Source organism: Cyanistes caeruleus, chromosome 9 (assembly GCF_971803275.1).
Source record: "Cyanistes caeruleus chromosome 9, bCyaCae1.hap1.1, whole genome shotgun sequence".
Lineage (NCBI taxonomy): Eukaryota > Metazoa > Chordata > Aves > Passeriformes > Paridae > Cyanistes > Cyanistes caeruleus.
This window is the reverse complement of record NC_141709.1, coordinates 17,286,963-17,395,565: the sequence shown is the minus strand read 5'-3', so window position 1 is coordinate 17,395,565 and position 108,603 is coordinate 17,286,963. Positions and strand designations below refer to the sequence as shown.

Below are 108,603 nucleotides of genomic sequence, written 5' to 3'. Positions count from 1 at the left end.
TTTTTCTTTCCCCAAGACCTAGTAATCTGAACCCACAACTCATGCTATTTCCTTTCCAACACCTTAGAACAGGATGGACTCAGCAATACAAGTGCATTAATTTGTAAACTGAAATAGATGGTTCCCTCTGACTCCTGTGTGCTAGCTACAACCTGCTGCCTTCTTTTAGATCATGTTCTGTTAAGTAATTGCTGATTATTTAGGCCTAATTAGATATAGCTTCAATTTATTGTTGGTAATTAAAAGATACAAATAAATAGATGAGCTAGCTGCAGAAATTGATCTATGGGGTGCCCTAAGATTAATGCTTATATTTCTTGTGACTCACTGTACACTGATGAAAAAAACAAGTAGCAGGTCAGGGATCCATTCCCCATCCTATAGAAGCTGTAGTTCTGAAAAAATTTCATGCAAATCTGAATTGCTCTGCTTCATACCTTTACAGACTCTTTTGCCAAAACACTGTCTTCTGTCTCTTGATTAAACTCTTCTTCCTCTGGACAGGTTCTGTATCTTTACCCTGGTAATTACTGTGTTGTATTACCTTCAGTACTTAGCTAATAGTGATGTAGTTCTGTAACTGAAGTCTTTGAATATATGTGTCATCCCTTTCTAATTAAGAGAATATCTGAGTATGAAGATTTTTTTTTTCCTTTTGTGCTATTTTTGACACTTCTGTCTTTTCATTTACAAACTACACAACAGAGAAAAATCTTAGTGATGAAAATGAATAACCAGCAGCCAGAGTAGCTCATATGACACAAATGTTCTGGATGGATTTCTTCAGGACAATGTCAGAACTGTTTTGGAGTTTTGGTTTTTATTTATTTTTTTAATGCTTCTGTTAGAGTTTCTGTAATATTCATAGAATTTTGTTGAGAACAACAACAGCAGCACAACAAAAAGGCAGCCTAAATATAGGCTTAACCCTTTGTACAGAAGAAAGCAGATATATATTCTTTGGCTTTGGTTCAGAATAGTACTTAAGCACATTGCCTGGCTAGGAATATGAAACCGAATGGAAAACGCTGAAGCCTTGACCTCTGTTCTTCCCTCTCTGTTTTGCCAAATTCTAAAGCACTTCTTAAGCCAATTTTCCTTCATGAAACAGAGGCTCTCCTTTCTCCACTTCCAAACTTTGTGGTAGTTTCTCTTTAACTCTGGTCTTAATTCTGTGTAATTAGCCATGCCCTAGAGCTGTGGGTGAAAAGAGGATTTCCCACAGGGACAAAGGAGTCTTCCAAGCAGGACAGGCTCTGTACCCTTCTATGGAAAAACTGTGGGCAGCACATCCAAACTCCTCCTCATTGTATGATCAAGAGAAGTTTGCTAACACAGACAAGAATTTGGAGTTTCCCAACACATGAAGGCATTTGACTTGTCTGTGTTACAGTCAGGTTACAAACATCCCGGGGGTGGAAGGGAGGCTTTGTGGCCCTCAGGACAATATGCAGCAGTGGGTGGAGAGCCGGGGGAGGGATTTCATACAGCCAGAATCCTCATTCCTGCAGTAGGAGATGTAACAGAGGTTCTTGATTCATCCTTCTCAGCTGCATTCATCACTTTTGCTGCCTCTGCAGTCCCTCCCAGTATCACTCAATGTCATCCAGCCAGGAATCAGCTACAGTTTCTTAGCCCTGGGCTAATTATCTTCCTCTACCAGGTAATTTTATTAGCATAATGGTTTCCTTTCTCAAACAATCTCACCCTGGTTTTTGCTTGTAGACCTTTGTGAGTCAGAGTAACAAGTTAACAGAAGGGCGAGAACACAGAAACACAAGACCATTCCAGGATAATGAAGATGGGACAGAGCTCCAGCCTATGGTGAGACAGGAGCATGGGATATGTATTTACCTGCCAGCTAATGTGTTTGCCTTTATGTTCCAAGAAGAAGGGATGGAGGTTATCACGTATCTCCTGGCATCTCACAGCAACCTACATACTGTATCCAGTTCCCTGTTTTCCTCTTCTATTGCTTTCCCTCCTCAGGAAACCCTCTGCTACTGCAAAATGGATGGACCAAATAATTCCTCTCTTTTTTCTTCACTTTTCCCATTGTGTCCAGCAGAAGCAGAGGATGTTTGTTCAGTGCCAAGGGGGTGGGGGATAAATAATATTCAGATAGTATTTCATGTACCTGCTGTATCAAAGTCAGAAGAATGGTAGGCTGCTTAGTTTCATGCCAGAACTGCTGAAGTTCCAGACCTCTAAGACAGAGCTAAGAGAAGTTTCCTCTCCCCCTTACCCCCCTTTATTTCCTTATTTTTCTTTTTCCTTTTCTTTTTCTTTTCCTTTTCTTTTTCTTTTCTAGTTTTTTTTCCCTCTCCTTTCTTTCCCTTTCATTCCCTTTCTTTCCCTTTCCTTTCTTTTCCTTTCTTATCAATACATATATTTATTTACTCTGTTTAATGATGGAGTAACAAAGCTGAGGTGCCAGAAGGGAGTGTTTCCCCACACCCAGGCTTGGGAAAGTCCTCAGAGTCAACTGACATCTGAAAAAATACTGCAAATTGCCCAACCTGAGAAGCTGCCCCAGCAAGTTCAGAATCAGGGCTGATTTTCCCCAAGCATTGTGGTGGCCAGGCTAGGGCTGCTAGAGAAAGATTCTGCAGGAACCACTCCTCTGGCACCCATGCTTGCTGGGCACTGCTGCAAGTCCTCTGTTGTCACAGCTACTTGCACAAGTGTAACAGATGTTGGTGATTTTTCGTGATCTGCTTTTGAAAGGTACCAGGCTCTAGCAAGCTCTCACACAATCCTGTGGGCATTCTGCTACAGGCAGAGCACTCCTCCAGTTTATTACTACAGTGAGGGATAGTTGTACTAAATTATTTTATTGTTTGCATCTGTTGTTGCATTCTTTGGTATTTTTTTGTCAAGCACAGATACCAGAGGCTGGGTGGGCGTTATTCCCTGCAAGAAGATTGTGGATTTGAGATATCAAAGAACCTTAATTATTTTCCCAGTTTACCCTTATGACATTTAAATGCAGAAACAGAAACAGTGCTACACATTTGACTCCTTTTTTCTCTCTTTGTAGACATGAATGTGAAGAACACCAGGAAGTGTGGAAGCAGAGCAGCAATAGCAAAAATGGTCATATCAATAAAGATTACCAATACCCCAGGACAAAGTATCAGTTCTCTAAATCTGTTGTATCTTCTGCACTGGTAAAATAACACAGTCTGTTTGTATGAATAAAATATTTTGTGTGTCATCACATCTGATTTCTATTCCTACACTTGTTATGATGGTCAGAAAGTTGATAATAAACTCACTCTTTGTAAATTTCTTTGTTGTCAGACTAAATCAGTAAATCAAAAAGGTCATGGACCTAACATGATTTTCCCATGCTTCTCTGGGAATGCTGTGCCAGTCATCCCTAGAAGAGTAAATGCAAAAACATTTGTAGAGGAGGCGCTCTGAGATGACTGTTCTGATTTATTCTGCATATCTGAACAGCGAATTAAGGAACAGACTGAGCTCACTGACGGAAATTACCCTTGATAGAAACTCTCTGTAGTCAAGATAATTAGCAGTTATGAAGTAGGTGTCTTTATTTTAATGATACTCTTTTGGGAATGTATTTTACAAGTTCATATCATTAACTGTCCATCTCCTCTCCAAAGGGCACATGAGAAATAGCTTCCTCTCCTCTCCTCTCCTCTCCTCTCCTCTCCTCTCCTCTCCTCTCCTCTCCTCTCCTCTCCTCTCCTCTCCTCTCCTCTCCTCTCCTCTCCTCTCCTCTCCTCTCCTCTCCTCTCCTCTCCTCTCCTCTCCTCTCCTCTCCTCTCCTCTCCTCTCCTCTCCTCTCCTCTCCTCTCCTCTCCTCTCCTCTCCTCTCTCCTCTCTCCTCTCTCCTCTCTCCTCTCTCCTCTCTCCTCTCTCCTCTCTCCTCTCTCCTCTCTCCTCTCTCCTCTCTCCTCTCTCCTCTCTCCTCTCTCCTCTCGACGGAGACTAAATAACAGGATAGACATGAGTTCAAAATGTTATAAATAATACCTTAGAGAAATGTTAGCTGTAACATGGGTATGAAATATATAATGGAGTAAATGGAGCAACTGTCAGGGCTCTAGTCAGAAGAAAAATGTATATGAAGACACTTTTCAAAAAAACTTTACTTGGCAACAGTCTGTCAGCACTTTCTAGTGAGCAATTTTAAAGCTTGTTTAAACTTTGTACCTGGATCCTTACTGTAGTACACTTCATGGACTCCAGCTTGTTCTGAGTATGGAGTAGTTTTTTATTTTACTCAGTGGTGCATTTTATTCTTTGTTCAAAAGCTCTTTTCAATTTTATTTGAGGAGAGGTTTGTCGTGGGAAAATGATGCCAACCGGGGATTTCAGTAACGTATCAATATAGGAAGTGAGACATCACTGCAGGTAAGTGACTCAGAACTGTCTTAATGGATTGATAAACTCTTGATTAGTCACAGCTTGGAAATTATGTACAGAAGAGCTCATTGATGCCTGAACAAGAAATCTGTTTCATTTAAATACTGTCTGGTCTCCTGCTGTTCAAAGGAGATTAGTTATGTTGAAATACTAAGAAATACTTGCTTTTTATCTATCATTTAATAAATTTCAGTCTACTTTAATATGAACCACTTCAGGAAGTTGTGGAATATAGGATAAATTGTGAAAAATAAAGAAATAGATTAAATACTTTCTGCCTGGTAGGTGAAGCTGATAATGTAGTGGCTGTGACTCACCACCTCTCCTTATTTAAATCTGTACCCTTGGATATTTCTTGTGCTCAGCTTGTGGATGCTGTGGGAACTTCTGAAAAGTCCTGAGTAAGCAATAGCTCTCTAACCCTGAGCAAGTGTGCAGATATGGTACTTACAAAGGCAAAAAACTTTTAGTCTGCCATGGGTTTGCCAAGATTGCTTTCAAGAAGCAGTGTTTTCACAATGTAAACACAGTATTTACCAATTCACAGACCGTAAGAGGTTTGCTTTGAAGCTAAGAAATCCCCCAGTTCTTTTTACACATTTGGGTTATTTTTTTTTTCCTGTTTGTATTTGATACTCACACTGCAAATTTTGGCCTTTGACTCAGGAACTCTGGTGGAAAAAAGGGAGGGAAATTTTTTATCTAAGTATGTCCTTGTATTCAGATAACCTCTAGATGACCTTCAGACATCCCTTCCAATCTCAGCAAGTCTGTGGTTCTGCTCATTGCAATTATGATAGTGTCATTGCCTTCACAGCAGCTCCAGAGTGGAGAAAGGACTCATACACTTCCTACAAATTCTGGGTTAATTTTTAAAGAAGGAAGGTACTGAAAAATGCCAGTTAAGCTGTATTTGAGTGTATTCTGTTTAAGGAATACTGTACTGTCATTAATCCAGAAATTACATTATAAAATAAGTTTTGAGAACTGTGTGTATTTTTAGATAAGACTTCCAAATATATAGCTTTTAATTAAATTTGTACAGAAAGCATAACTTTATAGCTCTCAGTTACAACTCAAGACCTCCCAATCTCACGTACATTGCGCTAGCAATTGTGTCAACAACCTCCAGCTGTAGCATTCCTGTGTGGCAGGAGCCTTCACCTGAGTTAGAGGGATAAGGCACTGCTACAGAAGCTGATGCTATTTAGTGCTTGTTTCTCAGGGCTGTAGTCAGGCAGCTGTGAAGGAGGCTGTATGTAGGCACAGCTCTTGGGAATAGAGCTTCTGATTCTGAGGCTGGGCTAAGCCACTTCCAGTAATTTGAGGTCTGCCCTGCAATGCAGCCCAGAAAGTGTGCACTCATCTTTCCTGCAGCTATGGAAGATTAGACTCAGTAGAATGAAGGGTACTTTTAAAATTATATTCCTTAAAAATAGGAGACAGGGACTACTGGTGTCTGCTAGAACTTTTTCAACCAGAAAATGGCTAAATATTGCAGCCTATTGTTTAAGCTTGATTTTGGTCTTGCTTGGTGTCTACTTCAAACTCAATTCAGTGGTGATTCTGCTGGATCCCTCTGTGGATGAAAGAAAACATGCATACTGACAAGAGCTTGTGTGTTGTTTGTTTCTTCTGTTCAAGTACATAATAAGGGTGTGCAAGAAGTTTAAAGACTAAGTTGTAGATTCAAAAGGAAGGAGGGCATGGCCAGGCTTTCAAAAAGAGATTGCTTTTACCCAAACTATAAAATCAACAAAGCCTTTGCTGTTGATTGTAGAACTGCTTTTTAGCATTCAATACAACACTTCTGAATAATTAAATACTGTTATTTTGAAGGAGGAGAAATAGTATCATTCAGGAAGAGCAGGTCTTAACAGATCTGTTGCTAATAATTCTCTTGCCTCAGATGTAGGGCTTGGACCAGTGACCTCTAGAGAGCCTTTCTAATTTAAATTCTGTAAAATAAATAAGCTTAAGGCTTACACAACAAATAGGTCAGCTGAAAGTCAGATGACCACATCATGTTCAAAGATGATAGAAACTAAGCGAACACACACAATTTCCAGTCTCAAGGGAAAAAATCCTTCATAAACCCAGAACTTGCAAATGTAAAACATTTCATATGTGAATGTAGTAAGTTTAAACTGCAATGAATGTTTTTAAGACAACCTTGAATTATTTTACAGAAGTTAGAAACTGCAACATTGGCCCCAACATCGACAAGCTCTCTTTTCTCCTTTTAAAAACAGTGTAGGTAAGTTAGTGTAGCTTCTCTGCACTCCACAGTGAGGAAGAAAGCATCCTCCATTTAGGAATAAAGTTCTGCTATTAGTAACTGAGTACCTGGGATTACAGACCAGTGGAAAAAAAGACTGTGTATTTCATTACACAATCTAAAGCAAGGGTGTTTTGAGTTCTCCAAGTGATGGTATAAAGACAACAGGCTGAAACAGAGGCAGCAATAAATATGTGCAATCCTTGTTTGCCTTGAGAAAATGGCAGGGATTTAGTGAACAGCTAAGGATCTCTGGTCATAACCTCAGAGTCATGAAGAGGGGAAGTGAATGCGGCTGTGAAGGACCTACATTCCTCTCCCATTAAGTCAGTGTCACTCATTCCTGAGAGATTTTTACAAGATTGTTAGATTAAATCCCATGGAAAAGAATGAACCCAAACTGCAACAGACAGGAGTTCTACACTACCCTTAACACAGGCAAAGGTGATGCTTATCTGGGAATAATTCTTATGGCATCTAATCTTTAAGACTGGTAGCATAACAAATGAGACCAGATCATCTACGTACCTTTAAGAAAAAAATATTTATTTATAAAAATACAATGGGATCAGTTTGAGAAGTGTGGCAATAAATACAGTTCAAGGAAGAAAAAAGCATTTCTACATGGATATATTATGGCACAATAAAAGGTAAATGCACCATCAATCATGGAACTTCTGTTGGCTCAAGACTTTTTACAAGCTCCCTTTTTAGTAAGACAACTATTTCTAAGTTTGGTCAGTGTTGATAATGGAATGAATACACAATCACAAATGCACAATTATGTCTAATGCAAGACTTACCATTAGCAAACAATACCTTAAAAAATAGCAATGATATTAAATCACTAATGAGATATCTTAAATTTAATTGCCAAAGACCACATGTAACTTTAAGCATGAGATTCTTTTATCTCCTCTGGAGAAAAGCTGTAAATATGTAAAATGAAGGCTTAACTCGGTATGTAAAACCTACTTAAGTAGAGATCGTGAGAATGCATAGCTCCTTACGAAACAACCTGGCTGTATGAGAGCACTCCCCCTTTCACAGTATTCCTTTTACTTCATATGCAGTTATTGTTTATGCTGTAGACTACAACTGTTACAGCACTAAAGGCAACTAGACAGGGAAAGGGCAGAGAAAGGAGAAAGGAATGTATGTAAGGCAGTATTTCTTTAGGTACATTAAGTGTAGTGTGTAGGAAAGACAGGTAACAATTCCACAAGGCTAGTTTCGTTCTTACTGAATAAAATAATGGACTAATACTGAACTTTCGATGCAAAGCTAGTAATCAATGCCCTGGTCACTGTACTGACCATGGTAATCTCTTTGATAGTCATCTTGGTACTCTCCGTGATAGTCATCCGGGTATTCTGCCTGATAATCGCTATCGCTGATTTCTGAGCCGTTAGTTCCTGTTCCTTGGCTGCCGTTGTGAATGACAGGTTCTGTGGGTGCAGCGCAGTACTTGGGGTCATACACTTGCCGTCCAAGCCCGTACACACTCATTCCCTTCTGTGAAGCTACTTTGTTGGTACCCATTTGTAACGAAATAGTTGAGTTATCCACAGGTTGCAATATGTGCTTCTGATCGTAGATGTCTCTTCTGGTACCTGGTGCCAGCATACCAGCCTAATAAAACAGGATTGCAGAGGTTCAGTAAGAAGGTCAAGAGTTGTGATTCCTAGATTTATGATATCATACTAGAATGCCTCACTGAAAGTGCTCATAAGTAGGAATTCAAGTATAACGAAACACAGCACAGTAACAAGCGTCCACCTGTAGGTAAGTCACAGAAGAAAGTCCTTGCAGAAAGGTACAGTTTATGCTCCTCTTTGGAAAGAGTATGCTAAGTATTCTGACTAAGGCAGTGCCAGTAAGCAATTTCTTTTTTGCCTCTGTCTAGTTAATACTTAAAATGAAGTTACTGTTTTCTCCTGCTATAACACTGCCAGCAGGAAATTGTAGAAGCACCGGGACATTTTTATGCCTTAAGACACCCAGTACAGAGCACAGTGGTAACACTAAGAGATTCAAGTTCCTCAATTACTGCTTAAGAGCTCAGCTGAACCGTACCCACTCACTGCTGCCTGTTAGACTCTGCTCCTGGGCACCACTCCAGCCTCTCCTGTCCCACCAGGCTGAGAGCTGTGTCCATCCTGCACATAACACACAGTCCTGCTTACCTGACTGGCTCCTTTGTTAGTGCCCATCTGTAGGCTAATTGTCGTCTGGTCAAATGGCTTGTCAGTTTGCATTTTTGGATCATAGAGGTGTCTTCTGGTTCCATAAGCAGTCATGCCTGCCTGACTGGCACACTTGTTGGTGCCCATCTTTATTGGGGGAAGAGGTAGACAGAAAAAACTATTTTTATTTGTACATTAAGTGTATTCTAAAAAAAAAATGTGGTTGGTAACTGTGATGGCTGACACAAAAAAAAAAGTAATTTCAGTGCTTGTTTTCCTCATATAGATTGACCACTGTAATAAATTACCCCTTCTCCTTACTGAGTTTCAAAAGTAAGAATAAAGGCAACTGTCACCCTAAGGCATTTCGGTGACTGTCATTTGCACAACCTCATTGCAATTGGAATGGATGTATGTCTCAAAATGTCAAAAGTAACTTTTACCTTGGACAGTAATGATTAATTTATACTGCCACAATTTCTCTACCACAGGAATTTTAAGATTTTACTTTGGCTTTTATGATTACTAAGGAAAGAGGAGAGGAAAAAAAGTTTCTACCATACAAAGAACTTTAGCTATCCAAAGACTCCTACTTTAAAACCACTTTAAAAGACAGAGATGATGCTGCTAATATTAGCTGCTCCTTTTCTCCTTATCACTCTTACAGCAGATTTAAAACAAACAAACCAACCCTCCAGGCAGTGACTTGAGCTTGTAAAGCCAATCAACTGCTTACAAGAATTAAAAGCTCATTCCTCCTTGCAGGATAAGAATATATTGTTATTCTGCACCTGGTTTTGCATAAACATGAATCAGTTAATCAAAGCAAGAAAGTTGTTCTCAACAGTAACAAATTAACTTGAAAACTTGAATTTCATACTTACCTGCAGGCCAATTACACTTTGACCAGCTTTTAGTTTTCCTGCATCAAAACTCCGTGCTTGTTTCTCTGCATATTTGACACCAATATCAATTGTAGTATGAAAACCTTTAGTTTTTGCCTATTTAGGGAGAGGGAAAATAGAGTATTCAGTGTTTGAAGTGTATTTTCAGTCTCCACACCCTAAGCCTGGGCTCTCAAATGAAGCAGGTCTATCTCCATGAGACCTTGTGTCAGGGCTGAGAAGGTACCAGTTCCCCTCACCATTTGAAGGTGGCATTCCAAAGCCACCCAAGTCACAAGGATATTCTGCAGGGATTAGAGTTCTCCTGTGAGCCTCCCCTGTTCTGTGTATGCACATGGAAGCAGTCAGGAGCCGTCACTCTGAGCTCTAAGTCTTCCCTGGGGCAGGAGGGAGCACACAGCCCTCTGAAGTGCAACCTCAGCAGTATCTCAGAGCCTCCATACTCTGTCCTCTCCTGACAGGCTGGATGCTGTCTTCTGTATTTACATGGGTTGTAAGGGTGCATCTGAACTGGCATGTGGATTTGGGCCAACTCCAGGGGTACAAATACTTACCAGACCTGCCAGTGCCACTAGAGTAGTCTGTACTTGAGTCATATTTCCATTTTCAAAAAGATCATTTGCTTCAAAAATATCATGTGGCTTCATGCCGTAGACTTGGATGGCTTTGATAAAATTCCCAATGTTCTCCAGCTAAACAGGAACAAAAAAGCCAGTTTTCTACACAGTGCTTGAAATCAGAAATAAAGTAATTTTAAAGCCTTCTGGTGTTGCTTGGTTTGTTTGCTTGTTTTACTCAAGTCCTTTGCTTTGTGCAAACTGGACAAAAGAGTTGGCATGGTTAAGAGTGACTGGTGGAAGGTCTGGGATCATTTTTTTTTTAGTTTTAATGCTGACTTCAGAAATCAGACTAAGAAGTTATCCAGCCTGGCATCCCTCCATCAGTGAGTACCATATACTTTGTTAGAGTGGGCTTTGATAAGAAAACTTGTCTCAACTGTCTGTCCCTTACAAGCGAAATTCTAATCTAAAACCTGCTTCAAAATTAGAAAATGTGACATAGTATCCATGCTATTGGACTTCAGGAACTGATAATTTTGAATAAAACAAAACCATAACTATGTGGATGGGAACCTTGTATGGACTGAAGGCATTATTTTGCTCACTTACTGGGACAAATAAGCTTTGGGTTTTATTAGCACTTTTTAGCACTGTGTGCTGTAGAAATTGGAAAGCAATACAGAATACAAAGAATACGGACTGAATCTCTTCTTCCCTTCTGAAGTTTTAAGAGGTATTAAAACTTTAAAAAACCAAAAAATCCTTGCCCATATTTAGAAGCATTCAATGCCAAGAAAACAAGGAGGTTGACATAACAGTATTAAGCTAGACCCAGCAACAGCAAAGGCAGTAACTCTAGGCAGCAACCCTTCCAATGCTTGTTCCAAATGCTTGTTGCATCCTTTCCAGACACCTTCTCAGGAGGATACTTCATACAGAGATGACTAGGTACAGGCAAGCTGTCAACCTAATACTTTGCAGCACTGCCTGGATGGAAAACTCAGTTGTGATTTAATAAAAAGATTTCTTTTTATTTTTTTTTTTAACTGGAAAAAGGCTTTGCTATAGGGCTCTAGGTTGTTTTTTCATCTGATACTTTCCTAAACAGCTAAAGCACAGCTATTAAATACAGGTACTCAACTGCCACTGATGAACCACCTCAGCTGTAGCTGCATTCTGTTGAACACTGTTCATGTCTGCAGCATCCTCAACTCCTGGATATGTAGCATATGTAAACTTGGTGCTACTGAGATTTAAGATGTACCATTTTCACAGCAAATTTGTTAATACAGAACAAAAGTATTGTTTGAGGGTTCAAGGGGTTAGAGGTGTAGTTCTGATGTTGGTTATTTTTTGTTTTACCTGGTGCCAATTTAGTTTTGATTGATTAATTTTCTTCACTGATCCTGGCTGCAGCTTATTTATAAGCCTGGGAAGGTGAAAAAGAGGGAAATGCTTAAACAATAAATCTCATCCTTATACCATCTGTGCAGGCATTATATAATACTTTCACTCATGCTTTATTAGTTGCATTAGTTTCATCAAAATGGTTAATTTCTTGACTCAAACAGTGGACTAGCTCAGTTCTCAGGTCCCACAAGTCTAAATGACTGTAAGAATTTTTGTGTGCCACTTGATTACTATAGAAATGAGCTACACCATTAAATTCAGAAACACTTTGAAATCTCAGCTGAAATATAAAGGAGATGTAAGTGTTCATTTTTCCAACAGTTTCCAAGAAGTTGTCTCCCACCCTACAGTCAGCCATCTCTGACTGTAACTGTTGATGTCTTTTGAAGGGGAATATTCAGAAAGTCCCTTCTTAGTTCCTTGAAAGAAGAAAACTCCTAAAAATAAGGTTACTTAATAAATGCTTACTCGCATAAGATTATGCCATCTTTTAATCCCAGTTGAAAGTTTGCACCAATACTCAGCCCTGTAACCTCTTCTATCCAGTTACGCAGATCTTCTTCTATCTGGGGGTCATATTTCAGGGCAATCTGTAACACAAGCAGTCATAAAGTTACTTCAGGAGAGAAATCTCCAACTCTTCCCCACCCCAATCCCATTTCAGAGTATGCTATAGCTATCATCCCATAATTTTATTGTTGGATTTTTAAACTGTATTTTATACATCGGGGTACAGATGTAAGTACTTTATCCCTTTCACTGTAATTTTCATGGTTTTACTAAATGTCTGTTTGGAAAAAGCACTTTTAAGCATGTAACAGTTTTCCCTTGAGTAAGAATTCCTGGAGCTCCTGAAAAGTCTTTTGACAGCTGCAGAGGAATGATTTTTTCAAAAAATACTTGACCCAAGTTGTACTTTGGCAGGAAGTAAGGAAGGGAAATTGAGTATTTTGAACACAAGAATTCTGAATTGCCATGCCATCAGTAGTACTGCTCACATGCAGATTTCTACATGAGAAATCTTATATAATAGATTTGAAGTTATTCAGCTGAAAATTATAGTGGGCTTGCTTTTATAGGTAGTTTATGATTAATGGAGATGTCCTAGTAAGTTTTTTCCTTGTTGCTACAACATTAAGTGTTATCTCCCTGGGGATTCTGGGGGCTGTGTGTGTGTCTTGGTTTACTGCTAACCTTTAGTATCCCTGCTCTTTCTTTTCTCTTTGACCTTCCTGGAAGACTCTTTTGGAATAAAATGTGATCTCATATTTTAATTGCAAAGGAACAAAACCTGCAATAATCTCTGAAGTTTAAGGCTTCAAGCAGAGGCCCAGAGTTGTTAGCAAGATGACTAAAAAATTAATTTTCCAGATGTTCAAACTTCACTATTCTGTGTATAAGTTTATGCTTCAGTCACTAGAAATCAATCCATGTGGAAGGAATGCTTAAAAGCAGTGAACTTCAACACCGTCAACAGCATCCATGTTCTTTCACTCTGCCCTTTGTTCTCCTCCTCCTGAATGCACCAAAAAGCAGCTCCAACTTCCTTCAGGCTAAACCTGTCACCTTTGCAATCCTTTTCAGTATTGGCAAGTTGGACAAAATGGATTCTATGGCTGAAACCATCACTACTTTTTCTGCAAACAAAAGGAACTATCTGAGCAGAAGATTGTGTTGGATAAATAACCTCCACTAGGGCAGAGGTTGGCAGCACTTCCACCTTCATTAGTTGTCCTGCATGGGTCAGTGAGCAAGGTGGGAAGTGAGGGAGCTACCGTGAGAAACCAAGCACACAGTGTTCCTGCAGTATTTCCAGCACGTGGAAAGTCAGCTCAGCCACACCAGCTGCTTACAAACACCTAACAAGGAACTCACCTACAGCCACTGACATTAGATCAAAATGTATATTGGAGACCTTTTACATACAGTTGTAAGACCTCAGCCAAGAAAGGCCAGCTATCAGCAGCTATATTTTTACTGAAGGAGATTATAATTCCAACATATCTGAATTACTTGGATAGAGGAAATTGCTACATTTTGGCTAGCATTAGGAATCCATGTCTCCAAATTGACCAAACTACAAATTACAGTACTCTGTTCCCTACTTTTCTTCTAAGGGGAATGGAAAATTCCTGTATCTCTGGCTTTATTTCAAAAGCTTGTCTGAGTAATACTTATTTTCCTTAGACTATTTGTAATTGTAGTGCTATGGTGCCCTAGTTACAGGTCAGGATAATGGACTAATCCATTCCTACATTCAGATCTTGACTAAGGTGTAAAATTCTGTGCAGTGTTCTGTACAAGTTGACAAGGAAAATGCCATGACTTTATCTTTTAATCACACCTTTTGGATATTAGCTAAGATTAGAAGCAGACTAGAAAAGCTAACTGAAGGTCACAGCTTCAAAGGACATGGCTGTGGTCTCATCTCTTGGGTGGCACCTTGCACTTCCCTTAAGTTTGGCACAGCAGCAGCACAACCACATTCATTTCCAGTGATGGTAATAATAGCAAGGGGTGGGTAACATATTGAAAATGCTGTACAATGAAGTCAGCTGTCTTCTTTCTCCTTCCTAACCTGGTGATTAGCTTACAAATGACTTTTCATGGATATTTTTACTTCCTATGGAAGCAAAGCTTACGTGATCATAGCCTTAATTTTTCTCCCCAGTAACATCTGGCAGAACCCAACTAGCTTATTCAAAATTACAGAAAAGAAGCAGTCTTAGACAGAATTGAGTCAGTTAGATTTTGTGTGAAAATAAATACATGTGCAAGGGAGAAAAATACCAAAACATCTTCCCCAAAAGACTGAATTGTAGCATTGTACTCTTCTTACACATTAGAGAACCTATTAAAATCTTGCAAAAGTGACCTCGCCCACAAAACCTCAAGTTACATATCCAGGCAAGACACAGAGTGTATAATTTATTTCTGTACCCCACTTCAAACAAAGGAACAGGATTTATAGAAAGTCCAGAACTTTCTATTCTAATGCTCCAGTTAGAAGACAGCAGGTAATTTGGGCTGGTCATTCGTATGCTGACAGCTCATACTGTGATAAAATCATCATTCTAGCATGCATGTGGGTACAAAGCAGGGCTTGAGCTAATCTCCTCCACAATTCTTTAGTTATGTACATAATGAACATTGTGCCTTCTGAAAGTTTAGGCAGTTTCAGTGTAGCTTAAAGGTAGTGTTAGCCATCCTGCAGTTGAAATCATCTGGAATAGAACTGGACTTATGTTTCTACCACTTATTTTTAAATGCTGGTTTAAAAAAAAAAAAAAATTAAGTTTGTGATCATAGTTTAAAGATTAATATTTTCCTTCCCAATATTTTAAAAAAAGTAAAAATGGAAGCCAGTAAGAGAGACAACCCTAAGGACTTCTGCAAGTGTGGCTATTTTAATCTTTATTGGCAAGCATATAAGAGGAAAAAAAGGCAGAAATATTCCTCATTTAATAATAAATACATTCCATATTCCATATGTGAGATTACAACTGAACTGAATATTAAATTGCTGACCCCATTGCTTGGGGACCTTAGAAGTAATCGGGTGGAATTTTATCACTTCTGAAAAATATTTACTTTATGTTGGAGTACTTTACCATGTGTTCAAATCTTGAGCTTTTCAAGAGGTTTTAAATTGCCCTGGGGTATCACAAGAGTGGTTATCTAGAGATAGGAAGTAAAAAATGCTTATACACATGAGGAGAGTTCTCACTGCCACTAAAAGGATTATTTTTGTTCTGATTTTTGAGCTGGTGGGAAACTAAGTTACAAAAAATAAAAATTTGTGCTAGTTTCTCTGCAAATTATATTCAATCTATCTGAAAAGCTATAGATGTGGAATCTTTAGAATCAGGCTTTAAACATATGGGAAGAAGGGATTAAACAGGGAGTGACAGATTAGATACTATCAGAAATAAGGCATTATGCTTTTTTGAATTCTTAGCTCTTCTATTCCCAATGGCACAACCAGAAGTTATGTAATGCTCTTACTGAATATTTCATATTTTCCACATGTGGATATCAGAGATGTTCCAGTTTTCCTTTGATTGCTATCTATGAGGTGAAGCCAGAATCTTTGATATAAATGTTAAAAAAATTAAGTGTTTTTCCATTACTGTTAATCAAAAATATGCCAACATTTGATCCTTTATGAATACTGAACCTTCTTGGAAGATACTTAAATCTTAGAAGTCTACAGCAAAAGAAAATATTGTACTACTGAAGATGAAAGCAGTAGCTAAGCAGCTTCATTCAAAGTATCATCAGTGCCATGAAAAAAACCTCGACAGTTTCAGAATACTGTAGAAATAATTCAATTGTAGCAAAGGATGTAAGATTTTACAGAAATTTAATATCAGATAACAGGAGCCAACTGTTTCTTTCTTCTGACAAATGCTGAAAGATACATAAGTTGCCAATGTTGCTCTTTCTGTTGATGCTTCAGAGGTAGAGGTTTAATAGAAATGTCATTGAAAGGAAACTAATGTTTATACAAGTGATCAAAGGTTATACAAGGTGATCCAAGGTTGTAGAAGGAAAAGGCTGGGTGTTACTCGCCTATGACAAACTGTTATACATGTATTAATGCCAATGTATGCCTCAGGCTGGAATCCTTGGGTTAAACTTGATTCCTCTGGCAACTTCACACCTGATCCTCACACCTAGCTCCGTTCAGGTGGGACTTTCCTGTTTGGGAGACCTTAGAGTGTAAAACTCCCTTCATGCAGTACAGGGACAGAAACAATCACCACTGCTTTTATCAAGCCCATGAATTTCTGGAAGCTAGCGAAGTTCTGCTGGCCAACTTTAATGATCTGTCTGTGTGTCCCTTGAAGTTACTCTGTGTGCCTGTAGCATGTTCAGTTTGAGTGATGATGTTAACCAGTACTTCACACCATAACTGATATCATATGGACTTTGAACTGTCCTTTTATACTAATCTTTTCCAAATTACACAGTACACTCTGTACGCTAAGGGCTACGTGTGTGCCAAATCTGGGGTTTGAGAGTTCAGCTGGCTGCATCGCTGCTGCTCTGGAAAAATACTGTAACAGGATCTCAAGGAAGAGCTTAAGCACACTGCACTTCTTCTTACACTGGGACTAGCAAACACAGATCTTACTAAGTTAAAAAGAAGGTATAAAAGATAAAACTTTTGAAGTTAAACATCATGTCGTAACAGCTTGCACTTCTTAGTTCTGATGAAATTTCTGATTAAAGCTGCAGGCTTCCCGCCCTTCCCAGCAGGAGTCAAGGCTTTAATGTGCAGCATGCTAAATTTAAAGTATAGTAGGCATTTGAAAAAACCTGCTCTTTAGTCTTAAGTTCCAACCAGAAAAGCATGTGCTTGTCAAAGTACATCAACGACTCTATTAAAGGAACTGTGTTTGTTGACAAAACTTAGGATGTACATACATATAAAACTTCAGCAAGTAGACTGTACATTTTGGTTTTTCAATGTAAATGAAGTACAGGGCCATGTATGGCAAGAGAAATAACCAGGACTTCACTCCAACATAGGATAGGAAGAGGTTACATATATGCTTTTTCACCAAAGTGGACAGAAAAAGAGATAGAGGCCTAAGTTTTGGATTTTAATGTTCTTTGTTGGGAGAAATTTGGCATGGCCCATATTGTTCTTTAAAGTGACACAAAATTACTAACTTTTCAATTAAAAAACAAGATTGAGTAGAGGAAGCTTACTGAATTTTTAATAAGTATAGGAGCATATTCATCTTGTACAGAATTTAATCCACGTCTAGCCAGAGGGTTCAATATTAATTTTACTTTTACACATTTAGATCATGATCTACTGAAATCAAATAAAAACAACAAATGAAAAATTCCCGGTTTTAAGACCCAAGGTTGTACAGTTTCAATTTTAAGCAGTTTAACAATTTTAATTTGTTCCTGTATCAACTTTTCAATCTTCATTAATTCAGAATTAATGAAACTGAATTGCTGTGGTTTCAGTGCTGCCTTTGCAAACACCCTTTGCATTGAAACAAGCACTACCTTCAGCAGTGATTTGTCCTGCTGAGGCCAAAAATACTTCTTTTTTATTTGCTTGGCACTAGTTTGTGATGAAATCTTTTTACTCCCCCTTTTAAGGATTTATGATGGTATGGAGAAAGATGAAAGCAAAATTCTCTCCTGGTATCAAGGCAGAAGAGGCTCCTGACAGCCCTTACTGCTCGGAAGTGGGAGTCAGGCAGACCACAGCCAATCCCAAGCTGTTATCCAGAATTCCTGTTCATCACCTGCTGTTACAGAACATACTTTTGAATCACCTAAAACTTACACAGAAAAATACCTGGGAGACAAAAAGTGTTAAGATCTTAGTGGATGTGTGAATAACCAAGAAAAAGACACAGAAGAGTAAATCCTCATTAGAGAAGAGGGAGAAGGATTTTATTTATTTATTTTTTAATTATGCAGGCAAGCTAAAACTTTCTGGTTAAAATTCTATGGTGCAAACTGATTATTGTACATGTCTAACCTTCAGTTTCAGAGGTGTTAGAGTGGCAAGGACATAAACACTGATTATTTGGTCATAGAGTAAACAAATTGCACACTGTAAATTGAGAATGAGGACTCAAGAGTGGAAAAATATAAAGTTTTGTTTTTTACTGGAAGTGGGTAAGAAGAGGAAGTGAGAGGGTACCGAGGTGATTGTCAAGGGGAGCTTCTTGCCATTTGAACTACAACCCAATGAGCTCTCATCATAAGGACAAATTAAAATCCCCTGGTAATTTCATGTATGTTGACCCGGATTGCATGCAAAAGCAAATGTCAGAGGAGGCATATTTGTGCACAAGAACCCCAAATGTAATGGGAATGTGACAATCCAGATGAAAACCAAAGAGGAAAGTACTTCAAAAACTCAAAGCCACCATTCAGTATGCCCTGGTATTTGAAGATGCATTTTTTTTTCTGCCATTATGGACTGTTGTACAGAAAGGCAGAGAACACTGCATTAACATTACCACTGAAAGATCTCACTATATCCCAAAGTGCTACTTAGCACAAAAAATTTACAGCTGTATCCATTTTGCTTAATATTCAACTGTATTTTTTTGGATTTTATGTGTAACTGATATCCTGCCAACATCTCACTGTTTTCACTGTAAATCAAAATTCAGGCTATGATCTTTAAAGAAGAGATGGATGAGCATTAGTCCAAAATTCCTGGCACTCTTCCCATAGGCACCAGTTTAAACTCTGTGAAGTGAGAACAAACCATGCCTCAAAGTTTCCAAGTCATCTTACAAGTACAGATACCTGCAGCCATGCAGAGTGCTTGCTGCCAGATCAGCTGGCTGGAAGAACTGAGTGTTTTACTCCCTGGCTGTCCAGCAGGACTTTATGACATTTTGCAAGCTATTCAAGAAGCCAGTGCTACCATCTCTTCCCCCAGAGTGCACCAACAACCCAGACACACGCCTGCCCTTGGACTGAGTGCTGCCTCCCTCTCGCTCTCAGCAGCTGCCACAAGCCCTCACTTACCCAAATGTTCTCCGTTTTTATCCTGCTTTTTGCTCTTACCATAGTCACAACTTCCTGGCTTGTAACTCCAATTCTCCTTAGCCATCAGCTTCCACTGTCAATTGTAGCATGTAGGTCATGCCACCATACTTTATATTTCTTGTATCCAGTTCTTTTGCTATGTTTATTTAGTCTGTATACTGCTGAACTGTTTGTATTTCTTCACAGAACATGCTTCCAGTAGTATCCACTGTCTATTATGCTAAACCACTGCTGGTTTTTGTTTCAAAAAACCACTGGGATATGAAATTTTTTCTCAGCTAAGACACAGCTGATCCAAGCCAATGGACAAAAAAAGCCTGTTAGTCCCTGATGGGAATGGAATTCTCCTTGCTTTGAAACCCACCCCCAGTATGACTGATATGACACAGCAAATCTGGACAGGCTCTGACATCACGAGCAGTAAGGTCTCCTGAGACAACACACAGAGTGCTGCATGGAAAATCCTGGTAATCTGAGAAACCTCAGTGATGCCTAGTTAATCTTCTTTTGTGGGGGAAAGGGAAAAAAATTATACAGAACATTCTGGTGCACAAACAGAAAAAAAAAAAATCCAAAGCATCTGAAAACAATTTCGTTTTTACAGCAGTAACCCAGGAAGCATCTCCTGAGACAACTGTTACTGTAACTGGTGGAACAGTAGTTCTCAAAGCCCAGAAGGAGTCTGCGAAGAGAAACAGTAACATCAATGATCATTCAATCTTTCTCAAAATACTTTTCTCATCTATTGCAACTACAGAAACCCAGGAAATTATATATTGTTTCAAGTTCATTCACTTTTCTCCTCAGTAGAATGGTTTTCAAATACATAATTTATAAACAAACTGTATTGTGACTTGGTAGCCTTTCCTCAAGGCCCAACTGTGTTGACAAGTCTTTCAAATTTACCTTCCAAATAGGACTGCAGAGTCTGATTATTTCATTCTCTTGCCACACCTTTTTTCTTCTCCTCAAACCCTCTTCACTTACCTAAACCAGAGTAATTATGTTCTAGAGCAGGAAGCAGGTAACTGGTATCTCAAACAAACCTCTCAGAAAAGCTGGCTAAAGAAAGCTGAAGTCTGTCACTGCAAGTGTTGCTATAAAAGCTAAATGCACATTCCTCCTGCCCCTCCAGCAAAGGCACAGTCCATGCTGCATTTTCTCAGTGCTTTTTCCAAAGGTAAACCTCAAGACTCGACTCTAATCGCTCTAATCTGCCCCCACCCAGTTAGCTCAGGTACCTGATTCCTTGCTGCCAGCTGTGATGCCAGCCCCAGGCTTGACTGGGAAATGAAGAGGTGTCACACAGGTCCTGAGGCACCTGGCATCTCCCAGCTCCCGGTGCTTCCCAGCGGCCGCAGGGATGGCACTGGCAGCCTGCCCCGCTCCAACTCCATGAACTCACATTAGCTGAACAGGCTCACCCAGGTGCCTGTGATAGGTACCCATAAAGAAAACACAGATTCCTCTCATTCTTACCATCCTTGCACATAATGATTCAATCTGGCTTTTTTTGATTTGGTTTCTTGAGAACATGATTTCTTGAGAACTTCCTTAGCTGCTTCTAGCTACTAGGAGCTGCCTAAATTTATCTTTCATAAAGGAAGATCAAAATCTTTCAATTCATGCATAGCATGTTTTTCTGGTTGAGGTAATTTTCCCCATTGCTGTTTTTCTTAGAAGCACAAGTAGTGCAAATTTCACACCCTGAGCTTTAGAAGACCTTGTCTATCAACAGCTTCATGCTCTTGTTTTGCTTTACCGCCAGCAAAAATATTGCAAGAATGAATTTGGCACAAAGAATGAAAGACAACAATAACCTGCTGCTCCTGGCCCTCCCCTCCTCCTGGGTATATCTCTGACCAATTTAAGTTCAGTGGTGATGCACAACACTGATTATAATCCAGGAAACATTCAAAAATATTTTGGATTTGGCCACCCAGACAAGTTGTGCTTTAACCACATAAAAAGTGTTATAATTATATATATATATTTTTAAGGGTGCTAAACACATTAGAAAATTTAAATTTAATTTTCTAATAATATACCTCTTAAGAAGAAAGTCTAAGAAAAGTAAGACAAAGTGAAAAAAAATATGATTACATGAACTTCTAGCTCAGCCTTTTATTTAACGAAAATGTAATTTTAGGAATGTACAAATCAAGCCATAAGCCTGCTACACTTGAATTCACGAGTTAAGAAGAAAGTACAAGTGTGAAAGTAGAAAAAACAAACTCCAAAGTAACAGGTTCTGATTCAATATCCTGTAGAAGCTCTCAAAGCACTATTTTTCAGCAATTCAACACAAGCAGAAGGAACAGCTGGCACTGGGTAGGAGATGCACATACACACAGCATCCAAAACTCAGGACGCCACAAGGCAAGTTGTGTCATTATGCTGCACTCCTGAATTGAGAGTGGGTTTGAAATACCCACCCAGCAGAATGTGTGGGCAAGGCTGTGCTGTAAATGACTGTGAGAGGTCTCAATCCTCAATTATTTAAGGTTCCATTATTGTTCAGCACAACAAAATGCTCAGGTGCACTGACTGAACTTCATCAGTTGTATTTTGTTCCAATTCTGTTCCATCCATTCAAATACCAGTGCTTTATCACTGATATTTAATCTCACAATCTTTGTTTACTTTTTTTATTAAAACTAGCTAGATTCTTTCAAATAGAAGTAGCTTTTCATATCACAGAGATTTTCAAGCCATCAGTTACTAATGACAAAGACTGCCATCAAGACAGACCATAGTAAAAAGGGCATGATTAATAGAACAATGTCAGCAAGGTAAGGGAACAGCTTCTTGCAGAATTAAGCAAAGAGCATTTAGCCTTAGCACACCAGATACGTGCCTGAACTACACATGCTTCATTGACTTAACACAGCACTGACTTCCAATTATGATCTATAATGGAACTTGTAATTGATCCCCCGCAGTGTTATGAAGAGAACCGAAGCAGTGGCAGCTCGGGCTGGTCACACAGGGGGAATCTCAACAGCAGCTGCAGTGCAGGTCCTGCTCCAACACATCCTCCTGCTGCTGTGTACTGGCCTGAGCTCTGACTTGTGCTCTGCCCTTGCTCAACAAAGGAGGGAAATATTCTGCTGGGGTCCATGTCAACAGCAAGGCAGGAGCTGCTTTTCACCATGAACATTTAACTATAACCAAACCCCTTCCCAAATGCATGTGTGTTTGATACTTTACCTTCTTCTGTGAAGGCTTCTAGTATATGGCCAACTGATTAGGGACAACAGAAAAATACTTTGTAATTAAATTATTCTTATTCAAGCAAAACCAAGGATACTAAGATAATGCTGTCTATAAATAAGAGGCTGTAGCAGTGGAAATATCCTCAGGAAAACAATATAACAGGAGAGCTTTCTTAACAGAAAAGTAAGGTTTTTGCAATAGTAACATCTAGTTTTTCCTGGGAAGAGCCATGGTACAAACATGCAAAGCAGGACCAGAAGATTTGTTTAGAATCCATATATAATTCAGCCAGCTAGGATTTTCAATAGATCAGATTCCATCTTCATGCATTTCAGAACAGCAAGTGCAGAAATATTTAGGCAAATACTTGGTGTTCAGGTCCTGTGTGCATGCACAAGGCACACAGTTTCACAGTGTGAAATCCACAGTACCTCCTGAGGATTACACAGTAACCAAAGGGTTGTCTAAATAAAGGTCTGCCTAAAGAAAAACCCGGTGTTGACCCCAGAATGCAGAGCAGAGTCTTGGAAGGGAAGCAGCAAAGGCAGTGAATGGTTAAAGCCTGGTGATGAGTGAGTATCAGTGAGCAGGGCAAGCTCAGGCTCCCAGAGCCTGCCTGGCCCTGCTGGGACCGGGTGAGGCGCTGGGCACTGTCCAAGCAGGGCACTAGAGCGTGGCTGTGACAGCAGCACTTCCTCCTCACTGCACTGCCCTTCCCCTCCTGCCAGCTCCTCCAGGGGCACTGATGCCTGCCAGCCCTCGCCAGTGATAATCCAGAACCGCGTCCGCTTGGGATAAGAGAGAGTTTTGTACAAGCAACGAGAAGTTTCATTATGTTTCCCTCTAAATAACTACTAAAATCTGCACTGGTTTGATGAGGAGGAGGGGTGAAAAAAAGGGGGTGAGGAGGGTGAGTGTGGGTGGGAGGAGGGAAGGGGTTTTTGTGGCTTTAAAAAGTGTCACAAACACAGAACCACCCACCTGAAGAAAGCCAAAACAGTTTTTGAGAAAATCACCGTCATTCAACCCCACTAAATAGAAACAATGACAGAAGTTACTATGAGGCATTACTGCAGAACCAAATGTATTTACTCAAAAGAAAGTATTTGCTGCTGAACATAGCTAGACAAGTTAACAGTTGTTTAGAATCAGATACTTACAAAAAGCATTTTTAAGTAAAAGAGTCCCTCTTAAAGAAAAAAAAGAAGGATTTTCACATGATCTCACTTAGAAAAAATCTGTTTCGAATTGCCCTACGTGTCCTGGCCTCGAGCCCATTTTTACTGAAGGCCTTTCCTGTGCAGTTCCATAGGGGATGGGAATCTCTACAAAGTTTGCCTTAAAAGGACGTGTCAGATGCCCAGTGTGTACCGTGTTGTGCAGCTACAGAAGCTAACAATTCTGAGTACAAAGAAGTTTCAATCCTTTATTCTCCAAGGCAAATTATAAACTATTTGCAGGCAAGAAAAAGCATCCAAATAAATGTTCTGTCAAAAAAAGACAAGGTGAGACAAAAATCAGTGATGTGCTGCTGTGTCCCACAAGAACGTGTGCATCCATCCATCTATCTTTTATGGGTATTGACTCAGCAACAGGACTATAATTATTTCTCTCTAAATTTTAAACTAAGTCTAACTCTGAAACCACACAAAGAGCACATTCATTTGTAAATTTTAAACAAGCAAGCATTACTGTAATGCAAATCATAGTTTTTATTTTCTGAGGCTGCTAATCCCATTTAATTGTCATGACTGTCAAGCTCTATTTGCTTTCTTCAGAAGTGTTCTAGTCATAGGAGGTACACTGTGAGCTTGCATTCAAAGGATGCAAAATACTGGTCTCATATCCTTAAAAATTAACCTTAGCAAGTTTTATGATTTTCTACAACCAGTATAAGATTTACTAAAAGTTTATTAATCCACCATAAACAAGGTCACAGTAAATAATTTTATACGTGGGCAGAAAACGCTTTCAATTTGGAAGTGCAGACACAGGGTGCTTACTAAGGTTAAAGATAACAAAAGTTTCAGCAAACAACCTCCCTGTTCATTCTCCTGTGCCCCGTGCTGGTCAGCACTGGCAGTTCTGTCTGTGCTGTGCCCACACACAGGAGCAGAGCCTCGTGGGGCTCCACCTCTGCCTCCACATCCATGAGGCAGCAGGAGCTAATCCCGGCTACGCCATGCCAGTCATCACCTTCCTCCTAGAAAAAGCAGTGTAAGACGAGAGGCAGAACTGGAAATGACACCCCTCACTCAGGGTTTACACGGGCAGCGACACCCAGCCCGCGCTGCTCCGCGCCTCAGGTCCCAGCACTGCCAAAGACAACCGCCAGCTTGGCAATGAAGAGCCGAGATTTACTGGGGAACACAACCTGTGGGCAAAGGAAGCCAACTCCTGTGTCAGTGGTTTCCTGCCAGATGTCCTGGGGCAGCCACTTGGACACATCTGCCCAGGGCTCCTGAGCTGTGCGCCTGGGACAGGCCGTGTCTGCCAGGCGGGGCTGTGCCAGGGCTCCCGAGGGCGAGCCCCCTTGTCTGTGGGCTCAGGTGAGGCTCCAGAACGGGCACGGCTGCCAACATCCCAGCTGCTGGCAAGGGAAGTGTTCCCAAGGCAAGCCACGTGCTTCTGCTCAGGGTGAGAGATGGAGCCTCGCTATGAACCGTCAGCCAGTGCTGCGTGGGTTCCATCACCGTCACTCTGCACTCATCTGCAGGACAGCTGATTACTGCTCGAGTGCTAATGCTTCCCTTGCGGTAGCCACAGAACTGAAACCTCTGCTTGACCAAGCCTAGGAGAACAGACCTGTCCTGAGATCGTAACAGAGAAAATGGCAAGTGGATTAGACACATCAAGGTAGAATAGGCACACTGAGATAGACACTAAGGGGGGAAGATGAGTGGAAACACTGTAGTTATGACCCTCCACTGCTGGATCACCCTCCTTGTTTAACAACAACAAAAAAATCAAATTCATCCACGTTAATACTGATTCTCAGTCAGTACGAGAACTCCTCACACACAGGACCTAACACTAGGAGAATACAAATTAATTGGTTACTACAGCTTAATAAAGCCAGTGATTCACTGGGCTTCTTTTAAAAAAATCCTTTGCAAAATTTCCAGCAAGAGGCTAATCTGATGTTTCAGGAATTGAGGTGGCAAACACATTCTCAAAAGCGCAGGAGGCGTCTGCCCAGAAAAGGAACACGGCATGATCTGGAAGTGGAGGGCAGTGTTGTAACTGATAATTAATACTGTTAATTAACTGAGTTTTAATACTGTCAGTCAAAATGAAACTAAGCATCAGAACCAAGTAACGAACAGAGAAATTGTAAACAAATTGGAGAATTCTAATAAATTGGTTGCTGATACATTAAAAGCATTAAAAAAATGCTTAAGACTAACTGACAAAATAGATGGTCACATTTTTTATATCACTAATGTGTTTTTAGTGATGCATGTAGTTATTGTGCCAAACATTGATTGATTGTAAGTTTAGCTATGGAATTATTCCACGGTCATATTCATGTTTCATGGACAGTTTTGCTATGGACTCCATTATCAAAACTGTATCATTAAGTACAAAGTTATGAAGCTCACTTAAACTGCAGATCTGTTGTTACCAATGCCTGGATCCAGCTGAAAGAAATTCACAGTTCTTAGAAAAAACACAAAATTTGGACACAAAGAGAAAAGATTTAGTGCTTTCCACAGTGAAATTGATATTTAACTAGGAAATGTTAACTTCAAGAGTCATGATCAACTATCAGAAACCATGAATTAACCAGAGCAAACTGAAGTTTAATGCTTGCTCCTAAAAATTCTTCTGCCATTTCCTCTGAAATTCCTTTTATTATATAGCATCAAAATATTAGATTTTTATTTATTCCCCATGCAACAAAATGAAGATTTGTGTCATGCAAATGGTCATGCAGGCTGATTTTATTTTAAAATAAACATCTGAATTCAATTCAAAACTTGTAAATGGAAGATATTACTTCTTTAAAATTTATGTAGATGTCTACATACAAGAGAATAGAATGCAGAGATCTTACAGTGTCACCTATGATGACAGAAGATATTCTCCTCTACTCTCAAAGCCTAAGTTTTCACTGCCTTTATCCAGTACAGTCTCAATATTTATTACATCATTTCAGACAACACTAATAGAAATGCACTTTTATCAGCAGCAAACATTCTTACCTAGGGTTCACAACATTTGGTGAGCAAACCTAAAGGTTTGTTAAAGGAAAATAGTCTAGAGGAAGCACAGAATGGTAGAGTAAATATATGGTAGGAAGAGTTGCATTTTAAGAATGAAAAAGGGTATTATTTCTGTTTTGAAAGAAGGGGTGAGAAAGAGGAAGGAGAGGGCCTAACAGTTCAACCACAAACAGACAAAACTTTTCTCATTATTAAATCACTAAGCAAAAAATCTGAAAGTTAATAATTTATATCTGGTTCCCAGATAAAAATATTTATTAAAAAAAAAAGTAATTTTTGGACTAAGCAATTAAATCTGTTTATTTGGTCTGTAGCAGGTAGAATAGATGACAGGAATTTTCTCCTCAGCACTTCCAAGAGGAACACAATAATCATACCTAGGACTGGTTTGCATTATTCACCACAAACTTCAATTCTTTTTCATTAACATGTATTCACCCTCAAGAAGGAAAGCAGGAAACACTACTGCCGTCCTGCACGCCTGCAAAATAAGGAGATACTTTGTTTACAGGCTTCATTTGTCTAACAGCCTTCACTTTAAAAAGTTTGTTTCCCTTCCTCTTCCATTTGGCTAGGGCTTGACCTTTCAGGGCGGCAGCTGCAGGGCCGGGGTAACTCACCTCAGTCACTCTGCTGTCTTTCAAAAGTTTGGGAAATGGAACTGCCCACTGACAGCTTCCTGACACAGGGGTGGCTCAGAGGGAAAGCCAGGGATGAGCAGCAGCCAAATGCTATGCAAAATTTAATTTAACTCCCCACACAAACCATCCTCCTGGCCACCCTCACTTTCTTATGAAGATGAAACTGGCACTGTATCAAACATAAGAGGAGAGAGAAGATAAATGCCTGCCCAATACAAATAACATTTCCATGGGAAGGGTGGAGCCACTAGGAAGCAGCTGAATGGACTGGAATCTCTCCTGCTGCTGCCCAATGTTCCTGTTTGCTCCACACCTTCTGCAGCGAGACAATGGGGCATAAATCAGAGAAAATGTAAAATCGAGTTTGCAGCTTTATCTAATTGCATCACCATCTCATGCTATGCCAACCTCACGTACTGCAGAAACTCCCCCATTGCTCAAGAAGAAAATTACTTCTTGCCTGCAGAAGAAACCATCCATTTCAATCAGTTTAAAGGGCTCCCCACTGAATATTTGTTTTGGATCAATTATCTTCTGTGATCTCAAGTAAACAGGGAAACAGCTTCAAACGGATTACACTAGTTTGACTACCTACACATTTCTCATGCAGACAAGTTTCCTTACAGCTGGGAACTAGTACACAAACTTCATGCCTTCTCTGTAGGAATGAGGAAAAGAGATCCCTAACAGAGACCAGATTAGTGTGAACTAAGGTAAGGAGCAAAACAAGAGAAGGGTGGAGCCTCAAAAGGAGAGGAAAATAAAAAAAAGAAGCAGCCCTAAATAGCAAATTAGACATTGATTTTAAGCTTAAAGACTGACTCCTGAACCTCAACTAAATAAAATTCTTAAAAAGCATCAGGACATTTTATCTTCATCTATTCAAATACCATAGCAAACAAAAGGTCTCTCTGAACACTAATACAATGTCAAATGAGAAAATAAAGAATAAAAACCAAAACCAAGCGATTTTTCTATCCAGCACAGCTGGACCCTCAGGCAGCATAACTATGAAGCTGTTTACTGCAGAAAAACCCTGCTTGGGGATCAGCACTGAAAATTTCAAACCAGGGTATTTAACAGTAACTATCATTCAAGCAGGGAGGTTCTACAGCTACTTACAAACATTACCCCAACAGCACATGAAAAAACCCTAACGCAATAGTTTGCACAAAGGCCAGTATTTCAGAAAGTGTGATCATAATTGGCAGCAAAAACTGATCCTCCAAAAGTTGGAAACTAATTCTTCAAATCTTCATGAGATAGAAAAATCTGGGAAAAGGAATTTTTGGTCTTTACAGAGACATTATCTGCTAATCTTCTAAAATTATACAGAGCAGACACACATCTCACCCACAAACCCATGCAAAATAGATTGGAGGTACACAATATACCTGTATATAACAATCCCTTTGAAATTTGATCTCTTACAGTGAGAATAATTCTTTAAAAGCTCAAAGCTACATCTCTTCTGGAGTTTTGGTTGTTCATTGGTTTTTTTCGTTTGCTTGGGTTCTTAGAAAGGAGTTCATTTGTCTTTGGTGCACTTGAATTGTTTTCTATGGCACTGCTACACTGACATTTTCAAAGAACACAGCAGAAACCTGCAAACAAGTAAACTGGAGCTGCCCCAAAACATCCACTCCTCTGCAATATTTGCATTGGGGGCAGAGAATGTGAGCAAAACAAAACTCAGCAAGATGAGGTAGAAGGCCCTTTGCATAAAGGTGTGAAATACACCAGTTTCAAACCCTCTGCTAATGCACAGGCTTGGAACAGCTCCTCAGGAGGCCCTAAGGAAGCTGATGGCAATAAGAAAATGAAAGAAAGAACAAAGAACTCCTTCCCATCTTGTCCCCATTAAGGGATCACTGTTAAACCGACATCATTTTGTCAACAACCTTTAAAGTAGAAGGGCATCTACTTTCTTCCTAATTCACATGCAGTAATACACAACACGTTTTAGTCTTGGGATGCTTTTTGGGGTTTTTTTCAGTGTGTAATGGTGTAGATAAATCACTAAGTTTAGATGCTGGAAGCAAACACTCTGGAAGACATTTGGTTACATGATGTCATCAAACTTTGCAGCACAACCCACAACCATCCTGAAAAAGCCAATAATAAAAAAAAAAACAACAAAAAACAAGGCAAAATGTTGTTTTGTAAAGCATAAATTACAATGTTTAAAGTAACTACTTTTCTCCCTGCTCTCCTTTCTACTCAGCTACAAGTAAAACAGGATCTGGGGATCTGCCGAAGCCTGAAACCAGACATGCGTGTGAAACAACCGGTTATTAAAGACCACGTTTAGATTTTAAGCCCGTGAGTAAAGACACTGAGAACCAACTTAGCCCCGCTTGTTTAGCGGTGTAATTTTCATTGCAAAGGTTTTCACTCCTATTAAGTAATTGTTCGCTGCAAGGCAGCGGCCGGTCTAACAGAGCAACGTGAGACACCTTTTGTTCCTAAGAGTATGAGAAAAACCTCAGCGGAGCCGCGCACAAGGGGCTCCGGCCGCGGGGCTGCTGTCAGCGCCGCTTTCAAGCGGGCTCTCCGGTGCCGGGCTGCCGGTGCCGCCCCTCCGGCTGCCGGTGCCGCCCCTGGGCTGCCGGTGCCGCCCCTGGGCTGCCGGTGCCGCCCCTCCGGCGGGGCTCCCCGCGGGGCGCGTCCCCTCCCGCCCCCGCCGCCTTTGTGCGCCCCGCGGGCGGGCCCGGGCGGACAATGCGCGTCTGTGCGGGCCCGGCGCCGATTGGCCGCGCGCCGCCCGTGCCCATGATGTCATGCGGCTGGAATGCGCCGCGCGGGGGCCCGCGCACCGGGCTCCGCACCGGGATCCGCACTGCCCGCACCGGGATCCGCACCGGGCTCCGCACCGGGATCCGCACCGGGATCCGCACCGGGCTCTGCACCGGGACCCGCACCGGGCTCCGCACCGGGCTCCGCACCGGGACCCGCACCGCCCGCACCGGGATCCGCACCGGGATCCGCACCGGGATCCGCACCGGGATCCGCACCGGGCTCTGCACCGGGACCCGCACCGGGCTCCGCACCGGGCTCCGCACTGCCCGCACCGGGCTCCGCCCCGGGATCCGCGCCGCCCGCCCCGCGCTCCCGCTCCGCCCGGCGGGCCGGCCCGCGCCATGCCCGGCTCTGTCCCGCCAGGGCACGCCTGCTCCGCTCCGCTCGGCTGCGGGCCCCAGCGCCGCGCCCCGCCCGGCTCCGGCGGGCGGAGAAGGCACGAGCGGGATGTCCCGTGCCAGGGCTGCCGGCACGGGCAGGTGCAGCCCGGGCGACAACGCGAATCGCGGCTCCTTAGGCGGCTCCGCTCGGCGCTGACAGCTCTCCGGTGCCCGCAAGTTTCCGAGCGGCGCCGCGAAGGGCGGCGCTGTCCCGGCCCGGCGGCGGGCGCATCCTTGCGCGCCTCCACCGCGCGGGGCGGGCGGGACCCCGCCGGCAGCCGGAGGCAGCCGAGCCCCGCGGCGTCCCGTCCCGTCCCCCCGGTGCAGACAAAGCCCGGCGAATCCCGCGCCGCCCGTACCTTGTTCTTGACCTCGGCGGAGAGCCCGTAGGAGGGCCCCTTGTTGAAGTGGGTCATGTCGGCGGTCTCCCGCGGTCCGGGGGCGCTGATCGCAGGCGCTGGCGGCTCCGGGCTGAGACGAGAGTCCGCCCGCGGCCGCGGAAAGTTCTAGTCCCTCCCCCCCGGCCCGGCCCCGCGGCCGCCGGAGCCGCCGGAGCCAATCGGGGCGCGGGGCCGGGACAGCCCCCCCGGCGGGCCGGGGAGGGGGCGCGGGGCCGCGGGGAGGGGCGCCCGCCCCGCCCGGACCGCCCCGCCCGCCGCCGGGCGCCGCCCGGGGGTCCGGCCGGGGCGGGGAGCGGAGCGGAGCGGGGGGACGTCAGCGGGAAGGAATCCGCGGGCACCGAGCGCCGCCGCCGAGGAACGCGCCCCCGCCGCGGATTGCCGCGGCCCCGGGGACGGGAGGGGGATCTCGGCGAGGGACCGGCGGTCGCGGTCCGGCGCTGCCCGGCTGCTCACGGGGCCCCCCGCCCCGTCAGGAAACAGCCGCGGGCGGTGGGGAGCCCCCGCCGGAGCGGGATGACGGCACTGAGGACGGGGAACCGGGAGGACGGCGGAGACTGCGCTCGGGGCGATGCTCGCCCTCGGGCCTTTCCCGGGCGGAGCGGGACCGGCCGCGGGCAGGGCTGGGGGCTGGGGGCCGGGGAAACCCTCGGCCGCTCACGAAAACCGCTCTCTTGCGCTGGGCCGTGGCCTGAGCTCCTTGTGAAATTCCTTTTAAAGGAGTATCACGAAACTTGGAACGACGCTGGGAGACGGAGCAAGAGGGAGGAAAGTGGTGCGCAAGTTGCCGAAGGGCGATTGAAGTGCTCCTGCTCGTCTCCATCTCGGAGCTCCACGTGCTGCTGGGCACGGATCCTGCCGGAGCGGGTCACGCCTCCCCTGCGGCGGTGAGGCACTGCAGGACAGCGCTGCGCCGTGGCAGTGGCCGCTGGGGAGCCGCGGGGGTGCCGTCCCTGTGCGGAAAACACGGGCACGCAGCAGGTGTGTGCTGGGCGTCCAGCGGGGTGACAGCGCAGGCAGCCCCGGCCCCGCTCGTTCCGGGCAGCCAGCGGCGGGCCGAGCCTGGCCCCGGCACTGCAGCCACTCTGCAAAGCCAATACACGTGAACACGCGGTCCATTGACTGAAGTCCTGGCCCGAAAACACAGCAGTGTGTTTCCTTCAGTGCTGGAGTAACCCTAGGCATGCAAAGTAACCTTTCAAATACGGTTAAATTTTAACAGATTTGAAAATAAAAAATCGCAAAATGGTCCACTGGTAGGACCAGGTGTGTGAGGCTGCTGGAGCTGTGGCCCACTTTGCCACCCACTTGGCATCCCACAGAGAGAGCAGGCCTGCGCTTTGATGTCATAGCAAAATATCAGGACTAAGTGGTCTGAACTCCGGCTGAAACCAGCGGGGCTCTTTCAGAAGACTTGCGGTGGGGCTGTAGCAGTCCTGAGGAGCTCGCAGGGCTGCCCGGAGGTTGTTTTGTGCTGTGGTGCTGTGGATCAGCTCAGCTCAAAGCGCTTCTCCACTGCACTGCCTCTAAGGAAAACAGCCAGGGCTGTTCCTAATTAAAGGAAGCAGAACTGCCTAAAGAACCCATTGGGGAAAGGAAACTGTGCAAGAGAGCAGGAAACTGAAGAACGGGGTGAGGGAAATGGCAGTTCACATCAACATAATGAAAGTTCATTAGTTCTTAGATACTCGTGTTGGGATAAACTCATCTTTCACGACCTCAGAGAACATGTGATTTAGGGCTGGATCCAACACCCTCCAAAGTCCTCGGAGATGTTCCCATTGACTTAAGTGATGCCGGAGCAGGACGCTGTTAATGCTCTTGATCATTTTTGCTGCAATACACAGTGGCTTGGGAAGTTTGAGACATTTACAGTTGGTATGATTTTCTCAGCTCCATAAATTATGTGTTTCATCAATTTTGGAATAAAATGGTCCTGATTAGTAGCAGACAAAAATATGGCCTACCGTTTTATTGCTGCACAATTAGGTTTAAATTATCCTCAAATAAATCCTGTATTTTGTGGGGGTTTTACCTCATCTGAGCAGGACCCAGATTTGTTGTTTTTATGTTGATACTGAAGATCTGATTAGAAAATTACCAATCTTTTGGGGTGATTGCTGCCTTTTATTCTGTGACCAGGAATATGCTCACACCCTGGGGGAAGAGGTTGTACAAGAAATACTTGAGTGTAGTTAAAAACACATTCTGTTTTGCATCACTCTGACAATACAAAGCAAATTTAAGCCCGTCAGTGCACTACAAAGCAGCTGGAGCATGCTGGGCAATCTGGCTCATTATGAGTAAATCTCTTATCTTTGCCCTATTTTTCCACATTTCTTATTACTAAGGCTGCTTGTATGGAAAGAAGATTTGTAGAAGAATTATTCCCTACCTGAAATCATAATCCTCTTTGTGACATTGTAATAACTTGTTCAGCCACCACACGTAATATCATAAACACGTGCTGTTGACTTCAGTTGGAAACTAGAGAAAAAGAGCTCTGGAGAGACTAAGTCTGTTTTCTTGGAACATGGGCCATAGTCTTACAAATATTCTTGCACATGAATTATTATAAGCATATGTGTAGTCCTGTTAAACTCCCTGAGTTTAAATTATCCCATGTGTAATTCCACCATAATCTATGGAATTAATGTGGCCCAATCAAACTTCTAAAACACATTTGATTTCTGTGTCTGCTCAGTTACTGAAGATGTGCAAGGGGGTGACTGGTGAGTCCTAATGGTGGAGGTGAGCCCAACCATCTCAGAGGTGGAGCCTTGTCTCCTTCCTACCCATCCGATCCTGATAAAGCACCTTGGTTTAATCAGCTGGCTCAGCTGAGGAGTGGGATGATTTCCCTAAAGGAAAAAGGGAGATAGTTTGGGAGAGCTAAACTGTGCACAGGAAGATAATTTGCTAGGATGAGCTCCAAAGGGTGATCCATAAGGGAAGGAAGAATGTGCTGCTGAGTGGTGTGGCTGGTCTGAGGGAGGGGAATGGGGTTCTGAACTGGGGAGAACCGTGGTGCCAGCCACGGGGCTGGATGGAAGCAGATGAAGAAATAAATACACCACCGTGTGTGTGACTGGGATCATGGGTGTGATTTTTGCCTGGAGCAGAGGAGTAGGTTCCTGGGTGGGAGCTACAGGGCTTGGAAGCAGAGGAGTGCAGGGAGAATTAAAGCAGGAGTTGTGCTGCCCGGGGACAGCAGGAGGTGACTGTGGCTCCTGCCCTGCCATCGATGGAGCTGGCTAAAGACACTGCTGGCCAGTAGCCTGCTGCTTGAGGAAGGGGAGGGATACTCTAGAATTTCTGAGTTACAACTATGTTTTCTCCTAAGGATTAAGGAAAAAAAAATAGCAGTGAATGAGTGAGCTGACCTGGTGAGGCCAGGAAGGCTGGGCTGCTTGTGTCCCCTTTGATGTGCCTCAGCTGAGACAAGGAGCTAACTAAGCCCTTTTGCAATTCTCTTGAATTTGGGGGAGTTTTCTCAGGCTGCCATATCAGTGCATTAACTGCTCCCAGTGTTGTGAAATGGCCTGTCCCAGGGTGGTAGTGACGCTCACACTCAGTAATGTTTTAGCTTAATTAACTTACGTGACTAAAGTTATTAAAATTGCTGTAGGATAAATATGACTTGTGACTCCAGTAAGACCTGCATCTTAATGATGGTCAAGACCAAACATTAGCAGCAGTATTGAAACTGCAAACAAAGGCCTCTAAAGAACACCCTTAGTACTAGCCAAAACTGTTCCTAATCTTCCATTCATTTGGATTCCTTTTCAAAATAATGTATATCCTAGGTATAAGGTATAAGGTTTGTTCATATGTTACCTGAAATATCTCCTTTAAAACATTGCTGTGCTCATACTGCTGCTTACTTTGAAACAATCTGGGGGTATGCAGCATTGCCTTTGGTACTCTGATGAAACATGCCGTGCTGTATGTGTGCTGTATTGCCTCTCAACTACTTTACCAGATCATTCTCATCCCATGAGAGATCCCCTTGCCTTGTAGAACAATTACAGCCACTAAGAGGTGTTCATAGCCCACTCCTCCTTCCTCTGTACCAGACTACAGAAGACAGCATTTTCTCAACAGTCATTAATTCTACCCAAAGGTAGCTTGAAAGTGTCTTAAAATCAACATCTGGAAAAACTAAGTACAGAGACTTCTTTCAAATACCACAAACTGAATCATGGGTCCAAATTCAGCCTTGATGGAATTATTATCTGATATCTGTGTTCTGTGTTTTCCCTACGTTACTTGAGTAAATTCCCTTATATGGAGAGGTTTTCTGAGATGTGCATGATGCCAGAATGCTCAGAGAATCACATAGGACCAAACCTAAAATACTGAAGTAGAAAAAAAAAAAAAGAAAGAAATTCAAACACAGACTTTTCTTGAAAGTGTGTTGTTGAAATCCCTCTTTTGAGTAGGGAACTTAAGCATCAGTTCTGGCAGCTGTAATACTGGGAGCCCAGTCTTAACTGGAAAGGGAAAGACTACTCTTTGTGACTAATTTTTAAGGACATAAATGTTCTCATGTTTCTGATAAAATAACTTGCTGAAGGGAAAGACTTATCGACATTTTTGTAGTTTTAGAGATTAAGCTGTATTTAAACAAAACAATATATTCGGCTTATTAAAATATCTAAATGTTTGCTTCTTAATCCATCACTTTTTCATTGATTCTAACACTAATGTCATCTTCTGTCCCCCATACTTTTATGGGAATGGGGACAGGGGTTGTTACCTGCTTGTGCTAGCTGTTCATAAATAAGCTTAAGGCAGACTTTTCTGCTTTTTTTTAATATTTATTTTAGGCTCATGACCTCCTCTTAAAATGTGATAGCTGCATGCTTATCAGTGGGGGTATAGCTCAAGAATAGTTGAGTTCTGAAGTACATTCTATGGTAATATAGGGAAAAAAAAATCAAATATAATTTACCCACAACCCAATTACTGTTGGGGGTCCTGTGTTGTCACATGTCCCTCCCTGTCTCCTCCCAGCCTGAAAGGTGAAAGGTTTGCTGCTGGTGCTGGTTTTTAACTTGCAAAAACCAGTTCACAAGCAGAAGGTAACCAAGGACTTGAGATTGCTTGCTGTGCAATCAGAACGCCTGACATGTTTTACAGTTCTGTTCCTCAAGCACAGGAACAGCAGTCTGTTGAGTCAGAGTGCCCTTTCTCCCTCTCTTCTGATGGCTGCACTTCTCCAGCAGTGGGACATAAACACTCACAGCCAGTCTGTGTCTCCAGCACGCAGGTGCCGACGTGTTTGACTCCGTGTTAACAGCCATCAGGTTTATTCACAGGGATATTTACCCACAACAGAAGGAAATGACTGCAGGGACAGCATATGCTACCAGAACTGCTCTTTACGAGGAAGACAAGACTTTGTGTGTTTTTATTCCTTGTTCTATTTCATGTGTGTGAAAAAACCCAAAAAAACTAAGCTCTTGTATCTCAAGGCAGACTTTGGTAGGTGAATAACCTGGTACTGTATCTTTGTGCCACTTGCCAACACTAGAGCACTTAAAGTGGCCTTTTTCTTCTTCTTCTTTTTGCTTCTGATGGCTCTTCTTAAAACTTCCCATCAGTCACACCATAGCTCCTGGAGCTCACCCAGCTTCCTTGGCAGCGCTGGACGAGCCAAGGCCGGGACCCAGCAACCGGCGCACACCAGAGTTTCTCCTCCCCACGGCAGAGGATGAGCCACAGGGATGGGCACACACACACACACACACACTCCTACTGCCACAGCTGTGTTTGAACTGCAGTTCTGTGGTGACACAGGGAAAGGCCAAGGCTCACATGAGCTGCTGCTGTTTGCAGCTTCACGAGAACTGCAGCTCCGGGAGCTGGGGGAGCACCTCTGCCCTGATGAGAAGGGGCTGCTGCCTCAGAATTATAAACACTGAATATTAAGGACGTGTTCCACTTTTAAACTCTGAATGGATGCAAAAGGTAATGATATAACAGGTTAATTCTAATGCAGAATGACTTTGAAGCCTGCAACTTTCCTTATTTTTCTATGAGGCTTCGCGACTCAGTTTTGCCCTCTCTTTTGGAGGGGATATATCAGGGAATCAGAGAAAGGGAGAAAACTGTAACTTTGTGGTATTTTGTGCTTCTGTAATTCTTGGCTTCTAGTTACCACTTTAACTTTCCATATATACACACAAAATATAGATTTTCACATATATATTTTGAATAAGCAATTTCTGTCTCTCCAGGATGCAGAAGAAGTTATTACATTTACTATTTGGCTGAATCCTGCTCAGCATGATCTGAGATTGATTTCAACACTTTATCTCCCTTCCTGAACCCCCAAACTTGATTTTTATGTCCTGTGAGCACATTCTCCCTGCTTTTATTTCAGTGCAGCTCTTAACAGGTCTGGACAAATTCATGTCTTTCAAGGCCCGGTGTTAACACCAATTTTTTCCTTCATTCTCCATTGTGTTCCCCAATAATAACCTCAAAGAGGATTGATTCAAGATAGTACATGGTAACCTTTATCATATGCAAATTCATGTTGCATTATTCAAATTTATTAATTTGGCTGCCAAACACAAAATAATTACAATTGACCTGTGAACAGATCAGTTATTTGATGGTTAAAGTCTTCATGTTCACTTATTGGAACAAGACTACTCTTGGGCAATGCTGTTTTTTTAAAAGGTTGGTTAATTATCCAGTAATAATAATCTTCATTTAGTTGTAATTATCAAAATGTTAATATGGAAAAAAAAAAGAAAAACCCCTTCTCCTTCTCCTTGCCACCTAATTCCATGACTTCTTCCAATTTTAATTATCTATGCAGTAGTTCCTAAATGAGACTAATTCTCTTGTCAGAAATACTTTCCACCTCTGACAAGGTATTCTCACAAGCTTGAGAAAATGTGCTGGTTTTTGCCTGTTAACTTTAGTTCATTATCCTGTGAAATCTCATGATAAAGTTATAATTAGAAATTAAGATAATTTCAAGAGCAAAACACTACACAGCAAGTGATGATCAGAGTGCTTTATGGGGTTATTTGGGACTGGAATGGTGCAAAGAAGCAAAGAATGCTGAGTGCTGCACATGAGTGACTGGCTGAGATACAGTGGCATTTAGCCAGAGGCTGGCTACCATGGCATGGAAACTCAGTTATTACAATGGTTTGGATCCCAAATCTGTTTGAATAAGAGAGGTTTCAAATAATCCATGTCACTGTTAATGTACTTCACTACATGTCAGAGGATGTGATTCAGACTTGGGGGAGAGAAGGGAATTAGGAATAGCTGATGCTCAGATAACTGAGACTGTCCCAGAACACAGAATGCTGAGGTTTTTAGCCACTTTATCCCAGATCATTAATCTTGTCTATTTTATGCTCGCATTGCATCCCGCAAAACTTCAGAATTTCCAGAAGATGTTGAGTGTGGGTTTTTTTTGATGGTTTGGGTGGGGGTTTTTTTGCTTGTTTATTTTGGCTTTGTGTTTCTTTGGTGCTACAGAAAAGTACTTTTCCCCCTTCTTTTTCTTTTTAGTCCCTCCCAAACTGAAACAAAGTTTAAATAACTTTTTGATATTTAAAATAATTATTTGCTCAACTTTTAGTGCAAGCAGCACCTATTTTTTGAGACTAAATGACATCAATATGATGTGCTTAGTGTGTGCTAGGTGTGCTTGCTCAGTAGTAAACGCAGTACTGGGATGGTTTAGTTCTGTATCTGCAGTTCCCACATGTGTTGACCCATCTCCAAAAGGGGCTGTGGGATGGAGTTGAAAGTACTGGTAACGTTTACTTGTAAACACAAAGGAAAATTCTGGTCATGGAGGTTAAAGCTGCAAGTAAACAGATACAAAATAAAGTTTTATCTGTGGTCTATAATGAACTTTACTCCGAGGGAAAGCTTGGCAAAGGAGCGTATAGAAATGTTCATTACATCACAGTGCTGAACTGTGCAAATTCAGTCCAGCCAGTGTAAAACCTTAATTGCTTTGTCATAGATTCTGATTCTTCAATAAACCTGAAAGAACTTGGTTGGGGTGGGAGGTGTGTTAGGGGAGCAAGGCAGCAATAATAATTGCTTTCTTCTCAGAATTACCTGTTCAGCCTTTCCAAGGTAATATTTTACATGGAAGCATCTCCCTCTGTATTTCCTCAGACTGCCTATTCTATCTCCAGTAGAATTAAATTAAAATTTCAAAGAAAATGTTAGATGAAGATTTTCATTAATTATCTCTGGTCTGGAGTTTAATGAAAAGTATATTTAGAATGGGGATGTGCTCTGAGATAATTACCTTTGCTTGTCAGTGGTCATCTTCTATCTGGAAGTGGCAGAAAGTAGAGATCCACCAATAATTTTTGGAAGTATTTATTTTGTATCTAATTCCACTGGAAAATCTAACTTAGTATACCTTGTTATGAAGTTAATTTTTAAAGGAATTACTACAAGTATTAATGCAGAGCTGCTAAGATATCACTTAAGTGCTTCTTCACAAATACAGCTACATACTTCTAATATTCTGCTTTCCAGTGTGGATATAAAAAGCACATTTAACTGTAATTCCCAGCTGTCATGCTTGCTTTTTTACAAATGGGTGCCTGCAAAAACAGGCCCTGTTTACTGCTGCTGAATAATAATTTCTGGGTGTCATCTTGGCAGTGAAAGTTGGGGAGATATCCTTTAAGCCACTGAATTGGAGGTTAGGACATTCATTTCAGTGTCAGCTGACATCCCAAGCTGGATCACAAATGAAAAGCAGCAGAGTTCAATTGCAGTGTTTAACAATAAAGCAGGAAACTCTAATTGCCAAGCTACTGGCAGCTGAAAGTAGAATTTACCGTAATGCTAAGTGAGCAGATCTGACTGTTGATATAGCATTACAAATATCCACTCTTTCTCGAACCAAGTAGAGGGCTTTTTTGACTTTAAGAACTGACTGTGCACCGATGCCTAGAAGAGGTAGGATTATGCACAGCAGTTTCACTGTAGGGTCTAAAATACTTCTAAAAGCACAATATTATAAAAAATACTGCAACTTTTTAATGGACTCTTAAAAATTATTTGCTGCATAGTACAAGGGCAATTTAATCCATCTAAGAATATCCTCTTTCTCTTCCTCTGAAGTTTATACAAAATTTCTTTGAGCAGTTGCCTAAACCCAGTACAGTCCAGGCCATCTCACTGCATAGTCATCAATACCTGACTTTTTTATTAAAAAACCCACAGCCCCAACAAACTTCCTAAAAAAAAATTAAAAAAAAAAAAAAAAGGCACTCCAAACTGCAAATGAAATATTTTGGGTGGAACTGATGTTTGTGCTACTACCCATTAATTCATCAATTTACAATAACTAGTTTAATATGCATTGCTCAAGTGTTATAAGTTTTTTTAAACATTAAACATTCCTCAGAGAGCCCCTGATTTCCCCCATTTTTGTCTGTTAAATATTATTACCCCTACCCTGTCTCTTGTTAGAGAATAACAAACACAGCTAAACATCTTGTTTAGCTTTCTTCCTCAAGTACACACAAAGATAACACAAGGTATGTGTAAAACTCACATTATCAATCAACAAATGCATCTTTTTATAGGTGCATGCATGGTTAAAACCTATCCTAGGCTCAGCTAAATGTGCTTATTTCAGTTGCATGCATATTTATGTCTGACTAGTTAATGAACTGGATTATAAAACATGTTAAGAATTTTTGGGCAAGGGGGTAAAATAGAGACAAGAAATTTTAAATGGAGATTTTACCCTCTGCAGAATGACCTGAGTTTAAATAAGTATGTCAACAAAGGTCCATCTTCAAGTATCATGTCACTTTCATTTCCTTCTCCACTGCCACTGCAGCATGAAAAAGCAATGAGAGGAAAAGTGTCCAAAGTTGTTACTATGAGAGCTACTGGATTTCCTGGATTCTTGTGCAAAATTCTGTTTCTTTCCAAGCAGCCCATGCAATGTGACCTCTGCCTCTGAGCACTTCCTATTGATTTCAGCAATAGTGGTCATGAGACTACCATCATGCTATCTTCAGAAAAAGTCAAATTCAAGTTTCAGAAAGGTCTAGGGCTCAGTTTGTGCTGTGAGCAGCCTGAGGGCTCAGTGCTTACTTTCCTAGATCCTCAGGCAGCTCCTGGCACGGGCAGGAGTTTGCTGGCACAGCACGTGGTGCCAGCTGAAGGAGAAGCCCATCAGAGAACTGACAGAGAGCCAGGCAGCTTCCCCAAAACCCTGCACATTGCTGCCAGTGCTCTGCTTTCTTTGGTTTTCTGTCCCATAATACAGACACCATCCTCCCACCACACTGGCCATAAGTTTCAGTTAAATAATCACCGTGTGTTCATAGCATGTAAGTTGTCCTTCATTCACTAATAAATTAGTGAAGACAATTTTGCTGAAATAAAGTTTAAAAACTAATGTCCTAGGGAATGTTTGTCCTAAACACCAAAGTCAACAACCAGCTCATAATTACCTATGTGAACTAGTTTCCTGAAGTCAGCCTGGAAATATAGATTAAGGTTGTATGGTCTATTCCTAATATTTCTTATATGGTCTATTCCTAATATTTCCTAATATTGTCTATTCCTATTTTCCTAATAAATTCCTAATACTGGTAAGTCTGACACATACCCCAGGATCAAAGCTCTTATGTACCATGGTTGTTGATGCTCCTTGCTTGACTGCTACTGAAGACTATCTGTGTCCAGGGAAATATGTGAAATACACTTAGGGACAATGTGAATGCAATTTCCCCTTATCTACACAAGGTTAAAAGGGGTATTGCAACTTGTTGTAGAAAATATTTATGAATAGAATTTTACCACTTAAGCCTGCAATAGACTTAAAATAGCCAGTGTTAGATAAAAATGTGTTTCTGAATTGCACAGTTAAGTTATAAATCAAATTTTTTAAATTGACTTTTTAGAGCTCCAACATTTATGACATGCATGACCTAGCAGTCATCCGTGTCAGGCTCTTACTAAGTGCACCAGGTACCAGAAACAAAGTGGGATTGCCATGGCTGCAGTCCTTGTTTGCTTACATCCATTCCCAGAGCCTCCTGCCGGGAGAGCAGGAGCTCCTTTGCAGAACTAAAGTCACTCTCAGATCAGCAGCTCGTGTCTGTGGCAGTAACTCCCCAGCCCAGAACAGTGACTTGGTTTTCAGATCAGGAGGGGAAAAGGCAACACAAAGACAATTGGAAGGGAGGCACAAGCACTGTGTATGCCATGTGTTTGAACAACCACGTATTGGAGGTGCTGGAGACTCCTGCCAAGGGCCTGTTGGAATCCTTAATTTCCATTAAGTTCTAAGAGACCCAGCTGCTAGAGCGAAATGGTGACAGTGCTCTTTTGTGCTTTTTGCCTGAAGTGTGGGGCAAAAATATCTTTAATTGGATGGTGCCCCTTGGCACTAAACAAAGTAAAGGTTTCTGTGTAAGTGCCTCTCCCTAACTCCCTCTGAGCTACTCTTCCCTGTGGCATTCTGCTCTCTCTCCTGTCCCAGGGAAACTGGCAGCTGCTGGGATGCAGTCTGTGATTGCTCATTGCTAAGGCACACTGAGCAGCTCATTCGGAGGTGAAAATGAGGATGGAAAAGGTGGTCCGTCACTTTGGGTCTGGGGGTCCTTGCATACATTTAGAGGATCTTTTTGCTTTACAAACATTACTTGCATCTTGTATGTTTAAAATGATCTATGAGGTATTTTTTACAGCACTCTTTTTTTCAAGGCATTAACTGTCCTATGTTATGACAGGGTGTTTTTGAATGGGATAACAGGCGTCTGAAGAATTGTGTGAGTACAACTTCAGAAGTTGTTTTTGAGACTTTGACTACTGTTTCCAGAAATCCTTAATGTCTTGCAAAATAGAACAGCCTAATTTATTGGAATGGTCACGACTGAGTTGTGAAAGTTTGAATCATTGGTTGAAAGTAGATCTGTCTGTTAGCTTTCTTCTGGTATAACATGAAAATAATCTCTTAAGCTGTTTTTAGTCCACCTTTTCTTATATAGTTATTTTATTAGATTCTAACTGGTGCTCCTCTTTTACCTTCCCTTACTACTTTTTTAAAATAAAATTTTCCTGGTTTTAGATGTACATTAGATACTTTCCAGTAGGAGACAACCAGGTCAAAGGAGATGAAACTCTGAATATTTAATATTTGTCAGCTAATGCATATCTAGATAAAACAATCTGATAAAGAAAACTAATGTAGAATCTGGCTTCCATGCTAGGACTCAGAGAACGAATTACTGGATGCCTTCTGTTCTCTTGGAAAATATTTGCCAATTTTGATGATGATATTTCCATGAAGTCATATTTGTTTTCATTAAGAATATATTTCTTCCTCATTTTGCTTTAAATCTATAAGGTATTATGGTTTCCTCCTTTGGAAATGGAGAAAAAGAGGTAATGTATTTAACATCAAACATTCCTTGTATGTAATGCAAATGTGTTTGCCATAATAATATTTAAGAGAAAAAAGAGACATAGCAAACCCCAAGAATCTAAACTTAATGAATCCAGCCAGTGACCTTTAAGTCTTTAGCTAGACCCTGGGAGAGCTGTTTTCTGTTCTGTGCAGGGAGAGGAAGAATGCAGTTTTCCCCTAGAACAATAGACTATTTGGTTGTACCCACCTTCTTAAAACAAAAGATAAGAAAGAGCTTCTCAATAACAAAATGCTAGTTTACTTCAGCTCCACTGCTTTTGGAGAGAACTAGCAGTTATTTGAGAGTATCTTCTCAAGGAAAGTCACTGGTTGATAACAAAACTTCAAGAGGATTTCAGGCAGAAGTGTATCTCCTGAGTGATCTCCTAGGACTGTAATGTTTCATTGAAGGCTTTGGTCAGTTAGGCTGTGATCTTCCCACTTCAATTCTACCTGCTTCAACTCTAGAGTCTTCTGGGTCCTTTCTAATACAAGTTTTCACTTGCTAGAACTAATTAGAAACTGCTGCAAAGTAAATGCCCTTAACTCAAGTAGGCACTTGAACCAGTAAGGAAAATACCAGTCCCAGGGAATGGGTACCATCCCACACCCTCACAGCCAACAATCTGCATTAAAAAACACTTTGTATGTGCTATTTTAACCTGTGCTCCCCAGAGTGCTTTACCAGAGTAAAGAACATGCATGTGAACATCTCAATACAGGCTGAGACACTCTTCGCTTTGCTCCCCCAGAAGGTTGGCAGTGAAAAAAAGTGGGAAAAGTCTTCCCAAATCCTTGACAATGAGACTCCTCCACTTCAGATGGCCTAGAGCAATTCAGTTTTTCAGGACAGCCTCTTGTGAAGAAATCTGCTGTTACCCTCAGTGTTTACACAGGAGGTCACAGGTCTGAACAGGCAAGTTCTTTCTTTTAGCAGTAGTCATTGCTGTGCAGGTGACAGGCAAAAGAAAATCCCTGGAACTCCACAGTGTTCAAAGGCAGGCTCACAAAGTTTATGAACCCGCAGTTGGGCCGCACACCAAAACCCCAAATCCTGCCCTGGGGAGGGCTCTGAGGGAGCAGCAGAGCAGCCAGAGATGCTTTCACTGCACTATAAAATCTGAGCAGGCCGAGGCCGGCCCCTCCTGCTCTGGCTTCTCTGAACCCAGGACACTGATCCTGCGCTGCTGCCCCTCACCCAGAGCAGAGGAAGAGGCTGCCTGTCCTTCTCCCCTCTACTCTAGTTCCCTTGCAGAACAGAAAGCAAGATTCAGGAGAGAAAGCACTGATCAAAAACAAACTACCATGAGCCATAATAGAGCCCAGTGTGTCTCCAACTTATCAAACTAGCTGCAACTGTGCAGAAAGTCATGATAAGATTGTCCTGACTCTGCTTCAGGGGAGAAAAGCCCTTGGACACATCAGATTTACTTCAACCAAGTAATTTTCCAGGACCTCGGTATGTGCTGCAAAAAGTCCTTCTCACATAGCCTTGACCTATTAACTGCTCTTGAATTTCAGACATAATCTTGGTTAAAACCCACAAAAACTCCCTGTTCTCACATGTGACCACATCAAGGACTCTGCTTATGCTGAGGATTATTAAGCCTGTTGGACAGGTTATAACAGCTGGCTTCCCCACAGGCCCCTGCAGGGCCTTGCAATATTGTGACAGTAAGTTTCTGCACTGTTTTCTGACATTTCCTATTGGTTTTCTGCATGAAGCAGCCAATTCCTCTGGATCCTTGTCTCCTAACAGCAGGAGCCATTGTTTCTGTTGAGCTAAATTCCACCCCCATTCCCTACCAGAATAGCTGCTGCAATGTTTTGACACCCGATGCTGAGGAAAAGCCTTCCCGGAGTCTCCTCCTGGGGCAGCGTGAGGAGCTGCTCCTGGCTTCACCAGTCAGGCTGTGCACTCTGGAGGGAGGTTCTGCTCCTCTTGGAGCTTTTTGCCGTGTTTATGTGTCTGTAGCCAGCCACATAGCACTCTGTGTGTGTACAGATGACAGATGTGTTTATATTGCTTTACAGGTGGGATAGCTGTAGAATTACATTTTGCCAGATGAATGTGAAATGCTGGAATATGCTCTCACACACAGCCAACAAAATACCTTTCAAAAATTGTTCCAATGTACACGATACCACTTTTCATGGCAAACTCTTGAGTGTATATTGTACTGTTGAAAGTAAAGTGCTTAAAATGAGAAAACAGGATATACCAAAAGTCAAATTCACTGTATCAGGAAAAGAGGGAAACTGTTCCTTCCCTTACTACTGATTTTTTTTTCTCTATTTCAGAGCTTGAACCAGTTCTATTTCCCCACCTGACAGTTTTGCTCTGTTTGATGTCGATTTGGTAAGGCTTTTTGCACATAAGCTTTGAAGAAAGTCTTCTTAAATGGGTAAGTATTGTGCCTGTAGCATGACACTTGTCACCTTTCTATTTATCTTAAGAAGAGAGCGAGAATTTTCAAAAGGTGCACAACAGATTATAAGGACAGCTTAGACAAGACCAGAGGGAAAATGATACTGGTTTAATGCTCTGGGGGTTTTGGAAGATTGTAAAGTACAAACTGTCATGAAGCCAACCTAATATAACTGTTTCCTTTATACTCGAAGGATTCACAAGGGACTTCACCACTAGCATAAAGGAAATAAAGTCTGTTGTGCTAGAAAAAGACTTTGTTGCTTACAATTTTAAAAATGACACAAAGCTTCCTTACAGGAAATGTTACATTCATACAAAGTCCCATGTTTATTTGTAGACAAAAATTACCATTCACATAGCAGGAAAACTAGAAGAAAACAGAGACAGCACAGACTTTGAGCCACTATGGGTTACTGGTGAACAGACCCACATGATAGCAATAAATACAAATACACAAAAATTTTACTTAGATGTAGAGAAATCTTTATTGTCTCATTTTAAAGTACCAGCCTAATTTCTTAACAGGAATTATTGGAAATAAATTACTACAGGAATGCAAGTGAGGAGCTTGCAGAGTCTATTTCAGGTAAAGCTTAGCTTATCTTCTGTTGTTACACTATTCGACCAAGATATACTGACTTGGGATATTTTTTCTTTAGATCAGGCCACTGAACAATGAAATAATCTGAAAAGTAGTAAAGAATCTTTCCTGACAGGGATAAAGTTTCCACACGGCAGATGCTCTCTACATACACGATGATTGTTCTCTTTATTCGAAGAAGGCCAAGAAGAAAAGCAGATAAACAGACAGGAACACATGTTCCTGGTCCATTGCACAGTATCTAAAAGAGATGAAACACATCACAAAAGTAAATAATGAGTTCCTTCATACAGTAAAGAATTATTTAACATTGCATTTACACAAAAAAATATATTTTAATTTTTTTTTTTTTTAAACCCAGAAAAGGCAAGTTAATATGAAAAAATAGGAGGGGGGCCAAACAAAACAAACTATTTCAAAGTAGCTGTCAAAAATACCATATTTCTTTACATGTCACGAAGGAGGAAAAGACCTCTGAGATGGGACAGTTATTTCTATGAAGGAAAAGTTTACAATTCCTTGACTTGTGGGTATATAACCAAAACAGCTTCCACTCTCAGCTTTGTGTTATATCAGTCATGAAATCTGTGCACATAATAAAGCCAAAGAAATTTAATTAGGATTAAACCTGGGATTCAGTTATAAACATCTTGAACGTTGGATTAAGTCAGCAGAACACTTAAGAGTTCATCAAAAATGTGCTGATGAATTAGGACCTTCACAAGAATCTGTTAGCTGATATGTGTGACTAGATTTTATTTTTTGTTTTTAATAAACACTAGCAGACAGTTAAAAGCAAATACAAAAGGAAGGCGTAGTGGTAATAACATATCATGTCCTTTGAGCAGAGGATCTCAAATTCACAGACCATTAACAATGAAAGAAAGTACTCTTTTAATTTTAGATATTGTTCAACTGAAAAACAGATTGTTTAAAAAAACTAAAAGGTTTAAACTGGGGTATATTAGGCACTCCACTTGGTATCAAAATTGATTTCAGGCAAGAAATTTCATACTAAACTTAAATACTACCATGTAATCAGCACTTTTCTGCACAGCTGGAGTTACATGGAAATAAAGAGTTCTTTTATAAAATCATGGCCCTATACCACATAAAGTCACATTTTTTTTTTGTTCCAAGTTCACCAGCTTGTGAAAGATATTATACTGGTGGGGAGAAAAATCTCAATTTCTGCTTCAGGGCTGTAACAGTTCAGAACATTTCCTTTCCTGCTTCATGGCAAGATCTCACTGATAAACTGGTTAAGAGCACCTAGCTTTAGCTAAAAGCAACAACAGATTTGGTGCTATGGAGTTCCAAATTCTCTCACCTATTCTTTGCCTTGATCACAGCCCCAGAAATCCAGCTTGGGGATGTGATTACTCTAATGCTGCGTTTTCTGACCAGAATCAATAGACTGTAATACTGTTTCTAAAAATGTCCTGATTTTATTGTTGATCTTAACTGAACTATTTATTAATACAAGACTTCACTGATATTTTCTCAGAGTCCCTGACAAGTAATATGCTGTATGCCATTTTAATCATGACATTTTTAGGGTATCAACATCCACAGATACTCAAATTTGAAACTTGCAATGATGTAGTTATTTTATATTATTTTTGTATTAGATAGCTAAGAAAGTTAACAAATCATCTTTGCAGCCTAGAATTTTGAAATCAGAGTAGAATACTGTGGTTTCAAACCTCCTGCAGAATCTGATTTCAAGCCCATCCACACTTAAATCCTACTCTACAATCTACTGAGAATGAAAATCTGTTTTTTACATTTAGTAAGGACATAAACCAACCACACATGCTGCCTTTTTGCATTTCAAAGAAATTTTTCCAGATCTGTGAACTAAATGATGCATTTTGCAGTATTTCCTGGAAAGATTGATTAATTTGTATGTTGACTGTGATACTGGAACATGGCTATTGACGTGTAACTTAAGGCATGTTTAGGTATCTCTGTTTGTAATAACATTTGTTACTGTACTCTAAATATAGGCATAGGAAATAATGTGTTCTCCTGTGTCTGCAGGCAAAACCCACCGGCATCCCTGAAGAAGCATAAGAAGCACCTGAAGCCCCCAAAAATTATTTACTACTTACTGTTTTTGTGAGTTTAATATACAGTCTTGTTGTACACAGTCTAACTATTGATTTCCTATTCAAAATTCAGCTTTAAGGGAACAGACAAAAAATGTGCACTACTGCTGAACAGAAACTCCACTTTCCTTTAGCAGAACTGCCTGGAGTACACATATTGCTTTATCTTCACTGCTCCCTGTCCCTTTCTCCGTTCTATTGCCATCCTCTCTCCTGTCCCTTCCTCAGTGCCATCATTTTCCATCAATCTGTCTGTACTCTACCCAATCCTCTGAGATGTCTCCCACCCATCCTTTCTTTCCAAGTTTTCTTTGTCATCACTGGTGTTCATCTCTCTTTGCATCCTTGTTCTCAGGCAGCCTTCCAGCTGTTTTCCCTTTTGAATGGCTCTGCACCCTTTTAGCTTCCACCTACTATGAAAGCTTAAATATTGGTCCCTTACTTTCCCCAGTCTGGCACAAAATGTATCAGTTGTGGATATTATTTTGGTCAGCCATCATAACATTCTACTGGGCCCAGAAGTTGAGAACTGTAGAACAGGTTTTAGAAAAAGCTGAATTTTTACAATCATGGTCTTTATCAAGCCATAGACTTTATCCTACTTCTTCCCTTTATTAAGCCTGGCCAGCATCTCCAGTCCTTCTGGTATTTTGGTATCCCTGTGTCTAGATGCACACACAGAGGTAAATGCCACAATGAATTCCAAATTAAGTGTACTCACAAAAGATCATGTAATGAAATACCAGTAAATGTGTCTATTTGTGAACCTCTATGTAGCTCTGAAGGCCACATTGAGCTGCTGTTATTACTTTGTTGAGGTAAAAACCAGAAATACAGCAATCAAAATTAAAATAAAATAAAAATAAATGAAAATAAAATAAATTAAAATCATAATAAAATACCTCTCCCATATTCAGGTTTTGATATGATGCACTCAGTTTATACTTTCTACTGACTGTTTATAATTTGTAAGCTGCATCTCAGATGCCCTTTGATCCATGGAAAAGTACTTGCATGCAGGAAAAAGGATCAGGGAAATTATGGGCTTGGCATCTTTAAAAAAAACATGGTCTGATCATAACTCATGTCCTCTGCTCTTTCCCCTTCCACACATATGAGTTCAAACAGGAGAAAGCAGATATGGCTCTATAGGATTTCTGTATGCAAAATGCTCATAATAATACTCTGATTATAGATGTTCATATCCCCAAATGCTTGGATTTAGGAACTGGCCCCTGAAAGAGACTGTTATAAACCTGCTGAAGCCCACAAACAGACCTCTATCTGAACTGGTAGCTGTGATCTGTAAGTCAGAACTAAAAATTAATCTTTGGTTAACCCCTTCAGTGCATGTCTACAGACAGGTCCTGCTTAGAACTGGTGCAGTTACAATTGCAGTGGCAATTCCCCTCCAAAAAATCTCATCTGACCAGTCCTATTTACTCCCTCTCACACTGCCAGCAGGAAGGGAGACCAGTGGTCCTTCTGCTTGGAGTCCAATATCATACACTCCTCAAGGAATACAGGAGAAACTTCTGAGAAAACAAATAGGTACATTATGAAGAAGAGGAGCCATTGCAGAAGGTGTAAGGTAGAAATGCTGCTGCTCAGCTCCTGCCTGTACACAAACTGGAAAGGATGATGGAAAGGGTGTGAATCACCTACAGCCTTCCTCAAAGATGAGAAGATGAACAGTCCTACTAGTGAATTTCAAAACACTATTAAAAAGTAAATCTTGGACAATGATTAATGTCTTACACCTGGAAAAGACCAAAGCTTTTGTTTTTCCCCACCAGCAAAATACCAGTATGTCCCAGTGAAGCCCATGGCAATCATCAGTATGCTCTGGGGAAGAGGCATGCATCTCTGGGACAAGAAGGGCCTCTGTAAGGTCAAGCAGCTATTGGGGGGGTGTTTCCCTCAAGTATCTACTCAAAATTATCTGTTTTCCTCAGTATCTATTTACTTTAGCCACAAGGCTGCTTGTAGAATATTTGTGATGTGCCTCTAAAAATCTCTGAGTTCAGCCTTCCTTAATAAGGCATCAGAAAGGGGGAAAAAAGGGGGCCAAAGACAATTTTTGTGTCACTTTTGTGACCTCTTGAGCTGCAATTGTCCAAGGACTTTCCTGGTCACTGGGGGTCCCTACTTCGTTGCCAAGAAACTGTAATGGATTGTTCCAGAAGCCAGTGCTGCAGGTCTCTCTACACCATTTAAAAGAACCTCTAATGCAAGGAAATGTCCTGCTCACTGTTAAATTGGTCCACTGGCTGCCTGGCCTCACAGCTAGGCCAATATACTAAGTCCAACATACTAAAATTCTCTGCCAATTCAATCTAACCAAACTCTAAAAAGTACAATAAATGAATCAAGCTGTATATTAATGGAGGTTTAAAAGTAAAGGATCAGAATACGTTTACCTTCAGCAACTCTATAAATCTAGTTTCCTATTAATCACTTTTATATAAAAGTGGAATAGTTCTTTGTGTTTCAGATATTTTCCACAGCTGTTGAAAGAAAATAAGCTAAGCCAGCAGTCTGGGAACACCAGGAACACTGGCACAGGGCACCACTGCTGATAAAAGCTGCTTTAGAGTTGGTGAATGCAGTACTGTAGCAGAGTGACATTTACCAGGGAAAGCACTGAAAGCAGAGCTTGCAGCTTCACTGGGATTAAATGTCACTGGTCAAAGCAAAAATGAGTAAAGCAGTAAACTTGCATTTTTCCTCCTAAGGTTGTAAACATACAATTGCTGCCTATCTTTTAAAGAGCAAGTGTTTAAGTACTATTTATGTGCCTAAATTACAACAGTCAAAAGGAGGACAACAGAAGTCCCCTAAATTTAGTAGAAAGCGGAAAACTAATTTGCAATTTGCTTTGCATAGGAAACTGGCAACTCCTGCTGTTCTCCTGAACGACTTGTGCAGAGACTGGCCTTTTGTCACCTGGTAGAGAGCAGGAAAACTGCCCTGCTCCGTGGGGCTGGGGAGGGTGGAGGTGTGGGGATGCTGTTTGCTGCTGGGGGGATGTGCATGTGTGAGCTGAAGCTGTGCTGCTTACCAGGCATGGAGCTGCCTCCTGGAGCACCTTTAGGACACTGCTCAGGCCTCCTTCATTCCAGCAGGGCTCCCTACTCCACAGTGCTGAACACCTGGAGACAACACTAAGGGAATAGGAGGTGCTGCTGATAAACAACTACTGAAAGAGGCAAAGGCAAGTGGAGTGACACAAAATGGACCAAAGCTGGGTTAACTGAATGATCTGTATCTATACAAGTCCTACCTTTTAACTGCTATGCAATACCTACTTTATAATAGTGTAGGAAAAAACCTACTATTCCTATGTTACAGGAATAATGAATTTTTTTGTGTGGTTTTTGTTTTGATGGGGGAGGTGGTTGTTTCTGTGGCACGAGAGACTCTGCAATGTATTCATTTGTATTCTGCTATGTAAATTACAATATCTCATGAGCTCATCAGCCCTTGTTTGGTTTTAATACTTTATTACTATTTCAAAAACTTCACACTCAAATACTTAAGCACGTTGAGAGGGAGTGTTCTTATGGAAGCTTTTGCTAGTCTTGCTCTTTAGTATGTCTGAAAATTCAAATTTCAAACATTGAGAAAAATTAGCTTAGAATTGTTAGTATTTTTGTATTTTTTATGGTTTAAAAAAGGCAGGAACCTTTTTCAACAATTCCTTATTATTGTTATTGATGGGGAGAAAGAAGAATTTCAGGTTCTGTTTGCACAATAGAAAGGTCATTAAACTACTTACTGGTTTATTCTTTTTGATGAGTGAAGATCTTATCCAGTTCACTTTCCCCCACCACCTGCATATAAAACCAACTAAAACTTCACACCCTATTTTCTGTTTGAATTTACCTGCAGAATGCAAGGCAGAACAAAAAAAAACAAACAAACAAAAAAAAAGCCAAAATACTAGCTGTGTAGTGCAATGTAAATCAGGTAATTAAGGCAGAACTCAATTATACCCAGGTACACTTTTATTTTCTACTGCCTAAATCACTTGAATCATCAGGGGTGCAAGAAGGTAGTTATAGTGTCCTACAGCAACAGCTTGTGTTCAAGCTGGTCAGCAGCTGTAGGTTGTGGCACTGCCATGAAAACCTTTCCTGTTCACCTCTGCATCTCACTGGTACAGTACCTGTTATTATACAATACAGCCAGTAAGTGAGGTGCTCTTCAAAACAAGCAGAGGCATGTGTGGCCTTACAGGCAGATTACCTAACCAGGATAAATAAGATTAGTGAATGCCAGAGTGGGGAAGAGAGAAGTGGAGGAACAAGGACTTAAATTAGTACACTACACAGCTGGGGTTCTATTTGTTTCTGAGTATTACTTTCATTATAGAATGAAACAGACTGGGAAGCATCACCTTTTATGCAGCTCTCACTTTCTAAAGGTTTGGGGACAAAGAGAGAGAAAAATCCTACCCATTGTATTTTTCCAGGGAGAAAAGGAGAGCTTCTGCAAGACCACTGGGAACTAGATGTAAGGATTTAATCATAACAGCATAAGGCATTGTTAATTCCACCTTCTAGGCCTGACCCAGAGTTACCAACCCACTGTCCTCAGGGCCAAGAGACAAGGGAAGAGGCCCAGCTGATGTGATTTGCATCAGCCTCCGAAAACAAAGCAGTGAGGGAAGCTTCCAGCTCCTGGATTTCAGCAGAGCAGAGGAGCTTAGCTATGCATGTGGCTATTTGACAATGTAAGACTTGAAACAGCTCAGGTCTGCTTGTGGGTACGCCCAAGGGCTTCACTGATGAAAAGAAAAGATATGAGTGGGGTCATTAAGAGTGTCAGAAGTTAGGCAACAGCTTAGTGAGGTAGGTTTGAGAATCTTCATTTGGATGCCTAAAGAAACATGCAGGCTCTAATTTTTTCTAAGGAGTCTAACCGTAGGCACCATACCTAACAGCCCCTGTATGCCAGGTCTGTCATTGGGATTAAAAGGTCTTTGGAGTGGTAGTTTCCATCAGCATATTTCCCAGCCTAGTTGCCAAATGAAAAATGAGAAACATAGAATGATCAATTAAAAATAGTAATAAATGACAGCTGTGAGGCTGGTACTAAGGCTGTGAAAGTCTGTGAAAATGTTAATGTTGGTCATTAAAGCGTTACATGAACACCCAGGCTGTCAGTGGGACCAACAAAACAACCACTGAGTCTTTTGAGAAATTGTGGGAGATGGATAGGTTGGTTAAAAAAGAACAAGATTACCAAAGTAGATACAGGGTGGAGAATAAACTAACTCCCTACCTACATTACTATGGAGTGGCTATGTGGCTTATTGCTGCTGACAAATTAGTAGGAAGTAGAAGAAATTTGACATAGTGTAGATGAAAAAGTTGGTCATAAAAGAATTCAGTAAAAAGTCTTTGCCAAGTAAATTAAATTGTAGTTACTGAAACACATCTCCAGCTACAACACTAGGTACTAGCTGGCTTTCAGCAATGTCACCTTGGCTGAATCTGAACCTGACCACAGTCTTTTGGTCACCACAAGAAACACTATCCAACCTTTTAGAGCCTCTTTACAAATAATTTTTGATTCTCCTCATATAAAAAGTACTGCTTATCCTAGTAGTCTGCTTCTACTCCAAAGGAGAAATTCAATCCAAGACTTTCAAATATACTCATATATGTTACTACTAGCGGCCTAAAATGAGCCTTTAATTGCAAATCTCAGTGTGTCTTTCATTAATCAGGCATTTGTTTAACTTCAGCTTGAAAGCAGTATTTTAGGCTAACTAAACATGATATTTAAATGTTCATAAAATATCTCTGGGACTACTGCCCAATCACTGAAGTTGGTATAGCAAGAATGTGCATCAAGTACCTGCCTGAAATATTTTCACAGTGTAAAACCTAGAGGTGTTGGCAGTCTGCATCTGCATACCAGTGGTTAGATTTAGCAAGACTGTTATGCTTTATAACATATATGGAAGTGTGACCAGGGTGTTCATTAGGTTCATAATCAACCTGATAGCTGATGAGTTAAGACTCTTTTATGTCTAAAAATGCCTCCTTAAATCTAAGCTAAGATCTCAGTTCATCTTTACTGCTACTCCTGTCCTCCCTCTGAAAAGGAGTGTCTATAGGCAAGTCTAATTAGCAATTACAGAAAGGGCAGAGCTACAGCAGCTTTGAACCAGCTGACTGGAACAGCTTCAGATGTTTATCTGTGCTCAGCACAGGGGAATTCTGCATTGTGTCTGCAGGGTACTGTAGACAGTACACGAGGTAGGAGGGGTGAATAAGACTCGTCTTCATCAACACTGCAAAGTTAAACAAATTTTGATGCCTTCACTTTGTTTTCTTTTTAGACAAAGAAATTAGTATCACTGAAGTTCTTAATCCAGTGTTCTTACTCTTGATTATTTTGACTGTTTTGATCCTAGAACATTAGTAGATCAGACATACAGTCAATCTGGTCCAAAAGAATTATAAACACTGCAGAAAGATTCAGTGCACAAAAGAATGCAGCAGATAGTCCTAAAACTGCATTATACAAAGTTCACTTGTTATGAAATGAATGAAGAAAAAATGCCACCACACAGATTCTGTAGCTTTCCACAAAGTTCCAATTAGAACCGTGATATAAGGGACAATAACTTACTATTTGTCACAGTAATCTGTGAGAGTTGTTATGAACTTAAGACATTTTGGGCAGGCCACAAAGAATGGAAAATCTTAGCTAAATGAAATAATGATCTCCTTTCATTTAGCTTACTGTGCAAACACTTCTGTAACCAGAAGCTGCCTTAGTCAGTTTAACCAGTCAGGGGACCAGGCATGTGTGATGGGATGTGCAGTCATAAAAGAAGAGGCGATTGCTACAAGCATGATGAGCTGTGCAGGTTTCAGGCTTCTAGAAAGAAGTTTATAAAGGAGAGACTCATTCAACTGACAGCTGCTGGGGAGGGAGAGACAGCAGAGCACGTACTTGCTGTGCAAATGTAAACTTACTACAGACTTCCCTCAGGAAGGAGGCCCTAATGTGGGAGGACCGCCTTCTTAGCCTGATTTAACCCAGGTTTTTCCAAATAGCAGTCATCTGAAAATATCTACTTATTTCAGGCTCTGTAGAGCCCTGAGGCAGTAGAAACTGTTGAGAGGTGTCCCTAGAAAAGAAAAAAAGTCTAGTCCTAAGAGTCCAGGATGTGCATTCTACTAATGGATGGAGCTTTTTGCAGCATTTCTGCACAAACATAAGTGAAATTTAATTATATGAAAGGATAGCAAATCATTGATCCATCTATGGCTGAAAACAAGTAGTGGATAAAATATTTTGCAGCTTCTGCTGTGTGGTAGGTGCACATCCTTCATTTTCAGTTTGGATTTCAGGTATGCCAGAATGAGCAGGGTAACCATGATCCAGACAGAAGGCTAGATCACCTGAAAACTTAGTTGCAGGGTTGGCAAACTCGCCCAAGGACAATGGTTCTGTAAGCAGCAAGAGAACTGAAGACCAGTTTCCTTTGAACTTGTATGTACTGACTGACTTCAAGAATATTAAAGGAAAGATGTAAGTTTAGTCCTTCTTGCATATCAAATAATCTATGTAATGGGCAGTAATTATCTTTGGGAAAAAATCTCTGTGCGGCTCGTGTAATTTTCTGTAAATAAGGATTTGCATCCTTTTCTAGATAATAGATCTTAACAACTTGTTCTGGTTTTATGCTTCTTCTTAGTCTTTCTCTCAATGAAGACAACAGAAGTCTCTCTTCTCTGACCAGCTGCCTGTTTTCATGGTAGGAATTTGCAATCTCGGAGACTGCATGCTAAATCTGGCTGCAGCTGATGAATGGTTTTAAAAGCTTTTCTGGGGGAAAGTGGGTGTAGGCAGTGTGTGCTGGCACAAGCCTTTCCTTCCCTGGAATTTTAGGTCTCTTTATAGGAAGCCTATCTAAGGCAGATAGATGATGTAAAAAAAAAATCCCACCGCACATTCACCTGCAAAACACTCTGACACATTTCTATAATTCTTGGCTATAGAAACACAAACCAATTGTCACTTCTGACATCTTAATTGTTACTTGGCTTAATATCTCTAAAGGGAATTTGCAGAGTGCAGATGTTCATACTCAGAAATAGGCCTTCTGAAGATGATTTCAAGCTGAGCAACTAAGCTAACTTTTACATTTTCTAAACTCTCTGGAGGCCCACTTCAAGCATGGGTCAAGTCCTGGAAGAAGAAGAAGAAGCAAAGATCTCCTGGAAGTTGTGCAGTTCTTTCTGAACTTACTGTCTTGAAGAGGGTTAGATGGAACTGATTTCTCAGGAAAAGTAAATCAAGAAGCTTTGCCAGATCACTGTGTGATACAAAAGGAACACAGTGCCCATCAAGTTAAGCACATATCAAGTGCTCATCAAGTAACTCCTGTGCAGCTGGGTTTGCTGTTTCTCTTTTGCAGGTATTTCCACCCCACAGACAGGCTTAGGTTGGCATAAGTGGCATATCTGTTCCAGATCTTCCCTTTGTGCACCTAATGGTTTTGGGCTCTCTTTGCAGTACTTTTCTTGTCCTGCATTTCTTGACAACTGCAACATTTCTGTGTTTCTCAAGCTTTTGGCTGCTTAGAGAAGACTTCAGTCATTCCTTCATACATACACATATTTCTAACCAGCCTGAAAGCAAGTGTAAGGATTTGGGGATCACTCATGATATACACACTCTAAATTACTTAGAAGCAACTCAAAGTTGTCTTTTCCCCCTGCAGTTAAACAAAACCAATGTCTAGACTGAAAATGTACAGCTCCTGTAAGCTCTCCTGTTTAAAAATATGAAGCTCTCAGCATGATGTAATACTGAGCTTGTTTCTACACTTGGTTGTTGATTTCCATGCCAAAAGTTATTGATGAATCCTGTGAATGCCAGCATTTGTCCCAGCCTTTCTAGCTCTTTACATTACTAAGCATTACATTTTGCCAAGAGTAGAGTAGAGTTTCAATTCACTGCAAACATTTTTGTTGAAAGGCAATTAAACACTACCAGTTGCTTCACATACCATACAGTCTTTTTACTGGCAATGTGAGGCATTTTAATCCCTGAACCAGACTCCTTGGATAAATGTTTTAAAATCTTTGCAGCTCTCTGAGTTATTATATTTTGCAGAATTCTTAAACTAAGATATACATACAAGTAGTAATAGTATGTGAGCAGCTTTCAAGTGGTACATGATTTGCCACAATGCCAGGGATGCTTCTGCCAGCTGCAATTTTGGCTGATAATAGCACCTGACAAAAAGTAATTTGGGTTGTGTTCCCCTCCAGTGCTTTAACCATGGATAAAGACTCTCTGGATCTCATTTTGAGACAGGGGTTGCTTTAAACACAGCAAAGGGCTTAAAGGCCTTGCTAAAACATACCCTTAATTTTACAAGCACAAGTGTTTTTCAAAATGTTAGTCTTCTGATAGCTTATCACAATTTATCAACTCCAACACCATTTCTAATAACTCTGTGTAAATCTTACTGTCACTTTAAATTCCTTTGGTAAACAGAAAACATGGAATTAGATTAGTAGCTTCCTGCTTCCTTTATTAAGATACCCAGTGAATTTTTTTCCAGTCAATTTCTTTTGCAGTAAGTTAAAAAAAAAAAAAAAAGTAAATATATATATATTTTCTGTCTGCTCACGTAAACAAACTTGACTATTACCACTGCCCCAGTTAAAACCACTGTAGAAAGAATAGCATGCTACCTTCTCCCCTCTCCCAGTTTTTATCTCCAGTTTTCAGAATAGGCTTGAAAAACAGTAACTGCTAAAAAAAACCTACTTCTGTTGTTCTGCACACTAAACTGTTTGAAAAGTCCAGCAAGCAAGTAGCTTTTGATCTGACAGGGACTGACCAGTACTACTGAAGCAAATGAGATCACATTACTCACAGCAGCCTCTCTAGACATTCAAAATATCACAAACATTAATAAGCCTCTTTAGAATTAGCCATACAGTTCACAGAGGGATTTTAAAAAAAGTCTCCTTACCAATATCCTTACAAATATCTCTGTGTGTATAGATGTACCACTAAATTATGAAAAATACCTTGTAACTGCACTAGTTTTTACATGTTTCATTTAAGTATTTTAAACCTCATAAATTATTAACTTGAAGTTCTGCTAAACTAATACTTTTTTAAAAACCCTCAAGTTTAGATTACTGACTCCTTAAGATGACAACAACTCTAGCAAGAAGCCGGCTGTAATTTTTTTCTTACAAAACTGTAAGACTTAAAGCTAGGAGACCACTACCTTTTGTATGCACTACCTTTTGTATTAACACAAAACTTTTTTGATTGAATATTTCCACTGTATCTGACAACCTTAGATCTCACAACCTTAAATGCTTCTGACTTGTTTAACTGTGTGGAATATTTTTAAATAAATGTAATTAGCGTGTGAGTGCAATTTTCTGAACAGCTTGAAAAAGCTACTCAAGTGCTGAGGAGCTGCTACTTCAGCAGTGATGCTTTTTGTCATTAGATGGGATAATTAATGTCAGTCAGCCAAAAATTAAATAAATATGCATTGTAACTCAAAAGTCCATGTAAGCACAAGAAATGAATCTGTATATATTTGTGCTGGTCTGAACCTGTCTGTGCCAGACTGGTCATACCATTTTAGAAGCGAGTCCAGCCAACAGGATAACCAGGCTTTCAGGCATAGTTTGTGCTGCTGCAATCCTGAAGAGATAATATCAGGAAGCAGCAATCTTGTTTTTGCTGGCTCTACCAGCATAACAAGGGAGTGACTCTCTGAAGTTACTTGCAAACTTTGAGAGGGAAAACGGGTATTTGCTATTCTAATTCACCAGCAGTGCAACCTGTTCTCTCTTCCTTGATGTATTGCTGCTATATTTAATTTAACAATAAAAATAGTTTTCCTGTGAGTTGTAAACCTAAGCATACATATGAGATGCAGTCTGCATGTTCCAAATGCTTCTATGTTGTGGATTAACAAGTTCTTAATACATTAAACTTTACCTACCAAATCTGGTTTCCGTTTGTAGGTCAGAGGAAGAGAGTACAGCACGGAGTACAGTGTTGTTACCACAGAGGACATCCAAGACTGTCTAACCTCCCGGCTTCTGGGAATGCGATCAAGGCTGAACTGGAAAAGAGCACGAGGAGCAGAGCTGTTACTTTTACTTTTCTGAGAATGTTGTGGCTCCTTCTTATTCAATCTGTCTGTGCCAACCTTTTTTTCTTTTCTTTTCTTCGTCTAGTTTGGAAACGCCTGTGTACAGAAAGTGAAGTACAGAGAGGGGTCGGAGGCGTGAGCTGCTGCTCAGGCGGGTCCCGGGCTCCCCGCAGCCCCGGCAGCCGCGCCCGGAGCGCGGGGCGAGGGCGGCACCTCGCGGGCACCGGCGGCGCTCGGGGCCCGCCACGGCAAAAGCAGACATCGCCATCCTCCAAATGAGTACTCTCGGTGACCATTCAAATGATATGCACGATGTATAGTCAAAATGCAAAATATTTGCATAAAGAAACGGGAAAGAAAATCTTATCGTTAAATAAAAAATAGGTAAAGAAGTAACTTTGTTCTTTCCCTAAATGAAGATTATTCACTTTGTGTAAAAGGTATCAAATTAATAAAGTAAAGGTGCTTTCCTTTTGTTTTGAAACCCTGGGAGCAGTTGCCTGCCCTCCCTGCAGGTGCCTTTACCTCCACGGAGAGGAGCTGCACCTAAGAATTATTGCTGTGTCAGAAGGCGCTCCTGATGCCAATGACATTTTTGACTGCATGAATGAAAGACAAGTGTAGGGGCAGCAGTGCAGTATTCAGTGATGCTGACATGTGGCTAGTGGTTGTTACCTCATTTCACATGGGACACCAGATCACCACCACTCTGGAGGAACTTCTATGGGGTGTGAGAAATTCCAAATACTGAAAATTGCGCAGTTACTTCATGTGTACGTTGCTAATTGTGATAGCTTAGTCCTGATGATTTGTGCCCCTGAAAGAGGATGTTAACAAAAGCTGTATGGTAAATACAAACTACAAATCTCTCTTGAATAGCAGTAACTGGGACTATTTTTAAATAGAAGGTGGAAAGAATAAAAAAAAAAAAAAAACCCAACACTTATAAATGCAGAATGTTAATTTTCTTGACTGACATTATCCTGTTCCACTGTGATACATTTCTTGAATAGCTGTCATACTGGAAGGCATTAACAAATGTTACAAATTGATTTTTTTATGTTTTATTTGCAGGTGTTGAAACGCTGATTGCATTACTCAGACAACAGAATATGGAAAAATAAACATACCCCCTGCTCCCTATTCAACAGGTTTCTGGTTATCTCTACCTCTGTTTCTTAAAGCTTTGGAAGAGTTCAGGTGATAAAAAGTGACTCCAAGTAGAGTTTAGACCCCTGTGTAGCACTCAGCCCTGCAAGAAATATATGATAAGGTGGCTTTAGGCAGATCAGGGTCCAGTGGAACTATTCAGATGAACCTTCACTGTAAGAATAGTGTTGAAAGAGTATTTGACAAAAAAACTGAATGTGATTTCCATCATCATTAAAAAACCCCAAATAATTTCAGCAGAATTTGGCAGGAACTCCAACAGTATCAAAGTAGGAATTTACTTGGAGAATTCAAGTCAAGATCAAGCTGATTTTATCTATGCTTTTCTAAAAACATGCTGGAAACTCTGCACATCAGTGTCTATGTCATGTTAGGACTTCAGTCCACACATCAAACAACTCCTAAGTATTAAAATGAAAAAACAAAACTGGGGGGGGTTGTTGCTTGTTTGTTTAAAAGCCACTGCCAGATGCTTCTGTAATCCCAGCCTCTCATCTCATGAAGTACTGTCAACATTCCAAAGCTACATCCTGTATATTTTGCTGGAATACTGCATAGTATGTCTGATACCAGAGAAAGATTTCTCCCCTATCTACTATGTTGTCATGTTGTTGCATTTTTTTTCTTTACATCTTTAATGCACTCAGAATTTTTTTTCTAATTTGAAAACAAATGTTCCAAACTGGCAAGTCTGTAATATAATTTCAAAACCTTTACCTAGTTAATACTGCCACTTTGTAAGGATGCAAGGAAAAGCTGGTGGAAAACAGTGAATTATTATAATATGCTCAGCTGAAAATAGTGCAATGCTTGCAAAGAAACTGAGTTTACATAATTCTTCTCCATGACGAGAAACAAGATTTCTTAGCATAGTACCTCTCAAGAAAAGGACATATTGTCAGAAGAGGGTTATGTAAAGGTAAGTTAATCTGGTTGCTCATCTCAGACATGACCAGTGGGGGTCTAGGAATTCATGTTCTTCAGTCAACAAATGTAAGTTGTCTCTCTGCTGCTAGAGTATGTCGCCGGCAGCTGAAACAGGCTCTCTGTGAGCATGGAAGGTTCCCTGAGTAACAGCTCTGCAGGCATCCATGTGGAATAGATGTGGTTGCAGGTGGGGGGCAACAGAGAACAAAGAAGCCAGTGATAGCAGGACCAGAGACTTCTCATAGGAGGCATTTTTCATTTCTTTTTCAAGAGACATAGTGGGCTGAGGTGCAGCATTTTTCTTCTTGCAAGCGAGATGCTCATTCTGGCTTTCTTTCCTTCTCCCTGAATAGCTGTTAGAGCACAGCTAGAGCACAGATCCAAAAGAAAAATATTTGTGGGGGTGGGGAGGTGTGTGTGTTTAATTTTCTCTTACATCACTGGCTTTCTGATACATCATTACTGTAATTTGTCTTCCATCTGGTCCCTAGGTCTGGAAAAATCTACATCCTTAACCGGATGAGGAAGGGAATGATCATGTGTTGAAGCATTCAGACTTCTCCCTTTCATTTATGCAAAGCTGCAAGAAGCTACTAGAACATAATTTTCAAATGTTTCATGATCTCCAGTGTCCCAAATAACAAAACACATGCAGTGTGTGTGTGTGTGTGTGTGTGTGAAAGTACACTCTGAAATTCAGCAAACATATGTTATAGGTGATATTTATATTTGATATGTGATATTTACTTTCCAAAATTTATCATTCATTTTCACTCTAAATACTTTTGCTCAGTAGAAAGAGAATGGTCAAAGGAGAAGAAGCATCTGTTATCCAGACATCAAACTCACAGGCAGCCAAAAATGCTCCTCTGGCTTTCGGTGTTGAGGGAAAACATAACTACAGGATCTGTTAGTAGTTGGAGGGGTTATAAAAGAGAAGCTGCTTAGCAAAAATAAGTGAGCTATGAAAACTACATAACCTTTTAATACTGAAAATATGTATCTTTAGGAAATCAAATAATTTAGGGCTGGACATTCGTCAGGTAAATGAGTACAACTGTGTGAATGGCTATTTAGCCAACAAGATATCTCTGAACAGGAAATACCTCTGGTCACTTTATTAATAAACATTCATCCTTGGTGCACAATGAGAGGTGAAAGCTGCGGTAAACAAACTTAAAAATTTCATTCCTTGGTGAGGCTGTGGTTCATCTTAGCAGCAGTTGCCTTACATTAAAAGGATTTATTCTGAAAATCATTGGTACTGAGTCCCACAGTCTTTTGTCCCAACAGCACTGCTGGAAACAATGGAAGTGCACCATATGAAATCAACACCATGCAAATAATTACTTTACTGTGTGCTGTACTATTTGCTCAAAAGCACTTAATATTTTTTTAGCCAGAACACTCATTTCCATGGTACTTATACCACTAATACTTTCTACTAATTTCACTGGATGTCAGATCACTAGGTCAGCAGTTTTGCTGCTGCCTGTTAACCATACTGCAAACTAGCTGAAAGCAAGCAAACATCTGAGAAAAAAATTAAACAAGATATTTTAATGATTTTTTCATGATTTTTAGGAGTTCAGAATTTACTCAGGTCATTAGCCAGAAACCTGACATTCAGAGGCCTTGCACCCCTTTTAAACACACATTTAATACTTTATTTTAAAAACACAACCAAGACACAGTCTAGAAACACACAAAGCAAATACAATTTAAATTAAGGTTTTCTTAGATAAAATATTTTTCTGTATAGGTTCTTTCAAAAAAATACTATGTGTCACTGAGGGAAATGCCAAACTAAAAAAAAAAAAATCCCCTCTGCAATATTTTTGCTCCAGTATTCTTATAGCTAAAAGTAACACTTCAGTTGTTAGCTGGTATAAATGTCCTTTCAAGGAATTGTTTCCCAATTATCTTGAATTAGAATGCCAAGAGCATTTTTCTTACATGAGTGTTTAACAAGTTACCTGGGAATCGGAGAATGTTTCAGCCCTTTTTTGTTCAAAAGAACGTATTTTAGCTTCACTCATCTTATCTGAGTCTGCCAAAACATAATGTCTAGGAGAGTATGACTCTGACAAACAGCTAAGTAACCTCAGGATTTCTGTTGTGTGCCCACCTGTAAAACAAAACAAACTGCAATTAGTAACTGAAAAGTTTTGTAACTTTCCATTTCTTCAGCTGAGTCAGTCACTTTTCATTTTAAAGCATATTAGTATTACTACTAGCATGAGAAAGTATCTTCAGTGGAAAGGATTCAGTTAGAGGATGGCTGAGACTGTTTAGGTAACAAGGAGGGAACTCAGCTCCCAGGGAAGCATTACTGATGGACGCTTTCCAGTGAAATGGGATTGAACCAGGGTCACACAGGAGTCTGATGTTTGTGTTTAATGTACTGTAAATGGCATAGAACAATCGGGCAAAGAGTGACACTGTGGGCTGCACTCAAAGGCCACCCCATGGGGTGATGGCCAAAATGAAGCTGGACAGGATCTGGCTCAGAGCTGCGCCTTGGAAGCAGAACTGCTCCTGCCCTGTGCCCAGTGCTGCTACCTGCCAGAGCAGGGGCTGTGCTACCCCAGCTCATCATACCGAAACCAGCCAGGCAGCAGTGTCACCCTGCAGCCCCAGCCCTGTCAGCCCCAGCAGTGTCACCTGGCAGTGTCACCTGGCACTGATGCAGCCACTGGGTGCTGACAGAACAAACAGTCCTGCTCCAGCCACTGCTCTGAGCACTGCCCTTCAACGGGACTTCGCAACCTTCTAATTGCAGGGTCACTATGTCCTGGAGCTAAACTGGCACTAAACCAGAGAAAAGGGGAGGGTGTACATACTGTGCTTTTTGGGAGCTGGGTTAATTTTCTTTTTTTGTCATTTGACTACCCTGAAAAGCAGTTAGAGGGATATTTATGTAGGAGTGGAAGGGGGGGAGTAGGAAGATTGTGTGTGTAGGTGAAGTGAAACAGTCTCACCTTTTATCTGTTGGACTGCATCAGACCAACATGAAACCACACCCATAAATGTGTTTACTGGATGTGTTGCTTTTCACTCTGCTGGACATTGCAGACCAAACCAGCAAACTAAATGCATTCCTACTACCTCCTGCTGTTCAGGGTCACTAGGCTCCCAAGAGACCTGTGCTGCACAGGTTAAACGCTCCTAGCTGGTGAACAACTGACAAGAAGGAGAGCTGTGTTGCAGCGTTGCACTAGACTTTGCCACCTTTCCACACAATTTCATGCTGTATTTTTCAAATACGTTTGGAGATATTTTCTCCTGAGTGGTGTTTGTTGAAAGTTTCACAAATTTTAATGTAATCAGCTGAGCATTCACAGAAGAGCAGGAGATTTCTACTTAAAAGTCTTAAAGAATAGGCTTGAACATTACATGAATCTTGACATGTATTATTTCACCTGATAAGCTGATGTATGATGGAAATATTCTTTTAATACAGACAAACTAGATTCCAAAGGACTGAAGGAAAATACACACATTTCCAGCCCTAGTGGAAGTAAAGATGACCTGAAGAATTATAAACCTGCCAGTGAAACTCAGATGCAGAAAGATCTCAGAATTATCACGCAATTAGTTGGTGTGGAAAAACCAAAGGGATATTGAGGTGCTGAAATCACAGCTGGCCTGTATTTGTCAACTGCAAATTTTCAAATAATTTTTTGGAGGTAAATTAACTGCCTTCAACTCTGATAACAACATAACAAGGAGTAGCAGATGTGTACACCCCCATTAGCGAGGGGTGACATTCTTGTCTCTGATGGATCCACGACCCTGCTAGGTAAATCACAGCAACGCGGTTCGGGTAGATTGCAAAATGCCACGTATGTAAGGGGCGTGCCAGTCTGAAACGCCGAGCCCTGCCTCGCCGCCGGTAATCTTCAGTCAGAACACCGAGCAGCTGCACAGGTCAACCCTGCACCAGTTTATCGATGCCTTCGTGCGTGACAAATGACTCAAATCGAGAACCAAAACACCCAAAGGCAGGCAGCGGCCCCGAGGACACCCGGCCCAGCCCGGGGGGACCGCAGGAGTTACCGTGGCGGGGCCCCGGCCCCGGGCAACCGTGACTACAACTCCCGGCATGCATCAGGGCATAGCGGCGGCGCTGCGCTGGCCGCCCACCGCGCTGCATGCCGGGACTCGTGGTTTTAGGAACCGGGAGAGGCAGCTCTACGGCGCCATCCGCTTCAGCCGGCGGCAAACCCCACTCACCAGAGCCCGCCACCACCAGAAGACTGAACGGAGGCGTCTGCCGACCGCGGCATCTTCTGTCTAGAAGCACCAGCGGGACAAGCAGTAAGGAGAAGAGGAGGAGCAGGACGACGACGACGGGCAGCTCCTCCATGCGCGGTGGGGCCACCTCTCGCGGAAGCGGCAGTGGCACCTCCCTTGTACGGCGGCCGGCACGGTTCAAACTTCCGCGCGCTCTAAGCGCGCTGGTGGCTCCGCGGCTGGCAGAGGCCGCGAGCGGGGTGCGGCGGGCCCGGGACGCGGTGGGCCCTGGATGCGGTGATGCGGCGTGAGGGGCTCCCCGCTCCTCTGGGCACCCGCTAGAACCCGCTGCCCTCCAGCTGGCGTCCCAGAGAAACCCGGGGGTAAACGAGAGCCGGCGCTGTCAGGGCCCGCAGGCCGGGCTTGCCCGCTCAGCACGGCCCGCAGCAGGGCCGGGAGGGAGAGGCCCGCCTGCCTCAGCACGGCCCGCAGCAGGGCCGGGAGGGAGAGGCCCGCCTGCCTCAGTACGGCCCGCAGCAGGGCCGGGAGGGAGAGGCCCGCCTGCCTCAGCACGGCCCGCAGCAGGAGCCGTGCGGCTCCACGGCCCGCGCGTTCCTGCATGCAAGTGATACTGATCCAGGTATACAGCTGTAATATACACAGCCTGCAATAATGCATAAAATAAAGAATATTAACACTTCACTGCTTGCCGTGGTTCTTGTTTTCATTCATGGTAATACTTTAGCTTTTTATTTCAGTAAGAAGCACAGAGCAACAGATCAGCACTCTTTCTGTCTCTGTCAGCATCCGGCCTTCGTTAGGAGATAGCGATGATTCAGCCACTGGGCTAATCTCAGATGCAACATAATCTTTGCTAGAAAGAGTAACATACTGCATTTTGTGATTAGGAAAGAGTGTATTCGTCATTGTCCTTAAATTATCTGTCAGGGAGCAAGGCCCTCCTCTTGGCCAGCGAGTCAGGAGCAATGAACTCTGGAGCTGTATGGAGAGGATTGACGCTACTGCTTTATGGGGTGAGTTGTCAAACATGAAACGTGGCAGCTGTGTACCTCAAGTACAAGAGATCAAACACGTTGCAATTCTTCATCTGCCTGCCATGGTTTCTCTGGCTGTTTTTTTTCCTCTTCCTCCTGAACAAACTGGACTTCTGGTATCCCTACCAGCCTTGGAAGCTTAATGTTCCTTCCTCATTTTTAACAGAGACATGCCAGTTGTGGCTTCCAATGGTTACTGCATGTCATACAAGTTAAAGATACAAGCTCCAGCAATCCTTTGCCATCTTAGGGTCTGAAGTGAATCTTTCTGATTCATGCTTCAAAGTTCTAGAGATTATGTTTTTCTCTTTACATCGCTGTAACATATAATTTTGCAGTTGGTTTAAGCAGAGAGTATTAAGACCATTATTATCACGTTAAGCTTGTCTCCCACCCAAATTAGTAACCTCACAAAAAGTATCTCACTGCCTAGTCATTGTTGACATTTGGAAGCAACAAGGTTTTAATTAAAAGTTCTCTTGATGATGCATAAATTTCCAAAATTCATTTTGATTTCCACTTCATTAGCTACATAAAGCTAATAAGTAGGGACAATAGAGGTGCAAGTCAATGACAGAAGAAAGTACCACAATACCTTTTCAGGACATGAACTACTAGGTTAAAACAAGACAGTAAGTTCTATAGACAATTTAAGCAGTAATTTTGTTTATGGTCATCTTTTCTCCACTTGTAGTCTCTTCAAGGAAAATAAATGTCATTGATGTACAATTTATCCTGGTTGCCACAGCAGGTGTAGCTAGCAATTGTTTTATTCAAGGTGGCTTTTTTTTCAAGACTTCTCAAGGTCTTTCCTTTGCTCTTATTTTTTCCTACCACAAATGTTAAAGAACTGCTTTTCATTGGGCATTTTGTTCCAAGAAACAGTCCTGGAAACTCAGCAACAGAGATTGACACAAAAAGCTTCAACTTTTCTCCTTTTCACATTATTTATTCTGTATGTACACACTTCCCTTTCTAATACAGAATTCTTCTGTAAAGGAATTCTGTGAAATTAATGAGAAACTGACCTAAAAACAGGGAAGCTGTAAGGCATTTAAAAATAAGATGAAAAAATAAGAATGATGCAGACCTGTACTTTGGAGTAGACACTTTCTTGGATGCAAAGCAAAGGTTTTGACTTTCAAGGAGTCTAAAAAGCTAAGCAGTGAGTTTGCTTCAGAAACTCCTTCAGCTAGTGCTTGTAGTCTGCTAACTCATTGTTAAATTTGCAAGAGTAAGGGATATAGTTTTCAAGTAGTATCCAGGGAAGACTACAAGACTTGAGGGAGGATTCAGAATTTGGTAAAACTGGTCAAAACAACTAAAGACTGAGGCAACAATCTGATACCTAGTTGCAATAAAGTTTTGTGCATTTTTTTTTCCTTTGTGAAAACTGAGCAGCGCTCATGAAGATCCCTTTTGCAGTGTAACACTGCTTATTATACTTTTTCTCAGTAGGACATAGGATTATTTGCTTTTTTTCATCACGGCAAATCCCTGCTCCCTTGATACCATGTTCTGGACCTGGGAGACTTCAGTGCAACAACTCACACTCCTGAAGAAAGCGGGTTGCTGTCTGCCCCTCCGGGTGCGTGCTGAATGCTTGGCCATGATTCCATCTGGGAAGTGCCTTGAGAAATCTCTGTCTCAGCATCAGCTGTGCATTGAAAGTTAATATGAGAAGCAAAGTTTAGCACAACAAGTTAGCTAAGTAATGTGAAGCAGGTGAAACACAGGAATTCCATGAGGAAGGGAGTGATTAGTGCTGGATGCTGCTCTCCAGTCTGCAAGGGAGTGAGTGACCCTTGTGTCTGGGAGGAAGTGGTGCCCTTGCTCTGAAAAGTCATTTGACAGAGAGTGATGCAGGTGCAGAGGCTGCCTCTGACACCTCTGCTACTGATGCAGGAAGTTAGCTTTGAACTTCTTTACTGAAGGAGAAATGAAACACACTTGTTCTAAATAATTGGCCACTGTTCTTCAACTCTGAAACTCTTGAATAGTAAAAAATAGGTACAGTATTTTTTCCATGTACCACTTGTGAGACAATGTTCCAAAGAAAGATGTGCTGCTCTCCTTTTTATATGTGAATATTTTCTGTGGAAGCCTCCTGGTACCTGGGGTGCATGTCTCCTTTGAAAGTTACACTGCTGGGTACTAAAGGGAACTGAGCAAAGCTCGGTCTTTGTGTTTCAGGTTCTTTTGTCTCCAACAGGAAAGGCTGTAATTGGAATATAAATAAAACTATTTTTCTCCCTGAAATGAAATGTAGACTGCTTTGGCTATCTGACAGTAATTCACTTTCTGGGTTTCCACCTGTATGTGATCTAACTCTTAACTGTTAAACAAGAATTTTTCCATTCAACTGAAATACACCTTATATTCATGATTTCTTAACTGGCACTTTGAATACTTGTGATGTTTGGGGTTTTTTTCCCTTCTAATTACAGTTTCTAAAATTACTCCTATGAGCAAGAGTGAGTGTACTGTTGTTTTCTAAAATGAGGTCATTTTTTTTTTTTGTTTTGGCTTAGATTGCAGCTCCACAAACAGTTGCATCAGCACTACTGATGAGTAAACTAGCAAAACAGTAGAAGCAGTTGGGTGAGAAAAATGACAGGAATCATTTGGGCTTTGCTACTGGAAAAAATTGTAATGAAGAATGTATCTTAGTTTCTGCATATTTTAATGGAAGTGATTTGTGAGAACAGATATGTTACATAAGTAAACTTTATATATATTTTTTTTTTTTCAGGAAGCCGTTATTTCTTTTTATGTGCTTATGGTGTTTTTAGAAACACTGTGAGAAGTGGTATGCTCTTTGATTAGACAAAACCTGAAACCTTCTAACTGGGTTTCTCATAGTTCTTCTTTAATATTAGAAATGCAAACTGCATCTGGAAGACTCTAGAAGAGCAATAACATCCTAAGAGTTGTAACAAGTTCTGTGGTTGGGAAGGAAAGGTATTTTTTAAATTAATCAGTGGAGTAGACTATTTGGGATCAACTGGAGACAAACTACTGGCTGATGTCACTTGAAGGCAGAATTAGGATGTTAGAGCCAGTCTGTGGCAAAATTTGTCCCTTTAGACAAAGTAGCTGCTACTTTCAATTGCTTTGGGCCAAGTACAGTTTCACTTTCTTATGAGTCCTTAGAATTAAAGCAATGTAATCTTAGAAGATCTGATTTGTATTTGCAATCAATAACAGCTGTAATATTTATGTTAACATTACAGTTAGTGCTGTGCTTCCTGGTATAAGGGCATTTCTCATATATATTTGAGTTTCTTTTGTTCAGACATAAAAATACAGCACTTGCAAACACTTAAACAATGCTTGTGCTAAATACCAAAAAAAGTGGAACCAAATTCCCCAAATAATGAGACTTATTCCGTATTAAATACTTCTTAAAATTTTAATTTTTTTTCCATTCACATTTGCTTTTCTGTACACTTTAATTTTCAGTGACACACAGCAAAGTGGTTGTGAGTTTACAACAGCTCAATAAATAAGGTATCCTTCACTCCTACTATTTAAACATTTCCCTCTTGTTGGCAATGTCAAGTTTTCTGAAAATAGTCTTTGGAAGCGGGAGAGGAGGTTGTTTCTTGAAATTTGTTTGGGTCTAAATACCATGTACGAATTTAGAATCAAAGTAGCAATTTGTAAGGATAATGTTTTTCTCTAACAGGCATGAGCCACACTGCCAGCTGATGTTTCTTTAACCTGCTGCATCTGAGAGCATGTCTGGAGGGCTGGTATGTGTGGCTTTGATGACACACGGTGTCGTAACCTTTTGGGTGCATTCTGAGTGTGCTTTTATGAAGCAGAAACTTTTGTAGTAGACAGCATTGAAATTACATAATGCAACTTGTTGTAATTACTGGGTAGAGTGTTCAGGGAGCAGTCCCTGTAATGTAGTGTAATATAAAAGAATGCTCTTCTATCTATTCAAAAGGCCAGGAGAAAGAGACTGCTGTTTCACTTCTTAGAAGTACTGAGTGGCCTGGAGGTCACTTGGGTGCCTGTAAAAATAGGGCCTTTTTTTAAAAAACACACCTAAAAATAGATTTGAAGTCTATTCTTAATCTCCTGAAAACCTGTCTTGTGATCTGTAATGTTAAATGAAACTTGCAGGATACTTGGGGGTTAGCATGTAGGATTCTCTACATATTCACTGCTGCTTTTTGACTGGGGTTTTTCTGAGCTTTCCAGGTAAGCATATCTAAGGAGGATGAGGAGAAATGCACATTGGTTTAGCCTTTCCTGGGCTCCTGCTGTCAGAAAACATGACCACTGCTTGTGCAGGGACATAGATGAGACCAGGCTATCAGCTTGTTTTGGGTGCACAGCTTTTCCTGTCAGGCTGAAACCCAGGCAGCTGTGGGGCTGCTGCTGCTGTCACGGCTCTGGGTTTGAGTGCTCAGCCCTCAGCATTCTTAGGCTTGAGGAAAGGGCACCCCATCCTTCTGCATTCTCTCCCTCCTCTCCTTGTCAGCATTCAAAATGCAGCAGAACTGACACCCTCCTCTGGAAGGAAATGCTACTCAGTTGAAAGTGAGGACAGTTTTCTGAACTGTTTAGGTTTCTAAAAGTCTAGCACTGAATTAATGCCATGCTGGAGCAGGAAATGACTGCTCCTATTAAAAGAGAAGGGAAGATGTCCTCTGGTTTTGCTCTACACTGTCTTTCATTTTCTTCTTCTCACATTTTTCTTTCATCTTTGCTTTATGCAGCTGTGTTTAAAAATATGTCATTTATTGACTATTGTTTTGGGGATGTTGCCAGGTATGGCTGTGGATTTGGGAATTTGACCAAGTACTATTTAAGTGAATTGGATGTAAGGACTTCACTAGCTCTCGATGGAGATAAATTGAAATTTTTGCAGAGTTTGGAAGGACTGCTGAACATACCTCAGTGTTTTAAATTCTGTATGCTTGTGTATAATTATTTCAACACAAAATATTACAATTTCAAAATAGGAAAGTCTTTTTTTTTCTTCTATCTGTTCAGTTAAAATATGTAATATGTCAAGCACAGTAAGCCCTGTTAAGAAAAAGCTGGCACAGTTTAAAGTACAGCTATTGCAAATATAATTTGCCTTTTGCACTGTACTTTAACACTCTTTAATTATGTGATAAGATTTAAAAACAGATACCCCTCCAATTTTTTTCATCAGCCACAGGTAATGTGTAACACTGCTCTCTGTCCATTTGACAGTACAAGGAAAGAATGTCCTTGCCTTTATTACAGTTTTAATGAATGTTAGGAAATTATAAACCATTTGCATTAGTTACTGTGAATTTAATGCATAGTTAAGGTGTCAAGAGAGTTAGTTGCTCGACTCCAGCGCCTGTGAATTAAACAGTGATAATGAGACAATTGCTTAGAGTTAAGTTATAGTATTAATTATTTAGCTGACTTGTGATTAATATATTACTGAAAAGAAAAAATTTTACACATGTGGAAACACAAGTTTTATGTCAGCTTCCAATGTCGGCTTCCAATTTACTAATACTGACTAAAACAAATAAATAATATAAATAATTTCCAAAAAGAAACCTTACGTGTGATTTCATACTTTCTAGTTTCATTCTTTCTAGAATACTTTGAAGAAAAAAATATGTTGTCTTTTTGATTGTACATTTGTTTTTAAGGAGTGATACAATTGTAAATACAAGTAATTGCTAAGTAGCTAATAGTCAAGCCAAGAGCTTGTATAAGTCATGATGATGATGATTATTATCATTATTATTATTATTTAACTGATGAATTGTTTGTAACTGCAATCATCATTAAAGAGTACTGTACACACAAAAGAAAAAGCAGGTTTGTTCCAAGTGAAGCTGAAGAGTGGATATATTTGTGTGCCAGAGCTGACTTGGCACTGCAGAACACGGCACTGGATTGGAATGTTTTGGTCTGTGTATGTGCAGCTACAGTTGTCCAGTTTCCCTTTAATTGTAAAGTGTCCACTTTCAGTGGTGAGTTTCCACTGGAGCATAATTTCCAAACAGAAAAAGAGGACATTGCCAGAGGCACTCCAGATGTGTAATGTCCCTTATTCAGCAAATCAGATGAGCAGGTGCTGAAATGTTCGCTCTTCAAGCAGTCCCGATAGAGTTATTACAGAAAAATGAGTATGTTTCAACAAAATAAAAGTATATGGGCAACACTGAAAAAAACACAACCAAGATGTTCTAATTTGTGTGTATCACAATGCAATTTTTCTGCAATTTATTCAGTTAGACAATGTATTTGGTGCAATTCACAAAGTGACTTTTCAAATCCACTCAAAATGTTTGCATGATACATTTTCATGGTGAAACTCTTCCACCTTAGCATTTTTAAGTATCTATTTATCTATCTATCTATCTATCTGTCTATCTATCTATCTATCTATCTATCTATCTATCTATCTATCTATCTATCTCTATACATCTCACATATAGAATTAGGATTAATTTTGTATTTTCTTTATTTTTAGGTATTCTTGGGTTTTACAGTCAGTATTTTTCTAGTATTTGTCTAATCAGTAAGGTGTGGTGTTGAATATTGTCACTGGAAGTAGAAGCCTAAACAAAATTCCTCACTTGATTTGAAAGGTAAGCTTTCCTTCCGTACTTTAGCACTGCTGTATTTATTTTGTAGTTTCTTGACTTTTTGTATGTTTTTACCAGGACTGCTGTCTGAAATCTTAGATTTGAAAGAACAGTATAGAGCATTATATCCTTCTTATGACTAGAATTGTCAAAGGAACAGAAATATGTCTGTATGAATTAATATACAGAACAAGGCCTTGGGAGGGGAAGCACTAGAGCTCCTGATATCAAAGCAAACTAACAATTAAATCCTAGATAAGAATCTACAATAGTTCAAATGCAGAATTAGAAAATAATCACAATACTAACAAGTAGCAGTGCTAAAAAACAGGGGCTTTGCTAGAATTCATTATTAGTAATAAAGGAAAAATTAATAATACATTCTGGACCTAAACTGACAGAATTAAGACAAATTATATTTACTTTTGAAACAATGTATGATACCACTTTAATATCTATCCCCAAATATTAAATCAAAAAGTTTTAATATTTAAGAAATATCAATTTTAAAGTCATATTCTCTGAAAAATATGTAATTATTACAAATACTATTGACTACTGTTTTTGAGAACTATGTGGAAAACAATTTCTTGCTTTCTTATTCAGTTTTTTAAAATAGATTTCAACAGCATTTAGACATATATATAAAGTGAGTCTAGCCCAGGTTTTGTTGTTTCCTTGTGTCATCAAGCTGTTTTCCTTCCTTGTTTCCACAAGGCTTTTACAGATCAACAGAGGATCAAAAAATCACTAAATGTGATAGAAAGTTTTCTGAAAAAGCTAGAAAAAATTAACAAAGTATTCAAAGGGAATTATATTATCTGAAGAAGCTATTTGACCTGTTCAGGCTTACACATCTGCCATTAAAATATCCTTACAAACCATTGTCTCCACGCTGTGGTGTGTGCTGAAAGAGGCACAGTGACACACTGTGTCATGTGCCAAAGTTTAGACTGGGCTAAGCAAGGCTTAGAAGCTGTCTTTAGAATACAGATGAGTGATGCCATCCAAAGCACGTGCTCTATCTTTTTACCTGAATGTCTGATGCTACCACATAAAATAAAATACCATGTATCAACAAGCACTGTTTGTTCTGCACTCGAATTATGCTGATTTTAATTCCCTTCAGTCAGAACGTTAAAACCCGGATTGCTTTCTGACCCTCTAGATGTTGAATTATTGGGAAACATTTTGTTTGGTTTTAGCACTGCTTGGCACCAATTTTATTCTTTCTAATTGTATGCCATTACAAAGTACATCTTCTTCCATTTTCTGCTGTTCTGACATCATCAAATTCTAGTCACTACCCTGTTCTACTGTTCTTGTTGCTAAGAGCCTTGACTCACAAAGCAAAAGGAAATATGTGCATATGAAGAAAAGAATCTGGTATTATTTCAAGATTCCTCCTGCTGTTTGTGGTGTGCTTCATGTCAGAGATTAGGGAACCAAGAAGTTTTCTAAATCTCAGAGCTCTCTGGGTTAAGCCTTTGGGAATGAGATGCTTTCTCTAGACCTTTCTGGTTTGGAGATCCCAAAGATGCACCCAGTTACAGCTTTGTTTACTAAAGAGCCAAGGACACATCAAACAAAGCTGCAGTACTGCCTGAGAATTATCCTCCTTTGTGCAGGCACATCAGAGGGAAGAAAATGTGCAGAAGAATGTGCGGTGGGCAGTGAAGGAAGCCAGGGGAGGATAACTGTGGGGAGGAAGAAAATAAAGTGACAGAAAAAGAAAAGGTAATAGTAAAATAGAATACAAAAGTAGAAGAGGGGAAAAAAAGAGGAGACAGAATGAGAGAAGACAGAATGACTTGGAAAAGAAAAAGAGAGATGGCGTTCCTGTGAATTCTGTGGATAATAGTCAGCACATCTGTCTTAATATGGTTTGATGTCTTGTCATAATGCTGACGTGGTGCATCAGTGTAGGGGTTTCTAGTGCAGCATGGTAAGCTCACAATGTGCTGTTTTACAGGTCCTCAGTGGCTTCTGGACAGTTCTAATCAGGACAATAATACCAATGGAGAGGGTAATGCTGCAGGTGAGGTGTAAATAGATGGAAGAGACAGGGTGTGATGAGACACATAAATGGAGAAGACAGAAAAACTGGAAGAAGACTGAAGAAGGGCCAGGAAGAGGTTCATGAACAGACAGCTTTCCAGAAACAAGGCTTTGTTCTCTTATGGACAGTAAGTACTACTGGCAGAAATGCTCTCTCAAGTGGGAGGTGACAGGAGCTGGGAAAGTTAAACTCACTGACCTCAGATGAAAAATGGAGTGTGTGTTTAGAGGGAATAAAGCAGGGAAAGGAAAGGTACATTATTACCTAAAAATGTGGTCGGGTATGTTACAGTGACCTGTGCTGGAAAGGTGTGACACTCATTCTGCAGCACTCATCTGAGTAGGTGTAGCACAGTATGCATCAACTCACAAAATGTGTCTGCTGTTTGTAAAGCCAAGATAACACTTTCCCTTCAGGGAAGCATACAGCTCAGCCACTGTTAACTGGGTACCTGCAGGGTGTTAAAAAAAAAGCCCAAAGCATACAGATTTGTTCTTTAGTCTATGTAAATTTTCTTTTGAGAGGGAGGATTTTTTTAGAAATGGAGTATTTTGTTTTCTTTTCCATTCACCATTTTCCTGCTTTTTTTCAGGGGTTTTTTTTTGACCGAAACAAAATTCTGATCCTTTCTTTTCAGTCTTCTCTTTTCAGTCTTGGGCTTTCTGAATTAAATGCTGCAATATTAGCTGCCTGCAGTTCCTGTGATTGGACTCCATGGGTGGTCCGAGTAATTTTCAGACAATGGAGCTGGTTCTTTTCTCACTCACACCACTGTAACTCATTGGTTTCAGTGAAGTTACTCTTGATTCACAGTGTTCTGAAAGAAGAGTTGAGCTTGCTCTTTCATATGTTCTTTAATCTCCATGATATTTTTGCTTACATGTATAATTGATTTTCTGGGAATATATCCTGCTGCTGGCAGGTAGACCTAGGAACTTCCTAAGACAGAAATAAATGTGAGCACTTTTTAGGTCACTGAATTCAATCCACTGCTTCTACAACACCATGTTATATAATTTCTTTCATAAACTGCTCAGGCTTTAAACATTCATTAGGATCTATTCTTACTACAGTGGGTAAATTCAGACAGAAAGATTAGTTACGCCCTGTGAAAATTTAAAATCACAACTGAAGTAATCTTCAAATGCTTTAAAAGTATTTTTCTTTCTCACCTGTGTCTCACTTTTCAGTACAGCAATCATGATAAAGGTTCATTCTTGGCAGAAGGAGGCTCAGCTCTGGGAAAGCATGATTCTGAAATTAAGGGCATACTTTGGAAAGGTTACTGTGTATTTTTCTTTCATGGTCACATCCCTCTTGCAGATTTTAGTGTGAGCAGTCATCTGACAACAAATTTTTACCATACTTGAAGCGTCATTCTGAAAGTAATTCCAGAAGGAGAAGGGTACAGAACAGGTGTGTGCAACTCAGCTGGGGATAGATTACTGTAGACTTTGACTTACTTTTCTTGGGCTGCCTTCCAGGTACTACCCTGTTGTAACAAATCCCATCCATTTTATCCAAATTTGCTCTTCATTTATGGAATTAATGGGTCTAATTGACATGAAATTGAAAATCATCAATACAATCAAGAAGTTTTATTGTAATTTAAGGATAGATGAGAAGCACAGCCCTGTTTTTCTCTTACATAGTATAAATGATTCAGCAGAAGCCAACACAATTATGCTGCTACCTGAAAATGCTATGATATCTCCCTGTGCTCCCTACCTTTGCTTTGCATATATGTTAATATGGAATGTACTCTTATTTTTTGCCTTGTGTGGCTAAATCTCTGTTCTGCAGCTCACTTTAGCAAGGCCTTTGCCAGTACTTCCCTTCTGTTCTGAACCTTGAACTACAGAAGTTGCAGCTGTTACCCAGGAAAATTCTTGGCAGTTGCCATTTAGCAGGTTTGGTTTGCAGCAGCTGGAAGATGGTGGCTGCACACCACAAGGGAGGGAGGAAGAGGTGTATTAGTTGTGAAAGCCAGATTATGGTCACTGTACAGCAGCCAGCTGGCTGTGATACTGCTCTGGTGGCTCTTTATCCCACCCTCTGGCTACTCTGTTTCTGATGCAGAAAAAAGTGCACCAGTTGCATCATGCAAGTACAGTAAGCCTTGTAGTTTTAGGACTTACTGGAAATGCTCAAAGTAATTGTGTGGTCTCTTCATGCAACCCTTTTTAGGAGTGGTAGAGCACTCCCTTAGTTTTGTTGCATTACACATTATATTATACATTATACATTACACATTATACTATAGAATATAGGCCTGTGGTGTTTGCTCTGAGGTCTTTGGGGTTGCTGAACATGGGACATCCAAGGCTGAGACGTATGCAGTAACATAATGAGATTATTAGATACCAAGAATCATAGACATATGCAGTTCTCAAAATCTCCCTGGAAAACAATTCTGGTTGGAAAAGAAGACACACGAACAATCTAAGGCAACCTGGATATGGTAGCTGTATCTAACCATGTCTACGCTTCTCCTTTCTACTGCAATGCCTTCATGCTTCCCCATAGCTAATTCTTTTTTATTTGCCAATTTTCTTTGTCTGAAGTGTGAGAGGTACCCTGCTGTGTGCTCTTGTGGAGAGCAGTTGCCAGTCAGGAATCCTCAGTGCATCACCATTCTCAGCTTTACAGTCAGCAGCTCTCAACCCAGCACATGTTATGGGGCTGTTGAAAGAGGCCATTGCCTCTGGTGACAATCTGCTGCGTGCTCAACAACGTGCTGATCTCAGGCCAAGGAGAGAGCAGCGAGGCAGGACAAACTTGTTTCTTTCACCTACGCAGAACACTGGGCCAAAGGAATTCTTTGGTAGGCTGTGTGCTACACAGGCCTGATACAGAGGCTTGGGGAGAGTCTGGTTTGTCTTCTAGATGCTTCCTAACCTTTAAGTGCATAATGGTGGTGGGTTGTTTTGAGGCTTAGAGCTCTGATAAGTGGTCTTTGACAGAGTTACCTGTTCAGTTTAAGACATTATTGCTCTCAAGTGTCTGGCTTACTCTGCTGTTAGGTATTATCACACTCTTACGGTGGAGACTCCAGGTCACAGGCTGGAATGTTTAAAGAACATACTACTTTCATTGTACTTTACCTACTTTCATTGTACTTTCTACTCTCCTAGAATGATTATGACCTCAGGCAGTTGAGAGAAATCATATCTTAAAACACAGCAGATAAATCTGCCAGAGCTTGCTGTTCAGAGCCTTTGGCCTTTGCTTCTTGAGAGGAAACCATGAGAGGAAAAAGTCCTTGCCAGTGCCTTCAGGCCCAAGGACAACCATTCATGCCTTTAGTGCCACTGCAGGTCCTCTGTCACCCCAGAAGTCTGCTGCTCGTCCATATGGAGTACTGGTGTCACAGCTGTTAGCTGTTACAACTTAAAAGAGCAAGGAGTATGTGTAAAGAAACTTTGAAGTCACTGATACTGTATTAAGCAAAAAGTGAGGGCTGTTCTTTGGGTGGGGAATTAATGAAGAAAAAAAAATCACTTGGAATTTTTATGGTTTATGTCATCTTGAAAGTGGTTTATGATCCCACCATGCAGATCTTAGGATTTAGTGGCTGTTCTGATTCACTGAAAATTGCAGATGTAGTAGAAAATAGGTTGAAGTATTCATTTATATCAGTAATGATAAGGCATCAGAGTAAAGCATGACATTTTAATCTTAATTTCACTAAGAAATTAAGTGATTGTGTTGATATTGTGTTGAAATTATATTGCTGTCTTTATTTGTCCATTTTTTTTTGAAATGGTAGGAGGTTGAAAGCAGGAACTGGATCCCCTTCACTTGTCTGAGGACGTTTTGTAAAATTTTGTTTACAAAAATCAATTCAAAAGCTGGTCAGTCATAAGACACAAGTCCACAGGAAATCAAACTTCAGTATTTCTGATGTTTACACAAATACCTGGTAGTTGGTTCATGCCCAGCAATGGAATAGGCCAAGCTGGCTGGAAACAGTTAGAGAGGCTGGCGGTGTGCCTTGCCCACCTCCCACAGGTTCCCACTTCTGCAGCAGGAATGGCTCAATGCCTCATTAATCAGCACCTGGGTTTCTGCGATTTGCAGACTGGTGCATTAAGACAAGCCAATCTGTTCAGGCTTAAGCCACAGCATTCCTGCTGTGGGAGATGTCTTGCAAGAGAGATCAGTGTACACAGCGGGGCAGATGATTGTCAGCTGCAGCTTAAACTAGAGGGTGAAGTATATATTAATACCTTCATCATTATTTTGTTAGAAGAGAATTTTTAATTTATTGATCAGAAATCACTAATGGAAATGTAAAGTTGAGGTGGTTTAGGATGTGGATGATAGCAGAAGAATGCCAAGAGGAACAGTCATGAACATTACATTTTCTAGTTGGTGAAAGACTACATCTATCATATTTAATTTTGTCAGCATAACTTTGCTTATGTTTTTCAACACAACAGCTTAAAAACAAAATTAAAAAACAATTTGTCATAAATCACAGCACTGAATTTAGTAAATAGCAAGTATTGGCAATACCTTTTCTCTCTAGGATGGGTGTGTTCCCCATGACTGCTGTACAGTTCTCCCAAGGAGTGCATAGATGGATTCCTAGGGCACGAGCGGTCACATCAGCATTTTTTCCCGTGACATATTTCAGACAACCGGGCTGTGTAAGTGAAAGACGCAGTGATTAAATGCTGCTGGGAGGTGAGGCGCTGTGCCGGACTGGCCTTTAACGTGCCCCAGCACACACACCAGGTACCCTGGGCAGCGTTCAGGGCCCGTGTGCCCACGCTGGCAGCTCGCAGTGGCAGCGCCGGTGCCCGGCGGGGCGCGCTGAGGAGCCGCAGGACGGTCCCGGGCCATTTCCGTGGCTACCGAGCCCCGCTGTGCGCGGCCCTCGGCGGGGGCGGCTGCGGAGAGGGGGCGGCGGCCTCCAGCGCGGGGCGGGCGGGCGGGCGGGCGGGAGGGAGGGAGGGTCCGGGGAAGCCGCGGCCCCTCGGAGGCAGCGAGCGGTGCCCGGCGGCAGGTGGCGGCGGTGGCTCGGCCCCTTTAAGGCTACGGCTGCCGCAACCCGATCCCCGCCGGAGCATCCTGCGCCCGGGAAGGGCTGTCCCGTCCCCGGCGCCGCGGGGAAGGCATGGAGGAGGAGGAGGCGGCACCGCAGCCCCCGTAGCCCCGCTCCCAGGTGCGGCGGGCGGGGAGGGAAGGCGGTGGGGCTCTGAGAGGCCGGGGCTGGCGGGGCGGGGGCGGTGCGGCCGCTTTCCCCCGCCCCGCGGGGCTGCGCGGAGCGGCCCCTTCCCTCCCTCAGCGCGGGGCGGCCCCTGAGGGCCGCAAGCCGCAGGCGGCGGCGCGGGGCCGGCTCCTCCCGCCGCCGCGGCAGCGCCTGGCCGCGGCCGGAGCGAGCGCGGAGGGTGCGCGTTCCTGCCCGCTGCCTGCGCGCTCCTGCCGCCGCCTGCCCGCTGCTTGTGCGCTCCCGCCCGCTGCTTGTGCGCTCCTGCCCGCTCCTGCCCGCTCCTGCCCGCTGCCTGCGCGCTCCTGCCCGCCCGCCGGCGGCCGCTCGGGGCCGGTGCGAACGGCGGGCGCCGCGGGTGACCGGGACGGCGAGGTAATGCCCGGCTCGGGGGCAGCGGCCCTCGCGGTCAGCCTGGGGGCCCCCCGCGCCCCCCGAGACTGGGCGGGTTTCTTGTCGGGGGCTTAGCGGCTCCAGACCGCTTGCGGGGTTTGAGGAAATTTGGCAGATGATATCGCAGCGGCCACCTCACCCTGAGTACCCTGGCTTTACAAGAAGCGTGCTTTATCTGCCGGTTGCTTTGGTGCTGTAAGAGCAGAAAGCTGAATGGAGTTTAGGGTGTGAATAGCCTTAAATAGAAAAGGGAACGGCTTAAGTGTGAGTAGCTTGAATTTTGTTGTGTTTCTCCTTTACGGGGTTTATTGAGCTAAGTAAGATATCAAACGCATAGGAACTACCATTCAGAGCCAAGAGCACAGCAAAGCTCCAGCACTGCAGATGTTTTATTACTGGGCATAAAATGTGGAAGCAGTCGGTAGTCCAGCATTGCTCTCTGCAAATTGGTCTGACAAGTTTTACAGCTATTGGATTTGGCTTTCAGTTTTAAGCGGATCAGGAGAGCGCAGTACTTCATGCGATGTCCTGGTATCACTAGCAGCTTTACGGTGTAATCTTGTTTGGAAATTGATCCAACGCATCTTGAAATCCAGCCCCGAAGAAAGTAAGAAGGGCTGTGGGCCTTAAACCTTCCGCTGCACCTTCTTACCATGTCTGGTGGCTATGCTGTTACATTTCTTATTTTTATAATGTGAAAAATTGGTGTGAGAACAGTAAGATGAGGAGAACGTAAATGCTTAATGTTTTTGATGGTACAACACTTGATAGCTTTCTTGCTCCTTTATCCTCTTTCATTAAATGCCAACTTGTTTCTGTCAGGAGTTCATGGTGTTATCATATTGGGAGTGAATGGATATTGTTTTTTCTTCTGAATTTCAAGCAGAAACAGAACTGAAGGAAAACCGCTGCGTGTTAATAGAAAATGAAAACCAACATATTTTTAGGTCTTATGAAGTGTGATGAAAAAGCCTATGTTATTAACCTTTTCAAAGTTTTTGGGTCAATAGAGTAATTTGAAATCACACTAGCCATGTATGCACTACCTTGCTTAAAAATGTTAGTTTTAAGTGTTTGGTAATATTTATTTACCTAAAGGCTTCATTGGAAAGCTACAAGAGTAAAGTTCTGATCATATGTAGTTACTGTCTAACAAAATGGTTAAGACAGTAATTTTGGGTAAGCAAAGCAAATACTCATGGTGAAGAAGCAACGTGTATGTTATAGTGTTTTTCCTGCATTACCAAGTAGTTACACTAAACCTCCTCCCCTCCCAGCCTCCCATTAGCTCAAACCCCTATCAGCTGACAGAACAGTAATCAATGACTATGCAGTTTGGGTGATAAAGTGTCTGTGCATACATAATCCATGAAGTTCTCTATCTTGATCAGACTTTGCTGTACAGCTACAAGAAGATACTTGGAAAAAAACCCACAGTGTAGTTGAAGCTGCCTGGCTTACTGACTTTGGCCTCTTATCAAGGAAAATGATAATCAGAAACTAATTGTGCTTGTCTTAAGTCAACAATCACAATACAATGAGCTGTTTAGGTTCAGCAACATGAATAATTTTTCTTGTAAATGAAAATCTGTAAAACCCGGTTAATTTTAATGTAAAACAGGATACAGTTGAAAACAACCTAGAGATATGAGAAAATAACAACCCATAAATATGAGACAGTGTTTATAGCTGAACATGTGTGAAATACTGTATTTACACCTGGTCCTTGAGTTGAATTAAAATATGACACTGTTAATTGCTGAGCTAAAACATAAAACTATTCTGGACTTGGTAGTTACTACACTTAAACAGCATCTTGATAAGCATATATGAAATCAGGCTTGCAAAACCTGAGCATCTGTGAGACCAGCCACAGAGGCTTTGAGAATAAGTTTTTGTCTGCCTCTCTTCTTTAAAACCATTGTACCATTCTCCTTCATGGGCATTTGCTGAAGGTCAGGTCATGCACTTTCCATGCAAGTACCTTTCTAAAAATGAGGTCCCTGCACCAGCTCCCTCTAGTCTTCTAATGCAGTTCTTTCAAGGGATGTTTGTTTAATTCCATAATCTGTACTAAAATGAACACCTATCAAAAGCTGAAACATTACTTACCTAATATAATCTTCTGGTACTAAGGAAACAAAACAAAACATGGTTTTCTCTTGCCCAGGACATTATGTCAGTGTCTTTGGAACTCAGAGATACTAGTGTAGTTGCTGCCGATGAATGAAATGTAGCATCATGAGAATTGCCATATTTTAGCCAAAAGTAGGTGTTGTTAATGTTCTGTGGTTTTGCTATTTTTCTGAAGAGAATTGTACTTAACCTGGATTTTGGCTTCCTTCATTAATTAAACCAACTGATATTTTTTTTTTCCTTATGTGGTCCAAGAGAACACTTGGTTGCTACAGATGAGATAATGTAATAACAGAGTTTTATCCCTGGGGTTAGAATCTGGAACTGGACACTACACAGTGCTTCTCAGTGGGTTTAAACTCGTAGCTACTAAATCATTTTATTCCTTCAAATTGTAAGGTTTTAGAAAATTGAGCTTAAACCTGTTGTCTCTGGTACTTTACACTATTCAAAATGGATATAAAGTTTGGTTTGTATTTTGTGTCTTCTTGGTCAGTGGAGGCAAATGGAGAAGTGTGTGGAGAATCGAGAACACTGAATATTCAGGACGGTAATTGAAATTGGAAGTTTTGGTTAAAAAGTATGCAGGACTTATATGCTGCTGCACTAGAACAGGTCATGAGAAAACAACTGGAATCAGTTAGTTTGATGCAATGCACTGCAATGTGTTAATAAAAATTTTAGTTTGGATTAAAAATGCATTTATGAACTGACTCCTCCGATCACCACCTGTGATTTGTGTTGCGTAGCTGTCCCAGAGCATGCAAGCTGGATTCCTTTTGCGTTCAACTGGGCAGGAAGGTAGGCCCTGGGAGCCCATAAAATGTGTTCCAAGAATTGTGGCGTCCCTAGGACAGAATTAAAGTGGATCTGAAGTAAGCACTTGAAATTGACATGGTAGAGGCAGGTTTTATTCAGCAAATCTGCTCTTATTTGTCCTGCATTCTGTTTTTATGCATGTAGTTCTGTGGGTACTAGTTAGAGGAACTTTTATTGTCTTCAGTTCTGGGAGAATAAATAGAAAAGAAAGAGGTAGAGGGGGGAAAAGTTTGAGACCATTGAACCTTCTGCTTCTAAATCTTTGAAGCTGAAAGTGTATTTTTTCTGATCTATGTGTTTTAATATACTCACCATTTATGCCCCAAAATGAGAATATTGTACCTAATTTTTTATAAAGTTATTGTTTTGTTATTATGGTGGTCTTTTTCCTGTGTTTTTTCCTTCTAGAGTTCAAGTTTCTTACCATCTGCAATGCAGATACAATTTCAAAAATCTAAGGCATGTTCACTCATTCTGTAATGCATGGGAAATAAAGGTGGACTTAAATGTATTATATCATTGTATCACTTTTGCTGGCCATTAGGTTGCTGTAGTAACATCAAATTATGCTGTCCTAAAAGTCTTAATTTAATTTTTAGAGATTTTCTTAAGCAAAACTAAGATAAGCAATAGCAGATTTTTAATAGGTATTAAAATAATTATTTAAATATTTGGAATATTTGGCTTTTTTTCCTCTTTCCAGTTCAACTTAATATAAATTGACAGTTTTTGAGTTTGTAATTTTTGCCAGTCTTGGAGTGTAAACCACTGTCAAATTGGAGATGCATGTCACAAGTTTGTGGCTTCTGGGAAAAGACCATTCTGTACTGGAAATACTGGGGACTCAGGAAAAATGACTGAAGCATTTAGTGACCTACACTTACATTTGGAATTGTGTTGGTATTTAGACCTCATGAAGTAGCTGAACATCCGCTCAGCTCTGATGATAGGAAGCTTTCCACGGTGTGTGAAAGTGTGCGAAGGTTAGGCTTTTGTGAAAGAAGCAAGCTGGAATGTGATAGCCTACAGACTGTCACGAGCTCTCGACTGAGCACAGTGTGAATTGAGAGCTACTGTCTCTGGAAAGTGTACAGAGCTGCAGTGAGGCTGCTGCTTCTCTGGGCTGACCCAAAAACCTCTCTTCTGTGCTTATCTGATTTCATTGTTGTGTTTTAAAATTCTGTTGGCAGCAGTCAATGTGGCAATGATGAAACAAGTTTTAATTTTGGAGGCTCTTGAAATGGAGAGCTGGCAGTTGGCTTGGTCAGTGGTCTTCACTGCCTTTTCTGTGTAGATGAAATACATGCAATTTTAGGCCACAAAACTGTGTAATATGCAAATGTTAAAAAAACCCAAAATTCCGCTTGTGTAAAAGTTAGGGCATACTTTTATACTGTTAATGTTTAAGTAGAAACTTTTAGTGAATAATATTTCTGTTGATAAGTTTACTGTCAAAAATACTTTCTGTGTTTGCTTAAAATAATTAAAAGGAGAATAGAATGAAATTACCTTCTGCTTCTCTTCACAGGCTGAAGAACAATGGCTTCCTTCAGCAACCTGACTATTGGCATTGCTGTTGCCAGTTTTACTGTATTTCAGCTCCTGTTCCACGTTTTAAGTTCTTGGGTGTCAACACGAATAACACCTGGTTTTAACAATCTCAGCCAAAAAAGGAAGATCGAATGGAATTCAAGGTAGAGTGTTCAAAACAGCAGGAGTTAATGACCTACCTGAAATCATGGACACTTGAACCACCTGTGTGTATGTGTGAGACTGAAGAAGACCCTATTAGCTAAATGTTTGTAAAGATCAGAGGGCTGGCTCTAGGCACTGGAGAAATAATGCATGTGAAATATTGAGGCCCCTTCACGGAAACAAAGCACTACTAACACATGTATGTTAAACATTTTGTTGGACAGTGATGCCCAAGTGAAGGTCAATACAAAAATAAAGCGGTTACTGGTGAGAGGTAGTGAGCTGAAGGGATGGTCTGCAATGCTTCTGGTAAAGAGAAGAGATAAAAAATTCCTTTCCAAACATGTATGAAAATCAAAACTATTGCTATTTATTCTAAATCCCAGTGTATCTCTCAACATGCTTTTGGGAGCAAAGCAGTTTGCTCTCTCTTCTGCTGGTGCTGTTACACTACAAGCTGTTTTATATAGATTAAGGTTTTCCAAGGAATTTAATGAAGTTTTGGTCTAGTATTGAAGAGAGTCAGGTTCATGTGTCTGTTGTTGGGGAAGGAGACTGCAGCAGGAGGAGGGGAGAGCTATAGCAGATGCAGGGTACACATGTAGGAGGGAGTTGTGGAAACTCAGTCCAAAGACATTCCTCACTCCCTTTGTATTTCTGCACTTTCATGAGTGGGATGGATCCACCTGCATTTCACTTGTCTCCTCAGATACAGGGCTTCTAGAAACTTGTTTGACCCATGAGTCTTTTAAGCCTTAAGGGAAGTATAAGACAGTAATTGAAAATGGGATGCTTAATGAGGTTTTATTTGCAACATACTATTCTGAGAGGGTGTATATAGCACACAAGGTTCTCCAGTTGAAGTTAATTGGTACAGTATAACTTTGAGGAGCCTATTACAATTTTAAAATGTTTTTTCAGATGTTTCCTATATTTTAAGCTCAAAAATGTGTACTGTATGTTTGTCACTGCACTCAAAGTGTGTTAGTTGCATTTCTACTCCTCCTCAGTGCTGTTTAGCATCAGGTGGATACTTTTAAAGTTGTTTCCATTGTTCTAGGCAGCATTAGCAACTCAAATAGCCTTGCCCTTCAGTTTGGCAAATGTCCACTTGCAGTGTTCTTAAAGGCACCATCTTGATTTCAGTTCCCTCTTTGAATAATTACCTATCTGCCAGAACAGCAGTGTAGAATGCCAGTTCACAGTATCAGTGCGGCTTAGGTTTATTGCTCTGTTACAATTAACAATAGAGGCAGACAGGGGAAGTAAAATAAATTGTTTCCCTGTGAAGCTGAACTTATGTCTATAAGCCACATCAAATGGCCTTTGAACTGCATAATAGGCTTTATGAGAACTTACCCCATGCCTGGTAGCACTACACTGGTGTAGTGCTTTGCATAATAACATGAATTGTTTTACACATCACAAGTGTGCAGGAAATAAGCTGCTCCATAATCTCTGGGCTACTTTATAACAAGGTGTTTAACTGCTCAATTTGATACAGTACCCCAGACTATGTCCTTTTTTTTCTCTTTGCACATGTTTGTTTTTTTTTTCCTTGGGGTTGATAGCAGGATGGAGATGTTAGCACACAGATGGGTTGTGATCCTAGGCTTCATCCAGTTCAGGAGTTAGAAGGCGTGAAACACAAAGCATGGTTCATCAGCATCTTGTGGATGTTTTAACTGAGGAGGGCATGAAGAGAAAGAAAGACTAGCTGTGCTTGTGTTACTTCAGCTCTGCTAACCAAACACAGTGTTTTGTCAAACTGCCCTGTCACCCCAGTACTTTGAAGAGAGGCTTCCAGGAGTATCTTGCAAGTTCAGAGAATACAGATGAGTATGTATTTATTCTGCAGAGAGCTCTGCAGGTAGAGATGTTACTATGCCCCAGTAAAATCAGTTGGTTTCATTTAAATTATTTACAAGTAGATGGTTGTTGTTTTGTTCTATATTGAACTGGTGTAGGGAGTGCACACACAAATGATTCTGTTGGCAGTGTTAAGGAAACTGGCACAGAGGATGGTTACGCATTTTTATCAGCTCAGCTGGGTCTGGAAGAGGGCATCTGCCTGAAATGAGCTGTAGCATTGAAAATATATTGTTACAGTTTGGTGAGCTTTGTGATCAAGCCTTTGAGCTGCAGCTCTTGACTGTATTTTCCATGCTGTCATTGTTCATTCTGACCTTCCAAGAATTATGAACCAGTAAAGTCATTGCTTCTGGCATCTAAAGTATGTGGACACTCAAATTGAGTTAAAAACTATATTTTGTCACAGATGTAGTATAACTCCTTAAGTTGTTATGCATATATTCCTGTCACTTCTCCTATAATACATGCTTGTACTGCTATTAAGTAGTTGTGAAAAAAAATACATATAAATAAAATACAAAAAATACATATACTAATAAAGGAGCAAGTCTGCAACCTAGCAATGCAACTTTTTTTGTTTGCAGCTTAATGAGGAGTTTAAGGATGCAAGTTTGACAAAAATTTCAAGGAAATGTACAGAGCTTGATAGCTTGACCTAGATTCCTTATTAAAATGGACTGTTGTACTATTTCCCTTCTTCCCTGTCTTCTGTGGAGAAGCTTCAAAGTCCAGAGTTAAAGAGGAAATCTGCTGCTTTTTCTTTTTTTTTTTTTTCTTTTATTTCACCACCATCAAGTGCTTTACTTGTGTGTAGCATGTATTCTAAACACTAAGGTTCAGATAAACAGACTCTTCAAAGACAAATTACAGCTGTAAACTAATGAGCTATATTTTAGGACAAATTTTCCTTCTTGCAGCATTGTTGTCTCCTCAAGTTCAAAAATTCCAGGTATTTCTCAGACGCTAATATCACATGCTCTGCTTTGTTTCTAAAAAAAAAAAAAGTTCCTATCTTTTTAAATCCTGTGTTACAAGAGTTGACCTTTTAATTAAACTATTAATTATCATTGAAATTCTGATAATTAAATTTTTTTTCTTTGTTAAAAGAAGAGAGGGCAGAAGTGCAGCCTGTGCTGTAATGATTATTAATTGTTCTCATCCAGTTTTTGACTACTCATATTATACTAATCTCCATTCATTTTCTGGAACACTATTGAAAAAGCTGCTGAAAATAGCACAGCAGCACTCTTGAATCAAACTGTAAATACAGTCTCCTTTATGAAAAGTTAAAGAATCTTCTATTGCCAATAGATAATAATATAACTTCTGGAAATGAAGTAGGAATTATAACCTCATTCTTTACTTTAGAAAGTCTTCTGCAGGAAGTAAGATGTTTTCTTCAAATCTTGCATGGTAGAGCTTAGACTCCTGAGAGTGCCTTAAAGACATCTAAAATATTAATCACTTCCAAATACATGTGTTCTATATGTACAAAGACAAGAATAATAACTAACAGCATTGGTGCATTTGTGTGTATATTGTTGGTGCTGTGAATATAGTGTGAAATGTTTCAAATCATACAGCCCTGAACTTTGTTTTCATCTTTCAAACAGTATCTGTGATTCCCTATGGATATTTTTTCACATCATTTTTTTTTTTCTTTCTAGTGACACTTGGAAAATGGGAAAGCAGACAGTAGCTACACAGTATTAGGTGCAGTTTATAGACATGTTAAACCCATAGCTAGAGCAGAAAGGTTGCACATTTTGGACCCATGCCCATTGCATTGTACTACCTTCCAAGAATTCATGTGGCCTAAAAGGGCAGGAGTGGCCCTGGCCTGTGTGCTGGCAGAAACCCTGCTGAGGTTTCTGTAAACAGATATTTCTCTGTAGGTGCATGCTTGCTAACCTGCTGAGTTTATCTACACTGTGCATGCAGCCTGTAAACTGGAGACTCTTGTCTTTGGGCAAAAAAGTGTGTCTAGTACCCAGGTAGGGACAAGGCAACTTTGATTACTGTGACATTTATTTCATATTTCCCTTGTCCAATACAAAGCTTCTAATTGATATAAACATGTAGCTATTACACCTTGGCTACTCAGCTACAATGTATTGTTATACAAGTTTTCTCTTTGAAAACGAGACTCTACCATGATTTTCTGTTTAATGCCACCTTCCAAACCCAGACTAGACTTATTATAGGTCTTTTAATTTGGTGCCTGAAAGGAGAAACCTGCTGTTGCAGGACTCCTGGGCTAATCTGAGTATGAAATTGCATACACATTTTCCAGCAAATGGAGCAATACAGAAAACATTTGTTAGACAGCTAGATGTCATACTGTCTTTAAGAATTCATTAATATATGGGATAATTGGAGGAAAATTTAGATCTCTGTTACTTTTAAGACTCTGCTTTGTATCTAATATTGCCAATCCCACTCCAATCTAAGAGATTCCTTCTTTTTGACTATTTTTTTCCCAGCTGTCATTGTGTAAGTGGTTGGATGTAGCATAGAGAACAGATGATTGTCTTCCACACAAGTATCTGGTTGCAGCTGAGAACGCCTTTGGAAACACCCTGCATTAAGCACAGTATGGGAAGTTGTGAATGGCAGTACCTCCTTGTGACTGTGATCTCTTTTTCAGGACAGTGTCCACATTCCACGCCTTGGTGGTTGGAGGGTTTTGCCTATATATTTTATTGTACGATGATGCTGTTAATGCTGACCATCTCTGGTAAGGCATGTTACATATATGTTGTGGTTACACAATAAAATAACATATTTGAGAAGGAAAAAAATAATCCTGCAATATATTAAGTACTGAATGATTGTTTCATTTTCCATTAAAATATGCAGTTATGATGTGTTCATTTTTATGTCTGTACTACTTGAAAATTTGATAACTATTGTGTCAGTATTAGTGTCTTAGTTCAGTGTGTCTCTGTGAAGTGGAATAGATAAAATACAAGTAATTGATTTGAAATAACATATTAAATTACTGAAGAATAAACTGTAACTGTAAGTCAGTATGACTGAAACTCTGCTATTTGCAGTAATCATTTTAAAATTAAATTGAAGAGCTGTAGCAGATCTGGATAGTGTAAATATTTATGTGAAAGTTCTCCATTGAGCCCTGCAGAGGGTTTGGGTCCAATGGAGAGAGAATGTGTTATTACTGTCAGGTAATGCCTGAAAATAGATACAGTAGATCATAACAAAGACTGGAGCATTGGTAAGCTCCAGAGAAGCATCAGCATTTTGCGTGACATATTTTGATGGTCTAGGAGTTCTCATAAAACTTTTCCTTTTTTTCTATATGTACTAGAGACTAACATAGATGATGTAGAAATTGTTTCTGTGGTGGAGAGAATCACGTGGTAGAAAATGTGGAGGTGGTAGAGATCAGATAAGGAGAGGGAGAAGATGTAAATAAGTGGATTAAGTTGTAGCTTCATAGGAGAACAGGCTCTTTGCTATGACTGTTCATTTCACAGTCATTGCAGTTTTTCAAGTTTGATGTTTTATTACCATTTTATGTGACCCTGTATCTGCAAAGAAGTTTGAAGAAAGTCAGTCATAGGGACTTCTGTTTGTTCTATCTGCCAGTGCATGTTCATGTGTCATTTGCCACACATACCTCCTTAGCAATCACCAAGAGATAGTTCTTCCCATTTGCTTATTCAAGTCACTCCCTGTTTGTCACTCTGGGCTCTTGCTTGCATCAAAACTGGCCTGCAAACATCAGGGCTCATTAATTCCATCACACCTTCCATTCAAGGGGATAGGTCAGGAAATCTGGAAATTCAAAGTTCTCCATTTATTGAGAATAATTTGGGATTCTAGCATGGACTCTTCTTGAAGGGTTGTGACAGATGGACAGTGCAGCCATATATGTTGCTGAAGTGTTGGTTTAGAAAGCCTAGATAAAGTTTGATGCAAAGTGACCATTCCCTGGGGAGTAAAAAGAAGGGAAGTGAACCATTCCCTGTCCCATCCAGATAGGTCATGTCTACTGTTATCAAGGAACCCATTTCATAAATTCAATCCTTTGCGTGTTCTCTGTAGAATATGAAGGCTCTTGAGTGCAGGCTTAGTCTTGGTGGTGATATACTGAAGTGTGTTGGGAACCCTTAGAAGTTTAGTTATGCTGCTGCTGCAGCTGGGAGCTCTGACACGAGGGCTCTATGTAGAGTTTCTGCTAAATTTATGAGAACCTGTCTATCTATACTCTAAATCTAAAGAAGCACTCAGCCCACAACATAGGTAGCTCATGAAATAAAGTTTTGAAGCCATGGAAAAATGTTCCCATTTCAGGTGTATTTAAAAGAATGTCTATGGCAAATCTTAAGAGATGAAGTGAATTCCAGACTCTCCTATTAGTGATTTTTTTTCACCTAACAGCAGAATTCTGGTTATGTGAGTCCTATTTTCCTGTAAACTACCCTTTCACTGAGGGGAACAGTTTTAGACACTAAGAAAGCTTTACAATTTAGTGATCAGATTGTAATAATACAGGAAATCCCTTCCTCTGCTCCATTCCAATAGGATTAAGAAAAAGTAATTAAGTAATAGCACTCTACTGTGTTCTGGCTGAGGCAGTCTTTGTATTGGAGTTGTCTGTAAGCACAGTTAGGTTCCTTTTTTCTGGAAAGGTTTACAACAGGGATTGCTGTCTTGAGCAGTCCACATTTCATGGATCTGTTGACCTGTCACTTGAAGCTGAATTCATATTTACACAAAACATAGCTAGATTAGTTGCACAACTTAATTAAAAAATTAAGTTACAATCCTTATGCCAAGGGAAAAAGACTTGCTTTACCAAACTGCTCTAAGTAGGAATGCACAGAGGACAGAGAAGAACAAACATTGCTTGCTGTAACGTGGATGCTTCCCTTTCTTGAGCTGCATTCACAAGTTTGGGTTTGTTGAACATTCTAGAGGAACTGAAGTTTTGTGTGTACTTCTAAGAGCTTTGCCTGCTGAATATTTGGCACCAAAAGGGAAGGGATAGAAGGTGTGGAAACTACTCTGAAAAGCATTTCTGCTCAAAGGTTCTTTGGCTCCAGAGAACTGGCAAATAATTCCTTTCCTGTATCCTTCTACTCTGTTTGTCCCTGTAAAACATCCATCTGATTATGAATATGAAAAGCACCAGCTGAGCAAGATATTTTTGTCATCCTTACCAAAGTTTTAGCATTGGCAGAACACAAAAATGGAGACACAGAGTGTCGGTTAAAGGGCTAAGAGACAGTGACTGGGCTGTTTTCTTTTATCCTCAGTTTCCTGAGAAGCCAGCTTGGAGCACTTGCTGGGTTTCAGTTCAAATGTGTAGCAAGGCTCTTGTGGCAGGCTCTGTGCCAAGGCAGGGGTTGATCCTGATTAGGGGAGTTAGTAGGTGTCTTGCTTCTGGGTGGGAAAGGAATCCACTTTTATGATTAGAACCCTTCTTAACTAGATTGCATAATCTCTTACTTAAGAGCCAAGAATAATGTGTCCTGATGGGCATTGTGTTTGAGATGTGTATGTCCTTTGCAAATTAGGCTGTAACTATGTATTTTTGGTATGTTTACAGGGGTGACCCTTCAATTGTGAAGCTGAATATTGCTATTACCACAGGCTACCTCATTTCTGGTAATTATGCAACATGTATATAACATGCACAACCTGTTTATTTACATTGAGTCACTATACCTATATGTTTACCCTGAGCCACTGTGGTGAAAATGTGATATGTGCATACAATTACAGTTTCTACTGTGGCTTTTAAAGTTGCTAATGGATTTGTGGGTTGTGGTGAAATCACAGGATCTTGCTAACAGATGTGAAAGATGGAATATCTCCCCAAGCACTGAGCAAATGCCACTGTGTGGCTTTGTGTTGGTTTGATGTGCAACCACCAACCCCAGCTCAGTTTTGTCCTTTGGCCAACTGAGAAGGTGTTAGAGCAGTGCCTTTCACTCTCTTCACGGGGCCTAGGACTTGTAGCTTTTCTATCATGCATTTCTTCCTGTGACCTCAGAATGCTGGCAGAATAATTTTAGCAACCCTTAATACAAGCTGAGGCAAATGATGCCATAGGATCGTGCCTGCTCATCTTTTAGTCTCCCTTTAAGCCAAAATTCAGTCATGTATTAAACATGGAAATTTTAGAATATTTACTTTGTATGTTATTTATTCCTACATATGTTTTATGTTCTTAATTTTGCTGTCAACTAAAATTGGTGTGGGAATTTTGCTACAAAATGCTTTGGAGCTTTCTTTTCTGTTGTGTGGGGATAATACTGGTTTATCAAAGCAAAAACTTGTTGTGACTTGGACTATTTTCAGTGAAAGCTTCTCATGTTAGGATGAAATCTCTGGTCAGAGACTGGGCCACAGACTTGGTTATCTGATACTAGATTTCTCAACCCAGTGGAAGTGATAATCTGGTGATCAGCATACTCAGTTAAACTGCATTACTTTTGGTGTCTGGATTTTTTCATAGCTTCAACTGCCATATTTAAATTAATCAGTATCTATTTTTGAATAATTATACATTAAACTTTCATTATGAATTAATGAATGCCTTTGAACAGGCATCTCAACCTGACCACTCATTCTCTCTCACTTCCCTATATAGCTGATGTTTAATTATTAATAGGAAGTGAGCAGCTATGTCAGATGATGTAGAGCCCTGCCTGAGGACAACTAATATAAAAAGAGATCAAGGCACACATTGGACTTAAGAAAGGCGCAGGAGTAAAGTCTTTGATTTGGAATCTTGGTCAATAATATTCCAGTCCAAAATACTAATTTGCAGAAAGTGGGGACAGAAATTGCTTGTTCCAGTACAGAGAACAAGATCTTCTGAATTCTCAGACCATCATGGGAGAGTAAAGATTTTTTTGAGGTTTTTTTTGGTTTACTTTATGTTAAAGCTTTCTTTTTAACACTATCTTGGGTCTGCTATGTCACTTTTGCAGTAATTAGAAAATTAGGATTTCATAAAGTGGATATGCTTCTTATTCCAAATGCCTCTTGCAAAATATTTTTGGTAAATGGTTCCAAATTTTCTAATATGTTTTACTTTTTGATTCAGAGATTCTGTGTAATAGGTCCCTGACTTTGTTGCTTGTATTTGGATGTTTACCTTGGAGTCTTTTTTTTAATGTCATTTGTTCTAGATTTTTGTGGTCATAAGTGTGAAGTCACAATGAGATTCAGGATCCACCTTTTCCTTCCAAAATACTTTGGCTGAAGTTATTGCATCTGTATTTCTATTGATGTGGAAAGTAATAATTTATGGAAATTGTTGGGAGAATACTGTTGCCTAATGCTTTGACTCAGAGTCTTTAGGGTAAAGATGTTCTTTTCATAGATCATTAATTCTGAGGGTTTCTATTGATGCCATATCTTGGTTTATCTCTAAAATTTAGAGAAACTATTCTGAGGTCAATGTTTGTATAATAATTAGTTCTTTATAGTTATTTCTGTTCTCTTGTAGATCTGTTGCTTATTATTTACTACTGGAAGGCAATTGGTGACAAATTTTTTGTAATACATCACTTGGCAGCTCTGTATGCTTACTATTTTGTACTGGTAAGTGCTGTATTTCCTTGCAACATGAGCAGATGAGGTTAAAGAAACAGCTTTTATAGAGCTCACTTGCTTAATGTTGAAAAAAAATTTCACTGGTTAATGAAAGGCATGCTTATACTTTGAATAATTATTTTTGAATGTTTTTATCAGTTATTTGTGGTAAGTGCATGCCTTTTCAATGTTACACTCCAACAAAAATGTATAACTTTGTTGAATTAAAAACTTCTCTCAGTTTTTTCTGTAAAGAGACTTTGACACAAAGGCTTTTCATATGATTATAGAACATGGTTTTAAATAAAACCACAAGCTTGAATATTTAGTTGCAAAGTTAGAAGGAAATGGTTTCAAGTGGTTATATTCTGCTTCTGTCTCCTGGGTAACAAGGGACAGGATGAGGGGAAATGGCCATGAGTTGTGCCAGGGGAGGTTTAGTTTGGATAGTATGAAGAATTTCTACACTGAAAGGATGGTCAGGTAAGTGTTCAGTAAAGTGGTGGAATCACCATCCCTGGAAGTCTGAAGGTGTCTGGATGTAGCACTTGGGGATATGGTTCAATGGTGAGCACAGTTAATGATTGGACTTGATCTTGAAGGTGTTTTCCAACCTTAATGATGTTTTCCCTGCCTACTGTGTGAATCCCAGGCTGATAATATTAAAAGTGTTGAGATGCCAGATTACTGTCAGATTTCACATGTAATTGTTTAAAGGGGCTGAAGTATACTGACAAGTAAATACTCTGGTTGAAGATAATTAATTTACTAATGTTATCATGGATGAAAGTGAATTAGAGCTGAATATTAGATAAATAATAATACCACTACCAAGGCTAATCCCCCATGCAGAAAATCCATTAGTTGTTTCTGGAGGAAGCAAAAAGCATAATATTAATGTGAACTTTTTTAAAAGCATTTATTACTGCGTGGATATAGCTCAGCCTGTGGATGTCAGTGTGTTGCTCTCAGTCTGTTGTCTTCAGAGAAAGTTACCTCTGTTATTTCCAAATTGCCTTTTGAAGATAGGGAAGAATTTGGTTAAGCAGATTTTGTTTGGTGTGGTGCAAACTGACATGAAAAGCTTGAAGTAGCAGGTATTTGCTTGCTTGATGGGGGTAAAGAGGAATCATGACACACACTCCGTAGGTTGTTCAGGAAATCCAAGGAAATTAAAACCCCCTAATTTTTTTATCTCTGCACCTGCAAACTGCTGCTTACCCAGCAGTTGTCCAGCACAACCAATTGATAAGGCAGATCAGAGATTGTGCTGTGTCACCTGGAGGAAAGAGGGTGGTGTGGCTGTGCCCCACGGAGGGGCTGTGCCCAGTGTCTGACCCATGGGCACTGCAGGGACCTGCAGGAGAGAAGAAAGGGCTTCATGTGCTCTTCCCTGCTGTCAAATTAGAGCTGAGAATTTGTTTTTGCTTTGGCAAAATGTGTTCCTAAAACAATGCAGGGAGATTTTCATTCAGCATACAGTGTTTCTGTTAGGGCTTGTTTAAACGTTGAAAAGGGAAAAATATTTCTAATTCTTTCAAACAGTAATACTATCTTGATAATTAGTAATCTATGACTACTTGTGCAAGTCTTCTCTAGTTAGCTTTTCATGGCCATTTAACTGGAGGTCTTATAAAGGTTGATTTGAAGTAAGAAGCTACTGATTGGAGATACCTGAAGGACAATTGCAGCTTCTGTGATAAAACTTGCTTTGAAAGTGCAAGAAAGGTGGCCACAGCTGGCAAACTCAGTTTGATTAAAGAAGTTGAGATGATGTATCATTCCATGTATACTTAAAGACTCAAATGACAATTTCACATCTACGTTGTTGATTTTTGTATGTCTGTTTTGTTTTGCTAACCAGAGCAAAGGTCTTCTGGCTTATTTTGGAAACTTCCGTCTCCTTGCAGAGTTCTCCACTCCTTTTGTCAATCAGCGGTAAGTGGTTAGGGAGGTTTTCCATAGTTCTTCTAAAATTTAATCTGCATTACTATTTCTGTCAGGAAGTCTTTTTATATAGTTTTTGAATATATAAACTTTATATAATTGTTGAATGTCGACTGAGAGGGAATTTATATATATTGAACTAAGGATTACGATATGAAAGTCTTTTTAGCTATGGAAATGTTTCGCTGCTATAGCTGCAACAGTATAAGTAATGTATTCATCCTCAAGTTCCTTTTTAGATTAGACAAGGCTTTGTAGGAAATGCCAGCTTTTTATGAAAACATCAAACAAAAAATTCACAAATAAAATATTCTTTATTTGCTTTTGTATATTCATTTAATTTTTATAATAAAGCCATCTTCAACATGGATGTTTTTTCTTGGTATCATGGATGAGGAAAAGAAGCAAGATAGTATTGTCATCAGAATCCTAGAATAGAGTTGCATTGCCCTGCATAATTTAAAGTTTATTTTTCAATATTCCATGCATGTAGATCAATATTAATATATACATATGAACATGTAGAATAATATAAATGTATATTCTTTATTTGCTTTCAAAAACAGTCCTGCAAGTTATTTTGAGCACTTAAGTATATCTGAAATGGTTAATCTTCACACCTGTGATTAGAGAAGAAAGGGGCAGAAGCTTCTGCAGAGCTCAGAGTTAGAGCCTGCCCCATCTGCTGGTTCAAGTGTTTTTACCTGATTTGCTGCTGCATCAGAAAAGGAGGCTGATAATGCCACATACTGCAGCAAGGGGAAAGCTGTCATTGGAGTTTCATGGTGCTGTGGCGGGGGGTGGCCTCTTGCCTTACTCTGTAGGCACCAGCACACAGCTGGGAGTAGGGATTTGCCCCAGAAACACTTCACCTCAGGTAAGGGGCTTTGGTACAGAGCAGAGCTGCACTCTTCCCTTCCTCCACTTTTTGCAAGGTGGGATTAGAACTTTCAGTGTATCAGATGCCTTTCTCTTAACCGTGCTTTTTAGGGTGTATTTCTGCTTTACTACTTCTACATGTGTGGCATCTGTTTTCTTTTCCAGATGTCTGGTAGAGAAAGGAAAAGGCAAACAGAAACTATTCCTCCTGCAGACAGGCCATTACTGCATTTTGAATGTGGTCTCTGAAGTGTTTTATAACACTGTAGCATTTCTCAGAACTCTTAGGAATAAAAAAGATTGTGCTGTGGTCCCTTTTAAACATTAGTTTGGCAAACTTGAACTTAGAGGAGGACAGGGTGGGATAGTGGAGTGAGTTCTCCAGAGAGTGTTCTCCTCTGCCCCAGTGCAGATGCCAGTGGGAGATACCAGTCTGTTGTAGCTCTGTGCACAGAGAAACTAAAGACTAAATAAACACTTTGGCAAACTTAAGAAAAAAGGGTTTCTATTGATATTCATATCCTAGTGAATGGCTGTTGTCCCAGCTTCTGCCAAGATAGGATCATCCTGGGTTCCAGTGGGTTCCTACACTGATGCTTTACCTTTCAGACTGTGGTGTTAGAAAGAATTGTGGTATGTCTGGCTGTTAAAAGTAATTTATGTTATACTTTTAAAATGCCTATGGTGAGATTATGGGTCTTTGAATACTGACATTTAGCACACCCTCAGAAAAGCAAAAATTGCTGCAGGAGATAATAAAGTCCCTTGCTTTACTAAGGGATGTGATCTCATTAGTGCATGATTTTTTTTTCCATTAAATTTGAAGTGAGTCAGACCCTTAAGAGAGTAAGTAGTGGATAATGATAACGACTTACATTATGTTTCTTGTTTGCATTCTTAGTCTACCAAAAGAGCTCTTATTAAAATATAAAAAGATATTCTAATCTTAGAATTGTCTGTGTATTTCCTGTCTGTGTTGTTAGGGATCTCTAATTGGAGGTTGTCTCCTTGCCAAGCATTTAGATCTTTTAATGTTAGTATCAGCATTTATGTAATTAATTCTGAACTGTGGTGGATAAAATTGTAGTGGTAATTGTTATTCACAGACATTTACAGACTTTTTTTAATTATTATTTATTTTTTAATTTGCTAGGAATTACCTATACTGGCATGTTGCAGTATGTTTGAAAACCATTTCTAACATTCTGCATTGTACATATCATTGAAAGTAAAGGCTTTTGATTGTTAATCTGACCAAACATATCAGGTCTTTCTCTTCATCATGTCAGTAAGTGTTTCTGTGGTGAGGCAGCCTGCTTCTGGGCTGGACTGCCACCTCGAGTGCCTGGATTTTAATTGTCCTAGTTGCATGCTTAATGAATTTCTAGAATATTTCTGTTAGAGCTGGATGTCTGGAAAATCTTTTTAGTGTATTTATAATGACCTAGGTTGTAACCTGTAGGTAATTAAATTACAAATTACTTTTAAAGCCAGGTTTAGAGCTGCTTTTGTTAAATCATTTTAGCCTTGTATCTTATTGGAGAAAAACTGATTATTTCATTCTCTTCCCCATCCCCCGTTATGAATACAGTGATTTAAGTTATTTTGCTCTGGTCCTGCCTGACATTGCTGTACAAATTTTACTTGTTTATTCTGGTTTAAGTGGGAATGACAAAAGTGATCAGAGGACTTTGTTGTTCCTTTTTCAACCCTCAGGTTCTGTGTGCTAGGCAATAGATAAGTTATGCCTGTCTACTATGTCTATGAAGAAATATGCAAGCTTACTTTTAAAAAGACTACTTGTGACCCAGCATATGATGGAGGGGCAGTTTTTAGATTTATCTTTTCCATTGGATAATGTTCCAAGTTGTCACATGATTCACAGTGTCTGGTTCTGAAAATTTTCTGGTTTTCGGCTGAACGGAAGCAGTCAGAAAATCCCAATTACAAGAAATTAGAGCTCTATCTGGCTTACCAAATCCAAATGCAATTTTAGACATGCTATCAGTGAGACAAAGATTTTTAGCTGCTGTTGATATAAACTATAATAGCAAGTAATATGTCTTTATGATTCTAAAAGGTAGTTTTATTATTGTATATTATGCAATAGTCACTGAAATGCACATGGGTTGTTAGCTGGTTCACAATTCATATCAGGATTTCCATGTGTTATTCTGTAATATTCTGGATATCATACACTGCTTAAGTGGTGGGGAAAAAGTGCAGCCAAGCAGAAGGATTTGTAACTAAGACAAGACAAAGTACAATAATTTAGAAATTATAAAGGTAGAAGCAATTAATACATGATCAATTAAAAATAAACATAAAGTAAAAGAATTTTTAATGAGGTGGCTTCAAGTCTTCCTGGTATTTGTGAACACTTCTTTTGCAGGTGGTTTTTTGAAGTACTGGGATATCCCAAATCTTCAATGGCCAACATCATCAATGGTGTGCTGATGACGGTTGTGTTCTTCGTGGTGAGGATTGCTGTCATGCCTGTATATTACAGCCATGTAATTTCTTCATTTGGAACAGAAGGTTTCCAGAGATTAGGATTTGCAGCCCAGAGCGCCTGGATAATCTCAAGTGTTGTCTTGGATATTATGAATGTGATGTGGATGGTCAAGATTGCAAAAGGATGCTACAAGGTCATTTGTCTTATTGGACGGGAGGAAGCGAAAACTCATAGAAATGGAAAATCTGCCTAGAAATCATACATAAAATGAAATTTCTGCTATGAAAATAATTTGGGTTCACTGAAACAGTGCACATTTCTGCCATGGAATGCTCCTATTATGGAAACAAGGTATTACCTCTGTACTGACCTTACTCTTTCCCTAGCCACACTGCCTGCACGCCCAGGGCCACGCTTTGCGGATCCTGTCCAGTGAGGAGTAAAAGCAAAAGCTCACACAGATGAGTTCCACATGCCTGTTCTAAGCAGTTGCAAGCATCAGAAATTAGAAAGGAGCAGACTGGTTACTTGCTTATTGTCCACCAGTGTGTTCAAAGTGTTTCTCTCAGGTTTCTCTGATCAAAATGTTTTATAAATCCAGTGAATACTGACATATCTGTTTTTTTAGAAAATGAAAACTTCCCCAAACTCCTGATATGGTGCAATTTTCCAGGCACGTTTCTATGTTTTCTTCTAGAAATAACAATCAAGATTTCATTCTTGACAACTTTTTAATTTTTGCAAGAAAAGCTAAAAAATTGGCTTTGATTCTATGAAGTCTTTTACTGTTTTTTGTTCTGCCTTATATGAATGCAAACCATTTTGGGAAATTTATGAAATAATTTTATCTAAAATGCTGTATTATAAGACCACATGATATCTTAAAAGCTGTTAAAATTCTCACTTTAATGGGAAGGATTTCCATTTGCTGTGCTAGGTAACATGCAATAGTACATATTATAAATTCCCCATGGAACTTCTTTTTTTAAGTTAATATGGTAGATGATGTGTGGAAATGGCATAGTTCTTACTGAAGTGCTTTTTCCTTTGCTGCTATTCCCTTTGAGAAGTGCTGCAATTCTTCTCAGAGTATTTTTAACCATTGGCTGTTTGGATTCAAAATTTAATTGCAAAGATATAAAAATCTTCTGTATATGTGATGTGTAACTTTAAGTAATTTCTTTCTCTTTTATCACAAAAATTAATTTGTATTTGATATGAAGAGTTGACGTTTTTTGTCACATTTTCCATGTTAATCAAGTCAGAAATCTGAGGTGTGACTAAGAACACTCTTGAATTAACTGTGCCAAATTCCTCTAAAGCTGTATGGTAATTCTGTAGAAGGAATGGTTGACTTTCTTAGACACAATTTTTTTTTTTTTGTTTTAGACCACACATTTGTCAATACATACTCAGTTACTCTGTCTTTGATCTTGAAGGCTTGGAGGTCATCAGGGAGGAATCTCACCGTCGAGGAATAGTCCTAAATCTCATTTATGATACAGTTTGAGAAAATTCTGAGTTATGTTTTACTTAAAATTATTTTGAGAGCTATATTTATGTGTAAATTTATTTGTTTTGCTTCTTTTAACCAGAATTGTGACTGATTAATTTCTGGTTTTTTCCATTGGTGTAGGTGTGCTAAAAGCGTCCATTTTCACTGAGGCTTCAGTGCACATCCCAATTATTGTAGCAATCTGTTAAAGCAATTTATTTTTAAACTGAAAGATAGCATATTTACCCCGTGTTGGGTGATTAGTGCTGTTCCTCTGACAAAGCTGGGTGACATGAGCTCTCCCCTCCGTAGTCAGGTGTGAGTGCCCCGTGCTGACCTCCCTGGTGAGGGACTGGGCATTCCCCTCTTCCAGAAGTTGCATGTAGGACCCAAGAGGACTGCACAGGCTGAAATACCTTTTAAGCAAGGCAGCTGCAGTGAGTTTAGTTGCCCAGTTAAAATGCTGTCAGAGGGTATTGTTTGGACTTGGGAAAAATGCACTTTTGAAAGTCTAGTTCCATTGCTCAGCTCAGCAGGGTTTTTTTTCTAAAAGTTTCCCAATCCTGCCTTGTTAAGGGAGATAGCAAGGATTGTTAGTACTTGTGTTTTTTGGATCCCATGGTTATTAATTCATCACAGACCTATGGACAAAAGATGTGTTCATGCCTTGAGAGAGTTAGCTGTTACCTGTTGAGCTGTATGATCTGAATGAGCACAGTGCCTTATTGGGCACCAGTAAATCCAGTCTTTGAGAGTCAGTCCTGTGACCTGTTTTGCTCAAAGCAACTCTCTTTTATGCTAATTTGCAGAACCTGGCATCTTTTAAAATGTGTTTTCAGTGTACCTAATGCAAAATTGTAAAAAGGCTGTTTCTACCACTTTTATGATTTAAAGGTGTATATGAAATATTCTTTGCTTTTTAAATCACTAGATCCCTGTGATTAATAGTTTTGTAAAAGCTTGTTCCTTTATAAAATTAAGTAAATTCAAACATTTTGGAGAAGTATGCTTGAAAATAGAAGTCTGCCTTTCCTTTTAGGGAAGTAGGATGAAAAAATTGAGAAGACAATTTGGAGCAACTCATAGGTTGATAATTCATGAAAAGTTTCTGAAATTTACGATTTCTTACATCGATTTTAATATTTCAGTGTTTGAAATATTTTGTTCATTAAATTCACCATTCATTAAAATGGTCTTCTTCTTCCACTTCTAGATAGACTTCTGTTTGATAAGGGAGAAAAAAAAGTAAGTCAAGCTATAATACAGTTGATGATGAAACTAGATTTAGAAACAAAAAACAACCCCAAACTCTTGTTACTACACTTTGGCCAACAGCCCAGGATTGAAGGGCAATGGGATAATTCTTTTAGAACAGCTGGTATTTTGGATTGCTGTACAAAATTAGTGTAATTAAAAACTTATTTTGCAATGCATTAGCTTTAAATTTTATAATTTTTTTAAAAAAGTTATTACAATTGTATCCTGATGAATCAGAAGAACTTTTTCTTATGTAAAAAACTATTAACAGCTGTGGTTTCATCAAAGACTTTAGTAAACAGGTGGCAAAGTTGTGACATACTGAATACAATAGTATATAGGGCACTTTATATCTGCCATTAAAAGCTTATAATACAGCAAATTAGATACCTGTGACACCCATTTTTAATTGCACTTTATTAATTTTTAAAATGTGGTGAAATATTGATAAAATTTAATGTTGTAAGCTTGTGTCTTTGCTTTTTTATGAAAAAAAAGTAAATGCATGATAATTAGCATCATAACAAATGCTTTTGAATGTAATATCTTATTAGTGGCTTAAAACTTCTATTTTTAACAGATGCATTGTGAAAGCAGACTTTTGGCATGTCACCTGGTGTCTTTTCTGTGGGCATATCAAATGGAAGGGGTGACTCTTGTAAAAAATAACTTGTTTTTCTTTTCTATCCTTCAGTACCAGGTGACATAAAATTAACTTGCTGATCATGGGAGAGACTATTTGTACCAGTTAGGGTGTATGTAGAAATGCAAGTTTCCCTTTTTTATGGCTTTAATTTTTCATCAAAAGATGAGTAAATACCACTTTCAGAACTCTACAGGAGAATGGTAGGTCAGGTGTTCTGTAACTGATTTGTGGAATCAGTACTTGCAGAGAGGAAGTTTACTTCAAATACTCATTTTGTCAGAGAGTGTTTCAGTGGATTTCAGTGGAGAGTCTCACACAGCAGGGATGCTGCATGGGTTATCTGTGTGAATTCTTCAGTGGTAAGAATTACATCTCTGAAGCCTACTCTACCTCTATAAATACATGCTATCTTTCTTGAGTGAGCTCCATAATTTCATAACATAATTACTTAAAAATATAATCTGTTGAATAATGAAATATTTGCATAGGAAAATGAGGGGAGCTGACTTTATATATAAAACCTTAATAATTCCAAATTTTGTACTAAAGTTTATTAAAAGTCAAATTAGTTACAGTGTTTGAAAGAGAATGAGTTCCATCTTTACTTAAAAAACTATGGGAGAAGATGTGCAGAACTAACAACCTAAGAGTAAAAGCTTACACAAGTGAGCAGATGCATTCAGGCAGATTTAAAGAGGAGAGGAGGAGACTTTGAGTACACACTGAGATCCAGATGTCTTCCTACTGCTGTGGTTGGGACAACAGCAGACTGACACGTAGCAGAAAGGTTTAGGTGTTTGTGGCTGTTCACGATGGAAGATGAAATTTTATTTTTTAAAATTTTCAAGCTGTATAAAATGGAATACCAGTTGTTGATTACTGTATGAAGAGGATATTTTCTCATGGCCTTGTGTGTGTTTAAGCATATGTATGTCCAAGCTTTCTTTAAAGGACTATTTAATAGAAAAGTTTGAAAAATTGTTTTGTGATGCTTCTGCTGAGCCATTCAGAGGAAAATAAAGGGCTGCTTGACAATTACTCCAGCTTAGGGTCTGGTGTGGTGTTGGCTGCTGCTGCTAAAGGCCATCAACAAAGCAAATAGAAAGGGACTAGAATTTTCAGATGAAAAAATGCAAGTGTAGAAGACTTTGAAAAGTATTGTAAGCCCCTTTCATATTTTTAATAGCCTACTGTACAACAGCGTTATCTGGCTACAAGAAACTCCACAAGGGAAAGCTTGTTCCTGGTCAGCTTTCTCTGTCTATGGAATAAAGGCAGAAAAAGAACAGTACTTCATTGCTGATACCCTGATTGACAGCAGTCAGATAGAAATAGTGATAATATTTATGAACTTCTAGCATTCACCCAAACCTGGATAAAATCTGTGTTAGACAGGTGAAGTTCTTAGGCTTTTCTGAAAGCAACTTGAAAGTTGTTTTTATGGCAGAGAAGATGAAATATGTGCTGCCTGGGATAAAGCATCAAGTCATACTTTTAGATGGTAACACTTGGTAAGGTTTCTTACCCATTAAAAAATTCTGCTAGCTACCTCCTTTGAAAGTCTTGCTCTATTTATAATAACCAAGCACTTTATTGCTCAGTAAAGAATGGAAGGTAGCTATGAAGAATAAATAGTATTGTTTGGTATAAGAAATATTTTGGCAATTTTTTTCTGAGAAGTTTCATTGTGTGATGTCCTTCACTGAGAGGGCATCTGTTTAATACGAAGTAAATACATTTTTAACACAGTTGTAAGCAAAAGAAGTGTCTTTAAGAGAGTGAAGTATGAAGAGATCAGCATGGCTTGGTATCAACCTTATAATGATTCAGTGTGCTATTTATAACTTCCTACTTACTGAAATTGAAAATATAAAAGCAAATAAAATATTCTGTATTGTATTTTTATTTTTAATCTATGTGTGGGATGTCAAACATTGTACTTGTCTTGTGGACAGGACATGCTTTTATGAGCCTATAAATATTTAAGTATATGAGAATCTGCACCCAAATGGAACATATTGCATGTAAACGGTCTTCTAAGTTTTTAAATTTTGGTATTTTTAAAAATTTGCTAGGTTTGAAAGTAACATTTAAATATGAGTACTAAGCTGTAATACAGAATACAAAATTTTGAATGCAATGTGGTTTTGTTTATAGTAATCCTATTCCAGTTTCATGAGAAAAATCTATCAAATCATAGGGGGAAGGGAGGAAAAGGGCTAATCATGAGCTCGGCTATATAATTTGCACACTTAATATGCACACATCCAAATGTCCTGGATTTGTTTCTAGCATGCATTTATCAAAAAGTGTTTTCTTCAATATTGACAGATACCATTTATGTAAAATAAGCACAGCTAACCTGCTATAAAATCAAATTAGAAAACCTGTTTGGAAGAAACGAGTTACAAGTTAGGCATAAGTAATGAAGCCTGTAATTTGAAAATGTTTGTATAATCTTCTAGCTAAGAAGAAACTTGATGAGTTTATCTAACTTAATGTGCAGAGCAAGGATGAAAACTAGATTCTGCTAGATTGATTTCCTGTAAATCTTGACAATCTGGTTTGCAGTAAATTCTAATACTGTCACAAAATGTCAGGATCACATTATTAAATTCAACTAGTAATGTGACCTGGTTGTAGTAGCAATCCTTATCATGGCACAAGAACTTAAAAATGCAATATAACAATTCTGAAGATTGGTGATAAAAGTAACCATCATAATAAAGTGAATTATTAAGTATTATGGGTTTAAATTTACTTTTTATTATAAGAAAGAATCTGAATTATTTGTTAGCATTTCAGTGATATTGTAAAGCATTTCTGTATTTTGTTTGAACAGTTTAGGAGCTTGCATAAAATGATATTGGCTGATTTTTTTTCCCTTTGATATATGCAATAATGTCAATAAGCAATAAATTGCATGTTGTATGCAAGGTATTGGTACTTCATAATAAAGGAAAGGAACACAGTTTCTTATTTTGTGGAGTGTTTTTCCTTAATATGGTAAGAGCTTATATACCTATAATGAGTGCATCATGAAAGAACAGTTTTGGGGGAGTTCAATTCTGAAACAACTGGCTTTTATGGTATCTTGAGATTTCATGCTGTATCTTATTTGTTTTAAAGGAGGTGAAGATGGGTGTATGAGGTGTGAGCCCCACTGTTGCTCAGGTGGCTGGAGTTTTGAATTCCTAAATTCTGTATAGGACATCACTGGGGCTGTAAATGTAATGTCTTAAGCTATAGATTTTTGTTGTGTATTTGGGAGGAACTTATGTATTGGACAATATAATTATATTGCATTGTCTTGTAATACCACATCTGTCAGGGCATAGGTTGGACAATTGTCTGAAGGCTCCAGGGATAAAGAGGTGCTGTTGTCAGCATATTATAAATATGATGCACTACACAGTTCCTTACTGAATACTAAGATGGGAAATTAAGTTCCTCAGTATGGCAGTTCCTAGGTTCTACATGTGCAGTGAAGGTGGGTATGGAAGTGTGAATGGTGTGGTAAAGCCTACAGGTTTCTTTGAGCATCCTTAGAGATTGCTGCTGTTTTATATCTTAACCAGTGGCTTCTAAGCACAGGAATTACCCATGTTTCTTTGTGTTGTCTTATTTGTTATGCAATGGTTAAATTACTAGAGAAGGACACAAAGCAGTCCAGTGTTTTTACTTTTTTTTTTTGCCTCTCATCTTTTGAAGGGTATTTAGTTGCATTTGTAAATTATATACTTAAAGCACTAATTTTACACTGCTAGTGTAGTAAACTACTCATTAACTAGTTGGTCTGTTAGCAAGTGAGGGGGAATTTCTGGAAACTGACATTCTTTGGGGTCAGGTGCTATATAGGTCAGATTTCCAACTGCTTGAGGACGGACAATGGGGCTTGGTAGGAGGCTTTTGTATTGGCACTAGGCAACTTGTAATGCTGAATGGTGGAAAGGAAGGACTAAGCATGGCTGGGAACAAGGGATGCCTTTCAGTAAGCCATTCTTAAATTGATGCATTCTACAAATCTTGCTTAAAGTGTGAGAAATGTTATCTCTCCGTAAGATATAGGATGTAGGAAGTATTTTGTATATCCACTTCTTTGTCATACTTGGATGTGCAGTTTCTTTTCATTTTCCCCCCATTTTTTTTTTTTTATTACTCTTTGTGTTCTTGCTGAAAACTTGAGTTTCTCTCCTCATATTGGTGTTTTAATTTTGCACTAAGATTTAAAAAAAATATATATTCAATCTTTGCAATGGATATGTTGTATTTTAGAAGGTGGGCTACTGTGGTATCTTGTTTTGCTCTGCTTTTTTGGAGTTCACAGTGCAATATACCTATGGATAGACTGTGCTTCATTGAGATTGGGACCTTGGTGTTCTTTGTAAACAAGACTTTACATTGAGTGAAAAAATATTTGCTACTTGGCTCATCTTACAGAGGGTGAAAACTATTATCTGTACACTGACCAATAGTGCAGTTGTTGCTTCT

General features: G+C 40.2%; 4 protein-coding genes and 1 long non-coding RNA gene across 16 annotated transcripts in view; 2 read left to right on the top strand and 3 right to left on the bottom strand.

Moving 5' to 3' along the window:
- The window catches only part of SLC44A3 (solute carrier family 44 member 3), a 41,096-nt gene extending 37,805 nt beyond the window's left edge, over positions 1-3,291 (top strand). For all 5 annotated transcript variants that reach the window (XM_023932031.2, XM_023932030.2, XM_023932032.2 and 2 more), the window contains 2 exons: positions 1,726-1,824; positions 3,041-3,291. In XM_023932031.2, the coding sequence (XP_023787799.2) occupies positions 1,726-1,824; positions 3,041-3,046 (105 nt within the window). In that variant the 3' untranslated portion in view covers positions 3,047-3,291. The remainder of the gene's footprint in view (positions 1-1,725; positions 1,825-3,040) is intronic.
- A 3,907-nt stretch (positions 3,292-7,198) lies between these two features.
- CNN3 (calponin 3) lies at positions 7,199-31,117 on the bottom strand. Its single transcript, XM_086841912.1, has 7 exons — positions 30,898-31,117; positions 12,203-12,324; positions 11,687-11,753; positions 10,319-10,456; positions 9,744-9,860; positions 8,860-9,006; positions 7,199-8,305 (listed from the first exon to the last, which is right to left on the bottom strand). Exons 1-7 carry the CDS (start codon positions 30,952-30,954, stop codon positions 7,958-7,960), a joined length of 996 nt encoding a protein of 331 aa, XP_086698038.1. The 5' UTR covers positions 30,955-31,117; the 3' UTR covers positions 7,199-7,957.
- Positions 31,118-46,266: 15,149 nt separating this feature from the next.
- On the bottom strand, positions 46,267-66,385 carry ALG14 (ALG14 UDP-N-acetylglucosaminyltransferase subunit). Of its 2 annotated transcripts, none has more exons than XM_086841910.1 (4): positions 66,019-66,385; positions 63,759-63,910; positions 59,533-59,655; positions 46,267-46,648 (listed from the first exon to the last, which is right to left on the bottom strand). In XM_086841910.1, the coding sequence occupies exons 1-4, from the start codon at positions 66,149-66,151 to the stop codon at positions 46,418-46,420; spliced, it is 639 nt and encodes a 212-aa protein (XP_086698036.1). In that variant the 5' UTR covers positions 66,152-66,385; the 3' UTR covers positions 46,267-46,417. The 2 variants fall into 2 exon arrangements, with proteins under 2 accessions (XP_086698036.1, XP_086698035.1); XM_086841909.1 differs by lacking the exon at positions 66,019-66,385 and adding an exon at positions 64,764-65,875.
- A 6,889-nt stretch (positions 66,386-73,274) lies between these two features.
- Positions 73,275-80,628, bottom strand: LOC111932778 (uncharacterized). 2 transcript variants are annotated; one of them, XR_015273788.1, is made up of 4 exons: positions 80,469-80,628; positions 80,250-80,379; positions 76,904-76,985; positions 73,275-76,670 (listed from the first exon to the last, which is right to left on the bottom strand). It is a non-coding gene; the product is annotated as an uncharacterized LOC111932778 (long non-coding RNA). The 2 variants fall into 2 exon arrangements; XR_002866334.2 differs by lacking the exon at positions 80,469-80,628 and having other exon boundaries at positions 80,250-80,422.
- Positions 80,382-107,083, top strand: TLCD4 (TLC domain containing 4). 6 transcript variants are annotated; one of them, XM_086841906.1, is made up of 7 exons: positions 80,382-80,471; positions 85,823-85,988; positions 90,509-90,598; positions 93,437-93,495; positions 95,348-95,442; positions 97,298-97,371; positions 100,652-107,083. In XM_086841906.1, exons 2-7 carry the CDS (start codon positions 85,834-85,836, stop codon positions 100,965-100,967), a joined length of 789 nt encoding a protein of 262 aa, XP_086698032.1. In that variant the 5' UTR covers positions 80,382-80,471; positions 85,823-85,833; the 3' UTR covers positions 100,968-107,083. The 6 variants fall into 6 exon arrangements, with proteins under 6 accessions (XP_086698032.1, XP_086698029.1, XP_086698033.1 ...); XM_086841903.1 differs by lacking the exon at positions 80,382-80,471 and adding an exon at positions 80,682-80,901; XM_086841907.1 differs by lacking the exons at positions 80,382-80,471; positions 100,652-107,083 and adding exons at positions 80,682-80,901; positions 98,425-98,673.
- The last annotated feature ends 1,520 nt before the right edge of the window (positions 107,084-108,603 follow it).

Coding starts and splice junctions, on each gene's coding strand:
- CNN3 (XM_086841912.1), bottom strand. CDS start 30,954: ATGACCCACTTCAACAAGGGGCCCTCCTACGGGCTCTCCGCCGAGGTC. Junction 11,754..12,202: donor GATGGCATAATCTTATGCGA/GTAAGCATTTAT, acceptor TCACCTTCCCAG/GCTTATAAATAAGCTGCAGC. Junction 8,306..8,859: donor CTAACAAAGGAGCCAGTCAG/GTAAGCAGGACT, acceptor CTGTTTTATTAG/GCTGGTATGCTGGCACCAGG.
- TLCD4 (XM_086841906.1), top strand. CDS start 85,834: ATGGCTTCCTTCAGCAACCTGACTATTGGCATTGCTGTTGCCAGTTTT. Junction 90,599..93,436: donor GTTAATGCTGACCATCTCTG/GTAAGGCATGTT, acceptor GTATGTTTACAG/GGGTGACCCTTCAATTGTGA. Junction 95,443..97,297: donor ATGCTTACTATTTTGTACTG/GTAAGTGCTGTA, acceptor TTTGCTAACCAG/AGCAAAGGTCTTCTGGCTTA.
- ALG14 (XM_086841910.1), bottom strand. CDS start 66,151: ATGGAGGAGCTGCCCGTCGTCGTCGTCCTGCTCCTCCTCTTCTCCTTA. Junction 63,911..66,018: donor TCTGGTGGTGGCGGGCTCTG/GTGAGTGGGGTT, acceptor TTTGTTTTACAG/GTGGGCACACAACAGAAATC. Junction 59,656..63,758: donor AAACATTCTCCGATTCCCAG/GTAACTTGTTAA, acceptor GCTCTTTTCCAG/TTCAGCCTTGATCGCATTCC.